This window comes from Condylostylus longicornis, unplaced genomic scaffold (genome assembly GCF_029603195.1).
Source record: "Condylostylus longicornis isolate FDR11 unplaced genomic scaffold, ASM2960319v2 ptg000085l, whole genome shotgun sequence".
Classification (NCBI taxonomy): domain Eukaryota; kingdom Metazoa; phylum Arthropoda; class Insecta; order Diptera; family Dolichopodidae; genus Condylostylus; species Condylostylus longicornis.
The window spans coordinates 866,657-1,010,835 of NW_026578053.1; the positions used below are offsets into that span (position 1 = coordinate 866,657).

Here is a 144,179-nt window from a genome sequence, read left to right on the forward strand (position 1 = left end):
TGAGTATTAACTGTGCTTAATGGAGAAGAAAGAAAACATTTTAGATGCATACTTATAAAGCAATCCTTCCTGTAAATCAATTCTTGGTACCGAAAAATTTTTACTTGAAGTTAAATTACGATATAGGAGATTTCAAAAAAACTATAGCTTGGTGTTTGCCTAAACTGCAATTTACGAATTGTATGTATGTATACATATGCACATGTAGAGATGAGTTAAAAAAAAATTTGATATTAAACGATTTTATTTTGTTACCTTAACCGAGGTAAAAATTAGGCTGAATAAAAATAGTAAGAACAATAAAATCTACATAAATCGAAATTATGTAGTAAGACTTTATGTTATAGGAGGAGTTGCTGTAAGTATTCATAATTTTGAATTATTTCCAAGAACAAAAGTGTTATAAATATAGTCACAGCTTCCTTTTTATGTGCACATATTGTTTAAATAGAAAATTAATATCAAATTTAAACCAAAATATTATTTGAATACTTCATGCGATTTATGTGAATTCCTTTAATCACGCAATAATTGTATAGGAAAATCATTTCATTTTTAGAATTTTCGATTTTAGTAATCAATTTTATTATTCCGCAACACTGAGACAGGTTTTCCCAAACTATCTAAATCTCGGCCAGATTAGATTAGTCACACAGAATATGTATGACCGTCTCCTCATTCACCCCGCAGGAACTACGCAAAAGGGAGTTTGATTTGCCCAGTTTTTGCAAGTGATATTTCACCGGAAAGCCCATTTAAGAAACCAGTAACAGGATGAACCCGTTTTCGAATTCCAAGCAGCTCTGAGGAGAACTTCCTTGCGCAGGATGTTAAGAATAGTTTCGCATGATGGCACAAACTCGTCCAGCGCTCCCGTTGCCTCTGTGTCCAAATTTTGTTTTATTTTGGAAGATATCAAAAGTATTGTTTGAGTTATACTTAAGCGTGCATATTAATTTTGATTGACTACATTTTATTTTTGAGTTTCCTTGAATTCAATAATTCTGTGGTGATTTGGTAGATTAAACATTTCTCTTTTATGAAAGATTTTTCGCATATATTTTAAAATTACGAAATTTAAAATTTTATTATAGTTTATTTTTAAAAACAATGAAATAATTTTCCTTTTTAATAATTTTTTCATCTTTAGTCCTTAAAGTCATTGTATTTCAAATAGAAATGAGAAATGTATATTTAGGTAAAAGTGATCTAGAAAAATATTATTGTATATAGGAAGTGCCTTTTTCGCGTACTAATTGCAAAGGAAATTTCCTATTTTTAATGAGGTTTTTGTATTTTCACTTTTTTCCTTTTTTGATTTCGTAAAATGCCAACCGATTAGAGCAAGGATATGAAAACTGAAAGAAAAAAAAAACTGATTAAAATCAAAAGAAAAACAAAAATCAAGAGAAAATTTAGAATAAAAAGGAAAAAACGAATACAAACTAAATGAAAAGTTTTTCCAAGTTTTCTTGAATTTTCTTTAACATTTTTTTTTTCTACTCTATTTTTTTGTTTTGTTCTGATTTCATTTCCTTGGGTAAATTGATGAAAGGAAAATTGTTTTTTTTTTTTTTTTGCAAACAGAAGAAGGCAAAGAGGGAAAAACTTTGATTGATTGGTTGCTATTTGATTGGTCGGAAAAGTGGTGGTGGTTGATGGTGGTAGTGGTGGTAATGGTGGTAATATGTAATAGAAATTCAGTTAGTTGTAGTGATTTCTCATTTTCTTCTATAAAATTTTAACAAAGATTATAATCGTTCTATTTAAAAAAAAAAGTTTAATGACTTCAAAGTCTTCTCCTTCTTTTTTCCAGTTTGTTTTCAAGTTTTCTCTTATTCTATGAAATTCTTAATTTAGTTGTAATAATTTACACATTTACAAAGTTAAAATTAAAATGAAAGGGTTAAACGATAAATGTTTAGTTTTAATGATTAATTTTTTTTTTGTTTTTTGCTTTTACATTTTATATTTAATTAAAAAAATTTTTTTTTTCAATTCTCTAATGATGAGTATTGAAAGTTTTCTGTTTTTCTATTGAATTCACCTTTAACACAACAATAAAATAATTATGAAGAGTTTTTTCCTCAATTCTTTGATTTCTTTGAAATTTTCCAAACATCTTAAACTTTATTTAAGCATAAATTTTTATATTTAATAAAAGTTTTTTTTATTCTATATAAAAATAGAGAAAGAAAACTTTAGGGAATACGTTTAAAATATTTTAATTAATTCCAATTTTAAAAACTGGAACGGGATCTAATTATCATAATAAAATAGTGTGTACACGTTTGTACTTAATTTTAATTTTAAATCAGCCGAGAATCAAATAAAAATTATTTATTATTCATATCAAAAAAATTTGTTAGAAAATTTTAAATACTTATTTATTCACAAGTCAAAAGATGTTTGAAAAATAAATAAATTTTATAGTCTTTTATTATTTTTAGTATTGTGTTTTAAATAGAAGCGGGTCTGTCTTGTTTATTTTCTGGATTTGTGATTCTTGTGAACTTTATCATTTGAAATTTTATTTTTGATATTTTTTTTTTCATTTCTCGTCAATTGTTTCTTGAATTAACAGAGAATTTCTAGTTTCGTATTTTGATGAGCAAGCATTTTTTTCGTGTGGATCACTAATGGATACTTCTTGCGTTTCTAAAAATAATGACAGCTCAAAGTACTAAAAACGCATTTTTTTAAAAATTTATTGTGTCAAACTTAAATTGTCAATTTTTAAATTTCGCAAAGACAGAAAAATAGCGTTTTCACCAGCCCCCAAACATTGTAATAACAAAGTAATTCTTAAAATTTACTGTTATGTTAAAGTCATTTTTGTTTTGAAATTTATTTCCCTTAGAAATGTAGTGCTTAAGCAATCATCATTATGATAAAGATTAAGCAAAATTAATAAGCTTGTATTGGTTTGAAGATAATGGAATTATTTTTATAATATTAATAACAAAAATATTCTATTGATACTGTGTATCAAATAACAGTGTTACCAATATATGTGTGCATATATTGGATTTCGTTGAATTTTCATATAGTAGAAACATGTAGGTAAATAATATAATATTAATTAATTACATCTATGAGGTTGAATTATAGGTTAGAAAACTTGAGTTTCATTTTTAAAACTATTTTACATTTCTTATATGTACATGTGCATGTATTCATAAACATATATATAAATATGTAATTAACATATATTTTAATCAAAATATCGATTTTCATTGTTTTCATATCAATTTACAAAAATGTGATGAATAAATTAATTTCGTCTTATATTCGTACATATAAACTTTTACACTATAACTATTGTCCCATATTGTAAATTATATGACAATTTATTACATAAGATATTTGAAACACATATGACTAAAATTGAGAAAAATATATATGTAATTAAATTCTTATGAAATCAGATCTTAATATACTTAAATATGCAAAATATATTTGTATATGAATATACAAACATGTGTACATGCGTAAATTGATTGTAAGTAAAAAAAAAAAGAATTTGTTACCGACCGTATTGTGTAAACAATAGGTAGGTTATGTGATGACAACAAATTTTGCATATCGAGTTTTCGGTGGGAACGTACTTCTCCATAGTAAGGAAGTGTAAATAAACTATTTTTAGCAACCTGTCGGTCCGTCGGTCTGTCGGTCTGTCGGTCTGTCGGTCTGTCGGTCTGTGTGTGCACGCGTGTATCTCAAGTTCGGCTGAACCGATTTTGATGAAATTTTATATCTAAGTTTATTTCCACCATGGCACGGATCGATCAACTTTTGGTATATATCAGGCCTCGGGAACTGCACTTTTTAGCGGGCCTGTTTTACATTTTTGAGCATATTGAAGAACATATTCAACCGATTTACTTGAAATTTCATATATAAGTTTTGCTCTACCGGCGATGAAACCTCCTAACTTTTGGAAGAAGTCAGGCGTCAGCAACTGGACGTTTACTACGGGCCAAATATACATTTTTGTGTATATAAAGAGAAATAATAGGCCGATTTCATTGAAATTTAATATTTGAGTTCCTCGTATTAAAACAATGAACATGTAAATTTTTTGGAAAGATCAGGGCTCGAAAACTGATCTGCGGGCCGATTTTACATTTTTCACCATATCCACAGAACAAATTGATGGAGTTTCTTGAAATTTGATATTTGAGTTCTGGTTGTTACCGAAACTAACTGGCGAGCATTTCAGGGAATTCGGGTAGCACAAAGCGAAACTCTACTAAGAGCCAAATTTACATTTTTCTAGGTATACTAACTATAAGCTTACTAATGTCTTAAAAATTGGAAAGAAGTATTTAACAGACATTTTTATAATATTCTGTAACACTTTCACTTAACTAGACAATACACATTGCGGTCGGTTATGTGCTGACCACATCAGATTTTTTTTTTATTGAAAACCATAATAAAATATTAAAATTGATTATCATTGCAAATAAATAGTTGAATACCATAATAATAATTGTCTACTTCTAGTTTATATATACATACACACATGTATATATTATAGAAATTGTCAATGGCCCCAAACACTTAATTAAAAAATCATTTCTAAACACAATTTTTAATTAAAAATCATTCGAGTATATAAAATGTACAATTTATTTTTGTAAATTATTTGATGACTTATTTAAGCTTTTACTGTTCTGTAATACTGTTATTGCATTGCACTATTCGTTCCTGTTATTGTTTTGTGTTATCGTTGCTCATTATTGTTGTTCCTGTTCTTGCTCTCTTCTCTTCTTCTCAATTACAAACAAAAAATATTGCTTATGATGATAATTATTATTTCGTTATGATTATCATCATCATAATCATTATTGTGACTATTGTTGTGATAAACTATTAAATTTTTTTTTTTATTTTTTGTGTGTTTTTCTTCTTTTTGTTTTTTTAAATTTTCAATTGTTTTAAATCGAAAATTTTTCAATATTTTCGATTATTGTTTTTATTCTCTCTTTTTCTTTTTTGTCTAGTTTTGTTTTTATTGCCAATCGATTTTTATTATTATGGCACTTAATACTTATGTTTTAAAAATGCAATGTGTTGGAAAATCAAGGTAATTTTATTACCTTTTTTTTTTATTAGATTTAATTGAATAATTGGATTATGAAATGTGGTTTTTATTTGAATTTTTTTTTTGGTTTTTTGCAATTTTTGTTTTTCCAGTGTTTTATTTGATTCTAATGCATTTTTATAATGCAATTTGTAGTAATTTTTGAATGCTATTCCATTGAATGACTTGTTGGGAGGGAAAAAATAAGAAAGTAAAAGATAAAATAAAAAACATTAAAAAGAAAATTTGAAATTGAGGAGGACATGTTCTTGAGTTTTAATTAATTATAGAAAAAAGAGAAAGAAAAAAAATGGAAAATTTTGAAATGAAATAAATCAATAAAAAAGGGGAGGAACGGGGGAGGGGAGGGAGAGACGTGTAATTTTTTTTTTAGAAATTCGATTAAAATTTAAAATCAAAATTTTTGTATGATAGAATCGTTACGCAAAAGTACAATTGTATACTATAAAGGATGTTACGCATAAGATGGCAAATAATTTCATTGGATGATTGTCTGATCAATTTTCAGCAAAAAATTGTATAGTATGCGTTTTCGAGCTACATAAATAAATGCCTATAACTTCGAAACCATACAACATAGAATTATAATGAGAAACTTGTCTTACAGGCGATTGATTGTTCTTTTTTTTTTGGTATTACAATTAATTTGATGCAAGCCATATTTTTCGAGATACAGCTCGTCAAAATCAGAATTTTTTTTTGAAATTTTTTTTTACAAAATTTGAAACTTATCGAAAATTTTTGTTGTTATTTTTTTTTTTGTTTTTTTTTTCAAGTGCTACGATGAGTTCTAAATGTTAACCCATATAACATTTTCCTCTATCTCTCACAGTTTTGCCAGTAAAACGTGTCAAATAAGTTCAAAAAAACATGCGAATTTTTTTTTGTTGAATTTGTAATGTTTTTTAAATTTAATAAAATCTGATTTGTTGAATTGATTATATCATATTTTATAGGTTGTTAATTTGAAATTTCATAATTCATAAAAATTTTTCTGTTAAGTAATATTCAAAAATTCGTGTGCAAGTATATTTAAGAATCATTTACAAAACATTTCTTTCTTTAACTTGGGATTCTTGTGCAATGAATTTGTATTCTCTTCTGATTTTGGAATTAATGTGAATTTTATGGCTGTAATAAGTTTAGACTTAACTTTTTTTCTAATATTTAAATTTCTTCTTACAAGTAATTTTCAGATTTTGAAGCACGATAATATTATTAATAGTGTATATCATTAGTAATCAGAAATTAAAAGTCCTATATATTTTATAAGATATAAGAGAGTCCTATATATATAAGATTTTCATAAATGTAAAAATACTGATAAAAATATATCCTGATGAATATGCAATCATATGTTCAGTGTATTTTATAAAAGTAAAATAAGTTCGTATATGATTTAACTGTGCTAAACATAAATATTTTACTATACTTTATTGCTGATACTTTTGCAATGTTTATGAACACAAATATATTGCAGTTTTCACTATACATAGCCGTACAGTGCATGCTTATGAATAGTTCTATACCTTTAAAAATTTTGATTTTTTTTTATTTTGGAGCCATTGACATTTTAAAATTTAATGTAATGTTCATGATCAAAAGTATGGTGTAGATCTGATATACAAATAATTTTTCATAAAAATTTTATATAAGACCAGAGAAAATTTTTTAATAAAAAAAAAAAAGATTCTCTGCATTGTATTCTCTCTGTGAATAATCAAATTTATGGTTTAATGTTTAACCAATACCGTTATAACATAACCAATAAGATAATCTTATAAAAGAAATTTTTTATATTAAAATATAACAAAATATTTAACAACCGAAACGGTCAGTAAAAATATTAAATCATAATTATCCTGTATATTATAGCAAAAAATTTAAATGGTGGTTTATGCTTTTATATAATCTCCCATTGCATGTAAATAAAAAAGCATAAATAATTCGCCTTTACATGCATTTTGGTCCATGGGACAAACTGATGATATTTTCTCAATAATTCAATTAAACCGAATAACATAAAAACAAAGGACAAAAAATTACGAAATAACAATATAGTGTTGTGTATTATTCGTATATATTACTTGTTATTAATTAAAGATAAATATATAATATAAAAAATTTGCACACTCAAAAAAGTACTGACATAATTTCGAATTTTATAAATTTCACATAATTTAATTAATATACACAAGTAAATATTTTTCATACTCACATACATAGACCATAAAAAAAATCAATATAAAATTCATTATGTGCTAAATATGAAAAATCATATTCATTAAATTAATTACAAAAAAAAAAAATGAATTCATTAATTTGCTTAATTTTTTTATAATTGTAGTCAAGAGACTTAAAAAAATAAAAAACTTTAATAAATTTTCTCTTGTGATTACAAAAGCAGCTCTTTTATGTACTTTCGAAAATGTTTTTAATCCTCTTTTAAAAAAAAAACATCAATCGTCCAATAATTAAATTTTTATTTTCTCTGTAAAAAATTATTTTTGTAAATAAACATCAAGTGGCACCCCAAATTCTAGGCTTCTCTAACTAACATAATTCTAATTTTATAAGAAGCTTTTCCGTAGGTAACAGCAGCCTATAAAAAAAAATCGGTTCTATCAATTGTAAACAAAACTTTTCTCGAATGGAATATTTTTCAATTTCTTAAAGAATTTTAATAAATTATCGACTAAATGTCAAATTTTGTACAACTACTTAGCACTACAATTGTAATATATAATATTACAACTATAGTGCTAAGTTTAATTTTCTCTAAAATTAAGTTAAAAACGCTTGAGTTAATGAAGTTTGAATTTAGGAAAATTTGCCCAAGTTCAAAGCAAAAGCACAGTACTATTGGTAAAAACAAATTTTTAAGAAATACACGAAAAAGTGGAAATATGCAAGATTTTATTATTAAGGCGCACTATATATAAATGATTTTATTGTTCTGCATTTCGATTAAAAACGTCCCTCTGAGTGCACTAAATTGTTATTTTTTTCCATATTTTCTTTACCTTTTTATGTATACAGAAAGAGAGCAAGTAACCAAAAAACTACATTTTCCCTTCCATAGTACGATTCTGTTTCAACAAAATAACAGTGTGAGTTACTTAGTTTTAATTTTGACAGCCGAATTCGTTCTATAACGGATTTATTGAAAAAATTGTTATGCGTTTTAAGTATCCAATATAATTAGAAATTTCAAAATTTAAATATTTATTAAAAAACTATATTCTTTACGATTTCTTTGAAGATTATTTGCTTGCATACAATTTCTTATTTTCCCTAATCTTTACTAATATTGCTAACCTGTTGAATTATTTTTGATTTCTGAATTTTGTTCTCATTTTATCACATTTTTATAATTTCAAAAATGAACCATAACAATTGGTTCTTTTTTTAACGTTATTAACTCTTAATTAACCAAATTCCCATGTGAATCATCAGTTGGCGGTTTTGTTATTTTCACGGATGATCAGGTTTTCCGTTCATATACATAAACATATTTATATAAAATTAAATATTATAAAAAAACAAAATCATTATGCCAGTATGACCATCTCTCATATAAAATTTTATTCTTAATTGTTGTTCATTTTTTTTCTACTGACCATTTTATTTTTACTGAATTTAATCTCATTGTGTACCTAGATTGTACTAATATGGCATTCATAATTTTTAATGATTGTTCCTGTTGTTGTCGGTTTATATGGTTTCTGTTTTTTTTGGGTAGAAAAAATATTTTTAGAACCACATTGTGGTATTATTATTGTTATTATTGTGAAATTTATCATATCGTATACAAGTAGTCGCTTTTTAATTGTCAGACTTGTAATGTGAATAATTAAAAAGTCACCAGGTAAATAATAATAAAAAAAAATAATTATAAAAATTTTAATTTTTTGTCTTTTATAAAATTATAAAATTTATTTTATTGATTTGCGTACTTGAATCAGGTTCGTGTTGGTTCACCAAAATCTTTAAATTATAAGCAATCAGATCTAACATCACCAACTCTTTAATTGTTTTATTTAAATTTTTGGAGTATTTTGTTTGTGGCATGAAAAAAATAAAAATTTTGTGCATTTTTGAAAAAATTATATTCTCATATCTGACAGTAATGACGTTTTAATTTACCTTTTACCTCAAAATGAGAGCAAAAGCTTATTATTACTCATATTGTACTCTTACAAATACTCTTTTTCTCTCCATCTCTGTCACCTTTTGAATTTATAGTGAACAAAGTAGGAATGTCAAACTGTCAAAGTGTAAAATATTTCAAATTTTGAAATTTAAAATTTCCCTGAAGTAAAATAATTTTTGTTCCCTAAAGCCGACCGGTATAGTTTTATAGCCCCCTTCAATTGAAAAAATTTAATTTTAATTAAGATTCTCATGCTCTCATGCCTACTTTTCTCTCATATTCTCATCAACTTTTATACAAGAGTCACATATGTACCTATACGTCTGCAAAGATATGATTTTGATAGAACTAGATTTAGTAATGGAACTCGTTTCATTGTCAACTGCTCATTATTGCAAATTATGTAGTGCAACTGCTTAATTTTATTATGCCTAATGAATTAAAGTGATAGCTAAATAAATGTAGCTATATATTTAGTACATTCCTGTCAACTAATCCAGAAAAACTTCTTTTTTATAATTTAAAATTTTTTTGCAATTTCGCATATTTCAACAATATTTTTTATTTTAAATTTACATTCTTTTTGGAAAATTATTCAAATCTACTATGAACTGCATTAATCTTATTACTAAAATTTCAAATATTTCTAATAAACAGAGGATTACAACCATTTCCAATTAACTAATGTAGGGACTTATATAAGTATTTTATTTATTTTCCAATATACACTTTAATATTTAAGACTTCAATTAAATTTGTTTTGTTTTCAGAATTCTTTATAAATTTTTAAAATATCTAATTTAAAGGAATATTTAAGTACTTACATACCTTACCTACCTTACCTAAAGTAAAACATTTTTAGTAACTTATTTGTTGATTCTTGATATTTTGTTTTTTTACTTTTCCCATTTAAAGTGAAAATCAATACATCAATATTTTTCTTTTCAAATTCCTACACACAATTCAATTTATTTGTTATATTGTATAATAAAAACTTTGTATTGTTTATTTGTTAAAGAATTTTCCGAAATAAATATACATATGTGTATGTGTGTAGGAAAATTTTCACTGGAAATCAAAAAAAAATAAAATAAAATGAAATTGTTATTTTATACTTTAATGATCTTTATAGATTGAAAGTGAAAAGAAAGTTAATAAGAAAATATTTGTGAAAAATCATTATAACAGAACTTGAATGGCAAGCTTATAGAAAATTAAGTAACTAAGAATTGAAAATTGGCTTAATTTTTTTTTTATAATAAGCAAATTAAAAATAAAAAATATAAGAAAATGAATTTATTTAAGAAATAGAATTTTTTCGTTTCTAATTTTTGTATAAGAACCAATAATATTAAGGAATCAGGAACAAAATTAATGAAATTTCAAAATTGAATTTAAAAGTAGGCAGTGCAGCTACAATATGAAATAAACTAATGCGTATGGAAATAAATCTAGAGTTTATTGCAATTGTTGAAGGAGTCACTTTAGTACAGTAATAGTTTACAAAATTCTTAATTAAGAATTTCCAATATACGCTATATATTTTTGCATTGGGATATATTTTATTTCTTATAGGATTTTGGTATATCAATATCAAGCTATTTAAAAATGATTAGACTTTCAGCCACCAGGATCACAGAAACTTACTAGATTATTGCAGCCTAAAGACTTATTGTAACATCTTACAGATTACAAAACATTTAATATTGCTATTAGCACCATCGATATATTTATATATAAATTCATTACAAAGGTATATTCCAGGATTCCGAAGCACAGTCTAACAAACTCACAAGCCCTTTTTGAATTAATAGCGGACAGTGGTTATTAATAGGGAATATACTCAATTGTCTTTTCTTCCTGATACTTTATATGATGAAAACTATAAAATTCCTCAAATGTTCAAATATTTTTACCATTTATTAAATTCTTAAATTGCCTTCAGTATGAAAAGCAATTCATTATTGTTACAAAGTCTTTAGTAAACAACAAGTAAAATACATTTTTTTTTCTCTATCTATTGAGTACTAAAATAAAAAGTAGCTGTCATGCTATTTTGCATCATTAAATGAAATTGCTACAGAAAAACACGTACATAGTATAAGCGAAATTTTTAATGGGAGAACAAAACATGAAAATATTCTTAAAATTTAATGGGTTGCATATTTCGTAAGCATTTTTTTTTTTTGCGTTGAAAAAAACAAACTATTTGTTTATGATATAGTGCATATTGGAATCTGAATCTATAGAGAATGCAATCGAAATCCTGGTTTTCAAATTGAAAAAAAAACAAAGTAAGAAAAATGAACACAACAAAATTTTATTCTTATATGTACGTGTATGTGAATTAAAATGCTTTAAATAAATTTAAAAAACTTTATGACATTTCTGTTGATGATATAACGGCATTAAATTACAGATCCTTAACTTTTCATCACCATATGAGTCATTTTTAATGCATATAAAACAAAACGAAATATAACAATATGTTGGAAGTAAAATTGTGTTATAAATTAGAGCGCTATTATAATTGTCAGAAATAATTTTTAAGGTTTATTAAATTTCGGCAAGCTAATGAATGGTTGCGCTTCTTTTAAATATGGGTATATATAACACATTTGTACGTTGCTTCAAAATGCACCAGCCAAAACTATTCTACTTCAAAGTGTATTGTTCCCTTTTAATAATTATACTGAAAAGTCTCTGTGATTTTAACGCAATCATAATGTTGAACTTTTCTTTAAATGATAATTTTGCTTACCCATAGAGCAAAAAAGTAATTGAGGAACAGTTTTTAAATCGAAAGCTATTTAAGAAAAGTATTTGTATAGAACAGTTTACTTTGTAATTTTATACGTTTGAGGTGTTATACATTTGGAGTGAAATTATGTTTTCTTAAAGGGCAGCACATACGTTCAATGTTCGCACATCAAGTTTTTTAAGTTTATTCGGCAAACAAATCTAATTTTAAAATATTCTAAAAAATATAAATTACATAAATTACTTAAAAAATTGTGTAATAATATAATGTTATACGTATAACAAAAAATATAATAATTAATAATCATAAAAACTTTTTAGACAAAATATTTTTCTTTAATTTTTATCTGTGCTTTACAAATATTATATTACAATAAAAAATAATTTCATAGTATTAGTTTATTGCTTTATTTCTGTAGTATAGGGTTATTTTAAATCTCCGATATTGTATATGTACGACAAAATCGTCTGCCTTCTACTGTAATGAATTGCAACAACAAGTAATTTTTGTAATACATACGATGTACTTAGATATCCAAAAAAAAAATCAATTTGAAAATTTTTTATTAGCAAATAAAAATAAAGTTCAGAATAAAAATAAAACAAGAAAAATATTAATGGACGAGCCTATTTAAATCTTAAACACATACACACATTAGTATGCATACGTTATGATTGTAATTTAATACGATAATATTATGAAATAAAAAATATTTTCCGTTGTTTACTTGTTTACATTTTCACTTGTTTAAAACAGTGCTTTCTAGTTTAAAATGAAGGTCTTTATAATTTCATCAGCTTTTATTGGGAACTGTAGTTTAGTGTATTCTTTTACTATATTGTTCATAAAAATTGCCAATTGAATTAAAATCTATACTGTTTGCGGTCTACGGATATCCCCGTTTTTATTAAGTTTTTTCAATGGAATCATTAAGTCCGAAATAGTGTCTGATAGTCAAAATATAGATTATAAAATTTCGCCTTTTTGATATTGGAGAACCGAACAACAATATTTTTAATTTAATTATATGCGGGACAAATTGTCAATTTTAATATTTTATGCCCCATATTCGGAAAAACGAATCACAAAGTGGTAGTAATATTTTATCGTAAAAAGTTAGATATTATTGTTGTAAACACAAACCAGCTCAAACAAACGATTTGCGAACATAATAAAGTTTTAAAAAATTTTACGATAAATACCATAGCATATAGTAATCCGCATCTTAGAATAAGCCCCCCCATTATTTAAAAAATGTACGTCATCACAAACGTCAATTAATGAAAACCTAATATGAAAATCTTTTGAACGTATATACATATATTTTAAGATTGAAGATTTCAGCAATATTTTTCAATAAATTTTGGTACAATTTTAAAAAAGATTCGCATATATGAAACAATAAATTATTGTTTGACTAACTATATAAACAATAGGATATCGTTGTATATGATGTTGCATTTTGTATAATTAAATTATACTTATTGATTTTCTTTCAGTGAAGTATACTTACTAAAACAAAGTTTCTTGCATCTTCAGAACAAAATTTCGACAAATCAAAAATTTATTTAATAGAGATTTTTAAGTACAAAAATTTACTAATTTACGATATTAAAAAACCTCAATTTTATGTGTCATGGCTGTTCTTATATAGATTAATTTACTAAATCAATTGACAAAGAATTCAGAAGTAATTCAAAATAAGGTTGTATTCTTTTAAAAAATTACGATTTTCGTCTATTTGTTACAATGTTAACAAATTCCGTAAATCAATTTTCGAAGAAATTGTTAAAAAAAATTCAAAAATACGATATCAAAGTAAAATTACACCGGCTAGTTCAAAATATGGTAGGTGAAAGCATGCACTTTAGGTCACCATTATTTCATATATTTACCATATATTTTGTGTTGTGGCAGTATTCTGTACATAGATCCATTAAATTAAAAAGTACAAAATGAATATCAGATGAACTGAAAATAATTTGTTGAAATTTTTCAATTTTATTTTAAATAAAATGTTTTTTTCTGGTTTATGTTTTTTGTTTGTGTTTTTGGTTTCATATGAATCACCACTTGTGATGTGATGGTGAATTTAATGCAAATATGCATTTCAACATAAATACATTATTGTTTCTCTTTTGAATTTACTACGGCAATTTAAAATCGTTAATTTATTAAGAGAAAGAAAAAGAGATGAAATTTAATGAAATAAAAACTTTATTTTATTGGATGGCTACTGACATTCTTACTTATTTAACACATTCAATCTCATTTTGGGGTAAGTCTGAACTCTGAATACTTAGTGTAAATGGATGAGCAGATATTATTTACCATGCAAATGTAATATGATATTCTGAGTGTGTTTTTATTATGTTTGGAATAATACCGATGAAATATTTAATTAAGACATTAAGCTATTTGAGAACATAATTGAAAATTTCTCGTTTATATTTTTAACAATTTAATTCATTTTTTTTGTATTTTTAATAATTATTTCTTGTATAAATATGATGAAATTCTTTAAGAAAATTAATCTTAATTGTAAAACAAGAACATTCAATTAGTCTTTCAGTGTACACTTTGCTTAAAAGTGTTAAATGCAAAGTTGAAAAATTTGAAGGGAATCGAATTGGAAAATTACCTAACCATTGGTGCAGTGGTTATGGCACCGGCCCTTTAACCGAAGGGTCTCGAGTTCAAACCCCGGTCAGGTCACTATAAAAATTATATTCAATATTATATAACTTAATGTGCAATTCTTATTAGTATTATACAAGTAATTTTCAAATATTCATATAATATTCGATACTAAAGACTAAGAAAAATAAACAGTAAATAACTGAAATATTTAATATAAATAAAAACTACTGTAGGCTAGTCACCTACCTAGCTAACTCTCTATGACTATAGAAACTAGGGCATCATAGATATCAAGCACTAGCCCTATACTCCTCTAGGAGTGAAGATGGAAAAAAAAAAATTGGAAAATTTGTTCGAAAATAATCGTAAGCAATATTAGAATTTTAATCTGATGTAGTGAGTGATTTTTTCATTCAATAAGTATTAAATTTTATTCTTTTGAAAAAATCTTTGAAAATATAAAAATGTATGGCTTTCTACTACGTTTTATGCTTTAATTTCGAATACTGAAAAAATTGGAGTTAATCGCAAAATGTTTTATATGGCTTAAATATGAAATTTTTAAGTTTACATTGTTGCTAATTGTTTAATTTGAATTTTGTTCTTAAAAAATAAATTTTTTTTTTCATTTTAGTGAGTTGTGTTGTAAAAAATTAATATTAATAAAGAATAGTTGAACTACTTCAACTCGAAAATGTTGTATTTATTGTAGTATTTATAGTTCCCCTATAGCGTTTATAGCTCCTAAGCAATTTCAATAAAGAAATTTTATTCGCCAGGCATTTTAGGTAATTATGAATTTATTCGAGATATTTCTTTTGAGTCTTTTGGGATATATTCTTTTTATTTATGTAGGTATTAGCAAAAGTTTCAGGTTAATTCCTTAAAATGCTTTAAAATAAAATAAATAACATTATTTGTAATCAGTCTATCTAGTTGATTTGAAGATTAGCAATAAAGAGCATTTTAATAATTCCGATTCTCAAATTAATTTTAGTATATTTTCCATATTTTAGTACCTTTTGTTCGTACTATAAGTAGGTGACAAATGAAAAACTAGCCTGAGTTACCAAGATGATCTGCTAGTATAAACTATAAATTGAAGTAAAATGAACAATAGGAGAAGAAAAATTTTTTAATTTTTCTGCTTTGATTTGTTCCTTTGATTACGTCATCCATCTGTTTGGCAGTTGTATCATGGGATTTTCATTATATATTCTTATAAGAAATTAATAGAAATAAAAGACAAAACAAATACACGTTGTTATTGTTGATTTGTATATTAGTATAGTAGGAAAAATCCTATTTATATGTTCTTGTAATTGTGTATTTCAAATAGTGGATTGCATGTAGCATTTCAATGTAAACAATACTTAGTAATCATGTGGATTAAAGTATAAAGCAATGTGAAGAACATTTTGTCGGCAATTTCTTGACACCTCTGTAGCTCAGTTGGTAGAGCGTTCTCTTAAAAAGTGGTATGTCACTGGTTCAAGTTCAGCTTGACGAGAAATTTTTTTTTTAATTTTTCTGCCTTGACTCGTTTCGTTTATTATAAACTTTTATTTTTTATTATTAAATTATAATTAGTAATTAAAATAATTTTAATTAATTAATCTGAGAAATTGTTTATCTTAATTTTCCTACAATTTTATTTTGTATTTTTTAACCTAACCCATTTAACAATATCACCTCTTGAAGTAATATCCTTTGACTCATACTTTTCAATTTTCACATTTAAAATAAATTTCTTTTGCCTTAAAACTTCCACTTTTCAATTTTAATTTTGTGTAATTATGAAAGTCAAATGATAAAAATTTTTTAAATTAAAAATAAATTTTATTGTCTTAAAGCATCTTTTAAGCTTTCTTAAATGTTTGTTTATTAAGAATTTTTCTTCTAAATAATTTTGTGCTATTAAAGTGCCTTGTCGAACAAAAAATAAAAATATTTTTTCCTTTTTGGAAAAAAAAATGTGTTTTGTAAATATTTCATATACTCAATTCAATTTGAAATTTGAGAAGCACAAGTTTTACTCATTACCAGTTCACTCCCATTATTACTTTCTCGAATATTAGATGCAGCAAGCGCATTCTTTTGTGTTTATCAGTTTGTACTTTGAATTATTAATACATATATGTGTGTATATATAAAAAGTTATTTTTAACGTATAGATTTTGAACAGTATAGCGGTACAGTAATGAGAATCTACTGCCACTAAACGCCTAAATTACACGTTTTTTTTAAGTCAAAACATCATTAACATATACTAAAATGCCATTACCGTAAACATACATTTCCATTCGTAAGACCATGAAGAAGTTGTCGAACTAAAATTTTGTTACAAAACAAATTTCCAATTAAAAGAACCAAAAACCCAAGCATAAATTCTTGTTTAGAAGCAGAAGTTTTCACATTTTCACATCAAAATATTTACATGTTCGATATTACACAAATACTTTCACAAATTACATACTTGTATATTAGTTACCTAAATCCTAAGTTTGTATTTTCAAATTTCATGGGTTGAAAAACTATTACGAGAATTATTCTTGTTTATTTTTATCAATCCTTTGCAAAATGCAGAAAAAAAAACAGGAAGATTATTTTTTCTATTCGCTCTCTTAGCTCAAATATAAAACATAAAATCTGGTCATAAAGTTTTGCTTGCAACGATGGAAACTTTTGACATATTTTTATTGAAAAATAAAACCAAAAAAAAAAGATGAAAATAAAAAAATCCTAGTTTTTTTATAAGAATCACTTTGTTTTTAAGCAAAAAGGAAGAGAGAAAAGAAAAACTAAAAACCACACACATAAAATATTCGAATATTTTAAGAATTTTCCATTTACTCGTACCGCACCTCCCCATCCATATCCCCCCCCATATAACCCTACATATTTTCGTAATAAAAACATAAGGAAAGAAAATATTAATAAATAATTTTTTATATCTACATTTATTTTGGAAGCACATAAAGAATATGTTTTTGGGTGCACAAGAAATAAGAAAGAATATCAGATAGAGCAAAAAAAAAAGGATCAAGTTCAAAAAATGAAAGAGAATTGATTTTTGCTTCTAAAGCAAATACAATATAAGGACATGCAATATTTGTTTTCGTAGCAAGGATATGCTTAAATGTAAATTGTGTATTCTAACTAAAAACTTGTATTATCATGGGAACATGGACAATAAATAGGTTTTAGGGTTTTTTCGCAAAAAAACACAAAAACTTTAAATTTAAGTTTAAAATCAAAACAAAATTTTTGCAGAATTTATAACTTAAATGAATGTATGTAGATTTATACAAAATATCGACAAGTGCAAAGTTCGGAAATATTGTATGAGATGATTTTTAAATTCAATTCAGTTTAGGTATTATAATTGCTAGGTTCGATTGAGAAATTGCTAAATGGATTTCAAATTCAGATAAAATAAAATTTTAAACATTTGCATGTATAAAGGGCCTCAGAAACTTATATATATGTTCTCTGAATAAGTAAGTAATTCCAAAGTTTAAGGCAAGACTATAATGTACTATACCTATTTATATTCATATCAATTTGGTAAACAAGTCAATGTCAATAACTCTGAAGTATTTAGAACTCCCACATGGCAAAGATTTGGCTTTGTGCAAAATGCGATTTGTAATTTTTGAGATGCAAGTTCACAAGATGACCCTAATTAAGATTATTTTTAAAATAATCGATAAAAATATTCAAGAGTTCAAGATTAAGTAATCGAGTGCATGTTAAATTTATGGTCATTTACATCATTTTTAATATTACATTCATATATAGAGTTATACTTAGCTTGAAGATTCTATTCAAACTCACTCTTAGGATCAATGAATTGCAGTTAACTCGTTCGCTCTGGAAATTAATACTTTAAATAAGAAACTTACATGAATCGTAAAACTGTTACTCTATCTATAGGAACAATTTTTTTTAATTTTAAATTTAGAACAAGTAAAAACGTTTCAGTCGGTATGAACCGATTGAATTATACCCTGCACCTTTCATTGTTGTATAGCAATTACTCAAACCTGTGAAACCATTCTATAGAAACTTCACGGATATGTCTGACCTATAACTGAACACACAACTACTAAGTTTCATGAATCTGACTTTATTATTTTTCCAAATATTTAAAATTAGCTTTTGGAGTTGTATGGCAGGTACCCGAACCTGCCAAGCAATTCCACTAAAACTTCGCTAATATATCTGATCTATAATTGGACACACAACTGCCAAGTTTCATGAATTTGACTTTATTATTTTTTTAAATATTTAAAATTAGTTTTTGGAGTTGTATGGCAGGTACCCGAACCTGTCAAGCAATTCCACTAAAACTTCGCAGGTATATCTGATCTATAATTGGACACACAACTGCCAAGTTTCATGAATCTAATTTTTTTATTTTTTCAAATATTTAGAGTAAGCTTTAGGACTTGTATGGGAGCTACTCGAACCTGTCAAGCAATTCCACCAAAACATCAGAAATATCTTTGACCTATAATTGGACACACGACTGCCACGTTTCATGAATCTGACTTTATTATTTTGGCGAATATAAAAAATTTGCTTTTGGAGTTGTATGGCAGCCACCCGAACCGGTGCAGCTATCTCATTAAAATTTTTAGAGCATGTGTAGAATATAATTGGACACATGTATACAAAATTTTATATTTGTACCTTTATTAGTTTTTGAAATAATTAAAATAAACTCTTTGAGTTGTATGGCAGCTACCCGAACCCGTTGTCCGAATTGGTCCAATAACAATAGGGTTCGTTCCTGGCACAAAAGAAGCAACTTGTGAAAGTTTGGTGTCGATTGCATTATTCGTTTTTGAGTTATCGTGCGATCGGACGGACGGACGGACGGACGGACATGTCTAAATCAACACAGAATTTTACGCTGAGCAAGAATATATATATATGTCCATACCGCAGATGACTCCTTCAAGTAGTTACAAACTCCATACCAAAGTTAATATACCCTTCACGAAGTGCAGGGTATAAAAATAATGTGTGTAATTCCTTAACATTTAACGTATGTTAAATATTTACTTTTTTTCGAACACACATACAATCATAATTATTAATAAACATTCCATAAATACACAAGTGTTTCTGAAAGAAAAAATCATTTTAATTTTGTAATATGAGAAGCTAACAATGTTGTATATTCTTTGCAATCTATAATTTTTTCATATTTATTTTTCGTTTTTAATAATTAGGACTCATTCTGTAAAATGTACTTATGTAAAATTCATGCATTTATTATGTAAATAAGAAGAATAGATTGCCAGCCATGTTGCCAAAAATGAATGCTATTTATTTTCCTTAAAATTTTCTGAATGCATTGGCACTTACATACACACAACATTCATATATATGTATATGTACATTTGTGTATTCTAAAAATAATTTTGGAATATTTAAATTTTGTATTCGGAATTTAAATGTTTAAAACAAAAAATTCTGTTTCAATTGCACCGGAAGAAAATTCTTGAATATATAACACTTAAAGTTTCCTTCAAAAATTTTTTTAATAAATAAAAAGGAATATTTTATTATAATCATTGCTTACTTGTACATACTTACTTGCCTTTCTTACACAGTGTATTCCAGGAATAAATATATGAATTTGTTGAAAAGGCGATGATTAAAGATATAAAAGAAAGAGACGTTTTTTTGTTAATTTAGTGGGCATTTGAAGATCCCGCCCCCCGTTCGTTTTAAGAAACAAAATAAAATTAATTTAGAAAATAAATTGATGATTTCATTTGTAGTCACGTGTTGAATGCGGGAGAAGGTATTAAGTGAATGTAGGATAAGTGTATGTAGAAGATATTAAGTGTTTGTAATTTCGTTGTTATAAAACTGGAATTAATTTTGAAAACAAAATGATTAAAAATTAATTGTTAAATTAGGAATTAAATATTGAAACTAACATAATTCTTAATAATTCATAACGGAGCCATACTATTATTAGGCCTTCTATTGTTTAATATGAGAATTTTATCGGGAAAAAAACTTAGCATAAAATCCATTTGACTTATCATTGTACATATTTGTACTAATTATGCGCCTTTACTCTCTTTTTTTCATCATAAATGCCTTCAAATTTTACTCTTTCTCGAACTCAATAGCTTTTACAGTTAAACCTCTATAACACAAACTCTTTTAATACGAATGTCTCCTTAATGCACCACTGTTTTGTTGTATTTCGTATCATTTTTATTCATATTGCGAATTGTCTCTTACATGCGAGCCCGAACTAACGCAAACAAATTTTATTATTTAACAAATTGATTATTCGTATTATAAAGGTTTGATTGTATTCCATATTTAATATTTCTATTCAATTTCCTTCTTGAAATTCTTTAGATTAATTATAACGTTGAGTCTGTTGTGTCTGTCTTTTCTATTTAAAAAAAAATTAATTTTCTTTACTGCGAATCCGCCAATCCCTGTATGACAAAATAAGAGACCAAAAGAATTAAAATTTTTGTCAATATTTTACTAAGTCATAGCTACTTTAAATATATATGTACATATAAGTATGTAACTAAACAAAGTTGCCATCTGTAAATTTTAGTATATGCAAAAATTCAAAAAAAAAAAAACAATTTTTAATTATCTTGAATAATATGAATATTATCATAGGAATGCAAAGTGCAAAAGGAAACATAATTAACAATCAAACACACACACGCATATGTGTTTAGCACATATATGTGCATTCACGTATTACATGCACACACGTTCATTATACGCAAGTCATATTTGATTGCAATCGTATTATAAAGGAAGAAGGAAATAATTGACGTTAACGACTGAAATGTTTTGTGTATGGATGGATTGTCGTGTATTGCGGTGCCAAATGATGATGCCATTGTATAATAGCTTCACATTTCACATATTTTACATATTGAGTTGTTTAATAAAAATCAAAAATTAAAATATAAAAAAAAATAAAGGGTGAATAAAGTTAATTTTGTGTTACAAATTTGTAAAAAAAAAAAGATAAGAATTTTACAGAAAATTCAGTGGGTACAAAATTATAAAGCAAGAAGTTAATACAGAGTTCCTACTATAGCGAATGTTCCTACGAAAAGGAAAATAAATAAAAAGAAAGATTTTTAATCGTAAATTGAATTCATAATAAAAATTAAATTTTTTTTCTCTCCTTTTAATATTCGTTCCATTTATAATCAAATTATTGCATTTAATATAATTAAATACATACATACATGTATTCGTATATGTGCTTTATTATCAAATTTATGTAAGTATGAACATATGTACATTGAAATTCTGCGTATCGCGGTTGTAAATGTGTATACACATAAGATATATGTATGTATCTATGTCAAAATCCGAATGCCCCCTAGCATGAATAATAATTAACAGAGAATTCTTACCATAATTAATAATATTATTTTATACTACATCCGTTAATGATAGCGATAATATTGTGCATAAGTGTGTATGCACATATACAGAATTATGATTTTTTTTTTGTTAAAATAATTCCAAGTAAAGTTGTTTGTATACTTGCATGCATTTCATATTCATACGTACGTATATTAAAAAATATTTAACTTGAACTTGACTTTAAAGAAGTTAATGGAGTATGCTTTTTAAGTGATTGCATCATAAACACAAATATTTGAAAAACTATTAACTCTATTTTAAATATATTGAGTCATATAATTATGTAGCAAAACACGCATGTAGTATACATAATGCTCCCAATTGTGTCTTCGTTGTAGAATAATTGTTCTCAAAGATTCCTATGCAAGTATATCAACATTTAAATATGTATACTTATGTATATTAGATTAACTGTATTAATGGAATGATATTTGATTAACAATTTTGTAACACACCATTCCTCGAAATTTCTTTGGACCCTGAGGTTTTACAAAAAGTCTTTGCGAATCTTTTTCAACGGTACCCCGGCTGACGATAATGGATTATTTCCGGTTTCGACGAACAAACATTTAAAAGTGTTATTTTAGGATGAAAAAGTATCAGTAACAAATAAGTATAATAGTTTTGTGTGCATCCCCTCACTGAGAAATTAAATGCCGTTTATTCAAAGGCTCTAGTTAATGTAGTAGTATCTACAATTTTTAGGAAAAAAATTATAAGTAGTAAGGTTAATAAAAAAAATACAAGGTTTTGTTAGTAATCGTAACTGTTTGTGTCTATATTTAAATCAAATTTGTATGATTTTAATTAAAAAATTTAATATAAATTATTGAGTAAGAAACCATTCAAATATATTTCCCAAAGCGAAAAAATGTATGTGCATCATATGATTAAAAGCTTATAAGGGCTGACATAAAATTTTTAGTTTTGCAAATGTTTGATTGATTATTTGTGGTTCATACGTTTATATTCAAGCGCGAACATATGCAACCGTATGATCGCATCCAATTAAGCAATCAAACACTTTGTAATTTTTTTACAAACTGGTTGCAATTATTAATTAACGCAATCGATTTGAATTGATAGTTGCTTAGTTCGCAATAAGTCAGTGGCTTCGATGTGTGCGCAACGATGTGTGCATGTCTGCGCCTGAGCCCTTACTGTTAGTAATAGTAAATGATAACAGTTGAACATTATGGCATTATCTAAACATAAATGCATCTGCATACACATTTCATATTGTATAAACGTATTAGATAATACACATGTGTGAATGTGATTTGGCAGGAAGTTCATTTTAAAATTATGTGCGTTTAATTGTATGTACAACATTTGTGTATATACAACAAAATTGTTGCGTAGATTATTATCGTAAATGTTTTTCTAGTTAGATAAGAGAAAAAATAAATTGTGATAAAATTTTATTTTAAGTACCTATCCATAATTTTTTTAATTATACATACATATGTACATATATCTAAGGTAATTACTTTCATACTAATATCATTAACAATAACAAACTAGATTATTAAATCCATGTATTGTCATAAAAAATTTTATTATTGTTTTTTAATCTATAAAAAAAAATTGTTTATGTACATGCACGTACATAAGTTTTTAAAATATTTTCTTATCAAACGAAATACATAGCTGCATGCTCACATGTGTGTCTATATATTATACAGTAGACACTTATTTTTATGAACCAAAAAAAAAAACCAAAGCCGGTTGACATTTTTTGAATTGGTGATATGAGCGAATGAGAAATTTTATATATACACATTTTTGTTCACACTGTTCGTAAATAATTGATAATCTTATTTCAGAGCCACTGACAGTCATTCAATTTCTAGTTTTGCAAGTGTTTATTTGCATTCCAAAGGTTTAAGTTCAAACGCGCGCCCAATGCAACTGTATGATCGCATGCAATTAAGCGATATTTAGCAATTTTTTATTTATCCATACTCCAAAATTCATCTTCGTTAACTGATATTTCTGTTTAAAATAATTAAAATTGAAAATAAATAAAAGTGTAAGAATAAAAATTTTTGTATTATCAAGTTATTACCCCATTCTGTTGCATTAAATTTATATTTGGTATACCCAGGCTCGATTCTGAGCTGTTCGGCGCCCTACGCGGCTCTCAAAAACATTGAATATTGCATATAACAATTACGCCCCTATTTTCTGGCGCTCATTGCATATACTTACTTTGCATATATGACAGATCCGGCGCTGGGTATACCATGTTTTTTTATAAATTGGAGTACGAAATATGGTGTTCATATAAGCAAAAGTATATTAACGTTACTGAGATTTTGAGGCAATAATTTTGCATTCATTTAACTGAGTGCTCATTTCAGTGTATCGTAATATAAATTAGAGTCTACTGTACCAACATAATTATGTACAGACGTACATGTTATGTGTTTATAACATTTTAATTTATAATCTACTCAGTTTTTTGTTTAAATTATTTTACTTGCATTCATTTATCGCCCCATTATTCATTTCGTTTCGTTTTTCTTTATAACCTATTCATTTATTCTATTAAGTCTTAAAAAAAAAGAATGTCTTTATTCAACAATATTTTAGCAGAAAAAAAATCTTATCTGTTTACTTTATTATTATCGTTTATGTTTTTTATTTTAAAATAAATTCACGATAGTATTAAAAATCGACTTTCATCTAATAAAATAATAGACACAACACAAAACAGCAGCAAGCAACAGTAACACGTAAAATAGATGAAAACGTAAATAAAACCTCGTTCGAAATTTTTATCGAAATATTTTAATGCTCGAATTATATGTGCAAATAAATGTATGTATGTGTGTGTATATGTACATGCTCTTTTAAAATACCATAATATACTGTTCTTCTGTACAAAATTCGACGGTTTATTGCGACATACATATGTAAAATGTTTCTACTGATACCATAATATTACAATTTAATGCTTTAAAATGAGAAATAAAAAAAAATAATAAAAAATTTACAAGTGCCTATACATAAATATGTGTATAAACATTCAAACAGCAAAGTATAAAAACTAAAAAGAAAAAAATAAATAAGAAAAAAACAAAAAGAGTGAAAACACCCCCGACTGAGTCATCATCGTCACACACATTTTTGTCAACTCACTTACCATTCAGAAAAACAGAAAAAATTTTTTTTTTCACTTATACTTTTCTTTATGCTTTATTTCAGTTCTTTTTTTGTTGCTTTTCCTTTTCTGTTATTGCTTGTTGGTATTGTATAGAGAGCTTCAAAAATCATATTCCAATATGAAGCTATACAATGAACCCATACAATATTCCATATACGTACGCATTCATACTTCACAATTTTATATCGACAAAATTTTCAATTCACAAATCACAACTTCCATTCATAGTAAAATGAAAACTCTTCATTGTCATACAATACATGTATGATTTAAATAAAGAGATTCAAACAAGTATGAGTATGTGTATGTTTTTTTTATTTATCAATCATTCACAATGGTTTATATACCAACAATTTATATGGGAAGGAGAGTATATGAATGGATTTGTATATAAATGTATACATACATGATTTAAACACAATTTTATATACAAATTTTTTATTTGTATTTTTATTTACATTTAAAATGAACGGAGGAGTCATCATTTGAGAATCATCAAGTTATTTAAATTAAATGATTTAACAGAATCTCCAACATATACCATAAAATAACGATATGAGAATGAATTTTTGAAAATTTTGTACAAATATTGACATTTGTGAATAATATTAAAAAAAACATGTTTAATTTATAGAATTAAATTAATGATTAAATACAGAGAGAGCGACAGAGAGCGAATGCATAATCATATTACTTTTATACTCACACAACTACAATTAATCTTATATGATTTATTTGAGAATATTATTTTAATATTCTAATAATTGCATTTTCGTGTGTGTCTCTAAAACAATGTATTTATTTTGAATATATTGTGAATTAATTGAAATTTGCACAAATGGATATTCTCTCTTTATATTTCTATTTTTCTTCACTCTCTTCGTATGAGAAAGAGAAATATGTTGTATACATACTCTAATTAAAGATTTCCGATATTAAATTTTCAATTGCGCAAGGTATGTTTGTATTTATTGCTATTATATAATATGTACGTAAACATATTCACAATAAAATGTTTACTTTTTTTTTGGGAATCTTGAATTTGAAGTTTGAAAGTTTGTTGTTATTTTAAGTATGTACGCAAATTGAAATATATATTTTTGTTTTTATTTGATAAACAGAGAGAAGTGATAATAAATAATAATAATAAAAAATAAATTGTATGTATGATTGTATGCTAGTTAGAAATATGCTTAAGTGTATATGAATTTTTTGTTCAAGAATTTAAATCCAATAGATAAAATTTTGAGCAAAATTTATCATTATAATCTGTTAAAAAACAAGTTTGTTGTGCTCTCATGCAAAATAAACTGTATGAAAACATATATACATATGTGTACAAATTTGTATATATTGATGCATTATAATTATATTGTTATACCATTATAACATATTAGGAATATTTAAGATCACCTTGTTGAATAGTTTTGCTATTCCAGAACGAAACTTTAATTGAAATTCAATAATGTGTATATTTTCTTTGTAGAATGTATGATTTCATACAATACAAGTTTGTTTAATGTTAATACTCTCCATTTCATTATACTTTCTAATAATATCATACATTTCATGTAGTTACATGTATTTGAAACATTTTATAACATCAAAATATTTTGTATTGTATTTAATTTATGTAAATATTGCAATTTGATTAATCAAATTTTTGATATTTTGGCAACGTTGCTTTAAAAAATGCATGATAAATTAATAATTCATATGAATGTATGTACATAGTAGAAATTTTTATACAAACACATTTTAAGTGTAAATTAATGTATTTGTATATCGGCATCACAATTTCACTATGGTGTCACAATAATAATATTAGAAATGACATTCAGAGAGTACGGAGAATATTGGCTCATAGTTATTAAAAATTAAACAGATAATTATTAGGTTTGGAAGTTGCTAATACTATATAAAAAATAATAATTGCATAAAAGTAAGTTTTTAGAATGTTGGAAAAACATTCAATGTTTTCACAACATTCACTGTTTCGAATGAAAAGCATTGAGGTTGAGAACATTATGAGATATTATGAGAGGGTTAGGAATTTTTCTGATGTCAGGAAAACAAAAAATTATTAAATAAAATTTTATGGTAACATTGCATTGTTTCATTGTTTACCTAAGCCGGAAAGAGATATTATTAATATTGTTATTATTGTTAATGATAATTTGATTGAGAGGATTACATAGATATGTGTATACATTTATAAGTATATAATCATTCGCAACACAATTGCAGCTGATGTGATTTTACAAGAAATTTGTTCTAAAATAATAATTAATTAATTCAATAAATAGCTTTAAAAATATGAATTAAGTTTGAAATTAAATTATTGTAATGTCATCACAGACAGCTCTTTATAAATTACTTAGGCTAATATGAAGAGAAAAATAATAAATACAATTTAATCAATTTGAATTTAAATCAGTAGAGGAATTCATTCAAAATACGAAAAAAAAATTTTATTTAAAGAAAGAATTTAAAGAAAGGAATTTAAAGAAAGAATATGTACAAAATGAGAAATTTATGACGAGCAACATGAATCATAAGAGAATTCATACGTAATTTGTGTGTACATATTAATTCAAATTATCAAATTTATTAGCTAATAAGAGTGGAAATAAATTCTTCTCTTAAATTATTATGTAAAATCGTCTACATATTTTAATACATATTCATTTACGTCATAGCATAGTTCTGTACTTACATAAATATTTGATGTGCATACATATTATTTAATTGAGATTTGTACTTATTTAATTAACAAAAATATGTACATATGTACATAATTTTGTATGTTACGTTAAATACATATATACATATATTCTAAAATATATTGTATTAAAATAGTATGTAAATTCAAAAATTGTATATAATGTACATATGTAAATAATCGCGTACATACATATCTACATATTTTTCATATTAATATCATAATTTACAATATTATAGTATTTTAGTGTGACCATATCCTAACACAATAGTACCAGATTTTTATGTAAATAACAGTTATATACAATGTAAATATAAATTATACACCTACATATATACATGCATAATATTTAAATTGGTGCACACAAATCTTAATATGTGTATGTGAACTTGCTTGTATAGAATGTTTTGGTATTGTGTTAACGTAAATAAAATATATAAGGGTTTCCGTTTTTAATATTACATTTCTTAAGTAATTTTTAAAAAAAATAGTGTCATGATATTTGCATAACAGTAATAAATAATATGTTTTTTACTAAATAATGTAATGCTTCGAATATCAATTTGTGCTGTTTTTGTACTGATTAAATTAGTGTTACGGTATTTTCATAACAGTAAAAATACCATATTATTGTTAAGGATATTATTTAATGGTATTTGTAAAAAAATAAGAATATATATCATATTCTTTTATCGGAATGTATAAAAATTTAAATACTATATAACGGTTATTATATTGTGATAACAGTAAGATAATAACAAAAACATTGTTATAACAGTATATTACTATTATTTTTGTTTCTACTATCACAATACTTTCACAATATTTTAATACTATACTATGCATGACAGTATACTAAGGTAATAATTTCATGTAAACAAATAGTGTAAGGTTGTGTATGTGAATTAGATATACATATAAATAAACACATTCAGCTAACATATTCTCTATCTCTTATATAAAATAAGAGTATTTTATTATAATCGTCATGTATAACGCTATTGTTTTGTATGATATACAAATAAAATTCATTCACAATAGAGAACATTTTCATTAAAAATTATTTTGTTTTATTTTATCAAAATTAAAACTCTACATGCATATTTATTTATATACTGATATGCTCTATATTTCTATTATATCTTATATATGATATATAAAATACATGTAGGTACATTATTTCTCTATTGCTTACAAAATTTAAAGGCAAAAAATTTTGTATATATTTTAAAATTTATTTATGTACATATATCTACATATTATATTATACAATTTATATAATCTGTCTACACAGTATATATAACATAACATGTATACATATTAAGAAATAGATAACTAGTGTTGTTGTAATACAACACAACAAAGGTAGTAGAAGAAATGTAATAATTTCCTTTCCAGTTCATTTTTGAACTTTGAGTCGAATAGTCGTGTTTTGAAGCGAGAAAATAAAATTTTTTTTTCTTGAAATTCTGAATTATTTTTGGAATGAAATTTTTTTTGTTGTCTCTGAATCGGGAATAATAAAGAAAAAAAATAAATAAATAAAAAAAAAATAGTGGTGTTTTTTATAATTTGGAATGTAATTTTTATAAAAATTATAGTAATTTTGGAAAATGAATGTTAATTAATTTATTAATTTCATTCAATTTAAATAGTAGTAAAAAAATAAAAGGAAATTAATTGATTAATTTTATGAGATCTTAAGAGGTTAAGAAGAGATTGCAAACAAAACAACAACAACAACAATTAAATTTCTTATCTTTCCCAAAACACAATAATAATAATAATAATATTTTCTGTGTCATTTCTTAGTGTTCTTATAGTGAGTGTATTATGAGTGTATATTATTTTTGTTATTAAACATAAAATTTATACTTATTCGTATATATATAAAATAAATACATAAATCTGTATTTAATAAATCTGTAACAATATAATAATGATAATTTGTGTTGTAGAAAATTAAAAGAAAATAATTATAATAATAATGATAATAATAAATAATAATAAAAAATTAATATAAATATTAGAAAAAAATATAGATTTGATAGTAATTATTATAACTCAACATTTTATTATTATATGAGTGTAAATTTGTAAGTACATACATGTATTATATATATAAATACGTGTATTATAAATAGTGTATAACAATAACAACAAAATAATAATAATAATAATACTAGAAAGTTGGTTAATAAACAGTCACGGTTATTTGTGTTTCAAAATTATTTTTTTTATTTTAGTTCTAAAGGCATGTTAAGTTAGATAATAAAAATCTGGGTAAAAAAACAAAAGTAAAAATCATTAAAATTTATGGGTGGTAGATGACTATAGTGTAACAATAATATAATTATTTCTATATACATACAAACATACTTACTACATCAACTCATACATACTTAATATGTCACGGTTTATTAATGAGACAAAAATTTTATACACAGAATAATTGATAGCGAGATTGTTTTTGCATATATATAGAGTGTAAAATAAATCTTTGCAATTATATTACTAGGCACATACATAAATATCAACATATTTTGCATTACATACATTGCTAATTACCTATATAAATATATTTTATGAATAGTGTTAATAGTTTCACTTAAATATTATATTTTTAAAGCTAAGCTACATACGAGTATAACAAATAAAAAAATCAAATTTGTATTGGTAAATTGAAAATAATATAAAGTCAATGAGACCAGAACAAAAAAAAAAAAAGGGAATATGAAATAAATGGAACAAAATTTTATGCTTGTAATAATAGAACAGTAAAAAAAAAATTTTTTTTTTTATTGTATTTTTGCAAGGATACATAATAATTTTTTTGGTCCTTTTACAATAAAAAATTGTATATTTATGTATATACATACATTTATATATATACTATATGTATGTAAAAATATTTCAGGTTCTTGTTCTCTCATATTCATATTCGTCACAAGAAAAACAAAAAAAAAAAATAATAAACAAAAAAATAAAAATTCCCTTGAGTACACAAAATTTTTAATGTTGACCTATATTCAATTCCCATACAGATATTTTACACTTAAATATACATATATACATATTACATGTATGTATATATAAATATATGTAAGAACGTTTGTATGTGCATAAAATGTAAATATATACATTGTGTATGTAACATTTATTTTGCTTATCCTATCCTTAATATTTTTGTGGAAAAATTGAGAATTTTTTTTTTATTTTGGGGAGAAATAAAATTTCTATTATAAAATATGTGTATGTATGTATAGCAAAATATTGTTTAAGAAATTTAAAATAAATAAAATTAAAATTAATTTTTCCAAAATTATATATATGGTTATGTATATATATGTGTATATTTTCATAGTTATTATCCAAAATAAATACCCAATATAACAAATAATTCAAATTCGAAATATTTGGTTACCACTTATACAAATATTCAATTCTAATTTATACCCACATATATAAGTATATATATAACAGTATAGTATATTCTTTAATATAATTAATTTATATTATTGTTATACATTTTTTATTATTTCTTTAAAATAAAAACGAAAACTTAAATATTGTTTTATAAACAAAAATAAAATAAAAAGAGTTTTAAATATAAAATAATAGTTTGTGTGTATATTTATATAAGAAAAATATATATATATATATAACACTTATGTATAAAATATTTTAAAATATAATATGTATAGCATAAGTACCTACTTACATAATTATTATTTGTATATAATTTTGCCGGAAGAAATTTTTATAACAATAATTAAAATAAAAAAATATTGAATATCTCCGAGAATATTCAAAATTTAAAAGAAAAAAATTAAAAATTAATAAAAAAAATGTTTTTTTTTTATTTATTTTAAAGAAAAATTAAATAGAAATGTGTTAAAAATTTATAAAAACAAGAAAGAGTCATAGAAATTTTGGGGGAAAAAAAACCAATTTGATATTTTAAAATTTTATTTATTTTTTTTTTTTAAAGTGTTATACAATTTTAGAAATATTTAAATAAAATTTGAAATTTTTTTTTCCTCCCGAAATAAATAATAAAATTATTGAAGTGTTAAAATTTTTTTTTTAATGTAATTTTTGTATTTTTGAGTTTTTCTTTTGTGCATTTTAAAGAATTTTAAAAATTATTGGGAATTTATTATAAAATCTTAATAATATTTAAAAAGATTGTACAAAAATTTGTTATATAAAGGGTATTTTGTGGTATACTTTTGTATTTATAATATAAAAGACGGATTTTGTTAAATTATTTTAATTGAAATTAAGTATTATAAAATAGCTTTATTTATTCAGTTTACAATTGGAAAGTTTTAGTTATTTAGGCTAGGACTTCTTTATTTATTTATAGGGAATGTATAGAAAGTGATTAGCAATATCATATGCAATAATTTCTTCATATTATTTGGGGCTGAAATTACTGTTAAGCAAATTTGTTAAGTATTTTATTGAAATAGATTTTTAAAATTGTAAAATTTGAGAATAAGAGTATGAGAAGGGTTCTAATTTGAAAGAAGAATATTTTGTACTAACACAAATTAATAAAGTGAACTCAGTCAATAATGAAAATTCAATTACATATAAAAATTACAACAGTAAAATTTATTTCAGTTATATTATTAGGCACTTGTAGTTAAGAACTTTTCTACATGACATCATCTATTTATTTTTCTATTCTAGTGTTTTCGATGCAATATCATAGATCGCTTAATATTTCTTTTTTAAAATAATTTTATTTTATAGAATAACAGTGATAATTTAAGGTGAATTCCCTATTGATAAAGAATTACTTTTATTTCAATGGAAATTTTAGAATAATTAGCCGAATATTTAAAATAATTCAATTTAATTACGATTTTTTTCCCTTTTGCTTTCCTAAAAAAATATGATACTATTTTTCGATGTCATTAAAATAATTTTAAACTTAAATAAATATTAAAAAAACAATCACTTTTTAACTTAATCGAGAATATTGTTTATCGTAATTTAATGCTTAATTACTTATGTGAAAAACAAAAAAGAAATTATTTTACAATTATATATGTATGTATATATATACTCCTAGCTGGCATTTTCTACTAACTGGTACTTTTGTGGCAATAATCGAAAACACGAAATTTTGAAAATTTTAAATTAAAAATTATGTAAAGAACAATAAAATTGCACGAAATACTTATTCCGATTTTAATTTTATATACTTATAAATTTCTACTTAAAAATTAATTTATTCATTAATGCCACTTATAATTAAATTCATAGAATTACTCTGAACCTTTATAATGATAAGTAATAACACTAAATAAGTATTATTTATACAATATATCAATAATTTATTTTATGTACCCGCAGTACATTATACTCTTCTAATAATTACATGGTTATTCATTTTATGTAATTTTATCAAAATTAAATTCTCTGTATACTTATAATCTAAAGGCAATAATAATATTAATGAATTAAGCAATGTACATAATAATATGAGTGTTATAAGAGATAATGAATATCGAAATAAAATTGATATAGGGACAAAATGATATGTTCATCCACTTTAGATATATTATATAAAAATAATGATATCGTATCGTAATTATCATTATTATATTGATCATATCACAATTACTCATAATATTATGTTTGATTACTTATAGAAGCTTATAGAAATTTTTTAAAAAAAAATTTATTATAAAAATAAATTTTGATAAAAATGCAGAATATTTATTTTTTATTTTTATATAAGCAATTTAGAATATTGTTAAGGTAAAAATAGAAATTTCATATGAAATTCTATTTTAGTTAAAATATAATAGTATTGTATAGGAAGGAGCTTTTAATGCCTTATCTTTTTACCTTTATACATAAGCTTAGTATATAAATTTAATTTAATAATGCCATTTTAAGGTCGAATATATCCATGTATGTAAATGCACGTACATTTATAAATTTAATAAAATTGCGACTAAATTCGATTTTAATTATAAAATTAATAAAGATTTCTAAGAATTTTTTTTCAATATTCTATGATGCTATAAGTATTTTGTGGTAAATTGGAAAACCTCATTTATTTTTCCTTGTTGAACATGATGCAAAAGCACTAAATGTTTTAATAAGATTTTTATTGTTTCTACAATTTTCAAAAATTATTTTATCAAATTGTACAAATTTTAAGAAACAAAAATTTTGAAAAAAAAAAGAAAAAAATTGAAGTACGGGTTTTTTATTACAATTTCTTTAAATTTTTTAAGGCATTAACATTGGATTGTACTCATAATAATGGTCCGTAATAATTTCTAACTCTAAGCCTTAAATTGAAATTCTAAAGTAAATTTTAGTTAAATTTTAATGGCATTAACACTTACTTAACAGCTTTTGGTTTAAGAATTCAATTCCATTTACTTATTTAAGAATTTCTGATATTATTTAAAGTGCTGACATAACTTGTGATGTTTTTACTCACCGGGTGTGCAAAAAGCGAGTAACGTAATTTTCGAGTGAGAAGAATATAATATGTTCATTGTATTATTTATTTCGATTTTCTCATAAAAATGTGTGTGTAGCTAGGCGAATTGATGCAAAATTTAGTCTCTTTCTTTCGGAGTTTCTTAAAATTTTCTGGTTCCTTAAAGAGTCTACAATACTTTAATCTATTTTCGACCATATATTCGAAAGAAAAATTACAAATTTAATTGAGAAATTGAAAACTCTATTGGAATTTGGAATATGTCATACTTACTTATAACAAGAGCTCGTAATAATTTCTGTTTTCTGAATAATTTGTTTTTAGCATTTGATTGTAATTTATAGTAATTACGTAATTGAAAATAGCAAATTTTAATTTCAAAGTTCACATTCAATATTAATAGAGAATAACTTTTTTTTGTTGTATCCTAAAGGATATTTTATACATTAAAATTTATTAATTACAATTTTAAATCTTACAACTCATTTTTAACACAGTTTTTGTTTTAATAATTTGCCAGTTGTATACATGAAAAGTATACAAATTACATGGAAAATGAAAATTCTTTTTAATTAAACACAATTTAATTGAAATCTAAAATGAATTTTTCAACAATATTGACGGAGTCCTTTTTTCCTTCTTCTTTAATTTTATCAACAGGATAAAATACATTTTTATTTCTCATATTCCTGTAAATTTACATGTAAAATTTGTTTGTATTTCTATATAAACACACACATACATATATAAATGAACGGTTGTTAAACAATTTTCTTTTTTTTTGTAATAAAATTGCCATAATTGCTCCTTAAAAAGGTAACAAAATCTCAATTTTATTTTTAAAAGGGAAGGACAATTTAATTTTTTTTTGAGTTAGGTTCAACAAGATTAAATGATATATATGTAAATGATATTGCCAGATATAACGAAATTTATGTGGAACTATTAAGATTTTATTTTAATTAAAGAAAATTAAAATCTGAGATTTTAGTATTAATTAAAGGAGCCTTTTAAGTTGAATCGAAAATAAGATTTTTATTTAATTAAATTTGCTAAGAAATTATTTTTATAGTTTTTTTTCCCCGGATCATGAATCTTAATATTCATATTTCGAGTTTGTGTGTATTCTTCGTGTTATATTAATTAAATTGTTTTCTTATTGAACATTTTTACATTGAATTTTTAAATGGTTATCGATCATTACTTGAGTATTTCACTACATTAACAAAAAATTGTTGATTAAAGCTTTATCTATAAAACAATGTCCCTGGTTGGTTTCATGACCATAAATAGAATGCTATCAAACACTTATAATACATAATTTATTAACATTGTTTCAACCCACTGAAACCCTGACAATAAATAATGATTTTTCTTCTTGATTCAATTAAAACTTGTGAAAAGTTTGATGTGCAAGCAGTTGTATGAATAATGTTTGATTTAAATTTTGTTTGATAGAACGATTTGGCGTAAAATTTTGTTTGACAGAACATTTGATATGTGTTTTTTTTTTTAAAGGCCTTTGAATAGTTTGTATTTCTGTATGTAAGCATAAGTATACTGTTTTACATTAAAAATTTAACAACAAGTTCTATACTTACAAGTATTCGACCTAGATGTTTCTATACTTACAAGTATTATCTGAACCAGATGTTTGATACAAAAATGTTGCCATAATACGAGATTTTAGTGAAATTTTGAAGATAATCGACTTCATTTGAATGGTTCAAATTTTAAAATTAACTTGAAAAATTTTAATTTATTTCATACACCGGAGTAGCGTTAGTGTTATTGACAACACTCTCTTATACATAATATGGAATTGTTTATACCAATTCAACACAAAATTTAGGAAAAACGGGAATTGTGTTTCACTTGTTTTAATTTTTTTTTTCATTTTTCTTCCCCGTTATTTAGAAAATGCCTTAAGGCAATTTGAACTGAGAAAAGAAAAATAAGTAAGAATAAGGACTAAACAAAATTTTTAAATTTTCTTTTACAAAGCTTTAATTGTTATAGTAGTGTCTTAGAAGTGTGTAAGAGAGAGCTATTCTTTAATAAGGAAAACAAAAAGAAAAAGTGAAAGAAAAAAAAAAAAACAAAAGAAAAACGCTCATTTTTCTTTTCATTTTTAAGACGAAAAAGCAAACAATATTAATTATAACAAATCAACATCGTTACAACAGCAAAAGAAAAACAAAAAGAAAAAAACCAAACAAAAATTTTCAAAAACAAGTGAAAATTGTTTTGGTACGCGCTTTTCTTATTTTAAGGATTCATTTTACTCATGCCGTTCAAACACAAAAACAAGAAAAAGATAAACTAAGAAAGGAACAAAACGGTTTTTTTGGTGCTTTTTGTATTTTCTCCTTTATTTTCAAATAAAATTTTACATTACCCAAATAAAAATGAAAAAAAAAGCAAAGATAAAAAAAAATGGAAAATTTGTTAAAAACAAAACTCAAAAAAAAAAAGAAAGAGAAAAGGAAAGTTTTAAAGCATCCGTTCTTTGAAAACAACAACAACAACTTTGCAGCTCGTCGTTCTCTTCATCGTGGTAGGCGGTGTGGCGATGGTATATAAGGCAATTTCATTACGTAACCTTTGATAAGAGAGAAAATATTTGGAGAGATAATAAAGAAAAAAGTAAGGTTTCCGTTTCTTGTTTTTTTGCTTTTTTGTTTTTTTTTTCCCCGTTAATCAAATTCTTTGTAATTTTCAATCCCTTATACTTTATTCCGCTCCTAACCTATAACAATGTATAACGAATAAACGCTATAAAATACCAAATAAACGCTAATATTGTATACATGGCGATATTTTAAGCGAAACTATAAAAGTAGAGTAAATTTCATAAATTTGAACGACACATACACACGCACATATTCCCACATATATCTATATATATAGCGAGGTTTGTGTACACACTGATGAAGAAACCTTATCGTGAAGAAACAAAACCAGCACAAGCAGAAAAGTTTTTTTGAAAAAAAAGTTTAAAAAATAATATTTAAAAAAAAAATTTTTTTTTTCTGTAATAAAGATAAAATTTCGAAAAAAGGAAAGAGAACAAAATTTGTTTTTTGCTGTCACAAAAATTTTTTAACTCAATATGAAATTTTTTTCTTAAATTTCTCAAGAAAATTTATTATAAAATCAATTGGAGCATGTAATATAATTTTTTAAATGGAAATTTTTGTAAGAATTTAGAACTATTTATGTAGAGCCATATTTGATATATTTGTTAAAATATTTTTCAATATGACAATACATGGGAAATTTTTTTGAGATTCCTGTAGCTCTACAGTCTTCCTACGTCAAGAAAAAATTATTTCCTTGTTTTGTTGAATATTCGTATAAAATGCAAATAAACGTACAATATATATAAACGTGGGCACAGTGAAACTTTGATAATTCGAACAACTCTATACATCTCAAAAATACATTTAGTTCGAAATAAAAGGAATTGCATACGTTTAAGATATACATAATCAAAATATTTGAGAATAATAAGTAAATGGTAAGGAACCACATAAATGCTCTATGAAATTATATGGAGAATGTCGACAATTTGTTAACCCTTGAACACATTTTACTGTTTACTTCCATAAAATGAAATTTGAAGTTGCAAATTTTTACCGATTTTCGATAAGAACACTGATACTTTTAAGTAACATGTAACAGAATATTATTCTGAAAAATTTACGCTATACAAGAACTTATGGATATAAGCAAAATATTACTAACTGCTTTATATAGCTTTGCTTATGCCAGGTAATGCCCGGCTTCAATGTAAAGTATGTGTATTATCTTCTGCTTCAATTGGTTCAAAAAATTCTTTTTTTAATTCAATAAGGAATTTCTTGTTTTGCCTATAAATCAATTTAGTTACCAGTTTCGGTATTGAATGAAGTTTTTCAAAGATTTTGTAAATTTAGCAGCTATATTGTTATTAAGACTCTTTTTGTAAATTTTTTCAGATTCAATTGTACTTAATTAAACCGAAAAAATTTAATTTTTAATTTTCAATTCGATTAAGTGACCTTATACCCATTCTACTAAAAATTTAATAAATATTTTATTACTTATTCCTTTTTTTTTTTTTGTTTTACAATTTTTTTTCGGGGATTTGATAAATTTATGCTGGTCCTGGATATAGTATATGCGGATTTGAAATTCTTTTAGTTTGAGTTTTGATGAAAATAAACATGAAATAATTTTTTTTTTTCCTTCAATTAATTATTCATAAAAATTCAATATTTAAAATTATCCTTTTTCCTTCAAACTCATTACAAGAGTTTACAATTTTTCTTAGTTTATTTTGATTTTTTGGTTTTCTTTCTTTTATTGCTGTTAATTAAATTTTAAATAATTATGTACGAAATAATTGACATGTTAATTTTTTTAAAAGCTATACAAAATGATAAATTAAGGTATAAAATGTCAAGATTGTTTTAAATATAAAATTTTCGGAATTTATTCATTTTGAAATATCGAGATTTTAATGAGAGATTTATTCATTATTATTTAATAAAATGAGTGTGAGTAAAAATTATTTTGTTTAATGATTGGTATAGGTAGGTAGTTTGTAAGAGGAGATCAAATGGCGAGTATGGAATTCTTCTTCAGGCAAAATAAATTGAAAATCATAATAATAAACTGAAAAACAATCTGAACTAGAAGTTTATTATAAAGTCAGAATTTTTAATAACAATAATGTGTAAGTACAGTTGTTATACACTAGACTTACTCTTAGAATTCCGAAAGTGTAAAAATCTTATTACCTTAAAAGAGCAATTTAAGTTTTTGAAACAAAGATTGTAATTGTAGTTTAAATCACTTAAAATTTATATTTTATTTTTGCATTAAAACGGATATTTGTATTGTGAATCCTTGTATTTCTATATATTTGACTATATTTTAGGAATTAAAATGCAATTTTTTTTTTTGTTTACATTGCATCATTATAATAAAATTTTCGCTCATTAAATAGGAACACAAGCCATTAAGAATGAAAAATGAATTAAAATTTAGTTCCACTAAATAAATTTTCAATGTACAAGGATATAATTTTTATATTTATGATTTTTGTATAGTTTATTCAATATATTAAATGGTAGTATAATAGTTTGTTTAACTGTTATAAATTTTTGTAAAATAAAGTTTTAATGTATATTATAGTGTATATAGAAGAGACATTAGTATTATAGTTAGAACTATTATTTTAACATTTTTTTCGTTTTATTTTAAGAATTTTATTGTTTTATAAAATTGAACAATATAACAATAAAGAGACAGTGCTTCAAACATTGAAAGCTGTATTGAAATTTTATTTGAAGAAAGGACTTTTTTAAAGTTAAGGAAAATTTATGAATTGAAGGACAAATAGAACTGACAACTGCTAGTGAAATTTGTAATGAATAAAATTTTTAAATGTACATAGGTCAAATCTTGAAATTTCATAAAAAATTAGGTAAAGCTCAAGTAAATATAATATAAGCCATTAATTTAATATAAGCCATAATAATATTAATCTCAAACCAATAGGACAGTTCGAATTGCCATTTTTAAAATTTATAACAAAATTATTCAATTTTATTTTAGCAACACATCATAAATATTCGGCATTTATTTGGCTCCAATTTTGCATATTAATTTATTGAATGAAAATTTAAGTGATTTTCGAACAACTGCAGTGGATAAGAGATTCGAACAGATTGAAGTGGTTTCACATTCGGATTGTTTGAAATTTTAAATTTAAATTAAAATTAGGCGATATCAGAACCAAAAAATCAAACAGTTTCTATAAAACCGTTCAAATTAATATTTAATACTTAAAGTACAGACAGAATATTTCGGAGTATAAGTATAACAATTTTAGATTATAAAATTTTATTTTATGTGTATATAGAATTTTCGGTATGTTCAAACTATTTCTGTACACACAGATGTCTCCAACAAGTATAAAATATGAAAATTAAATTATAATTACAATTTGTGTGTATGGTTGACATTTTTGATAATTAACTTAATTATATTATTATTAAGCATTAACATACTTTCAAAATTTATTCAATATTTCACATATGCGGGACAACGTGCATATGTATGTGTGTTTGCATATAAAAATTTAGGAATACACGATTAAAAAAAATTAAATAATTTTTAATTTTTAAAAAAATTTATAAAACAAAAAAAAAAAAAACAAGAAACTCAAATGTTTTTGTTTTTACGGAAAATCGATTTTTAATTATGTATAAATTTAGTAGACAATCGTTGTTATACTACCACAGTTATGAGTCATTCAGTATGAAATTGGGACAAGGTAATTTTATTAAAATTGTGGGTTTTTATGTTGAAATGAACAAATAAACAAAAAAAAAATTTATTGCAATTTATCTGAAAAAATGTGATCGAATAATTATTTTTAATGCAACGAAAATTATTTTTATAAAATTCCAAATTTTTTTTATAAATTATTCGAAATTAACCCTATTTTATTTGTGTGAGTGAGAAATATTTCTGTATAAATTAAAGTTGAACGTTTTTAGAGAATTTACGTTTACTGGGAATAATTATTACAGTAAACTATATTTTTGAATTTTTAAGATTTCTTTACTTTTAATTAAAATTGTAAATCAAAGTTTATAAATAAAATATTGTACATATCGTAAATGTAATATCGTATATGAAATTTACGATATGTACATATCGTAAATTTCATATCGTATCGGTTTATTTGGTTTAACCGAAATTTGTATTAAAATTTGATTTTAAAATGTTTGTGTATTTTATATGATGTAGAAAAAATGAAACGTCATGCAATTGTCATCAAACAAAATCCAAGAATAGCATTTTATTGTCCAAAACGTTTCTTGAATTAAAAATTCAAAACATTAAATTTTTTTTGTAGAAATTGATTTTGAAATTTAAATTTTGTGTTTCGTAAGTTTTCCTTATTATGACAATTTGATATAAGTCTTGTCTTTTACACTTTACTTTTTTTTTAATCAACAACAAATCATGTATCAATCTATACTAGACGCCATCTTTATTTAAAAATTTTAAATCTCATTAGAAGAGAAAATTATACTCTATAAGTACATACTTGAAAATTTCAAAAATACAAAAAATGTAGTTATACTCATTTCGCTTTTATCAGTTTGAAAATTTTTTACATTCAAACTTATTTTTAGTATAAAAACTTATAAATATTAAAATTATAATAATCAAATATTTTTGTATTCTATTTTTAACAACTTTCTAACAACTAATTTAATTTATCCAATTTTAATTCATGTAAATTAATCTATTAAAATTAAATTATAAAACTGAACAAGCAAAAAAAAAATTAAAATATTCAAAAAAAAATTTTTTATTCTTTTGTAGCTAAAAAGCAGAAAATTGTTGAATTAAAAACTTAATAAGTCAAAATAAATACCTTTTATTAGAATATTTTAGAATAAATGCACATACATACATACACACTCGTATGTATTTAAATAATCCATATTGATATCAAAATATTTAAAAAAAATTTAGTGAAAATAATCATATATTTTATAAATAAAAAAAAAAATTTTTAAAATTAAAATTAATTAGAAAAAAAATAATAGAATGTCAATAGTGAATTTAAAAATTTTAAAATAATTAAAAAAAATTAAAATAAATATTAAAAATATTCAAAAGAAAAAAAAAATTAAATAAATAAATTCAAAGTTTTTTGGAAATTGGAAATTGCAAATAGAATTTTCTATATAGAAGAGAAAATCATTAAATATTTACAAAAAAAAAAAGGAAAAGGAAATTCAGTCTCCTGCTGGCAGTTTTCTATTTGCGAGAATAGGAAAATTAAAAAGAATCTAAGAATTCAATTACTTATTCATTTTTTTTTTTGAATTTATAAATGAAAGTTTTACAAATAAAATTAAAAAATCAAATTATTAATGAGAAATTTTGCAGTTTTCAAATAAAATAGCAAATAAAAAGCTAAAAATAAAAAAACAAAAAAAAAAGGCAATTAATTATTTTCCAACTTGAATTTTTATTAAAATATTCACAATTTCCGGCCACAAAGTGAAATCTAATACGGGTTCTAGGAGCCTGTACCACAGCAAAAGCAAGGATTCAGAGTTAGGTTTGTATAATGGTTTCTAAATGGTTTTTGTTTTATTTATAAGAATTTAAATAAGAGTTAGAAGAATTCTTGGTAATTCAATTGATAGTCTTCCTGGGACCCCGTCCGTCCAACTAAAAAAAATATTTAAAAAGATTATTTCTTTATTTCTTTTTTGAAAAGAATTTTTTCCAATTTGCTACTTATCTGTTTTCAAACTAAATCTGGAACTGCTCATATGTGATGGAATATAATTTTTGCATGTCTTGTTATTTATTTTCATATTGAAAAAGTTCCGTGTAGAAAGTGGGTAATAGAACGAACCCAATTTCAATTTACCCCCTGAAGCTGCAAATATAGAACATTTTTGTAATATTATAGAAGAAATACCTTTTCATAATGGCGTACGTTTGTAGCTTCCCGGCAAAGAATGGATAGCGCTAAGATTGAAACGCATTATTGAAACGGATAAACTCGAACATATTAGCAATTTTGGTGATTTTATATGACATATCCACAATTGCTGACTACCAAATTTAGTATCATTATATGTTTATTGATCTTAGTCTTACAAGTGTAAAAAGGTCTCTTGCTTTAAAAATATCATGAAAGCATCAAAACTTTGCTCTATTTTTCAAGAGCACGTGTATGATGAAATTTATTTTGTTCTCTTTATAAATTGTTTCTCAACCATTTTATCTCAATTTCCAGTATTCCGGTATTTTTGGGCGAATTTTTCTCAAATTCTCGAATATTCAATAACATTTTGTTAGCGATTTGTACTGCTCTCTTAAGTTCAATTTCAGTTTAACTTATTAATTTTCACATAACATTCAAGAATGCAACAAAAAAAAATATAAAATTGAATACAATTGATTACATATAGTTTTAGTATAAGTACATGACTGTCATAACAATTATTATTGGATTGATATTGAAATTTGTTTCTACCATTTGTTGTGTTGTAAATGTTTGAAACAAATATGCAATAACTACAAAATGCAAATGATGCATTTACAAAATTTTTATTTTAATAATTTATTTCCTCTTTTACAATTTTCATGTTAAAATTTAAAATTAAATCTCTTAAATAAATCGTGACTCAAAAGAAGAAAATTTTCATCATATTTAATGCTTTTAACTGCAGCAATATTGCGTCAATATTAGTTTTTCTTTTCTATTTTTTCTATAACTATTAAGTAGCAAAAACATGAATGTCCTTTTTGGTTCATTGATAATATTAAATTCGATTATAAAAATTTCTTATTAAGATTTTACCTTTTCTTGTAAGATTTTCTTTTCATTTTTCCCATTTAAGTACTATATTGCATATTTTTTTCTTGAAAAATAAAGTGCACATCTGGTGAAGAAAATATTATGTTGGAATAGCTTAATTTATGTACATATGTATTTAGATGTATGTGTATATGCAGCATGTACTTGGAAATGTTTTTTAAGGTCTTAGTATATTGAAAATTGCAAATGGTATTGAGAAATATTGTTATGTGGTTTGCAAGTTTAAAAATTCAACAATTCCTTCTACTTTATAGTAAACTTTATATTCCTCATTGTTACTATGGGGTGAGATGAAGATATTGTTAAATTTTCAACATTGTAAATTTAATGCTGGAATAATTAGTGATGTAAAGAAAATATTAGTTAAAATAAAATGTTTTTTCATATTATTTAATATTATGTTATATAATATATGGATATGCCAGCTAAATTACAGCTGAATATTTAGTTAAAATCTAAACAGCTTCGAAAATCTTAGAAAACTTTTGAATGCTATCTTCACTTTGCTACTTTGCGCTTTATTAAAATTTCAATTAAAGAATAACAAAGTTTATTTCTTCAAAAGCATTAAGGACTTCCATAAAAATACTCACAAAAACCACAAAATATGAAAGCTATATATGTAAAGACACAAAATATGAAAGCCACATAAAAACAATCCTCATAGTGCGGGAAATGCAGATCAATTTGATACAGGAAAAATTCATTCAAATAAATGGAAGCCGAATAGAAACGAATAAATAAACAAAAAATTTAATGAAATGTTGTTGGGTTCAGATTTAAAAAATTTCAAAAATCTGGATTTAATTGGATAAAACTCGAATTATTGTAAGGGAATCTCATAGAATATTAATAAATTGTAATAAAAATAAATAAATTCTTCTTTTAATTTGTGTTTGTAACCAAGTGGGTGTATAAATTAAGTTTTAATCAATGAAAAATTGCACATTTTGTATGGGAAATTGGATAATGAATTTGTAGGAATAGAATGTAGAAGAAATAAGTATTTAATTCCTAGAAACGTCTTTAACTTCCTGGAAAATTCATTTACCTTACATTGCAACCAAGCAGATGATATATGAAAAATTTCATAGGAGTGTAAATTTTATGCCCTATATTTGTTGAATCAATTATTTTTAATTAATTATTGTTCTGCTTTAATAATATTAAATTTAACAGCATCCCTTTTTTAAATAATTATAATGAAAACCCTAAAGAGGCTCAAAAAAATTCTTATAATTTTGTTTTTCTTGTTTTAAGAAATTCAACAGAATTTTTTGATTAAAATAAATTCTTATATCAATACTTTCACGCCTATACAGTTATTAATTAATTATAATTAAACCGCGAGTATAGAAGGAATTTCACTTTACTCTTTCAAATTTCTAATATGATTGGACACCGGGCTTTATTAGACCGTAAAATATTTGAACACATTTTTATATTAAAAAACTTAACGTCGATGAATATCGCAGGGATAAGAATTTTTTTTATAAATAAAATTTTTTTAAACAAAAAGGATCAATATTTAAAAAATTCAATAATTTCAAAATTAATAATTAAATTGCTTAAAAAAAAAATAATGGGGGAAAATGGAAGTGTAGTGTATATAGAAAAATAAAATGGGTTACAGAATTTGTGTGCAAAACGGTTGTTAAAATTCGATAAAAATGTCATTTTTCATTAATGTCGGAATAAAAAGCAAAAAAAAAAAAATGGAAGCATTTAGTGAAAGTAGCGATGAAAAATTAATTTAAAATCTTTTTTTTTTGAAAAATATCAAAATTGATGTGAATGGTACGAAAAGGGTTAGACAAACGTTGTAATGAGACTGATTGAAAGCTTATACAAAAATTGTTAAATAAAAAAATTATTTTGTGCAATAATGTCAATTAATAATTCTAATTCAATTCATAAAATAAAAGAAAAATTTTTGTACAATAAAAATTACAAAATTAAATAATTAATCGATTGAAAGTGATTTTCTGTGATTTCTAGTACATTGAAATATTTAAGAAATGTGTAAATAATAAAAAAAACGTCTACCCTTAATCAAAATTTATGACACATTGAAATTGTTGGCATATTTTCATTTTGATATTTTAAATCGTTCTTCTGTTGATTTCCAGATTTTTCAAAATAATTTCTAGGGTTTTATACAGGAATTTGCTCCTTATAGTGCTGTATTACTATAAACCATCAGAAGCGCATCGGTTTGTAAGAGGTATAAAGGCTCCAGAAAGCAAACATTTTTTTTAGATTGATTTTACTGAGATTAGATTACAATTTGGGCTGTGTCAGATACAATGGTACTTTTAGGTATCCGCTAAAACAGTGATACCATAAGAGTACAACCAACTTCATAGATGTTTTAATTTAGATACCACAAACATTGAGGTTGAATTCGCTCTGAATTTGAAGTTTTAACAACAGCAGATCTGTAATGGCAGTAATGAAGTTTTTGTAAGTTGCTGCAAAAAGCATTCCGTTTTTCTTCTTAGAACTCCTTAAGATCAAATTAACAGCAACTTCTATTAAATTAACAGCATACAATTTTCTTTCTGCTTTTATATTCATAACCTATTAGTATAGAGAACTCAATTAGTAGGGAATATAATTCAAACTTTTTGACAACAGAGTTTTTATTAGCAGTTCTATTGTAGTATCATACACAAATATCACGTCGAATTTCTCTATACTAAAATTTTTCTAAAAATTAAGTTAACAAAAATTACAATAAAGTTATCAAAATTAGGATTTAAGAAGCAAAAAGGTTGTGTATTGCACTTTATTATAAAATAAAATAAATTATTTAATTTTATTATACTAAATGCAAAACAGTAAATAAAAAATTGCATATAAATTTAAATTTTCACTTAATTTAATAATAAAAAATAAAAATATTTTATTTGTAAATCCAGAGGAATAATGAAATTTTATTTTATCACTTTTTTTTAACTCGAAATTTATTCAAAAAATATTCAAATTTCACACGTACGAGCATCTGTTCATTACACTGTGTTTTATGCAAGGTGACGGTGACGGAACGTGATGTTGTTTTATGATCATATGATTTTTCTAATTCACAAAATATCAATCATATTTTTTTTTTTTTAAATCAGATTCAAATTATGAATTCATTCATTAAAAGTTGTTGTTTTCTTGTTTGCTATGATGGACAACATATTTAGAAATTGATTTTTTAATTGGATTTCAAAAGCTATAAATAAAAATAGTGAAAATTAATTTTGAATTCAGAAAGTTAAAAAAATAAAAGAGTTAGAAATTTTATAGATTGATAATTTCACTATAATGAAATAAAATTTGCAGTGACTTTTTTTTTTTGGTTTTTCAAAATTAAATGTGCATAAAAAAATTTCCAAATGTTCCCATTATAAATCAATTTTTATTATAGGAAGTAAATATAGAAATTTTAATGATTTTTGTTTTTTTGTTTGTATGAATCTAATATTTATTGTGCCATCTAAAATTTGTGTAAAAACTTTAAATCTAATATTGTGGAGATGGAAAAAAATTTTCTTCAAACGAAATAAAGCATTTATTAGTGTCCAAAAGCCCCTAAAATTTCAGGATTCTACAGGCTGGGGTCTAGAAGAAAAACGACATCAAACATTTGGAAAAAACGGACTTAAGATAACGGTAAATTTGAACGGCCATTTTGTTTTTCTAAAGTTTAACTATAGTATACCGCACTAAGGGAAGCAAGTTACTGTCTTTCTGCGTTTGGAAAATTAAAAAAATGCTTATGGTTTCACTGCACTAAATAGTTAAAAAATGACATTTTTAGGGCTTTGGGGGGTATAACTTTTAGAGGGGGGGAGATAGGTAAATATTATTTACCTATCTCCCCCCCTCTAAAGGGAGATATTTTGTTCTGCGGAAATAAGTTTCTAGTAAAGATTTATGTACGTATTAAATTTCAGCTTTCTGTCTTCAAGGGTGTAGAAGTTTTGTAAACAGACACACGGACAGACGGAGGGACGGACAGATGGACGGACAGACGGACGGACGGACAAAAGTGCTACAAATGAAAATGAAAAAAATTTTTGGAAAAGTGCTAAAAATGAAGACGTGGAAAAGAGAATGAAGAAGATTCATCAAACAAATTACAAACACTTATAAATTCAGGAAATTACATATACATACACATATGATCAAGATGTCATGTGCGTACAGAAGAGGGGCCATTAGATGGTCTTTTAAGCCTTCACACGTTTTATATTAGAAATTAATCTAATTTATTGTTTTTTTTATAAATCACGGCGAATTTTTTACGAACAATTTCGACGTTAATTGCTTAAATCGTAAAAATTTTATTTTTAAATTTTTTTTTGAAAGTAATTTCACTTTTTATCTAAAAATTCAAATCACTTCGAAAAATTTTTTTTTTCTTTTGTGATTTTTAATAAACAATGAATTTGTTTAACCTTCAAAATTCGTACTTTCATTTTTAGATCATTTAACTGACACTTTAAATTAATTATCTACTTAATTTAAAAACAAATGTTTTTTTGTTTTTTATTTCTATTTTAATTAAATTACAAAAATAGTACTTATTGTTTATGTAAAGCACGTCTAGTTTATTATTTGTATACAAGCTTGCATGAATCTAATCTAGGTATCATCTGTAGTCAGGTCGTTTTTTCCCCCCTATAATAATTTGCAATTTTTTTTTCATTTGTTTTTGAATTTTTTTTACTCGTTCATTTTTATTTCACTTTGTTATTTTTCTATCTAATTAAGAGTCAGCCCAAATAGATAAAAAAAAAAACAGGTAAAAAACAGATTATTGAATAATTTGTGTGTGCGTTTTTTTTATGTTAAATTAAATTTGCCATATGTCATGGATAAGAAAAAGCGAGACTTATCAATTTTTTCGTTCGAATCTTGCCATGTACATAATGTGGTTGAGTAATATTTTATTGACGTTAAGCTGTGATTTTTTGCCTACAGCTGTTGGTCTGAAAGATCACGAGATTTTGATAAACGCAACTTAAGTTTGCCAAGAATTTGATTGCTTGTTTGTTAGCAAGAATCCACTATCAGCAACAATCAATAGTACACACTTTCATCAGTTTAAATTCTTGTCTCAAGTGCACAGAATTTTAGAGTAATATTTAAAAAAATAGAATAGTTGGGACTACATACGTCTTTCTTAAAAATATAGAAAACATCTTACTTAAACATTAGAATATTGTCAATGAAAAATCGACAACACTATGGTCACTTTATTTTTAATCATAAGATACAAATTAAGAGAATCGAAAATAAAAGTGAATTATAATTTAAATATTAAAAAAACGAGAAAGAAAAAGAGTTTGTGATGTCATCTCCGTGACACCCATACAAAAATTTTTCAAGAGTTAGAATAACATCTTACAAAATGGCTCCGTAGAGTTGGTAGGGACACACTCTGAAATAGTGGGTTATCAAATTTATCAATTAATTTATTGTCCTGTCAAATTTTACTCAATTCGGTTTTGCAAAAATTGATTGCAGTTTGATTTAAAATTTCCAAGATTTGAACAAATTGTTTTTGAGATTTCGACAACTAAACTCGAACCATTACTTATGTAGCAACTAACTTGGACTCAGATTAAATAGAATTAGTGCAATAAAAATTCTTTAAGTATTTTGTGAAAATTTGCTTAGACCAGCTCAGTGTGCCTTTAGGTTATCGCTGCGAAAGACATAGATAAGTCGATACAGAATTTGATGTTGATTAAGAATATACTTGTATATCTTTATATGTCACATTCTTTTTAGCGGTAAAAATGAAGTGGTAAATGTATAATACCCCACGAACATTTGGTCGTACGTGTTCAAAAATATAAAAGCTCAGCCAAATTTATCATGTCTTATTTAATTATACATTATAAGAAATAATTTAAAAATTAGCAGATTTACTACACACGTCTTTACTACAAGTCGATTTGACATTAAATTGGTAGGTTTTTTTTTAAAAACCCAAACTTGCAGTTAAAAATCGCAAATCTTAACACAAATAATTTTGCAGAGCGTTGACTTTACATTTCTCTTTAATTTAGAGTGTCTTATAAATAAATATTAAATTTTTTTAACAATATTTATTTTAATTTGAAAAAAATTTAAATTGAAAAATATTTTTTTCTCTTTACAGGTATGTTGTACCACATTTTCCATATTCAAACCAATTGGTTTCTGGTAAAATAAAAAATAATATTAACCATGGAAGATGAAAAATAATGTGATATTTTGGTAAGCTGGACTGGAACGTTAGTATATCTACAAGCATTGATTGTAATTCCAAAAAAAGTTCAAGATCTTGGAGTAATCAAAAGAACGATGAATAGTTTTAATTTGTAGTGACTATATATAAGAATAGTTGTACTAATAATTGTGGTCTGCGAAAAACTATCGGGGATTTACAAGTAAAAATTATTTTGTTTATACCTTGTGAAAATTTTTATTTACTGTATTGTATTGGCGATTCCAGACTTCTGGAACTTTGTTTATAAGTATTACGAATTTTTGAGAAATGCCCAAGTTTTGATTATTTAAAATTAGTGTTCAATAGCTTTAAGAACTAAAACACATATATAATGACCCTTTTAAATACATACAAGATTAGTTGCTGTTGTTTTTTACATTTCGACTGTATTACGTCTAATTGATATTTTAAGTTTAAAATCAATTAGACTTTACTAAGCATAAATTCACTTTCTGAGTTGACATTAAACGTAAAACAAATGAACTGTATTAAGAATGTCATCATATTGCTCATATTTTGAATGACATTTCTGTCATTATTATCATTATATAACGGTACGGGAAATACACACACTTACTCATATTAAAAGAGCCAAACTCACTTCAGCTATTATTCAATAAATTTTTAAACTTTAATTCTGGTTCCGATTACGACATTCTTAAATTCGGTCTCAATTGCATCTGATTAATAGTTAATACACCTGTACGAAAGCACGTTTTTATGTCAAAAAAAAAGAAAAAACAAAATTTTAACAAATTTTACTTCTTATCTTTTATACTTTTTCTTATTTCCCTTGTGGTTGTCTCTTTTCTCATTAATATTTGAAAAGTACACATTGAGTTTCTTAATAATAAAGAGAGAAACAAGAGAAAGAGGAAAGAAACATTCATAAGAATTTTTTAACATCTAAAAATCACTTGTATGCAGGTACCAAAGCATATGATACTTAAAGTACTTTTGTAATATTGATGTGAGAAAAAATTTTTTCCATTATTTCACGAAAAAAAAAATATAACAATAATAAAAAAAATCATATAAAAAAAGAAATTAAAAAAAATGAATTGATAAAAAAATAAGATTATATTTGCGAAATGATAACGGTGTAATAAGAAAAAAAAAAAACTTTTGAAAAAGAAATTTGTAAATTTACAAACCTGGTATGCTTAGCATTTTCAATGTTGTGCTTAGTACGGGAAAAAAAATTTTCCTCTTTAATTTTCTTATTATTTTTGTTTTATCGTCGACATTTCGTTTGCTTATCGCCAGTGTTGTTTGTTCTTTATGGATTTTTATATGTAAATAATGAGATTACTTGTACGTACTTAAGGGAACGCGCGCTCGAAACTTTTGGAATGCGAAAATAATACAAAAAAAGTAAATTTCAATTTAATTTAAATTAAAATTTTTTTTTTTCCTTTATAATATTTTGAAATTACATTTTTTCATTTTAAATAAGTAAATAAATATGTACATATGTATATTTACTAAGTTCTTGTATATTGTCGTGCAGCTTATGTGTTTATCTTAGATTTTTGTAATTTCTATTTAAAATTGTTAGCAAACAAAAATATTAGTTCTGTTTGTTTTTTGCACTTCTGTATGTTATGTGTTCTTTTCTTTTGTTAATTTGCCACGTGTATATTGTTCTATTTGTTTATTACCGTGTATGTTATGAATTTTTACATTCGTATCTTATTGTTGCATAAAATAATCTTATCTTTTTGGTCGTGCGGTTTTGGTTATCAAATTTAATGTTAATTGTATATTGGAGTTCTTATAAATGTTTGTATTGAAATTAGAGCTGATTTTTTTTTTGTGAATGGAAACAAATTTTTAAATTTAGGGTTTGAAATGAAAATTTTCTTTGATATTATATAAGCGAATAAGATTTGAAAAATTTAAAAAATTGCATAATTATAGGCGCGTTTTTTTTTTTTTTAGTTATAACTGTAATTATAATGAAATAATTATCGGTATATATATATATATATATATATATATAGCTATCTAGGTAAATTTGTGTTATACAATTAATTTTTAGAAGAGAATTTAAGTGAACAAATTATTTCCTATTATAGACTCGTCAATCTGTTCCTTGCGATTTAAAATTGTTTATCTGCTTTTTGTGATGTTACCTAAAGTCTTTAAGCTTAAGTATATACCAAAAGACGACTTGAAAGAAGTCATTAAGAATCGACTTGCCACGGTAGTGGTCTCAGTTTTTATAACTACGATCGAAATTATATAATATAGGGGTCTCAATCACTGTAAAAACTGACTAGAAATATAATTTTCTGGTTAGGTCAGCTGAGGTACCCCATCATATGGCAAAAATCACATTAACAAATTTCTTTTGAGTTTAACAAATTTATACCAAATAACACTTTTTATCTGTATTGTATTTTAAAATTTTAATGAATTTAAATAAATTCAAACTATACAATATATGCAATCGAATGTCCATATAACAGGAGATCTGAATATTTTACACCACTACAATATTAGTTCGTATTAAACAGAAGTGCAATGAAACAATTCGTATGTTACATGAAAATTTGATATTACTTTTATATTTTTATTTCAAATTTTAATATTTTACTTAGTTTTTAGCTGTAATAAATTGTCTTTCGTTCTGTAGAATGGTCGCTTTACCAATTGGCCAACATGATATCCCACAATTTATTGGAAATGCTCGACATTGCACCATAGTACGCAATAATAATGTTTAATAATTTGTAGTTGTATGCCGTAAGAAATTAATTTTCTTTATGTCTAAATTTTCCTAATGTTATAAAAGTTTTTTTTTTAATATCACAACATCTTTCCATTTCTCATCTAAATGTCTTAATCATATACTTATAGTTTTTCCGTCATTTTAATAAAATGCACGAAATTCATATATACGAAACGTGCTCAAATTTTATGATATAAAATTATTATAAATAAATCATATTTACAATGATTGATAATGTTCGCCATCAAACAGTAAAATGACACTTAAGTGCTAATAAAAAAAAAAAGAAGAAAATACTAATTTTCCTTTCCTTTTTTTTTTCTCTCTGTCATGTTTTAAAGACAATCCGTCTGGTCGAATAAAAGAATAAATTATAAAATATAAAATATGTCAAAAGTTTTATCGTTTTATTAATTTTATAGTGTGTTATTATCAATTTTAACATAACATCAACGATCATAACATAAGTGTATGTACTCACGTTTATAATTTATGCATGCCTGTGTATGTATGTGTGTGTTTATTCATACCAATAGAACAGCTAAACAATAAAAATAATGAATTTTTTTTTTAATAATAAAACAGACAAAACAAAAAGTTTTTCCTCATTATTAGAGAAAATTTAAATGAAAAACTTTTTTGGTTTTGTTCTTCTGTTTATGCTGTTTTTGTTTTTTTCTGTTTCTCGGTTAGTGTTACTTTTCTTATGGAAAAACATAAAATATTTCAATTGACATAATTTGTGTGGGTGTTTTTGTTTTAATACAATACATGCCAAAATGCTGACACTAACAGTTAACGAATTGTGCTGTTAACATAGTCAGGAGTAAACACAATAAAAAGAAAAAAGAATAACAAAGAAAACGCGAATTTTTTTTTTCATTAGTTTTAGTTGTTTTAGTTGTTTTTGTTGATTTTTATGAGTGTTTTTGTAATGTCAGAAAATTTTAAAGTTTTTATTTCATTTTTGTGTTTTTTTGTTGATTTTATTCATTTTTTTAGTGGTTCATGTAGAGTTACTGTTTCGAGATATTTTTCACAAAAACATACATTAGAATTTGGATTTTGTAATGGATGTAATGGAATTGGGTGTTTCTTCAAGTAGTACTCTATTTGTGAAAAATATAAAATTAAAATTCCAATCGAAATTTTTGATTTAATTCTGTCCCGAGTTAAGTATACTGAATTCAACCCCAAAATTCGAATTTCTTAATTTTATTTTCCGAATTTGAAACAACTGTTATACGTATATATTTTTCACATAGTCCATCTCTACAACAATATAAAATTTTTAATAAGAAAAACCTATTTTTATTGAGTTTTTAAATTTAAATTCAAAATTTTAGAGCTTTCAAGAAAATAAAACAATTGCCGTTTTCGAAAATCCAAATTTTTATATTCCTCATATGCATTCCAATGAGTCTATAGAATCCCATTCTTAAAAGGTATTTTGGCAATAATAGAAATCCATGTGATGAAAATATATCACTTATTTGCTTATAATTCAAAAAATCTTCTCGAACAAATATTCGATTCTGGAATTAATTTGTACGAGTATGCAATTATTTGAAATAAATTCTAAAAAAGAATAATTAGAAAAGAGTTTTTTTTATATGTTGACCGTAAATGCGGGAGAATTTTTTATTAATTATTGCTAAAAATTTTTTAAACAAAACACAACTTAAACTCCTTCGAAAAATTACTCAAATTTAATTTTTATATTAAGGAAATTTACAACAAAAATTCTCTGAAAATTTCTCCATGTGCTTAATTCTGTTATTTTTGAGTCCCCAATCGCAGATATGGAATTGGCGAGAAACAAAAAATTCAGTTTTTTAAATTTATTTAGATTTTTTTACTACCAAAACAGAAAAAATAAAAATATATGAAAACTCTATCGCAAAATAGAAAAAAAAAATTATAAAAGTCATGTAAGTTTCGTACATACACAATGCACAAGCAAAACTGATGTAAAAGCAAAAAAAATCCTGATTTGCTTTTTGGTTTTTTTCTATATTGGTGTTTGGTTTTTGTTATCTGAAATTGAATAGATAAAATTTTTTAAACATAAGCAAGAGAATAAAAACAAAAGTCTCATAACTATTTACAAATAATTCGCTGTCGACAGGGTTTGTTATTTTGTTGCAATTATTTACCAAACAATAAAAAAAACTAAATAAATAATTTTCTATTGGAAAGAGGGAGTTAAGCATTTTTGTTGCTTTTTTTTATAGCTTTTATAATAGAATCAATTTGAAATTTTAAATTGCATTTTTAAGGGTAATAATTTTATGTTGGAATTTTGAGTATTAAATTTATTTAAACTCATACATGTATGCATATATTTCATAATTAATATTGAATTTATGACAAATTTTTGCATATTTATGGGAGCAATGCAATTTGAATTGAGTTTTGTTTTTGATTAATAAAAATATTTGCATTTGAACTTACTAAACTCAAAAAATTTTGCTTAAGAAAGCTCATCTTCTGCAGTATCGTCTGATTCTATGTTAAGCAGAAACTAACAAGAATATTATTACAAAAATTTGCACCGTTATAACACACACATAATTAACTGTTATTTTAAAAAGAAAATTTTCGATTTCTCATTTAATTTTTTTCTCGTTATTGTTATTCTCCAAATTTATTTTTATTAGAAACAATATAAATTTTTCTTTTCGGAAATAGAAAAACAAAAATTTTAATTTTGTGTATATGCAAAATAATTTTTTTTTTCTTTTATTAATTGCTTCATTATAGAAATTGAATAACAGCAGCGGTCATAGCTGGTGCATAAAAATATATTTTTTCTCTCTTAATAATAATTTGTATTGTAACAGTAAATTTATAGAGTTTCCGTTGTATGTTGTTTTTTATTCATTCAATAATTTTTACGTGTCACACATCAATTATAAAAAAAAACGAAAAAAAAATCCCCAAAAATTGTGTGGGAAGAAAAATAATAATTTTTTTTTTCTCTGTGCTTTGTTTTGATTATTGTGATAAAAATGGTGAAATATGATATAAGCATAATTAATAAAAACAATAACAAAAAACAAAAACGCATACACGTAAACACTCATACAAAAAGAGACAAAAAAACCATTACCTTTGATTAACGTTTGATCTCTTTTCCTCTCTTTTTAGATAAAATTTTTTTCTATTTTCATATTTTTTCGTATTTCACGAGTAAATTTTTTTATACCCGTACGAACATACGGTACACTAAATTTGCCTTACCGTTTGTAACTCTAAGAAATAACGGCCTTAGATATAGACTCAAGTGTATGTTTTTGATCAGCGTCGAATTCTGAGTTGATATAGCTTTGTCTGTCTGTCCATCCTTCCGTCCGTCCGTCCTTTCCAGCGATAACTCAAAAACTAAGTGAGCTAAGTTCATTAAATTTTCACAAATGATTTATTATAGTAAGTGCCAGAATCCTATTTAAATTGGACATGATCAGGGTACTGGTTCGGATAGTACCATACAATTCCAAGGTTCATTTGACTATATCTTAGAAACGCACATAGGATAACAAATTCGTATGGGTATCACAGAGTTGACAAGGTCAACTCTATTTTTTCTCGTTTTTGTCAAAATTTGCACATATGGTTTGTAAAAAAAAAAAATTGTTGCCAAAAAACAAAAAAATATTTGAAATTTGTATTTTTGGTAAAAAATTTCGAATTTTTTTTTGTGTTTTTTTAAAGTTGAAAATCGTGGTTTTAAAACGTAATGTGTCATTGACATATGGATGATTGTTAAATGAAATAAAGAAATTGAATTAATGATCGGTTAACTGTTATTTTACTTTTATGCTTGTTAGTTAAAATATGAGAAAAAAAAAACAAAAGTTGGTAAAAATGGTAGAAAAAGATGAAAAATTTAAAAAAAGTGTGTTATTATTTTTTGAAAGTTTTTCAAATTTATTTGTGATTATCTTTATTTTGTCGCAGTGTTTGAGCTACACAATTAAAAATTTAAAGCCTCTAATTATGTAACGACTATTTTTCGGACCATTAAAATTTAAAATTCACCAGATTTAATGCCAATGTATAAATTTTAATTCTTATAAGTTGATTTTAGCTGGGTTTTATTTTAATTTTTTTTTCTGGATAATTGAAAAATAATATGGACAACAATCATTCACTCCGAAGGTAACAACCATTTACTCCGAAGGCACCAACCATTTACTGATATGACAAAAACTGATGATTTTTTATCTAGTGTTTTTATTAATAAGCAATTTTCGCTCATTTTAGTTTTTATAACAAAAAAATCAATTATATTTCAAAATATTTCTCATAAGATGCCCTACACTAGTGCTGTGCTGTCATACAGCTCAAAAAAATTATTTTAAATATTTCAAAAATTAATAATTTTGGCCGCATAAAATTTGGCAGTCATATGTGCCCAATTACAGAAAATGTGAATCTGTCTCGAATCTAGAAGAACATAAACATATCCTAGAAGTTTTTGTGGAATTTCTTGACAAATTTCGGTGGCTGCCAGTCAAAGCTAATCAATTATTAAGAAATATAATTGAAGAAGATTTTCGTTTCACTATTCTGGGAATTCCCTTTAATTTTGAATTTGATTCTTTGAATAACTTATAATGTTTAACTTTTGAAACTTTTCAATTTAACTTTTAAAAATTGAATTTAAGAGTTTTGCTTTTTAATTTGTAATTGAATTTTCTTTTAATTTTTTGTTTTTTACTTGCCATAATATTCTTTAAGAAGTTCGTGTGAAAAATTATTATGTTTTTTAAAGAAATTTATTAAGTCTTTTTTAATGTTATATTGACAACAAACCTACATATACACTGTGTATTAAAGAACCGGAAACAATTTGATATTAAGTTAAAATGGTTTCCCATACGTGTACGTTACGTACGTATTTTTGCAGTAAATTATTTTTCCCTTTTTTTTTCAGTCACTTGTTTTTCTTTTCATCTTGCTTTTCTTTCGTTTTTTTTTATAGTAAGCATGAATGGTATATTGTCTTCGTTTCCTATTTATACCAATATACTTGCAGCCCTTACTCTCGATTAGTCCATCATTCCTTCTTGTTCTTTTTTTTTTTTCATATTTAAGCTTTTTGTCATATTTGATGATGTTGACATTATTATCACATTATTATTACTGCGTATAGAGATAAAGAGAACAAAGAATAAGTATATAGAAGGAAAAGAACAAAAAAGAGAAAAAAAATGAGGTTATTTGCTTTTCGAACTGCCTTAGTGCCTTTCTGAATGAAAAATAAATGGGTACATAAAAAAAAAGGAAGAAGAATAAAAGAGCAAAAATAATTTTTTTCCTTTATCCTTTTTATGTACTTTCGGTTATTAGAAATTCGCCAGTTACAAAACAATCCAAGTGTGTCGTATATGCGTAAACACAGGAACACGTTACACATGTGTCTGTTTGTGCGTGTTTACAAAAAAAAAAAGTGTTTACGTGTTTATTTTGTAATTTGATATAAAAAAAATTTTTTTTTTCTTTCAATTAATGGAATTAAAGTGCATTATCTCGTTCTCATTCAAGATTTCCAAAAAAAAAACAAAAACATATTTTCCAAAGAAAGAAAGAGAAGAAGAAAAAAAAAGTTTTTAAAGTTTTCTTATTTAAATTAAAAAAAAATTTTTCATTTTTTTGTTTTTATTTTTTACTTTTACTTTCACTGTTGTGTTACTGTTGCTGTTGCTGCTTTGCAATTTAACTTTCTTCTTATACTTATATAATTGAGTTGGGAAATTTTGCAATGATAAGCATCGTATTTTGAAAACTTGTTTATAATAATTGCAAAAAAAACAAAAAATTCAAAAAAATAAATAACAAATCGTAATTTAATTTTGTTTTACAATTTCAAATTGAACAAAAATAATCAAAAATTTTTAATATAATTTTGAGTAGCTCTGTAATAATAACTGAGATTTAAAATCATAATAAGTTGTAGATTGTATAGATTGCAAAGAAGGGGTATCAGTGCACTGCGACCAGCAGAAAATGATCAATTGTGCCCTCAACTAAGTGTGCAACAAGCACCTGCAACACCGCCCCTTAAGACGAACCCTTCTAATGAATTCGAGCATCTTGGAAGATCTGACAGACCACAGCTCTATAAAATTCGGATGTCAATTTCATTGCAATGATAGTAATTGCTTAATAATTGTATAGTACATGTACATTTAGAATTTATACATAGCGCCTTTAAATTTAAGATTTTACAATAATAACCCATTGCGTGTTAATTCTGATATATTTGGACAGAGAGAAATTTTACAAATATATGCCTAAATGAATTTCAGTTGTTTTTTTTTTGATGGTCGTATGCGTTAAATTAACAATAAGTATGAAATTTTCATCCTAAATACAATAAGAATGGCAAGGTTTAATAAGATTAGAATTATTAAAAAAGTAACTGCAACTTGTATCACAGATTTACAAGTACTTGAAATTGATTAAAATATTAAATATTATTTTTAATTTCGAAAATATTGGTAGCCCACTTTTCTATTTAAAATATACATACACTTATTTGAACTTTTCTGGTTAGATTAGGTTAGGTTACACGCCTCCCAGTTGTGGTGTCGCCGGATTTCTCCTATTCCTTCATTAAAACCAGCCCGAGTTTCTCAGAAACCGGCCAAGATCCCTAGCATTTACAAGTATAGCCGATGGGTCATCATTTCCCCTTCCTCCTCATCACAGCAGCTCCTACAGAGATCATTTCCGGAAAAATTTTTGTCGTATGTGACCGGAATAAGATCTAATAAGAAATTTTTGTAAAAATGTTAAAATTTTCTTACATTATTAATTTTCGAAAATTTTTTCTTACTAAAAATTAAAATCCTCAATACCTCGGATTTCAATTTACTAAATTTTCTTTATTTTTCTGTCATAGTCTTCATAAATTAAACTATATCACAATTTTTTATACTTTAAGTAAATAACTTTTGAAATATTATCTATTTTCTAATTCTATATTTTATTTTGTATAAATATTTAATAACAAATAAAATTTTATTATTTGTATTTTTGTACAACATTTAGTTTCTCATCAAGCCCTTCCATCATTTTAATGATTAAGTACGTAATATAAGTATGTACGTATGTTAGGATTAATGTGTATGTATGAATGTTATGTGGGAGGTGTGTTTGCCTTTGTAAATCTTTTATATTGTTTGCAAATGTTGTTCATCTGTCAAAAATTTGACAATTTTTATTATCAAAAGTCAAATATAACATTTGTAGAAAAGTGAGAATTGAGAAAGATGAAAAACAGTAAGACATTTTTTATTTTTATTATTTTTGATAGTTTACTGTACTGTAAGATACCATAAATTTTTAGTTTTGTGCAAGTACTTCAAATTTCTTCCAAGAAAAGATTAATTTCTCGAATGTAATTTTCAATTTTACTATACTGACTGTCTTAAATTAAAGAGATTAATATAGTGTAATAAATTAAGGAGGCAAAATTAATTCCTCCTGCTAATTCGAATCGTATTCTTCCAGTGAAATCCATAGGAACCATCGTCATAAGGCGATTATTTGTCATTCTGAAAGATTTGTTGCTGATTCTTTATGCTGCTTTTCCTGTCTATAATGTTAAATGTTATAAATATATGCAAAATTTTGTCGTTAATTTTATTGTTGCATGCAATGCTAGATTTGTAGTTTTACTTCTAGCTCTAAATCACTTAATGTTAAAATTCAGAGAATATGGAGCGGGAACGGTTTAAGCAGTAACTATTTTATATTAAGAAAATTATTTTTTAAAACTTGTTAAAGAAAACTAAGATATTTGAATACTTATTACATCCACATGGCGACAGAAATAAAGCCAACCCCCAACAAAGAATTTTAAGTTCACTCGGATCACAGTTTCATAATTGCCCACAATAAGGCAATAGCTCATTCTCAATTAAATCGAAGTCAGAATCTCAGGTTTAAGTTTGGTTTTGCAATTAATGGCTGACGAAGTCTGAATTAGATTTTAATTTAAAAATAACCGGGATTCATTTCGAATGGCAATGATTCTCTTAAATAAAATATTTTCGATACTGTTCACATAGTTTGCAAAACTTTCCTTTATTTTTTTCTCTTTCTTACGTGTTTTCTGTTTCTTTTTATTTTGTTATTATTATTTTTATTTACTATTATTTTTTTTTCTTTATTAAATTTTGATGAAATTTTTCACTTATTTTTCTTTATTTGTTTTTTTCTTCTCTTTTTTGTTCAAAAGACCCTTTTTAAGCGTTCGGTTTTTATATAGAAAATCATTTCATTTTTTCTGGTTTAATTTTAAGAACGGATACAGAGTTTTTGGCCTTTCTCAAATTGCCTTTTTATTTTGACTTAAGCTGATGAGAAACCAAAATTATAAAAAAAAATGAAGAAAGAGAGGAAAAAAAAATAGACTTTTATTTTTTGTTTCTTGTTTTCGTTCTCTTTTGTTCTTGTGAATGTCCCCATCATTTGTTCTCTGTTGTCCTTCTCTATAATACACACATAACTCTATAAAGTTGACGAACAACTTGCTAAGCTACAAATAGAAAAGAAAAGAAGAAAAAAAGAAAAAACATTAAAATTATGGGGAAAAGTTCTTCTTGACCAGGATGAAAAATTGTTTTGTATTAAAGGACGAAAATAAAATGTTTTATCATTTTTTATTTATTTATTTTTTTATTTTTTTTTTTTTAGGATATTTTCATTGTTTTTATGTTTCTCTGGGTCCGATATAAACGTTTCTGTTGTATATGTATGAAGGTATAATGGTCGATCTATTTTGAACAATAGAGGATAAAAATGCTCCATAAAAAAGAATTGTATATATATATATATACATATACATAAAAAGGACAAAAAAAAAAGTTCTAATAGAATTTTGAAATAAAAAGAAAATAAATAAGGGCTCAAGGAAACACATAAAAATTGGTAAAGAGGCAAAACAAAAAAAAAATATACAAATAAAAGAAAAATAACAAAAAAAAAGTAAAAGTAAAGGAATAAAATGGTAGTTATCTTTATAAAATATTCCTTCGGGACAGTTGAAATTCATAATAGGAATACAATTCATATGTTTTTTCCAAATATATATATATATATATATATAACGGTACATTTAGAAAAAAAAAGAAAAATGATAGTCTTTTTGTTGTTTCGGTTCTAGGACCAAAATAATAATAAAAACACAAAAAAAAATGGAGTATAATAATTTATAAATATTGTCTTTTATTTAAGGAATCAGTTGTGAAAACGGATACGAGAATCATAGTTTTGATTTAGGAATCACTGAAATGACAAAAAAAAAAATTGAAAAAAAACAGAATGTTCAAACAAGTTAATGTTAATTGCGAGGGAATTAAAGAAGCACTTTTAAATATGAATTGAAGGCTGTATATTTTGTAGGTTTTGAAATGACAATATTTCTTATCCTTCGTTCTGGCATACTTTCATGCAGGGTCACAAACTGTGAAATGAGCTATGAAATTGCGTAATGTAATTTCCATATTTTTCGACTTTCAATTTTTTTTTTTTAATATTGAGCTTGTTTTCGACTTTGATTCCAATTCTGATCTTGAGTTTTATTTGTAAACTACAAAACTCGATTAACTTTTAAGTTTTCGACATAGACTTTAGTATAATGAAGATTTCGTAGAATATCAGCTCCACATTTAATTTGGTTCCGCCTGAATTTTGTTGCTTGATTGTTGTGATTTTAGTTTTTTTAGTCGAATATATTTTAATCGTACTTCAGTTGAATTACGGAGTACAATTCAGATTCGAGCCACATTTAATATTCAAACTTAATTGATATATAGAAGCTGTTTTTAAAGAAATACTTAAAATATTCTCTATTAAGAATTACCATCGAAATTTTTCTAAAAGACTATTTAAGTATCTGGCTAGAGTTGTATTTAAAGGTATATAGCAATTCCAATTATGGATATATACATTAATTTATACAAGGAACAACTCAAAGAAGTAGATTTTATTAGTTTTATTCCAGTAGATGTGTTAACATTATTGGAAAGGTTTTGATCCTGAACACTACAAGCGATTTTCATGTAACAGAACATTTCATTTACTTACAGATCACTTCATAACTATGGGAATATTTTTGAGTTTGACCTACGTTTACGTCAATAAAAGGAACGAAAAAAATGTGCTTCTTGTCGAAATAAAAATTGTATTTTTACATACTTACATACAATATAATTTTCGTAATAATACTTAAAAAGTTCCATGTAGCATAAGTAAAGGATTGTTTGTTGACGTAGTACACTTAATTAATTACTTTAATTATTAATATTTTTAAGTTTAGAAATTAGGGTAGAAAACGTGTTAAAAATATATAATTAAAAACAGGCAAAAAATTAGATCTTTCTCAGATCTGACTTGAAAATTAAAAGATTTAATTAGAGATTAATTTTTTTTTTGTTGACTTGTGTAAAACCAAATTTATCTTAGTAAATTATTTTTTAATTTTATTCGTTCTTGTTTGGGCAATTAATTATTCTGTATTTTGCAAAATTTATATCTTTTAATTATTTTTACAAAATTCAATTATCATTAATTTCATTAATTAATTTGCAAAAAAAATGTGAAAAATTGCATACTTTCAGGAGCAACAATTTAATTACATGTGATTTTTTTGATTTCCTGATGTAGTTGTATAATGTACTTGTGCTAAATTCATCCCGTTTAACAAAAAGTAATCAAATATAATCAAGCAATTGTACTGAAATCTCTAATCAATTACTCACTTTCTAGATAAGATTAGTATTTTGCTATTTAAAAATTAAATAATTAAAATTATTTTTATAATTTCCCATTTTAAATTTATTTTTTTTTTTTACTTTATAGGTGAAACCTCACTAATCAATCAATTTCATGGCCTAACTCTTTATCATTGACAATCTCCTTGAATTTGGGCAATTTTTTTTCGCTATACTATACCCTATTGCTTGTTTATGACTGACAGTTTGTCAGACAGAACCGGTTCTATAAAATTATTAGAATTGTTTACTTAAATATAATCTAAGAATTTTAAAATTAGAAAAAGGAATTGAAAAAATATTGAAATCTAAACGTTTGAAAAAAAAGAAGAAACAATAAATTGAATTTTGAAGAAGCTTTTAAAGATTTTTTCTTCTGAAAAAGAAAAGAGGAAAAACACGAATCTTGAAATTATTCTTCAATTTTTTTTTTCTACTTTTATATCCTTTTTTTTTCTCTGTACTTATTCCTTTTGTAGCCTTTTGTGAATGATCGGATATTTGAACTATTTTCATTTTCATTTTTTGTCCGGCATTTTATTTTTTTTACACTTTTCTTTTATTTTTTTTTCATTTATAAGTCAATTCAGTCTTCTTTCAATATATTAAATGGGTAGTAAATGGTATATAGAAAATACAAAAAGAAACAAAAAACACAATACACAATAATAATTCAAGTTTTTAACAGTAGGTGGTATTCTTCGGGTTCCTATATAAAAACTTGTGTAGATGAAAAGTATTTAAAAGAGGATATAAAATTTATTGTTTGGACAGGGCAGTTTTAAGGTTATTACGGTTTGTAATTTTCTAAAGTTTCGTTTTTCATACTATATTCTTTACATTTAACTTCTATATTAAAATTTTTTTTTGCCTATTGTTGTTCGGCTTTGAATTTTTAGTTTTAAATTTTTATTTCATTGTTGCTAATGCGTTTTTTTCATCAATTCTTTTGTTCATATAGGTGTGTGTACTCTCTCAATGATTTGTATAAAGAATAAAGAAATATTTTTTTAGAATTGGTTTGGAATTTGTTAAATTGTTTGTAAATTTTTTATATTTTATACTTGTGTAGGTTTCTAAATGTCAAATATATATATATATATGTGTGTTTATGGTCAAATCGAAATCAAATTGCATTACAATATAAATTCCTTTGAATATAATAGTGAATGTTAACGAGCATTCAAGTTGAAAAAATTTTAAAAATTAAGATTTCAAATGGGGGTAGAATAGAAATATGTAGAAAAATTTCTTAAAGGATGGCTTAAAATTTTTAATAATTTATTGAAATTTTAGCCATCCTTTGAATTTTAAATTTATTATTGTGGAATTTTCATGTGTTTCACTTAGAAATATTGAAGTTAATATTGAAAACACTACAATGTTTGTAGTAAATTCTAAAGATTTATGTAACAAACATTATGAGAGCGATCAAAGTAATTCATAAACAGTTTATTCAATTATGCGACAAAAGATCTCAAAATTATTGAATAATGTAGTAAAATTTTGCAATTTTTTTTTATTTCTACATGGTAAAATATACACAAACTCTTAAAACAATTGAATGAAAATGGTGACTAATAATTATTGTTGTTCAATTATATGACATCAGTTTTCAAAAAACAGCAAATCAAAAAAAGAAAGAAATTATTTTAATTAACTTCCATTTACAGTACTTGCATATAAAACTACGCTTTGCTATATATAAGACTCAAGATACATTTAAAATATTTCGAAGAAAGAAAATCAGATTATAAATAGAAAAAAAAAAACAAAGAAACCTGTAAATTAATCATGTATTTATTTTTAAGCGTAGGAGGACCTTTTCTCTTAATAATGGAATAGTCACTTACAAATATTATTACAAAATTTATACACACGTTTAAAAATATTTTTCTTTTATTAGTATTCGTTGAATTAAGTACAGTTTATCAGTTTAAAAAACTGATATTTTGTTATTATAAAAATTTTGAATATTCGTTTGTAATGTGAACGAAGATAATATTTTTTATATAAAACAACTTAAATTAAACACACCGAAACTAAATAAGCCGAATCCTATGGTGACGATCAATATTATGCAAATATGGAATTTAAAATATTCTTGTTAAATTGAAAACCAGCGCCAAAACTATAGAAGAAAAAAGTGTACTTTTACTATAGTAAAGACTACAAAAAATTAGAAAGAATTCTTATGAAATCAAATTTTTCAAAATTCGGCAATTAAATTTTTATCTAATTTCATTTAATAATAAAAATTGAGTGAAAACCATCACGTTTCCACTCTTTTCTTATTGATAAAATAAAGGTGAAAAAAGGACCGCGGCTATGTAATTCGATTTTCGTGAAACGATTTTCATATTTGCAGAAATGGAAAGGTAAGTATAGTTACCATAGAAATTGATTGGTACAACCTTACCATTTTTTCGAATACGAAAATCGTTTCACGAAAATTGAATTACATAGTAAGGTTCCTGCATAACCTCCTTTTCGAGATTTTCAAATCTCAGTTATACAGGAAAATTTTTAATTTGCAGATTTCCGGTTTTGGAGAATTTGTATGAAGATAAAAATAAAAATAAAAAAAAATCTTTAAAGTTTACAACCTACCTATTTTTACGGCCAAATTTTTAGACTCAAGCTATTTAAGAAAAATATAAAAATTTATGGTTCAGGACACGGAATTTCTTTTAAATTAGAAATGTTAACGTACTTATACTAGTTAACCGTAGCCTTAACGAAAATAACTGTACCCGATTGGGTTTGACTTCAACTCAGACCGGGAGCATATACAGCATAAATTCTTTACAATTGCATTTTTACTATTAAATACTCTATAATTAGTTGGAACAACCATATGTACCGATATTTTTCTTTAGTTTCTCTTTAATATTAAAATTATGTTTAAAACGTTTCTTTTTTTTTGTTCATTTAACTCTAACTGTGGTTAAAACTAGCGGCATTATCAAGATTATAAGAAAAAAAAAAACAAGCAGAAAATAAACAAAGAAATTTTTTTTCTTCTTGCTTTTGAGTGCAAGGTAAATAAGAAAAAAAAAACAGAATGAGAGAATAAAAAAAGCAAAAGACCGTTTATTGCAAGCAAGGAAAAACTTTTTTAAAACCATTGTTGGTCGCTTAAAAAAAAAAAGACTAAAATAAAAAAAAACAGAGAGAGAAAAAAAACGCTCCATTTTACTTATACTTACGGTTCGGTTCATGTTGGTTCTGTTTTGAAAAATTGACTTTGTTTTCATTTTAATTTTTTTTTTCTTCTTATACTTAATAATTTATTGTTAATCTCTTTAAATGTAACCTTTCAAGGTAAACTGGTACAGCTTTGAAGAAAAAAAACAACAAAAAACACAGAGAGGAAAAAAAATTTTTTCTTATATGCAGAATAGACTCATACACACATTTTGTTGTGATGACTTATCCATTCTAAAATGGTGGATAAAAATAGCGAAAATTAGTTAATTTTTTTTTTTCATTTTTCACTGTTTACCCATGTTTTTCGTTTATGTTTATAGTTTTTTAAATTAATTTTGTTTTTTGTTGTTGTTTTTTTATTGAATTGAGTGACGTTATATCACGTTTCCAATTATTTATTTCGACATATTGAATTAGATTTGTGAAAGTCTATATTATATATACTTATATATATAAGTGAGTGTATAGATGTTAATATAAGAATTAAATTGATATATAAAATTATTTATATAAGATTATGTCACAAGATTGTTTTGCCAGAACAGCTGTATTGTCGATTTAATGAAGTCTTGAATATATTATGAGTTTGCATTCGTTTATTTATATACACATAGGAACATAGGAAATAGATTTAAAAAATGATAAAAAAAATATTTGAGAGGAGAAAAAGTAGAAAAAAAAAGAAAAACATTTCAATTAATTTAAAAAAATTTTGCATACTTAAAACTAAAATATTCGATCTTTTCTTTAATATTAAGTTTAAATCTTTTGAACTTAATTGGAAGAGGTGATCTAAAGATAAGCTAGAAAATTAAAACGAATGACGCAAATTAAAGTTGATCCAAAAATGATTTGGATTTGATAATTTAAGGAAAAAATTATAAAAATAATTTCAGAACTGTGCTGTGCTTACAATCATAAATTGGTAGTTTATTGCATAATTTTAGGCGCATAAATTAAAAACAACATAAACATAATGATTTCAATTATCGGACAACTTTTATGACAAGGGGGAAATTCATTGTCAAAAATTGCCAGTTTATTGTTTTGTATAACAGTTTCAAAGCAATAGGATGATTTAAAGAACAATTTCTTCAAGAGATAACGATTTTGCAATAATAATACGAATAATTGCAGCTTCTTATTTTAAAAAGAGTAGACAATTTGCACATCTTACGCAGGAACGTACACATAGAATGAATAATAAGTATATTGTTTTTTTAATTTTGTTCGAAATTTATTAAAAATAATTATAAGTTCTATCAGGTTCGTCTTAACTGTTTAAGCACAAATTGAATAGGGTAATACATAAATAAAGGGCGCCTGAAAATCCAATTGTTTTGTTTTCCCTATTCAAGTTCTTATTAAATTGAATTACATATATAAGTAATTTTATAGTAATAATTAATCTCACTCATTTAATTGTAAATTACGAGTTTTTAATATAATACTTATATATATGAGTGCTGAGTTATCGTATAATAATAATGCATAATTATATTATTTTTTAATTTCAAAATTAATTAAGTCAGATTTTCACACATTTCGATGTGTTTAAGAGTTTTATTTTTCAATTTCTTTCTCAAATTATTATTGAGTTCAATTGAAAAAAAAAATGGTATATTATCTATATCAAGGGGAGATTTTTAAATTGCAACATTCTAGTACCATTACCTTATTTATTACATTTGTTTACGTATGCGTGTACCTTGAATATTTTTGTTTACTTCATAACGTTATAATAACACATAAAATATTGCAAAAAAATTACAGCATCACAATAAGCTATGAACATGCACACATACCATATCCCTTTTTTTTTTTTAGTATGCTCATAATATTGTGCATATTCAGTGATCTCACAGTTTAAAAAAAAAAAAAATATAATATTCTGCGTTTATTTTAGTAATAAGAGCAGATGTAAAATATTCAATACAGGTAATTACAATTTAAAATATAAAAATTAAGGTCAATTAGTCAAGGTTTAATGGATAACGATAACTTATATATATACATGTATATAACATATTTATGCTCACTTAAGAATCCTTTTGACATGATTAATTGAAAATATTATACTTACAATGTAGATCTAGCTGTATGTATATCTTTTATACCTTTTATAGTAACAGGTTCATTTAATGAATGTATAATAGAAGAGATCCTTTAAAATATTTATGATGATAATACGCCTGTTATAGAAACTAAATGAAAAAATTGAAAGGAGAAAAAAAAAGAGTGAGTTAATAACATTTAAATTGCTCTTGAAAATTAAAAAAGAGATTGAGAAAAACAGAAAAGGGTTTTTAAAATCCTTAAATTTACTTGTTTTTTTTTTTTTGTAAAATATTTATGTTTACGTCAATTTTTAGAGAGCAGTTAGGTGCGAGAAATATTTAAAGCTTCTTTTATTTTTATGTTATGCATACATACCGGTACACATACATACGTACTTGAATGCACTTTTGTATGGTATAGAAAAACAAGATTTTTATGTTCAGGAACAAAAAAAAATACAAAAATTAAAATAAAATGAATTCCTTGAGCTATTTTAGAGAAATGAAAAACAATAATAAAAAATATTTTTTTTTTTACAATTTATATTTTAATTGGGTTAATTGCCATTACGAGAACTGAATCTGAATTTATTTATTTGTATAAAATAAAATGAAGGTTTATTTATTATATTGTATAAGAGCTTATAACATGCTTATATGTTAAGATATTGGAATTAAATTGATTTAAGGTACTTGCATATTTTGTATTTATTTATGTAATGAAGAGTAAACAAAAAATATTCTGTTAAAAAAATATTGTCGACTCTTTGCCAAATTAACTAACATTATGTCATGAAATCAAGAACATCTTCGTATGTCTTATGTTGGGTTTCGTGAATAACTAAACCGCCCGTACTTGTTTTAATGAATTTATCAACATTCCTGGTAATAAATTTAATTGTGTCTGTCATAGTCAACAAACGTTTGAACATAGAGAACACTCTTGGCAATTTGATGTATCGTTATTCCAAGCCTAATAACATGTTGTCATACATTATTAAGGTAAAATGTTACAGATATATTGTTATTACAGTAATTACAGTAAATCTTATTTGAATATAAGCTGTAAACGAAATTTAATTATTATTGAATTCTCTCCATTTTCCTGATAATAAGCAATCTCGCGGTAGATTGGCTATCGGAATAGAAGACATTCTCCAACTTTTAAACAGTAATTTTTACAAGTTCAAGTGTGTTGAATACATTCTTTAGTATTGTATTAGTATTAGTAGTATTGAAATAAAATTTTAAGCATCTTCTCTCTTACAGTCAGCAAACTCAAATTTAAAATGGTTTCGGTATAACAGTAAATTATGAATACAAGTTATTATACATGTGTTTGTCACCTATATTCAAAATTATGTAATTAAAAAACTTTTCTAATATTTTTTTTTTCTAAGAAAATAAGAAATGTAAAATATATGCTTGCATAAAAGTTTATGTAATCAAATTGATTATACAATTAATAATCAATTATAGTTAATACTTAACAATAATAATAAATCGAGTAGAAATAATAATTAGCTGACTGTGAATTTTCATACTGCTCTTAGCATACTACCATTTGTACATAAATGCATTTGTATAAAGAATAATTACCTACGTGTGTAATTAAATTGTATTTATTTAAATTGGTTTCTATAACCGGAAGACTTTCATCGAAATTCTATCAGTTTGGAAAGAATTGTGTGTTGGAACTTGCAGTGGTGTATTCCATTTAAATTTTCCAGAAGACTCAATTCACTATTTTCTGAAGACTGAGAAACCGGTTCTAAAGCAAATATGTGAGTGAGAGAATTAAAATGTAATTTAAAGTGATATGCTCTCAGAAATTTGTTCTTATAAATATAGTTTTAAAAATTTTTCAAAACACCCTGTTTTATAATAATTTTACTTTGTGTACGTGTTTCTTTTTTTATTGAATTAATTCAATTAAAATAAATAACACTTATAGTGAGATGTTTTAATAGAGTGAAAAAATTTTTTTAATAAAAAATTCTAGAGGGAGTAATTTTTTTTTTTTTGTTTTTTTATTAAAATTTATTGAATAAATTATTAAGTAATTTTCAATTTGCAAAAATATTGAGAGGCATAACATTTTTTTACTACTCGTATATAATACGATATACACATAAATGTACTCGTACTTGTATATTTATTAATATAGAAATGTTTTAGTGTTCTACATAATTTCCATTATGGAATTGTGATGTTCATTAATAAATTATTGTTTTACGTCATTCAAAATAATTGAATAATTTTAAATGAAATGCATAATTTTTTTGTTTTTTAAATACTTAAAGCTTAGGGCAAATTGTGTTTTGTATATGGAAAATGGCAAATTATGTATAATCTTTCTGTTATAAAAGGAAAATTTTTGTAAAGGTGTTAATATTTCAATTAAAATAATTTTTTTGATAATTATTTTATTTATACAATTTTACTTTATGTTCAAAAAGATTTAAGCAATATTGAATGCTATAGAAAATTGCATACCTGTGGGCGTTAATCTACAAAATTTATATAACATTATAAGTACATACTTTTAAAATAAATGAAATGTCATTATCTACTCTTAATTTATTGCAAATACTTACAGAATTTAATATTATTTGTGAATATTGTATTGAAATTTGAAAATCAGTTTAATTAAAATTATGGTTTTAAGGTGTTTGCATAATTGGGTTTGAATTATGCTACTTATTTGAAAATTCTTTGTGTATGCATAAATAATATTGCTTAAAACTAAAATAATAATTATTTGTAAATTGTTTAACATTTTCAAATTTATATGGAATATTTAGTTCACACTATTCTTATTTATAATAAATTCTGTGGTATCAAGGAAAAACTATCTAAATTTCGAGTTTTAAGGTACAGTAACTAGACAATATTTTTAGATTAACAGAATTTCAGAGAATTTTAAAGTTGCAATCAAAATTTAAACCGCTAAATTTGATTTAGGCTGTTTTTTCAGATATTCACATAGTTTTTGTACAAATTTCTCGGGCTAAACATACCCAAACTTATTTCTAACTCATATACTTAAAATAACAAAAATTGCTCTTGAGTTTTCAAAAATAAATCATTATGAAAAATTATGATAATGAAATTTATTAATCTTTATAGAAATTCTACTTAAAATCTTAATTTCGATTAAAAAATCCCAAAATTAATTCATAGTGATTATCTAACTCTTGTTTTAAATCTATTTTAATTATAAATCTGTATCACAATACTCTTATTATCAAATTGATAAAAATAATTCCGCTATTATATGCAAATTCCATTCATAATATTAAAGCAAAATATTTAAAATTTTCTTATTAAAATTTAAATTTAAGACACTATCAGTTTATTATATTATGTATAATAGCTGAGCTTAAAATTTTGATTTTAAAGTTGAATGTACAAGAGAAATTTCACTTCAAAATTCCCCAAATAAATAAAATTTATTTTCATAAAAAAATAACAACGTCAAAATTTAATATTTCAACAAAATCATGTTAAAGCTTTTTTTTTGTTATAATACCGATAATGAAGTGCACATTGACTATAAAAATGTAGAAATATAATTTAGTACCCATGTATAAGTATACGTATGTATTGTAGATATTTATTAGTATTATACACAGTAGGTGTACGCGAATGTTATTCATTTAGTTAATAAATCGAAGTAAAAACTTTTTTATTTAATAATGAAGCGGTGATATGGGGGTAATCTTATTTTTGTGAAAATAGCTATTGTGAACTTTTTCGAGAATTTGAAATTAAACTCATATGATTTTTATTAGTCTACATAGTAGAAACATTCTGGTGAGAAATGGTGCTGAAAGGCTTGAAATTTTATTCAACAATTATTGAGGACAAAAGTCATAAAACATATTAATTTTATGAATTCAATTAAAATATTTTTCGGTAAAAATTTTATTATAATTTTTTGTTTGCTTTTGAAGAAAGTAAAATTAAAGAACCTGATAGCGTATCTCGCTCTTTTACCCGCCAACTGAGAAGAAAGTGAGTAACTATCATATGCATGTGGAATGAAAATTTTTGAGCGAGAAGAATTATTCCGTATTGCGTATTTTGCTTATTTTTTAAAATGTATTTTCTTTGTTTCTGAAGGTGAGACATTTAGTCGATAATTTGAGGAAAAATGCAAGAATCCAATTGAAAAAATTAGTAATCTTATTGGAAAAATGAAATATCCATTGGAAAAGTAAATGGAGAATTCTGATTTAAAAGTGAATAAGTAAAATGTGAGCAAAAAAGCCATGTAAACGATTAGGCTGTTAATTTGACAAAGATATTTTACTCTACTGTTTCACTGTATAATCAAATTTTAAATTTTTTAATTTCTTAAATTTTCTCAAGGAACAAACTATAAACATTCTAGCATTTTATGATATCAACATAAGTTTACATTTTTCGAATAAAGAAACCAAAATTTCAAAAAGTTATAAAATAACCCCAAAAACTTAAATATACTTGAATTTTGACTTTCAATGTTTGGCACGTTTTTTAACTTTCCATTTCAATATTAAAACGATTTCGTTTTGTCTATAGCTATTTTTTTTCTTCAAACTATCATTAAAAATTGTTGTTATTTTTGTTATAGTGTTGTTGTTTTTTTTTCTATACTGTTTACCTTGTCTTGTATTAGTTATGAATCGCACTAATTTTCCAATTTATTTCATATTCAAACTTTCTTCTTTTGGAATTTTATTTGTTTTGTTTAATTTTTTTTTCTCCAAAAATTTCAATTTTATCGATTAATAGTAATAAGTATAATATAGATAGGTTAGAGATACCAAAATGTCTTAAGATTTGCTTACATAACATTTTTATTGTTTATTGATTTCTATTTTATGTTTCAGTACTTCAATTTGTCTACTGTGATAATTGCTATATGAGTATGTAAAGAAAATATTCGAATTTTAAAATTGAATACTAACAAATTAAATGTCGTTGAAATAGAAATGACCACTTAAAAAATCTTTTTTTCACATCGTTTCTAACAATTCAACTACAAAAAAAAATATAAGAGACACTATCAATATTTTTTTTTTATTGAATAATTGAAATCATATAAAAAAAATTCAAATTAAATAAAAAATTAATTTTTATTTTTTGTACTGTGTTTTATTAATAATTTTTTATAAGTTTGCGTTTACATTTTGTTTGATAAAAGTTCGTTCACTTACCTCTAAAAAGACTATTCGAATTTGAAGTTTTTCCTTATCAAATTCTGCTTGCAATATAAAATAAGTAATACTTAATCTATAAATATAAAAATAAATATATGTACTTACATATATGTGTCTGTCCGCGTGTCCACTACACTATTAATTTGATTATGTTTGGCGGTGGTTTTTAAAAAAAAACAGCATGAACAGGGCACATGACCAATTTCTATAAGTAATCGACATGCCCAACACGTAGGACCCAACATGTGGGACCAACATACAAATTTGCATGACAAATTTTCATGAGCAATTTATATGACCAACTTCCATGACCAACATGTATGACATGCATGGCCAATATGAATGACCAATATGCACGACTAACTCGTATCAGCGATTCCCATGACTTCCGTGCCCGATTACATTAGCAATCTGTATGATCAACACGAGTGGCAAACATTCATACATTTGTGCAAATTTGCATAATCAACATGCATCATCAATTTGCATGAACCATGGACATCACCAACGGCAATGATACATGACCAACTTGCATGACCAGCTTGCATGACCAACATGCATTAATGCACGAAAAACTTGCATGACCAACATGCATAAAAACTTGCATGACCAACATGCATGACCACATGAGCAAACGACAGAAATTTCGTTGTTTTTCCTGTTCGTCTTTCATCGAAAATTGTAGGTATATCATCATTAACATGTTAAACGCCGCAATAATGCCAGCGGTGAAAATGTTTTATAAAATTTTGTATAGCTTAGTTGAATATTAATTCATAATATATTAATGTTGGAGATGAAACACACTAGTAAACTTCCTTGCTAACATATCTATTGTGAAATCTTAAAGCAAAATTTTTTCTATACGTCATATAACCTAGTCCAAAGACTATACTGATAGATTAAAAAAATGTGTATAAATTACCATTTTAATAAATGTTGTGCTTCAAAATTGAAATTAGAATAGGGTTAATATCTTAAATGAATTTATATTATGAACATACATACATATGTGTGTATTTTAAGCAAAATAAATATAAAAGAAAAAAATAATATAATTGTGACACAAAATTTCTTATAAGATAAGCAAATAATATAAAAAAGAAATCAATTCAAATTATAATGAAAATAAATATTCATTTCAATTTATACTTATATAATATAAACAATGAGCCATAGAAAATGGAATTTCTATGAAATAAAAATAAAAGTATTTTGATATTAGTAAGTCTTAAAATATTATTAAGATGATTGATAAATAAAAATATTGTGTGTTGTGCTTATTTTGTTTACTTTCTTTGAAATTCTATATTAAAATGAAAATATTATTTATACGATTATTTAAATGCCCTAAGTGATAATTAATTATATTAATAGAACTTGGAATAAATTTGTATGCATGCGAAGAAAGTATAACACATATGATAAATATATATACATATGTACATATGTGTATACGTAATGTAATAAAATAATATATAAGCATTTTTATTTGCGGTTTCTTGAAGCTTTAGATAATTTTAAGAGGCAATACAAAAAAAATATCATTTTGATTTAACTGATAACATTTAGTTTTGCCAGGTTTAATCCGGTTTTGAACATTGATTTGGGGATTTTTTTATTTAAGAATTCTATTTTATTAAAGTTTATTCTTCTTACACGATTCATTGTACATATATAATTGCTTATAAATTAAATGACAATTTTAGAAAATGTCAATTAAATTTTACAAATGCTTATTGCTTGGTCACAAATTTATATGAAAATTTTTTGGCATTTACCATTATAAACTAGTTCTGTTCGTCGAATACCCACTCTTATGTATACCCACTCTATTATCTATACGTATTTGAAAAAAAGTGCTCATCAATTAAGATTAAAATTGGGACATTTGAGAGTATATTATGTCGGGGTCATTATATGTATGATTAAAAAATATCCCTTCATTATGAAACTGTAATTAATTTATTATGCAAGAATTTTCATTTAAAGAGGCAAACAATTAACCTATTAATAACAATTTATAAAGCTTTAAAAATAATAGGTCAATAAAGAGGCAGTCGGTGAAAGATGAAGTTGTTCCTCTCATAATTTATGTGCATAATTAAAAAACATACAAATTCTTTTTGTCTTATTTTCTATGTCTCACTATGTCTAGTCAAAAAATATTTAAATTTAAAATTTTAATTTTTATTTTATATCAATTTTAATTTTCTTAGATCCTTTAATGTTGTGGGTTCACGTTTTTTTATGTTTTACATGTTATGACTGCATTTCTATTCTGTTCTTCTTGTTTACGTACATAAATTTGGTAAATTTTTATTTTACTATTTTTAATATTAATTCTACATTATGTTCTTCTCATTTTCTATTTTGTGTTTCTAAATTTTGTCAAACAGGAATTTAATCTCTTATTAAATTGGTTTACCAGAAAATTAAAGTGACTCTTCTATTCTCTATAATCTCATTACATGTTTAAAAGCCGTAAAAAATATTAATAATAATGTCATTTTTTTTATTTGTACAGTGGCTCCACATTGTGATACATGCGACAGCTTAGAATATGAATATTTTAAATTTTTTAAAATATTGGACTCTTAAATTATGAAGGGGCTGATATTCTATTCTTTCAAATTATAATTTTACAAATGTAAAAAAATTCAAGTAAGATCTGAGAATTAAAAATTATTTTTTTTACCTGAGCCATTATTAATTTATTTGTTAGAAGTTTGCGTAATGTCTTGCTTCAAAATCGCATCAAACCAAAAAATATGTATGTATGTATGAAAAAAGGAAAGCTGTTTATTAAATTTCGAGGTTTAATAAATACATAAATCTTGAAATTTACTTATTTTTGGATTTTGAGCATATTTTTGAGTTTTGTAAACAGTTTAATTATTTTGGCTCTCTTTGAGCATTTCCTCTTGCAAAAGTGAACATACTTTAAATGGGCAATTTAAAAAAGTAGAGCTCAACCTTTTGATTTTTGACGCTAGGGTGATTCAAGTGTAATTCACTTTTATTCGTCTGGTGTCATCTAGCATAAATCATTTGCAATATAAATATTGTTTTTTAAAACAAGCAGATTCTTGTATTTTTTCCAAAAATTTTTGTATATAATAATAATAAGGGGCCCACCCACTCTTTTATGTTTTCCACAAATTTTTTTTTGCTATTTTGTCTTGAATAATATTAAAATACATTATTTATCTTTTATAATGATCGTAAATGATTCTACAAATGTGTTTGTATATATAAGCGTGCAACATCACCTACAATAATTTAATTTTAAATTATAGAATTAAATGACAAAAGAAACCAAATTTAAATTACAAATTTTCTTAGAAATATTTTATTTATTTAATAGCATAATAAATGTATGTATGTATAATGTCTTAAAAGATAAGGAATATTCTATGTATGTATATATATAATATGTATACATAAAAATTATAAAAAATTCAATTTTTATAAAATGAAATTATTTTCGAAAATAATAATAAAAAATAAAAGAAAAAAATATTTCTAATTTTAAAATTATTCATAAAAATAAATTTTGAACCACAGCAGTCTTCCAGTAAATTCACCTAATTTACATATAAGAATCGGCTTCTTTTTATTGTTACATTATTTCATTTTCCTACAAATTTAATTATAAAAATCAAAGCCGGTACTTATAAATTACAAAATGTTTCCCCAGTGGGTCAGGGAGTATAAATACCTAGAGCAGGCACGTTCATTGTATGAGTCCACTAAAATCCGCACAAAATCTAGGCGGGTCTAATCCAGAAGTGAACGCCTTCCTAGTCTGCGTCTGATCTCAGAGGGACGGCAGTAGAAAAATTCATTATCAGTTTGTTTTCATCTGGATAATTATTTATTGCAGTTGGTTTCATATACGTGTGAGTGAAATTTGTAAAATTGCTCGCAATTCATCTTGTTCAGTATTTTATTTTACAATGCTGAAAAAGGTATAAGTTCAATTCTCTTCGATTTAGTACAAATTTTATGGATTATTTTTAATTTATTATGCAGTTTGATAATGTTCTCGGAGTATTTGACAATATTACGAAATTCGAATTAAATTACGGTAATCATAAAATTTAATTACTTAAAATATAGAGAAATAAGTAATCTTTACTTATTTCTCTATGCTTAAAACCGGTATTGAAATTTAATTACATATACTGGTGTTTTACTGTATAATACAATTTTTTTTTGAATTTAATGGAAAATTCAAACACTTTACAATATTAACACTATATAGATTTCTGTTAAATTACAAGTATAATTTATATGTAAGTATACATGTTTGTACAAATATACACAATATTATAACATTTTAACATATTAAGTGTTTACAGAAACATTAAATTAACAACTTCATCTATTCTAAAAATAAAATATCTAGCTATGTATGTACATAAATTTATGTATTTTAATTTTTTTTATTTTTTGGTTTCGTTTTGCATACCTATAAATTTCATTTAGAAAATATATTATGTGCGTACATAAACAACTATACTTATATAATTCAAAAATTTTTAATTGAAAGAGAAAGAAAAATATTTAATTCTAAAAATAAAATTAAAATATAAATGTTAATAACAATGTATAAGTATGTATATATGTGAGTATTTTTATATTCAACTAATTAGAATATTATTAAATAAAAAATGTTAGAATAGAAATTTTAAAGAGCAAAAATAAAAAAAAATATAGAATATTTTATTATGAAATTAAAATTCACTTGTCTGACGATTGATGGCGCTTCATTATTATTATAGAAAATATTTTGACAACTTTATGATTGAAAAATAAAAAACAAAAAAAATCTGTTAACCTAGTTTTGACTTGTAATGGCAAACAATTGGAATGTCATTTAAAAAGTTCTTTATGTGTTCAAAATTGATTGGAAATGGGGGGGTATTCTTGTTTTTTTTTTAATATTTATAGAATTTTTAAAGAACTTTTAAATACATTATTAAAAAGTGCTTAAGTATTTTATGGATAAATTATTGGCAACACAATTTGTGAATTAGTTAATGGATGCCGGCACAGACAAGGTGACATTTTTTATTGGTTAATGTCTGTAATTAATTTATGAATTGATGGTATATTATCGAGTTTAAAAGATTGGTCACTGACACTATACTTACTACTACGTATAAGTAAATTATAATATAGATTAAAATTTATAATAAATGTGAATGTAGGTCATTTAAATTAAAACAAAAACAAAATAACATTCGAATTTGATGATAACAGACCAATTTAAGACAACTTTGTTGGAAAATAAAAGTTGTTGGCGATTATTCAATAATAGAACTATGGAAAAACTACATATATGTTTTCATAAGAACAACGGCCTCTAAAAAAAACGCTGTAATATAAGGTTACAAAGAAAAAAACTATTAAAGCTTCATGGTTTACAAGTTCATTACAAAAACATAACCAAAACGGTAAACGGTATCGGCGTACGAATGTCATTGTTAACCCAAAACAACAACGGATGGGTAAAATAAGCTGAACTTGCAAAAAATGTACGGTGGTAATCGCTTCCGGAAGTTAAACTCCTTTTAAAATTTTAAAAGTAGTTTTAAAATTTTAAAAGTAGTTACGAAAAATTACAAACTTATTTTTCAATTGTATGTTTGTCATCTTGGAGGTTCACGGATCATGAATTTCGAAGATAACGAAATTAGCCTCTACTCTGCTTCAATTTTTTCGGAAGATTCTAACTCTCAGTCACTCTCCGAAATAATGTCTTTTTTTTGGAACTATCCTGCTATTTATACACATCATTTTTAACTGAAGTATAACATTTTTTTGCAATCAATGCTCTTTGTAGGTAATTTCATTATTACATCTATGTTATATAAGATTTACTGCTATGAAATGATCCCACAATTTCAAAAAGATTAAGTTAAAAGCTGCTGAAAATGAAACTAATGATGTGATTTTTGACATTGAATATTTAAAAATTGAAATTTCTAAAGAATTTCGATTAAATGGCAATCTGATGGTCTATGATAGTTCGATTAACTTCCAAAGCGATATTTTCAAATCTATTTGATATTAAATATTTTACATGTAAATAAACACACACTATAATAATTTAAGGAAGCAATTTATTGAAACTGTTTACAATGCCCCAATATAAAACAGAATGAGAGAAAAAACATTTAAAATATTTTACCTGTTTTTTTTATGTTTGTTTTTCTTTTTAAATGGGTTAATGAGCTCTGGGCTGTATAAATTTTATTTTGTAATTAAAAGCAAAAACAAAAAAATAACAAAAGCATAAAATTATAACAAATTATTTGATGTGTAAATTTTTGAGTTTATACAAACGAGAAGTCATCAAAGTTTAATTGATTATGAACAAAAGTCTCAATTATTTTGCTATTTATCTAATTTGTATACATACAAACATACATTTGTATGTGCATTTATGCCTAAATACACTTGCATATATGTAGGTGAATGTGTTTTTGACATGAAAAATTTAAAATTTTAAAATATTCTTCCTCCTATACAAAATTGATTTTATTAGAAAATTTACTTTTAAAATATAAAAATGTTCAAGATGTTTTCTTTAATATGCTCAAAATTTTGTTTTCAAAAATGTCTACAACAGAAGGCGCATTTGTTTGGCACTCAAAAATTTTTTTCTTAATTCTATGGCATACTACATTTATGTAAGTAGATATAGAGTTTTGTTTTTGCATGTGTTTGTATTTTTGGCTTTTGTATAAGTTCCGCATTTATGTCATTTTTATGCCGTCATAGCATCATACATCTACCCTCAAGTTAAATGGTGCTAATTTTTTATTTCTAAGGTATGTTTTGTTTTACTTTTTTATTTATTTAGTTTTTTTTTTTTTATTTTTCAGAATTTTTATAGATCTTTTATAATAAAAACCATTTTGTATAAGTCATTAGAAAAATTCTTCATGAAGAAAATTAAATAAGAAGAAAAATATTAATTCATTCAGAAATTGTTCGCTTTGTAAAATTTGAATTCTTGGACATATTTTGTAGGTGATGAGTCAAAATAGAATTTAATGCACTCATTTTTCAAAAAAAGAAACTAAGAAATAAAAAAAAAATTTTAGTTTTTCCCATGAAACGATTTAAGGAACCAATGTTTCATTGTTCCAACGCAACAAAATGTAGAAATATTTTTCTGGAAACACATGGAATAGTTTCAAGCAAATAATATTAAAGATTCGTATTAGATTTCATTGACAATTTTACACAGGAAATTTGAATATATTTTATTATTAATTTTATTATTTAATTTCCTGGAATCTGATATTAAGATTTAATAGAAATTAATTTAATTTTCAAAAATAGATGGCGTCATGATGATTAAACGAAATTTTGTATTAATGAGAAATCGTTTATTTCTTGTATTTCAATGTTTGAAAAGAGTTTTGAAAAGAAAATCAAGAATATCAAAAATTGAATATTGAATTGGAAGTATTTTTTATAAATTAATATAATCATCATTAATCATTTGTCGTTGCAAAAATATTTGATAGAATGAAATTTAATTTGTTTGATTTGTTTAATGTGTTAAACTTAATATTTGTTTAGTAAATGCTAATTAATAGAAGTGTGAGTAAAAAAACATGTAAAAATTAACGCATAGCTCTAACAAAGATCTGCAATGGTAGCACATTTTTGTAGTTTGCTGCAAAACTAACGTAAGACGGCAAAAGATCTTCTGTCAAGTTGATGGAATAATTTTTTTTTTCATTTTAAATTCATAAACCATAACTTCAATTAGTGGAGAACTCATATTATTGAGAGAGTAGAGAGACATTATTGAGATAACACCAGATTTTTTGATGGTTTTTTGATGAGATGAATTCTATTGCAGTACAGTTTTAATTTTTTAATAAGATTTCTGGGAGTCAGAACTGCAAATGCGAATTAAACCGCATTCGACGTTGGTTTCGTAGCTACTCCATTAAACTGATGTAATTGAGAATGTTATAAGTTTTATATGTTGTGTGTACTTAAACAAAGTGCAAAAACTTATTCATATAACCCGAAAACAAACACAGAACTTTAGTTTTTTGAGTTTCAATATAAAAAAAACCAATTTATTTAATTAAACCTAACCGTACATTTTGTTAACATGCAAGCAAAAAAATTAACATATAACACTCAGCAATAAAAATTTGTACAAAGAAAGTAAATTCTACATCTTCTTCACCTAGTAATTCAAGAAAAATCTCTATTTTATTTTTATATAAAAAATTAATTAAAATAAAATACTTTTTTAAGAAAAATAAACAAAAATAAAAGAAAAATTATTCAAAATGTTTAATGGGTTGATGACATAACTGAAAAATATTATGAGTTTTTCATTTTTATTTTTTTTTAAATAAAAAATAAGAACAAAAAATTATCTCACGCTTATTTCTCCGTAAATTTTCTTAGGTGTCAACGAAAATTTTATTCTCGAAAAGAAGTGATTAAAATAAACAAAAAAAAATTTATTTAAAAATAAAAATATTTTTTATATCAGATAAGTTTAGAATTAAAATTATTTGTTTATAAAAAGTGAAAAGGAAAAAGACAACAAAATACACGAAAAAAGAGAGATAGAGAATAATTGATGAAAAAAATTTGAAGAAAAAAAAATAATTTTTAATTGCTCTTCTCTCCCACATTACTCTTTTTAAATTTTGATTGACAGCTAGGCAAAAAATAAAGTGACGTTATAAGTATTTTTCATTTTCTTTCTTACTTTTAAACACATTACTTTACTATTAAATGTACACACACACACACTCGCGCGCACAAATGATCAGTGAAAAATAATTCATGTGAATTAAGTATGTGACACTATACAAATTATTTTTTAATTTTACCTTGATAGATCAATGTCAGATCAGAAACAGTACAGCAAATCAGCTGAAAACGATAAAAATAAAAAATAAAAAATGAATACATAAGATAAGCTAAAATAAATATTTGAGAAAACAAAAAATGAGTGTATAACGTTTATAAAAACAAATTAGTTTTTGACATAAGTAATTGAAAGTTTCTATATACATACATATAACATACATATATGACATATTTTTAAAAAGTTGATTTGGAGTGAGTATAACGCATTTAATTACTCATATTTAGGCGTGTAAACAAATAAATTCTAATATTTATGTACATACATGTGTAATGTAAACTTAATAATGTCAAAATATAATTATTCAAATAAATCTTATTTATTTTGGAAAAGTGTTTAATGAAATCACATTTGAATTAAAAATAGGAAAACTGAAAAAAACAAAATGAAATAATGAAAAGAGAAAAAGAAAACCATCAATAAATGTTTTATCAAGTATGACAATAAATGTCAAAAAAAGTAAAATTATATTTATTAATGTCAGTGTAATTATAAAATTAAAAAAAAAAATTTGTTTCCTTTTGTCATTGTTTACTTTAATATTTTAATTGGTAACAATAATTTTATAATTTTTTTTGGATTTGGGATTTGAATATTAATTTAAAAATTTTAAAGTATTCGCCGGACAATAATAAATACTTATTTAATAAATGTCAAAATATATCAAGTTTGAAAATGGTATAACTCAAATTTCTGATTTTTGATTAACAATTTATAAACAATTTAGATAATATAAAATGCCGACAGTAATTTTAACGAAAAATCTTAAAAAAACAAATTGCCGAAAATTATTATTTCATTTTATTAATTAATAAATATTTATATAATATTATAAAATAATAACACAATAATGTACCTGTTAAATAAATTATATTTACATACAATTATATGTATGTATATGTATATTATTTATAACAGTAAGTTATTAATGATTCACATCGATTTATTTCATTACTAACATTTATAGCCTGTGTGCCTTGATTATATCACTATTATATAAATAAATATATTTTTTCTAAAATATTAAAAAATAATATTAGTCACATCATAATAATATAAGAATATAAGTACTTACATAAATACTGACTTATAATAATTATTAATAAGTATGCACTTGAAATTTTTAAAGCTAATACTAAATATATTAAATTGTTGTTAAAATTACTCAGCTTACTAAGTATACTAAGTAATTTATAATGTCAATAAAAGTGTTTGTGCGATCAATTATTTTGTCTAACACGATTATTCATTTTAAAATTTTCACATATTATAAAAAAAAATTTAAATTGTATTAGGAAGTGCTTAATTGAATGACAAAGAAATTAATATTATAACAATTATTTGTAAGCCAATGTAAAGTCGATAATTAATATTAATAGGGTAGAGGTTAGTTAAGGTAATAAATTTATTGCATTATTAGTATTCAGTCGGGTCTAAATAGGATTAAAAACCTTCCTGATCTATAATAAATACTAAGTTAAATAAATATTAAATAAATTTTATTAATATTTTTAACACAATTCAATTACTAAATAGTTAATACTCCAAAATTGTAACTTACTATTGCTTGTTACTAGTTCTAGTTTCTCATAACTATTTTGTGTTATAAATAGTTGCTGTAACAACTAAGTTGTTAAACAAAGAGTGAATAACAAAATTCTGTATTAGTTAAAACTGTAAAGTATGTACTTGTTTAAATTTATTACAAATTTTCACTCTTTTGAAAATCGAATACTCAAATCCGATTAAAAAAACATTCTTTTTTTTAAATCAACAATGAGATTTGATTGACATAAGAAAAATGTCTGCTGTCAATAAACAATCATATGCATCAAAATGAACTTCTTAAAATAAATAACAAAAACTGAAAAAATATTTTTTAAAAATTAAAAAAGCTACAAGCAAGTACAAAAATACCGTTGGTATCTTATTAATTTCAAAAACAATAATATGTAAATAACAAAATAAATTGTTTAAGCAATTAAATATTGCTGTCATATCAAAAATTGTTGGTCCAAAATAAAGCAACTTACGAATTAAACTTACATATTGTGTATTATAATATAACATATTTAAGAAAACTAATAAACAATGAATAATTAAAAATTTTCTCCCGTTGAATCATTTTCGATTTAATTTGGGATATGCATAGTATGTTATTTGTATATATATATACATATAAATAATATTCAAATTTTACGAATAAGCAAAATATACAATTAAATGAGTGTATTGTGCCTGAATATTCTAGTGTTAATATCCGAATATGCAACAATTACAGAATCCGGTCAAAAATCTGTCAATTATTTAAAAATGTCAAAAACGTTGAAAAATTCACGTTCAGTTTCAGAAATAATGGTCTGCTTAAGATGGTGTAGTTGATTTTGGTGCGAAAATAATAATTTAATAATCAAATGCCAAAAATTTAGAGAACAATTATTTTTAAAAGGAACCCCCTAAAGAACCAAAATGTACAATCTTATCATTTGCAGCTTTAAAAGAATTGATCATATGATGATAATTTTATATTCAACTGTTTAACACCTGAAAATTTTAAAAAAAATATGCAATGTGTGGCGTCAATTCATGACGCTTTAGATTTATTTGCAAGCTTTACATTTTAATTTAACCATAATAATAAGTTTTACATTATAATTTGTTATGGATATACATACATATGCATAATGTTACTAACTTTGTAGATTTTTTGAAATTATGTAATTGATCGTACAAGTGCTCATACAATTATTATAAAATTTAATGGAAATTCATTTGAAATTTTACAAAGTGCCGATAAGAGAAAAAAAATTTTTTTTTTACTTTTTAATTATTCGTTTTCATATTGGAAATTCTCATTCATTAATTTCAATCACTTAAAGATATTGTAATTTTAATTGGCAGTAAGTTAACTAATTAATAGTTAAAAAATTGAAATATATACATACTTATATTCTGGTTTTGGTTCACATTTATCAATAAAAATTATACACGCGATCAATAAATTTCAGAGTACGACCGAACCACCCATTTCCAATTAAATTTAGCAATTTAATTTTTAAATGCGCTGCTAACGCAATAAAATATAGATACAAAAACTCAATACACTCATGACGTTTTGCTTTTGAAGTTTCATTGTTGATTTTTTAAAATTTTACATCTGTCATACTGTAATACAATAATATTTTTTGTTCTGTGATTTGTTTGTATCGATTTCCTTTGCAGACTTATTTGAAAAATTTCAAAATCAATTTTTTTGGATACTTTTATTTTCAGTTCAAGTTAAATTGAATCATTAAAATAGTGAAAATTTAAAATAGAGTTATTCTGATTAACTCTATGACAAAATTTTGTGTTAACTATGGAGTAAATTTTTTTGAAGGAAAATACCTACATATAATTTTAAAGTATTTTAATTAATCAAACAAAATTATTCAAATTATTTTAATTTTTAACTTAATTGTATTTATAATTAGTAATAAATTTTTAATTTTAAAAATTTTTTTTTCATTTACAGGTGTAACAATGCGTGAGAAAAAAGGAGGTGCATTACAGAAGCTAAAGAAGAGGCTGAGTCATAGTTTTGGTAGATTAAGTAAGTATTTTTGATTTCTTCTAATATATTATTGGGGTTCAAACTTAGAGATCATTGTTTACCGTAGTAAAATGTATAAATTTAGTTAATTAGGTCGGTTTTGTTTTGGTGTATATGTTTTGTCAATTGATTTGCAATAGAAACGAAAATAATAATTAAAGAATTTTTCTCTTTTCGTGTATTTATAGAAATATATTTAATAATAATGTATGATTTTGATTCTAAATTCTATTTCAATTAAATAATTGTTTAGGACTTGCAATTCAATTACTAAAAATCAGTTTTAATAAATTGGAAGTGAAAAAAATTCCAACTAAGATTTGAGTGTAAAGTTTTTATTCTGGACATCATACGTTATACTTGTAATGTACATCTATGTCATAATTTTTCGTACCTATATATGTACATAGTTGATTATGTTGTTATGTTGAGAGCATCCGGAGTGGACAACATTATAATTTAATGTATTTTAATAAAAAATTTAAATTGAATAACAACATAATTGTGCTTTATATACCTAGGTACTTACATATCAGTTTTAATATTATGTTTGTGTGTTTACACATTTAAAGAGACTGACAGAAAAATTCTTGATGTTTATGATTTTAAATGAAAATTATGATAATAATCATGTTAATATAATAATGATGACAATAAATGAGAATATGATCTTTGTATATTAGTATATCAACTTAATATATACAAATGTACATTTATATTTTTTTAAATATATTGTGAAAAACAAATTACGGATGAGTTCTAAATTTTATTTCTTGTATAACAAGTACAATAATATCAAAATTGGACTCATATTCTTAAATAAGTGTACCCTGTATGTATATATGTACATATGAATGCACATGTTAATGCACATAATTCTTTATTTTCACAGTAAATTTGAGGAAATATCAAATCATGATTCTTCGTTTTTTAAGATGAAATTTTTATGATACAAAGGCAGAAACAATGCGAATATAAGTTTATAGCAATTAATCATCAAAAAACATTCATTATACTCAATAAGTGAACAGTTTGTTGTAGCAATTAATCAAGCAATTTTCTAAACGAAAATTAATTATCCTAAATATGTCTAAAATTTATTCAATAAGATTAACAATTAAACTTATGCATTTAGGAGATATTTTAGGAAAAACTTTCAAATATACGCAATTACAGGTTTATCTTTAAATTCCGTTTGTGTAATACCTGCTGTATAATTCCATGTGATTCTATGTATGTATGTACGTATCCGGATATGTAAAATATGACACTAAAAATAAAATTGTACAATTATTAGGTATTTTACATTGCGTGTTCTATTTTATATAATATTTAATATTCATATGCATGTACAAATGTATGTAGAACATATTGTTAAACTGAATACACTTGCATACCTACCTAATATTATTAAGGCATAGGCTACTAATAATTTGTTATGTACTAAATTACATACCTATATTATAGCTATTCCGTGAATTTTGATACTAATTTGCGTGTGACACTCATCGTTTATTTTTAAGATACCCATGTGCACTCAAACAAACACAAATAACATTCTATACTCGCCTTAACAATTTTTATTTATACATGAACATTTTTTTAAAGGTTTTTCTGGTTCTTTATTTTTATTTCAAAAAATATAAAAAAATATAAACCGAATTTCCGCGAATTCTATCGCTGTTTCACATTACTAACAATGTTGGAATTTCGGTTATTGTTCTTTAAAAAATGGTTTTTTGTTTTGCTTTCTAAATGATTCTTTGTCTGACATAAAAAAAAAAAATAAAGTGTTGATGAATATGGTCACATAAATAATGAGTGTATAGATATGCATAAGTATATATCACATAGGCTACATATTTATTTACAATATATGCAGTGTTAGGACAATGGCATGACTTTTTGCTGTCAAACTTGGCGTAACGTATCATAGGTTTGCGTTCAACTGAATTTTTGACATAACACGAATGGTGTTGTGAGGTTATTGAGTTTGTTGTCAAAACTTCAGATTAGTCAGATTCAGCTTTGAAATTGGAAATCAAAATAATTTTGTTTGTTACTTTGAAGTTGGTATCCCGCATATTCACTTATACGTAAGTGTCTTTTTTTTTTGGGGGGCTACAATGTGTGTAATGTAATATAAATATATGTATCTTAGTAGGTCTACTTTATTCAACTATTGATTTTGAAGCCACTGATTCAAATTTTGTTTATTTATTATTTTTAATATTGAGAAATTTAGTTTGGTTTTTGCTTCAACTACGTTTAAAATATCAAGTCATTAAAGCATTTGGCACGAAATGGTATTTAAGTTTGCCTAATCTAGCAAAATTTGTTCAAACAAATATTCCAACACTACGATAACGAGAATCGAAATAAAAAAAACTGAATTTGCTAAATATTTGTGTTTTCTGTTTTTTGTCTGTATTTTATTGCTTGGAATTTTATATTGAACTCAGAAACTCACCTACGTTTTATTGTTATATTATTACACTTAATGGATTTTGATAAATTATTGTGTTAGGTTGGGAGTTTCTTGTATTGCGGTGGAGTATATGTCGTATTTTTTTTTTTTTAATTTTTTCTTTATTTGTTTACTGTTTTTGGATATCGTCATATTATTATAATTGTTACGAATATGGGAATGATTTTGAAATGTTGATGAATCATAATATAAAGTCATGGTAATAAGTAATGTAAGTTTGTATGCCTGTTGTTCAAATATTGAAAAAAAGGTGGAAAACTATGGTATAAACATAGCAATCACAAACAAAGAACCAAAAATAAAATTAAGTCAAACAAGTGTTCAAATGATGGTACCAATATGGGAATACGTTGTACTTCATTCTAGTTTTATTTGTATATTATCAAAAATATTATATTAAATAAAATTATATAGACTAAATAAATAGTTACTAAATTCCGGAAATGAAAGGATTGGCATTTCTTTTTTATAAATTTATACTTTTTAAAGAGGTTAATGAATTTTTATGAAAGCAAAAAAAGAAATATAAAAAAAAAGCAAAATAACTACAATACAATATTCTAATTAGGCTAGCTATAATTGCTAGAATTAGACTAAAGTTTATTCTATGAACAAGGTATGTCTAAGTATATGTATGTGTAGAAGAGAAATATAAAATTTTATTTAAACGCTCAATAATTAATGTTTCATTAAAAATATTTACAAAAATTACTCTAATAAAAAATATTTTGGTAAATATTTGAATTAGATTGCAAAAAAAAAAATTTGCTTTACGGGTTACGGGTTTTGCTTTACGTTACGGCTTTAATTGTGTTGTATAATTGTACAGATAAAAGCAGAAACCAATTTGTTTATTTACAAGATAAGCAAGTAAAGGAATCTTATAGTAAAATTTAGAAAATTAAAAATGTTAAATATAGCGAACAATTCTTAGAAACAAAAAAAAAATTTCCTGTGTATTTGACATTGACATCTATATTTATTGAACAATATTGATTATATGACAGTGTTGACACATTTATATAAATTCTGAAAGGTATATCGGGGAATTTGAAGAGCATTCAAATATCGGATCTAGCTAGACCTTTTAGCTAAATTATCCATTTCGTCGAAATTACAAAGTGTATATAACAGTTTTTCATAAGATTGCCTTCGTATTTGAATTTCAGTATTCTGTCAAACAAATATGTCAAACGTGACACTTTCTATTGACCATTAGAACTAAATCAGTATTTTTCATTTTGATCAGGAAAAACAGAATTTTTACTAATTTATGCAATTTCCGAAATAATAAAGTTATCTATCCTATATTTAGGCAACAGCTTATCACAAATTTTTTTCTCAACATTTAAAATTAATACAAAGTATTATTCTTTAATTTTCATGACATTTTTTTCTTCATATTTTTTTTTATTTTTTGTTGAAAATATTTTAACATTTTTCCAAAATTGTTATACAAAATGCCATTGTAATTTTACTATAAGAATTTTGAAATTGTCTAAATATTTGAAAATATGTGGAATTTTATTCATATACATACTTACATGTGTACATATATACGAAGAATAAGAATGCATTTAAATAAAAATAACAAGACATGTAGTCTATACTGAGGAGAACTGACATTTTTGTAAGGACCACCAACTGCGATTAAGATTGACTTGATAATATTTGAATAAAATTAACTTATTACAGAAGTATAAAACGTAGAGTTTTTGGAAATATTTTGTAAATATTAAAAAAAATTATATTTTAATATATGTATGTGCGTGTAGAATGTGTAAACCAAGGCAAATGAATAATTTCACGAGGAAGAAAAATTTAATAGACATAATAAAATTTTTTAATTTGAGAATCATGACATTTAAACTTAAAATTTTTTCCCCTTTATTGTCATAATATAAGTAATTGCCACTCATTGTATTCGAATATTAAAAACATGTATCTGTAATGAGGTTAAAATAAATTAAAAAAAAAAAATGTATTAAATTGCATTTAACACCATATTGAATAAGATATTTTTTAATTATTTTTTTTTTTTCATAAAATATTTAATTTCATTACAATGTCATATCATATTTCTTAAGTAATCTTGAAAATCACAATTCAATTCAGTATAAGTGCATTTATATAGTGTCATGTATTTCTGATTAAAAAAAATTAATGATTTAATTTTAGTATAAATTTGAAAAACCGCACAAAGATTTTGTTTTGAGTTTAAAAATGAAAAAAAAAACTGCAAAATAACCACTTTATTTTTAGCATAATGACATACTGTAATAATTTCTAGTTAAAGTATGGTAACAGTTTACAACATTTTAGAATAGATGCTCAATTAGGGGTTACTTACATTGCACGCAATATAAAATTTAATCCTTTTACATATCGTAAACAATTTTGAGAATACAAACTGCATTTCAAGAGTCGTCTCACTTACTGAGTGATAGTAGAATGGCCGACATCTTATTCTAATAGTCACAAGTATTGTCACTCCTTCTTTTGTTAATATATACATACATGAGATTTTTTTCAATTTAAACTCATTCTCAATATCATTGAAAATAGCATATTTTTTACTATGTACATACATATGTATATAAAAAATATAGCATACTAAGTCTCATCACAACGTAGTCTAGTCATCCTACTTTAGAATTGAAGTGACAGAAGCGTTATGACATTTAAGTATTATATGACATCAAAATAGGACGAAAAAATCTTGTATTTTAATCGGCTGTCAGAATAACCTCTAATAAACAAACTATTTTCATATTCAAAATTCGGGTCGTGTAATGAGTAGCCTCTCATTTGAAGCAACATTTTCTCTTAATGATGTAGTACTGTAGTTTGTTGAATAACGTATCCATGTTGCTTTAACTATAAAATTATTGATATTTCTATTTATTCTCGACTACTTAAAGCGCTTTTCTCGAAATTCTTTTACATATCGTACATTATTGAAAAACAAAAAAAAAATTTCTCGCCACTATACGAATGTTATAAAATTTGAAAAATTTATGTCTGGTCAATTTTAATTTTCTGCTCAATTTCATTTTAATTTACTACAATTATTTGAAATAAAAACAATTAAAATTAATGTATGATTTGAAAAAAAATGCAGTTTTATTTGAAATAAAAATTACGGAACGCAACCATTTCAAAAATATTTTGTATTGCATTGTAAGATAAACTTTAAAGAGATGCCATTAATGTGGAAAAAAATTTTTTGTTATTAAAAAGAAATTCTTTCAATAAGTATGCAATTTCTTGTAATTATTTTTGATATTAACTTGGAATTTATGAAATATTTTGTAAAAAAAAATTATTTATTTTAATATTTCATTGCATTTTTGTGTTATATAAGATAAAATAAGTAAAAACAAAACCACACAAACTGAAAAAATATCAAAAAATTAAAATTATTCGTTCATCATTGCTTAATGTGGTATAGTTAAGAAATTTGATACCCAGAAATAAATAGAAGTGACATAATTGACCTTGTGTTGACCACATTAAGTAGTAATATTCTGATCGGCGTTTATAAAATTAGCATTCTTTATATATTGTAGCTTTAAAATTCTACATGTCATTTAAAATTTTTATCGAAAAATTTTTTATGCTTTATCGTAAAATTTTAAAAACTTGATCATAAATTTTTTGTTTTATATATAAAAAAAAAAATTTATGATAAATTTTAAATTTTTATCGTAAGATTTTAAAAGCTTTATCGTAATTTTTTTTTATACTTTATCGTAAAATTTTAAAAACTTTATCGTATATTTACCATAAATCGTTTGTATATCAATTGGATCGTGTTACCAAGAATAATATATAAATTTTTATTGTAAATATTACGATCTTTCAGAGAAAAATAATATTTGACATAGTTTATTATTTTAACAATATTTACAAATAATACTTGTTAACAATATTTACAAATAATACTTTGGGTTAAATATAAATCCAAGCAAGAGCACTTTGGTCGCCTTCACCAGACGCAGAAGCAGGGACAGATTAACGAGCCCAATTCTGTTTGGTGAACGTATTAGTTACTCGAGGGAGGTGAAGTATCTGGGGGTAACCCTGGATGATCGTCTCTCTTGGAATACCCATATCGATAGAGTTATCGGGAGAGCTACGGCGGCCTTGTGGACGTGTAGGAGTTTCATCGGGGGGACCTGGGGAATTAGTCCCAGAATAGCACTGTGGCTATATACGGCCCTTGCTAGGCCCATCGTCACCTATGCGTCGATTGTATGGTGCCGTAAGGCTCAGCAGGCGGGTGTGCGGGCCAAGCTGGAAAAGCTACAGAGGCTGGCCTGCCTGGGAGTGACCGGGGCGATGCGGACGGCTCCCACCGCTGCATTGGAGGTGATGATCGGATTGCCGCCACTGCACCTCCATATATTGAAGGAAGCTCGGCTGGTGACTTACCGACTTCTCTCTGGCGAGGACGGGGCAGGGCTAAAGTTGGCCCACAGAACTCACAGAGACTTCATTGAGGGCGATCCGATTCTTAGGATAACCATGTCAGATACCTGTCTGCCGCGGTACAACTTCGACCACAAGTACAGGGTTCTGTTTCCTGATCGATGGACGTGGGATCGGGGTGGTCCGGTACTTAGGTCGGGTTCGAGCGTGTGGTATGCGGACGGGTCCAAAACGGAGTCGGGGGTGGGCTCGGGCGTATACGGTGTCCGCCCGGACACGCGTGTATATGCAACCCTTGACCCGTATTGCACAGTGTTCCAGGCCGAAATACATGCAATAGAAATCTGTCTGAGAATCAATTTGGAAAGGGGGTATAGAAACCGCACCATCTATGTGTTCTCAGACAGCAGGGCTGCACTGCTGGCGCTCCGTTCAGCTCAGGTTACATCCAAGCTGGTCTGGAGCTGCCTTGCTGCACTTATGGAATTGGCATCGGAAAACAGAGTGATGCTCATTTGGGTGCCGGGCCATAGTGGCCATGCGGGCAACGAAGTTGCCGATGAGTTGGCGCGGAGGAGATCTGGGGCTGCCTTTGTGCAGCCGCTGCCTTTCTGTGGTCTGCCTTCTTCCGCCGTGGGGGCCAGGCTTGCCTGCCTACTCGCGGCGGAATGCAGTCGTCACTGGCGGGACACGAAAGGGTGCCGTCATGCGAAGGTGTTTGTTCCGGCGTGCTCCGGCGGATTCGCTGCGGAGTTGCTGGGGATGAGCAGGAGCCGAGTTCGCACTATTGCGAATTTCTTCACGGGACTCTGCCCGGTGAAATACCACCTGCACAGGCTGGGGAAGTCGGGCTCCCCCCTGTGCAGATTTTGTGGGGGTGGCGATGAGACCGCCGTGCACATTCTATGCGACTGTCCGGCACTGGCTGTTCGGCGCCGCAATTGTCTTGGACATGGGTCCCTAAGTGTTCGGGAACTATTGTCCAACTCCCTTAGGGATATCGCCGGCTTTGTGATTGGGACGGGGATATTATAGACGGGGGAGTGGGGTGGCTACAATAAGTCAAAAATGGCTGCGGTGGCTTGGGGGGATGCTCCTGTCCCACTCGGTTCCCTTGGAATCTACGAATCTAAAAATCTACAAATAATACTTTAAACGTAATAAAATTTGTATTGGACAAATTGTTTCGTAGCAAGTATTATCGTAAAACTATTCAGAAAAAATCCGGTAATAACGTATTTCCTTTCATTATTATTTAATTTTTACGATATTTTGTGTTGTGACAGTGTTGTTCTGTAGGTGTGATAATATCTCATATTATTTTCCACCATGTTTTTCTATAAATAATTGTAAAAATTTTGATAAATTAATTAAAATTTAAATTAGACTAAGTAGATTTCTTATTAATTTTACGTTATCTGCTATATTTTAATAATGTTTTACGTAACTACTTAATATAATATTAAAATTCATATGAGATTTTATATAAAATTGTTTTGATCATGAAAACTTTGCGGTTTATCATTAAATAAATTATCAATGTCATTTTAAATATTAATATCTTTTCGTATTTTTGCATCAATATTTTTAATACAGTAGATAATTAATAAATACCTGTTTATATACATATGTGCATACGTACATACATATGTATGTTAAATATGTAGTTCACTAAGGTAATTGAGATCGACTAATATTACACACTTAAATATTGTGCTACTTCTATAACGTAACTATAAAGAAGTTAGTTATCTTTTTAAATTATTTTCCAAAAATAGATTTTTATTTAAAATTTTGAACGAAAATGAGTAGGAATTTAATAACTAAAATGAAAATTAATATCTAAGTATACAATATGTATGTCTAATATAGCTATGTATGTATGAATATAAACGAATAACCACAAAAATCTGATAGGTGCTCAAAACTATATTGTGCTGTCGTGTAGCTTTTTATTATTAAACTATAAGACCGCAGCAACTTCAAAATAATATCAAATGTATTTGTAGGTACTTGGGTACATGGGTACTTGTACGTATAACAAAAACGACATGACGTAAAAATTTTTTTACGTTCTTCATATCGTGTTTTGTTTTTTTGTTTTTTCCTTCTTATTATTCTTGTTATTTTTTTTGTATTGTATTAATTACCTAGTGTAGTGGTGGTGTGCAAAATAAAAAAAAAAGAATTTCTGTACATTTACGGTTAATTTTTCATTATACTTTACATATTAAGTTTATTTAGATTTTTTTGTTTTCGTTTTTTTTCTCAATCTACAAACATAATATTATTCTCTTTTTCTCTCATTATCGTTACCAGGTATTTCTGTTGTTTTTGTTGTTGTTTTAAATATTTAATTATAGAATACCTAACTAATGTGAAAGTTAATTAATTAAAAGAAAATATTTAAACAGCATGAGCAAAAAAAGGAAAAGAAGAAGAAAAAAACGGAAAAACAAATATTTTCTTTACTCTTTAATTTTTCTGTTTTTTTTTTGCCATTTCAACCAAAAACTATAAGAACAGAGAACACTTTTACAATTTGCATGTATGTACATAAGTAAGTTTTCTGCATAGATAAATGTCTGTATGTATGTATGTACGCACATTTAAAGATTTGATTTTTCGACAAGAATTCCTATTAAGGGCTTTAATTGCAAAAAAAAAATTAGTTTTTTAAAAAATTTAATTTTTTATGTGTTAAATTTATAAATGAATTTTTTTTCAATTATTATTAGTTTTTCAAAAGAACTCTTAATACAACTAAAAGAGGTAATATTATACATGTATCACGATTAGATAAGAGGTCTCAGATTTTGCGTAGGCTAGAATTAACCAAAATGTAAACATCAAGGGCATTTGGGTTTGGGTCGGGATTTAGTTTTTTCTTAAGTAATATATGTAATTAATATTTCATTAAGAAAATAATTTGATTCAAATAATTAGACAATTGCAAGAGCAACACTAACATTTAAGTATAAAGCTATAATTAGTTTAAATAATTTAATGTCGTCAATTATGTTATCGAATTATTGTAATTATAGATTTGTAGATCTAATCAACCTCAGACCAGGTCATTGCAGGCATAAGCGCTTATTATAACATTAAAACGGACCAGCTAACCCTTTTTTAGTTATGGATTCGTCCAGGCGTCGCCATCTACAGGTTTAAGGGTACCACCACATATCCCCCCCAAGTAAACCAATCACTCCCTGGGTAATGCCTCATAAAAGCAGAGAACATGATGAGCCGTCTTATTTTTCTCATTGCAAAATCTACAGAAACGGTTCACAGATTGTCCCAATTTGTGTTGGTGATAACCTAGCCTGCAAATGCCCAGAGTATGAGGTCGATCATCAATTATCGTCATATTAGTAGATTTTTATAATAAATTTGATTTTTAAAGTTAATAATAAGTACGTATGAAAAAAGTGTTGTGCAAAAAAGGTACAAAAATTAAAAATATGACAGACAAATTATATTAGAAGTTACCGTGACTAATTGTCGTTATAATTCTCTTCCTTATATAACATTATAATAACACACAGGATGACTCTCCGGTTACAAGTTTTTAGTTTTAGGTAGTCCCATTTTAGATATGGAACAAGACTTGGACAGTGGTATATTATTACTTATTTAGCCGAGGATCAAATTACTGCCACAGTTCTAAAATCAAAACAAAAATTCTTTATGACATTTGAATTATTTGTATGTCCATTGAATTTTTCTAATATTTTTAATCGGAATTTACTGTACATTGACGTATTGAGCTAATTTTTAGCATATATTTTTGATATTTTATAAGATATTTTTGGAAAAAAATTTCATTTTTTGTAATAAAATGACTAAATTCATTTTTAAATTTCCTGATTGCTAACTCGAAAAAAATATTTATCTTAGCAAATGTTTGTTAATTATAACTTAGATTTTAATTTTTTTTTTGTTATTTTTAAATTTTTTTGTCACGTATTTTCAATAAAACAATTATAAAATTTTGTTGGTAAATGTAGAATTTTTACGATAAAGTGTCTATATTATATAAACTTACATATATTTATAAATAAATATTTTTAGTATTTTGTTTTGAGAGTATATTAAACTTGAACTTGAAATTTACTATGACGATAAATTTGGAGTTGCTAAATAATTTTTTTTAATGTAAATTTTTTATTAAGAAAATGTGTAAATTTTTGACATATTATCGTATTTAATGGTGAAAATTAAATATAAATATGAAGAATTTATATTTTCTAGAATAAACTAAATATTTGCAAAATAAAAAATGAAAATAAAATGGCGTGTATCCGTGTATATTTGCATATTTATTGTTGTTTACAAATCATTAATGGTATAGTAATGAAAATAAATAAATCTTAAAAATTATTAATATTAAAGGCATTCAGATTGCTGACTTAAGAAATTTATTAAATTTGTTTACAAATTTAAAAAGTAAATACTTTCGAAACGGTTTCGATTACTATTCTGATACGATGTCACTATTAGTAAGCTCTCAAGTTAAAAGAACCGATTAACCAATTCTTTCAGTGATTGGATTTAAATAACTTGCAATTTAATGCTCAAGTAGCTTGTGGGATAAGCAAAACTTATGCGATTTGGAGTTTTAGATTTCATCCTGAATTAAAATAGGTTCTATTTAATTAAATTTTGTAGGAATATTGTTGATTTTGCTTTAAAATAAATTACCACAGAACTCTTGATTAGCATTCAAAGTTTAAAATTTATAAGTATAAGTATTTTCAAAAACAATTTCTTATATTTCATGATTTTAATTTTTTAACACTGTTATTCCTTTGAAAGACTCCATTAAATTTCACAAAATCTAAATTATTAAACCGACATAAATTAAAATTAAGAATTTTAAAAAATTTTATTAAATGAAATGATGATGAAAACCAACTTTTATGAATTCTTATTAAAATTGTGGATTAAAGGACCATCAAACAAAATTTTTTTCATCAAACACGTGTAGTCAACAAAAAAAAAAAAGAAAAAATAAATAAATAAATTCATACTCAGGTGATTTATTATCTTTAAATATTTGAAATCACTTTAATTTTGACAAAATCTCAGGCCAACGCACCATTTTCATTAAAATCTGAAATCTGAAAAATAAAGCTGACTTTTCCTTTGCTGTGGTTATTTTGTTTTTTTTTTTTTGTAATTCCTTTAAAAGAATTTATCAAGGATAATGAGAAAATTATAAAAAAAGAAAAACACATTTTTTGAAAAACTGAAAAAACTTTCCAAAACCTCAAGGTCATATTTAGATATTAAAAAAAAAAGAAATAAAATAAATAAAAAAAAGAATCCTTTTAGATATTTTTAACCCCTCGTGAAGGAAAACTTTTTAAGTTTTTTAAATTTTAAAATTCAAAGCAAAATAAGTGTTACCTATACATTTGTATAAATAAGTAGTGATCCGTACCTGGACATCTGTACGATTTATATTGTACATAGATGTGTGTAGATAGTTAGGACTGGGAGCTTACTTTTATTTATTTGGAGTTAATATCGAAGTTAAAGCATGAATTTTTCATAAATACCCAAATATATTATTAAAATCTTAAATAATAAATATTTTAAAACTGGTTAGCTAAAAATACAAACTTAACCATTGAAAATGGTTCTATTTATTTTGTTTATTAAAGTTTCGGAATGTAGAAATGATAGAATTACACCTCAAATACTTTACAATTACGAAATTTTCAAATATTTTAGAAATTTTCATTAAAAATTCAAAGGTCAAAGAAAACCTATAATTCTGTGGTTTCTAATAAAATCTTTCTAAGTCAAATAGAAGTGTTTCGAGCAAGTTAACTTTAAAGTTTTTCTCTAATCTTATAAAATTTTGTAAATATTGGCAAGATATGAAGATTGACCCATTGAATTCTAATTTTGAATAAAATTTGAAACAAGCAAAATTTGACTAATACATGTGTGTGATAAACAGCAATAGAAATAAATGATGCACAATTAAGGGAGAAACAGGCGGGTCAACTTCCGCCTAGTGTGGGTGCACTAGAACTCCTAAAGCCATACTAAATTAATATTAAATAGGTGTTCCTGGCGTTGTAATAAAGTAAAAATTTTTCTTAGATTTTAGAAAGAGTCTTCCTTCTTCATGCGCTTTTCTCTTTATCTTTATAGAGAAATGAAAGAAATAATAATAACTTTTCAAGCATTTTGCTGTGGTTTTGATCGACTTTTTATAATCTGCACTATATCTACTCTGAATGAATTTTTATTACTATATTTTAAATAGTTCACACACGAATTTCCTATAAAAAATCAATATTTATAAATTTTGCCAATATTCAGTAGGTTTTTGTAAATCAGGACTCATTTAATATTTTACCATATACATTATAATTGTATGTACTGTAATTAATATTATAGATATAATAATAAATAATTGTACGTTTGTGTACTGTATAACAATATACACAATTATAATTAAAATATAAGTGTATGAAGGTATGTATATATAAATAAATCGATTGTGACAAAATGCTATAGTTAAGTAATTGCAAAGATGGCGCAATAATTACGTACATACTGGGTATATGACATAAAAATAATAACTGTATAAATTCTCTGATTAAATCTATTTTAACCTTAAACAAAATCTAAATCGAGCTCACATACTTATTAATTTGCTAAATCGTTTGATATTTTTTAATTTGTGCACACGTACCTACTTACTAGACTTAATTTTTTGATCTTATCAAATTTATATACTTGAATTTTTATTTAATATGTGTGTACGAATGTATGCAATAGTTATTTTGTAACAAGGTCTATTATATAGTAATTAATTATTATTGATTTGTTCATAGAAATTTTATTTTTAAGTTTTTTTTTTTTGTTTTGTTTTATTTTCTAACCTAAGTAAGTATTAAATAATAATTATTAATACAAATCACTTAGTTACTTTAAGGTGATTTATGACATATGTGATTTTTATTTTTTTAGAGAATTTTAATTGAAGGTCATTGTTATTTGAAAATATTTTTATTACATTTTTGCAAATTTGTAAAGCGGAAATTCAAACTATATTTAATATTTTTGATGGTGAACAATAATACTACAGCTTATGACGGAATGTTATTTTTTTTTTGTATTTTACAGATAGAAAATAATTATTTAGTCTTAAAATAATTAATTTTGAATTTAATATAAAATAGGTGAACGCCTAAATAATTCTATAGAAATATTTTATGTCAAATTCCTGATGGTGTATATAGGGACTAAATTGCTATACTATAATTATTTGACCTCGAAAATTATGGTTTTAAATTATGGCAAAATGTAAAATTAATATTAGCAAAAAATTTTTTAATTTTATTGATTGGCTGGGCCATTTAATATTTAAGAAAATCATTTATAATTTTTTACAGGAAATTAGTACAAAATTAATAGATTCATGTAATTTCATTATATTTCATACAATTATTTAGAGAATGCAATTCCGTTCGAGAATCTCTCTATTATCTCGAGAATCTGTTAAAATGACAGAAAAATCATTTTCGAATAATTTTCAATTGAAAACTGTTCAAAATTAATAGAAAATTTTGTTTATATAACAAACATTTTTAAACCCATATTCATTATCGTATATCTCCAATAAAACTAGTTTTCGAAATTAATTAATATTTGTATGCATTTGTTTAAAAAGAAAAAATCTGATGTGAACAGCACATAATCGAGCGCGTTATTAAAGTGTTGCATTTGACTATGAAAATTTCCTTTGAACATTTATTTGAATTCCTATGAAACTTCTATCTTTCAGACTCTTGTTAATGTACCTAGAAAAATGTAAATTTTATCTTTAGTAGAAGTTTATTTTTCATAGTTTGCCAGTTTCGGTAACAACCAGAACTCAAATATTAAATTTAAAGAAGTTCCGTCAATTAGTTTCTGAAATATGTTCAAATATACAAAAGCGGCCCTTAATGAAAGTTCAGTTTCCGAGCCTTGATATTCCCAAAAAATTTTCTGGTTCATTGTTTTAATAATCAGGTTTTATATATAAAATTTCAAGTAAATTAATGGATTACTTTTCTCTTGAGCATGAACAAAAATGCAAATTCGGTTAGTAATAAAATTTCACTGACACTTGATTTTCTTAAAAGGTTAGGTGAGTGTCACAATAATTTTTCTTCAAGCGTAAAATCGGTCAAGTAGTAAAGATCCAGTTCCGAGGACCTGATATATCCCAAAAGTTTGTTTCATCCTCGAAGTAATTTCAGATATAAATTTTCATGAAAATCGATCCAGGCGAACTTAAGATATTGTTATGTACAGACAGATAGATAGGCAGGCGGACAGACAGAAAGATCGACAGAACGACATCTCTCTAAAAATAGTTTATTTACGCTTCCCTAGCATGTAGAAGCATATTTCCTCTTAAAACTCAACATGTGAAATTTGGTGTCATCACATCATCTCCCTTATTTGTATGCAATGCGGTTGCTAAAAATATTGCAAATTTATTTAAAAAAAAAAATCGATCACATTATTTAAGTTGTTTCATAAATTATTTTTAAAACTTGAACGATTAATTATCAAAAGTTTCAATGAAATTTTTTTAATAAAATTTGTGTCACAATAATTTTAATCGTTTTTATAGCATTTTTACAGTCTACTTAGCTAGAATAACAGTTAAATATTATTTAACTGTTATTATTTTATGTAACATGTTCAGTTACGTAATATTCTTATTCATAATTAGAATTAATTTACATGCTTATAGTAAAAGTTAATTTAATCTACAATTTGTTATATTTTTTTTTCATTCTGCAATTTATCTGAATATAGGGACGAACATTTGTACGTGTTCTTTTCCTGAGCATCCAATTTAAAGGTAGAATGTTTATCACCGTATAATATTTTTTTTTTTAATTTATTTCACCTGAAAGGTGCCTATAGATCTGTGAACTACTTTTAGTGTTATACATTTGTATAAGTACCTATGAATTAATGTATATTGTGCATATTGAAAAGTTAAACAAAAAATATTTACAGAAATTGAAAAAAAAAATATTGAGCAAATTAAAAAAAAAATTTTTTTTAAAATTATTTTTGTATTAAAAAAATAAATATGGAAAAAAAAAATAATTGGAATTGAGAAAATGTAAACAGGCAGGTAATCATCTTATGAATGTGAGAATGAGAAAATTAAAATGCTAAAAAATTTAAAATTCAAATCGTACACGAAATTGTCAAATTTAACTTTTGTCGTGGGATTTTTTTTTGACGCAACAAGCTCACTTTAGTTTTACTTTTTCATGAGTTTTGATTCGGACAAACTTCTTATCTTAAGCTGTTGCAACAGTTTTTAGTCGTTTATTGATAACTTTCTTATCTCAGAAAGAAAAGAAACATTGGGTTTTCCTAGTAAAGTTGAAGTCGACGTACTTATATAGATGTAGTTGACGTCGACGTATAAACCAATAGTTTACAAGTAATTATGGTGACTATAAACAAATTACTCATAGTGGTTTTATGTTTGACAAGTAATGTTGGCATATTGCATAAAACATGTAAATAATATAATTATTAATATTACATTTTAAATATTAAGCTAAAATTTTAATATATTGTCATTGCTGATTTTTATACATACATATACATATAATAGAAGTGTTACCGTTATATACATTTTTCAAAATGCAGTTTAATTTGAATTTGATTATACATTGAGCTATATTATGTTAAACCTAACCTTAAAATTTATTTTGAATTGTAAGTAATACAAAAACATTTACATATTTTGCATAAAATTTTTATTTATATTATAATTTTTTTGACATTTTTGTTATACACTATTAAAAACAAATAATGTCAATGTACTACGCATTATAATTAAATAAAATATTGATTGTGAAGTGACAGACTGCTACTAATATTAATTTCAAATAATATTTATTACATATTATATTAAGAGCATTATTATAAAAATATTAAAATATGTACTTACATATATACATACATACATATGACATATAGACACAATATAATATAATATGAAAAATTAAAATAAATATTTTAATTTCATTTTGGTTGATATTTTCTTAATTTATTTGACAATTGACGGCTCTTGAATATTTTGTTAAAATAAATAATAAAATTTACGATGTATAAAATTCAATTTACTGCATAATAAAACAACACTTTTAATAATATTATACAAATATTGTATATGTATATGTTTATATGTAGGCATAAAGTACATAGTTATATAATTTATACCAGTTATTGAATACATGTAGATTATATTATTATATTTATGAATGCATGCATATAAATTATAATTTATTACGGGTAAGAGACTATGTGAATAAATATGTGTGTAATATGTATTCTAGTTTTTGATATTATAAATATATATTTGTATATATGGATGTATATAGGTGCTAGTGATTGCTATGCAAATTATACAGTGACAAGATAAAGTATACAGAAAAAAAAAAATAGGGTATGTTGCGACAATCGTTATTATTATTTTAATATCAATTGGCAATAATTTGTCACTGAGCCATATTCGAAATTAATTTAATACCTGTTTTTTTTTCGTTATTTTGATTGTTATACGTATACCTATAAGTTTAACTGGTACTTGGGCTATTGTTGTTTTTGGCTTTATTATGAGATATTTTAAATTGTTTTATTTATAGTCAAATTGAAAATTTCATTATTTATGCAGATGCTGGGAATTGCAGCTTGAATATTGAATATTAAATGATGTATTTTGGTGTTTATTCATGTTTTATGCATTTTTTTTTTTTGCATAAAATTTGAATTCAGATATTTTAAGAATTTTGAAGAATAATGTGAGATTGTAAATTTTTGAACAATGAACTTTTTAATGAATTTTTTTTTGTCTAGGTACTTTTTTGCTCTGAATATTTTTTAATAGTACACTTTTGTAATTTTTGTAATTTGCAGATTGATCGCACCTAATTTCATATGTTGCGTTTTGATATATGAATTTCGTTTCTCCGTGATAGAGAAACTTTTTTCGCAATTCAATTCCGTTTGAATAATTTTTGATGAAAATTTATATCTAAGTAATGTGATGGATTGACAAACTTTCTCGGGACTCGGACTTTTTGATCATTTTTATAATTTTTTTTTCAAATTTTACATACAAGTCCAATAATATTACCAGCCAGCTAAATTTTTGAGAAAAGAAAGGTCTGAAAACGAAGGGCAATGAAATGGAATCACAGAAATTGAAATAGATCTACATTTTTTTAGTTTTATTAACTAGGAAGTCACCGGCTTTCTAAGAATCTAAAACACATATTTTAAGTTTAAACGACATTTTCATTATTTTGCTATGTAACACAATAAAACATATAAAGTATGTATACGATAGCACCTCACTATTGTTATTTCGATACATGTATACAACCTCCCTAATCTTAAAAAATTTAGCAAATATGCGATATACCTATCTCGGAAAATGTCACGAAAACTTCTAAAAATTTTGCGAAATGATCTTTTATTTTAAAGAAATTATTCCGATGAAAAAATTTAATGTAAAATAGGTGGGTATTTAAAATTTGGCAAAGACCAACATTTTCCTTATTAGTTATAATTCTTCCCAAATAACCTGACTCTTCTTTAAAATACTGAACTAATAAAATTATATTACTAATGCATGTAACCTTATAGAAAAGTTGCACATACCTACATACATACATAAATAGAATATTATAAAAATTATATTACTATTTTTAATAAAGTTTTTCTTGAAGCAAAATTGTCTTAACAGGTCTGTGATTTTATTAAAAGTAAATTTAAATCGAATTATAAAAGTTCTTATTCTTGGAGCGTAAAACAATTTAAAAAAAAAATCCGGTTGTAATTTATTTATAAATGTGTGTGTTTAGTTGTTCACATCATAAGTACTTATACAATTATTTTGTATACCCGAATTACAATACGCCGCCGACGTTTATATCACTCTAGCAGTATTCATATTAACATTTGTATTTTGAGATAGGAATAGAGAGCTCAGGTAGAATTTTTATTTTCACATTCATTTTGTTTTTTAATGCGATTACGAGTTGTGCATTTTCTGTTGTTTTTTTTTATTTTCCGGCTTTTCTTTTTTTTTTTGTAATTTTTAGAGGTTTTTAATTTCTTTCCACGGTGAGTCTTTTGTTTTGAATGTGTGATATTTTCCTCCTATTGTCATTGTTTTTTTTTATTATTATTTTTGTCATTTCATTTATTTGATAGGAATACCAATGAAAATAACATTTATGGTTGCAACATTGTATATTAAAGACGACCTGGCAAGGTCATCACTATTAATTGTCGGGAAAATTTTTATACGCATACCATCAGATATTTTTTTTTCTATAAAGAATTAAAAAAAAGAAATACCTTAAATTACATACATTTTTACATATATTCTTTGGTTATATAGCAATTTCCAGATGTAAAATGAAATTAAAGAATTTATATGTATGTATGTATAACGTGGTTAATGAAAAATCTCTAGAAAGGTTTGAAATACAAAAGATTAATTAAAAAAGAAATGAAGTTCTACGGGTTTTTAATTCTAGGTGTTTTGTCTTCTCTATATTCTCTTGCAAAATTAGGAAATACAAAATGGAATTTTTCTACATCATTAAAGAATATTTTTGATACTAAACATCAAGTTTAAATAATATGATGACTTGATATTATGTTAGACTTGTTGTGAATGTACATTTTACATCTACACTGAGAGAAATTTTATTGCGTTATTAAAAATTTGCCTGAAAATTTTGGTTTTAGTACTAAATCTGGTTGAAAATTAGAGTTACATTAAAAAAAATTATACTAAATCGAGATGGAAGTGTGTGTATTCATGTATTGGAAAAGCTCGCTGAAAAGCGAATCCGTTAAATACAATCGGAATTAAAAAATTTCGGTCATAAGGATATTGGCGGTTATTAATAGAAAAGTATGCTAAGTATGCGTATGTACCGCTGACAATATTAGTACGACAGTGATTTTTATGCTATAAAAACATTAAAAAATTTATTTTATACACGAATCATTTATATAAATTGGCTTTTTCAAATTAATGAATATATGACGTTTAGAATCACTTAGTAATTGAGCGATAGATGATCTTTTCAGAAAATTCCCGCTGTACTATTTTGTTAAAGAGTTTCAGGAAATGAAATAGTTCGCCGACTGTCATTAGAAGCACACACTAGATTTAAAACGATTAATAGTGAATTAAATTCATAATATTTTTCATTTTTGAATTTAGTTGTTAAAAATTTACATTTTTCTCTGTGTATACTTTAAGATTTTTTAAAAACAATCGTACGTACACCGGAAATCTCTATTAAAATTTATATTAAATGTAAATTGTTATCTTAAATGTGTATTTTTTACGCGATTTTTTTTTTAAATAGAAATACACATTATAACACGTACATACATTATTATTTATTATAAATATGTATTCTGGTATTTTAGAAGAAAAAATGTTTATTCTTTACAAAGTAGCTGGAGCGAAGAAAATGCGAAAAAAGAAGAAGAAGAAGAAAGGAAATCTTTAAGATTTATTTGCGTTTGTTCAATAACTTGCAGAAAACAACAATTTTCATTTGTTTCTGCCGCATTTAATCTTAAGTATATATTATATAAAATATACAGTGCTTAATTGAGATATTTTGACTTTTAAAGTAAATGCCGTGCTATTAGTATTTATGGTTTAAATAAAGTTTAATAGGTATGTACATTTTTTTTGTTTTTGTATTTTAATGTTGCGTACCTTATATTAAAGCTTATTTGTTTCTTTTCGTGGTTTCTATTTTTTTATTGTATATTAAGAAAAAAATTAAAATTGGTGCTATTTTGATTTGCTCCACCATTATGTACATTAAAATTATTTTAAGAAACGTATTATTTTATTAACTGTGTATGAGGTATAATGGAGGGCTAAATGAGATATAGTGTCATAAAATATGATGTTGTATTTTTGGATGAGAATGAAAACTTTGTTTTACAATTATTTGGAAATTGAAAGGAATTATAAAATTATGGGAATGAAAAATTTTTTGAAGAGGTACTTAATTTATGGAAATGTACGGAAGATTGTCTAAAAGGGATGTTGATTTTTAAACAGGGTAAACAGGTAGTTGGTAATTATATAAATTTTTTTATCCTACTTCGCTTCTGCGGAAGGAACATAGGGCTGGTGCATGATATCGTACATAACCATGAACCATAAATTCTTGCGTCATTGAGTTTTACTAGGTAGGTAACTACCCTACCGCATTCTTGTATAATTAGAGTCTATAATTAATAGTTGTAAATAATTAACATTGGCTTTATAATGGACTGGCACAGTTCTTTGAGTGTGGAAAAATTTATGATTCTATATAGAAATTCTATACAATTAGTCAACGAATTTATTAGATCACCATTCAATCAAATTCTGGTTTCATATTCGGTTTTGACAATTGCAAAGTTATTTATTACCATAAATGTTCCTATTCAGTGCCATTAGTTGAGAATATTCGATAGGTAAAGAAATTTGTTTCATTAATTTCTTTATTTTACTTTTTATTTTAGACTTTGGGAAATTCCAAATTTTTTTTTTAACTGCCTTTTATACCATCTATTGTACTATATTGCATGTTTAATTCTACTTTAAACAAATTATTGACTCATCGAAATATAATTTTTGTTTAAGAAGACATTTTCGCTTCTTATGTTATCAAAGGGCAAAAAAAAAAATTTAAATATATAAACGACAAGTTGAATGAGCCCATAATGTTTTTGTATAACTTTAATAGTATGTTTTAATTATTTGAATTCAATGTTTATGGAACAGTTTCCGTTCTTATAAGGTAAAAATGTTTATTTTGGTTCATGCAATACTAACTTTGCATTGTTTTCAACGCGTCTTAATTATTTGATTTACTTCCCCTTGTGTTGGGTCATTCAAAATTTAAGCCTTTTGCATTTATGTTAATTTATCAGTGTTGGTGGCTTTACTTCCTATATTGCCGCACTAACTTTTTTTTTATTTAACAATTGCTCTGAAAGAACTTGAAGCATATGATAGTTAAAGGATTTGCTAGCACAACAGTTCTTAATTCATTCTTTTCTCAAAGAGTTCTGTAACAAACTTCGGTAGAAAACATTTCGGGAACTGCATTTACTACGCTTTAGAATCCAAAAAACTTTTTAAAGAGATATTAATGTTATAAAGAGTTCTATACGCGTATTGTATGGGTTTCTTATAAAAGTAAATTTATTTAAGAATTACTTTTCAATACGGCGCTGCTCATTTTTGCTATAAAACAGGGGTTCGATGAAGCGCAGTGTTTCAAAAACAAGTTTTTGAAATTTTGAACTTTACCAACTTTTTTTAATTTTTCAACATTTTCCTGAAAATTTCAAACGAAAAACAATATTAAGTATAAAACTAAAGGTTTTTATATCTTTGTCCTTGGCAATGGCAGTAAAAGTTTTTCTAGACATATTACTTACATATCTATGCATCTATATGTAAATATATTGTAAATGTAAATGAAAACGTTTTGTAAACATATTTAAAGAGTCTTAGGAAAAAATTTCTTTGAGAACATTTTTATTTTGTAATTTCTTTTGAACCATGGAATTTTTTATTATTCGTGATTTTGGTTTTTTTTATTGGATTTTTATGTTACCTTAACTAAATATATATGTATAGTTGTTTTTATATCAAAAAACAAAATAATGTTGCGAAACGAGTATAGTAATTAGAGTATAGTAAAAATAAAGTTGTTAAATGAAAATTGCGAGTATTATGAATGCGATTTTCCGGTATGATTTTTTTTTTTGCAAAATTTAGAAGGTTGTATTGAGTATGACATCATAAGTCTGAACTAGAACTTCTGGGCTTGTATTTCCTATGAATTTTTGTTTTTGATTATGTACTTCCAGAAAGAGGTTTCTAAAATACAAGAACTTCTTTGAATATATGGCCCCATCATTCGAACTTACCAGTTATCATTACATGTTTTTACATTTTTGTAATTAATTAAAAAATGTACAAAGTTTCTATTGCTTCGAAAGTCAAAACTTTTAGGATTTATAATAGTAAAAAAAGTAATGGTAAAAGTGAAAGTGGTTGATGCAAAAGGATCCATAATAACTAAGAATGCTTACAAATTCCAAAATGAAAAAAATTTTTTGCAATTATGCAACACTTTTAATGATTGCTTAACTTTTCAAATTCTTCTATTCCTCACCAAAAATATTTAAATTTTATTTCATTTTTTATTGGTTGGTTCATAATACATATTTAAAAAAAATTTCTTAAAATAAACTGGAATAATTTTATAGTTTTTTTTTTTATTTTTGTTCTAATAATAACTTTTTAAATAAAGTTCTACATAACCTGCTCACATTTTTTAACTAGTAATCTTTAAAGCTCTATTTGAAAGATAAAATAAAAACAAAAACTGATACCTGTTAAGTTGTTAAAAAAAAAGTCTTATAAAAGAAACTCTTAAAAAAATGAAAAGAACAAAAATATAAAAGAAAAAAAAAATTTGTGCGAAAAAATGAATTCATGGGTGTCAGCTTTCAAGAATTTTTTTTCTCTGTTGCTCATTTTTATAAAGATACATGTGATTGTATTATGAGAAAAATTGCATACAGAAATAACAAATTAGGAACAAATTAAGTGATCTGTAAGGAAGCTCATTTCCTACCAGCTACATTTTCGAAATATGTAGTATTAAATTCTTTAATTGAGCAAGTTCAGAAGAATCCTGTATAATTTTTAAAGTCGAATATTGAATAAATTATCAATTTCTCATGAACTTTAAAATATAATATTGGTTACGGGGAGTAAGAAATGAGATGGAATTTCATCTCTTCCATGATAGATGGCGTTATAGTGGCATAATTTTTGCAAATAATTGTACATAATTAAATTACGAAATTGCGGTAACAATGTAATCATCATTATCAAGTTCTTCAACACATCGTAGACAAGTCAAATTTGCGATATAAAGCATTTTTAGTTTACAGTATTAATAAAATTAAGTGAATTCGCCGGAAAACGGACTGACAAACAGTATATAATAATATTGCAATAAAAATTTGAAATGTGCAATCAGAAATTTTTATAAAATTTTCTTCAATATTTTCTTTGAAGTTTAAAATCACCTGATAATAAAAATTCTCGATGTCATATTTTCCTTGTAATACAGGTAAAGTAAGTAAAATTATTATTTTGATTATGTCTTTTCTGTTTCTTGTTCCCCTATTTTATATATGTTTCATAATGTTATATAAATTGAAGACATTAACCTCTCAAGAGTGTCGATTAAATATCTTACAGTATATTTAGATATTACGTTTCTCAGATCTTTTACTCAGTTTTGTATTATAAGGATATACATATATACATATTACATGATATATGTATATGTATATGTGCACTTACTTATAGTATTTATGATTTACTACTTAAAAAAAACAATCGAGATTTAAGTATAATATGTAAGAACATTCCATTGAAATGAAAATTGATTGATTCGAATCGATTATATCAGATATTTGTATGCATGTGTGTATGTGAAGAATTTATGTCAGATTTAACATTATAATTTTATGTATATGCACATATTTTTATGTTTTATACATTTAATATTAAGAAAAAATTACAGTAGTTTAGAATCTAAATGAAATATTAAGCGTTTAAATGAAAATAAACTTATTTTAAATTGGATTGAATTGGTAATAATTTTAAAATATTTGTAGATAGAATTAATTTTAATGATGATACCGACATGAATCAAAGAAAAATCAAAAATGTCACAAGATTATAACAAAGGAATAACAATGTTTTCTTATTAAGTCAATTGAAAGTGCTAAATTTCTTAATATTTAGTCAGTTATCACAAAATTTTGACGTAATAGATTTTACAAATTATTAAAGTTGTTAATAAGTAGGGATATATAGAAGCCTCCGAGATAAGTGTATACAAAATTAGTTAAATAAAACTTTTAATTTTCAAAATGTTAATTAAATTTTGACAAATATTTACTTAAATTATTCTAAATAAAATGTGTAAATTATCAAAAATTCAAATAAATAAATTAATTAGAAAAAAAATATTTAATTTTAAATCTAAAAAATTAATTAAATCTTTTTTTTTTCTTTTCAGGTAAGTGTGATAATTTTCTTAGACATGATTTTCAAATAAATTGGCGTAAGCTGGTACGTAAATTTTATGTAAAAAATTAAATTATTAGAAAATTACATAATTGGCATCCAATTGTTGTGCTAATTAATGTTTTATAACAACATGAGTTCTAATATCAAAACGGAAATTGATTGCAAACAAGAAAAATTAGAGTTGACTCTGTGTTAACTCTGTGATAGCCATTTCTGATGTTATGAACTACAATAAACAAATGGACAATATTTTCCTATTTGACCCGGAAGAGATGTGATTTCAACTGTGTAATGGAAAGGAAAGAGAACGATTTCAAGAAGTTTGAATGTTTTCGACTTTTTGTGATCTGGCATCCCCATTTTGTCTGTATACGGTTATTGATGTGGTTAAATCTCAAAACAGTTCCCGTTGCAATTTTAACAGTTTAATTTAGTTTCAAAGTGATCATTTTTGATTAAAAACATTTTGAAAATAACGCAGATATACAAAGAAGTCAAACTTTGCAAGCGAAAACAAAGTAATCAAAAAAACCATTCATATACAAAGTAATTGGATGATGTTATTTATACAAATTCTTGGAACTATAATTCCTAATTAATACAAGATGTAACAAATTTTTATTTTAATATATACAGAGTAATTCAGCAAAAAAAAAACAAAATTATATCTGATTATTTAGGCCAGGGCGTAGAAAAAAGGTAAAATTTTTTGTTTGGAAGTAGTTGTTAAATACAGGGATTTTACGAAATACAGGAATTTTATCGAATTTCCACGAAATTTCTATGCAAGCTTGTATTAGTCCTTTCAAGAACGGTTTGTATGAACGTTCTACCTTTTTCGAAAAGGAAGTTATATGCAAGAAAGCCTGGGCAAGTGGAAATTTCATGAAAATTCGTTAAAATTCCTAGATCTCGAAAAGCGTTGAGATTTGACAACTAGTTTTTGATGCACTAAGCAATGAGACATAATACTGTACTCTTTACAGAATCACTCTGCATACAAGATGTCTATTGCTATGTAAAATTATAATTATTGGGTAACATATTTTGGTTGTAATTTTGCCATATCACGTTCATTCCCATAGCCTTAGCTTTGTTATATTAACTTTATTTGTATTTCCTAATGATTGAGAAAAAATAATTATTTGTCATCAAAATTTCTTAAAAATTTTCAGTTTTCCGCGCTTTAAACTCGAACCATAATATTTTTACTATCTCAAACCTATATTATTTATACATTCACACATTCATGCAAATGTGCTTAAATTTTCAATTCAATTTATAAAATTAATTTTTTTTTCCATAATAATATTTTCATTCTTTCGAAATATTGTTAAACGAATTATTCAGAAAAAAAAAGATATTTTTAATATTCAGAGAGAAAAACGTGCAACATTAATGTAAACATAATTGTATAAAAATCTATTCATACAATTATATAAATATATAACAAAGAGACGTGTTACATAAATGGTGTCTACCAGACATACACAAGATGACTGATTTAATTTAAATTTTTTATTTGAATTTTTTTTTTAATACTTTCGTAACACATGTCAATATTGATTTATTTATAACCATAGATCAGATTTTGTAGAAAAACTTTATGAGCCTAAAAATATCCTTTTTTTTTGTGCCTTTGCTCTATTGTCATAAGAAAAATAGAAAAAAAATTTAAAGGGAAAACAAATTAAATAAAAGTTCAGGGAATTTGTGATTTTTTTTTGTATATGAATACGACGATGCCGACGGTGACGACAACGGTCTATGAATTTGAATAAAAATTTTTGTTAAAAACTTTTTTTTTTGTGAAAATTGTCAGAGAATATTGTGTTTTATGTGCGGGAGTGAATATTTTTTTTTTTAATAATTTTTCAAAAATTTGCATTGAATGTTAACACATAATAATATTTTAAATAAAGGTCTTCTTTTTTTAATATATAGGAAATATTGGCATAATTTAGCAACTCTTGATTTAAATTAATTTAATAACAAACAAGTAAAAGCGTTTCAGTCGGTACAAATCCACTGAATTATACCTTGCACCTTGACAATCTAAGTTCAAAAATTCGTTTTTAAAATATTTACAATTAGCTGTCATTTCACTAGAACTTCACGAAAATTTCTGACTTGAAATTAGACACACGACTGCCAGGTTTCCTGTTCTTCAATATATTTTTTTTAAATATTTAAAATTAGCTTTTGGAGTTACGTATAGCAGCTACCTGAACCTGTATAATCATTTCTAAAAAATTTCAGAGATATACTCATATCTCACCTATAATTAGACACACAAGTTTCATGAATTTTTGGAGTTGTATGGGTGCTACCCGAACCAGTGCAATAACTTTATTAAAATTTTCAGAATATGTGTAGAATTTAATTGAGAGGTTACTCTTTGTGTTGTATTTCAGTCACCTACACCCATTGTCCGAATTGGACTAACTACAATAGCAGCCGTCCTCGACAGAAAATAAATAACTTGTGAAAGTTTAGTGTCGATTGCAATATGCGTTTTTGAGTTATAGTGCGATCGGACGGTCGGATTGACGGACACAGAATTTTACGCTGAGCAAGTGTAGAACAAGTCAATACCGTAGACTATTCCTTTAATTGGTTACAAACTCCATACCAGATTTAATATACCCTTCGCGAAGGTGTACGGTATAAAAAGAATATGGTGCAAGAAAAAAGAGATTTTAAAATTTAATTTGAATAATTTAGGGAATTATTTTATTTTTAAGCTTTTAATTAAGAATTTATGTTAAATGGTCTTTTTAAAACATATATTTTAAGGATTTACCGTAAAACGATTGAATTCAATATCGTACAAAGTTATTTAGATTTTTATTTTTAATATTTTGAGTAACTTAATTTTTTTTTTTTTAAATTAATTCAATCGGCATCTAAAAATGTTTAACGGTACAGAAATTCGATTTTCGGAAAGTATGTCACTTACATTCCTAAATTCTAAATGTGTAAACAAAGATGATATCGGCTTTCAATATTAATCTTTAATTTTTTATTGAAAAATGCGGAATATAAGATGAAAAATAAAATTGCACGAAAATTTACACGAAAATTTACACGAAAATTTGCTAGACAGTATAAAATTGAATTATTCTACATTCTTGTGAAGTAGAAGTGGTAATATGAGAAAAACGCGTCTCTCTTTTATTATTTTGCAAATTTTTTTGAAAAATTAATAAATGTAAAATTACTCAAGTAATATTCCAAAGAATTTGAATTCACCGAATTTTTTAAAATTAAATCCGATTACTGCGAATCTAAAGATTAAAAAAAAAGTTAATTATGTTCAAATTAATTTTATTTCTAAATATTAAAATTTATTTGTGTTACGTTCCTATATACTTATACACTTTATTTATTATTTACCGCAATGTAACAGAATCATTTAATATTTCAGAATTAAAATCTGAATAAATTTTAAAATAAATCTCAAAATATTTTTGTTTTTTCACATTTATTGTTGCTAATCCGCATAATTTTATGTTTTCTAAATAAAAAGAGAGAAATATTTTAAAATTGTTTTGGGTGGATTAATGTTGCTGAATGGTATATATACGAAAATTATATTTAAACACGATATTTACATGTGTTTGTATAGAAGTATGAGCATAAAGTGTTTTTACTCTTGTATAATTCCTGGAAATTAATTTCTTAAGCGAATTTTCAAATACCTAAATATTTTTATAGGTGAATTTATTTCCTTGTATGCTGTTTATTATCTTTCATGGAAAATGTATAAACAAAAGTAAATTTTTATTTTTTTATTATTATTTTTTAATTTTTCTAATAGACATCAACCAAAAATATATATGGAGGTATCTATATGTAAGTATATCAAATTTAAACTCGAGAATTTAGAAATTGGAAGTGTGATTCATTTGAATTTATTTAATTATTATTTTTGTGAATGAAATTTGAATGAGTCTGTAATTTGAGAAATTTGTAGAGATCTTAATTTTTCAAGAAGTTTGAGGAAGTTGAAAAAAACTAATTAATTTCATTAATGGATTTTATCTGTATGGGGTGATGCGATTTCTCGGATTCTAGTGTCAACACAAGCATGAAATTATAAATTTTAGTAATACTTCCTCTTAAATATTATTAAAGAGGATATCACATGCATTTGAATTTGCCAAACTTAGAAAGAATTTGTTATATATTTAACAACTGTTCAGCAATTACTTCTTCGAATCAAGTTCCTGACACCATGGATTATGCTAGTTAGCATCGTTTTGTATTTCTATTTAATACCATAAATTTAATGTTCATGATCAGTTTTTTACAGTCTCTATATAGTTCACTATATCATTGATTTTTTTTACAATTTTTTATGACACCAAAATATGTATTCCTAAACCAAATCAGGTAGCGCGATGACTCATATGTATACCAAATTGAAGTTCAGTTGATAAGCTTGTCAGTTGTGCTAAAATTGTAGAAAGCTCCAATGTTAGTTAGAAAATTAACGTTTTTTAAAAATGAAAAGTTAAAATTTCAAATTTTTGGAACTTTAAACTAATCTGAGGTCTTCAAATCATATTTATTAATACGCCTGTCTTACACAGTCGCGAAATTATACTTAAAATATCTAAAAGTAAAAAAATCAGTCGAAATTTATTTTAAGCCCGTGTAACTCGAAACCTGTTGAGCTGTGAACGTCGTCTCCATTCAAAAGTTTTGTCTACTGATGAGAGCCTATAGCAGTGAAATTTGTTACGAGACACCCCTTATCAATTCTTTTGGAAAATCATTTGGGCGGATTGGTTTTCTAACAAATCTCGTAGATCTTAATCATATACATATATCGAAATTTCTAACTTGAAAGTCATACATTTTTAATGTTATCAAGGAGGCAGTATAACTGTTTTCTCATAGACAAATCTTTACAATATAAGCAAGTTATACAAGTAAACTGTTTCTAAGTCCTATAGCAGTTTCAATTATTTCGAAAAATTTTCCTTGCCTTTCATATTTTACACTTTCTTTAAATTTTTTAACATTATTCCAAATGATTGTGGTATTGAAGAATTTTGAATAAATTTAATGCCATCATTTGCATTATAGTTGGTCTTTATAAAACATAAACAATAAACCGTTTCTGTTAATGGTTTGCTATTTAATCTAAATACGAGTACAAGAAACAAAAACAAAAAAAAAATAATAATAATGAAATAAAAGAAAGTTTTTGTTACCAGTCCGACATTTTTACTTTTTTCGTTTGACTTTCTTCAAAGGAAAAACTAATTGTATAATATAGTGGAGTAATCATAAAGATTTAATTTTAATGCTTTTATCAAGAACAACATGTAAGGGGAAAAAAAACCCAGCAAAGAATTCAAAAGAAAAGTTAGATGAATTCATTTGCGGAATATAGATAGGAATAGCTGCTGCAATTTAATGCAAGAATAAAAAAAGATCTAACAATATTTTAAATTATATACAAAAAATTTCAACAATATTTGTTTAGATTTTCAATTTCTTTAGTAATGAATTAGAGCGGTAATCTTCAAATATATATTTTTTACTTTTTAGTTCTTAAAACTTCAAATATGATCAGACGAATGTGTAAAATATTTTGCTGTGCATTAAATTTAATAATATAAGAAATTAAACACAAAAGTTACCCTACATACACTACAAGTTCACATATTTTAGCTTAGGTTTCAATGTTGCAACATTCAATCATGACTATGTGGCATGTAATTTTTTTCGATTTTGTGGTTAACACTATAATATAAAGAAATCGTCTGTTTAGAATTATATAAATTTTAGTCATACATATAAGTATGTAGATTAATTAAATGAACATGCTTTGTATGATGAGCAAGAATTACACGGAAAATTCTGAATTATTAACAGATGATTATGCAATATTGAGTCTGTTTAATAATTAGTTCATTTAAGACATGGATGTCAAAAGTGCGGCCCGTGGACCGCATGCGGCCATTTTACTATTTTGGTTCGGCCCTCTAGAACGAATTGTTAAAATATTACAACTACAAATATGCAACCCAATTGGCTACTACAAATATGCAACCCAATATTTTAAGACTTGTTCAACAGAAGCAGTGTCACTCAGCTCCCAGTACTTCTAATAAAAAATAAATAAACGTTTATACACCTTAAAAATTGAATTAATTGTTTTATTTTGTGGCCCTTTTGTCATACAGAATATTGGAAATTGGCCCATAGTTTCAAAAGTCTTGACATCCATGATTTAAGAGATTTCTTGAATTTCTTGTAAAATTTGCAAGAAGAAGATGCTTGTATATACTTCTACAATATTTATGTAACATAAACGTTTTTTTAAAATTCTGAACAATACCGAATGGGCAATAAATACAATCGTGAATCAAACCTGGGCTTACAAAATTTTAAAATCCCATAGTATTTTTATGGTCTTTTACCCTTATATTTTTAGATATTTAGCAGGATCACGCGAGATAGGCAGTGAAATTACAATTTTTGCAAATATTAAATTATTATAGCATAAGCCAATAAATTAGACCTTCAATTTGACAGATGAAGAAAGTAATTTCAAAGTTAGTTTTTTTTTTCTCGCAACCTCTTTTTATTCGTTCTTATGTTATTCGTGTTTTTTTTTGATATTTTATGTGCCAATAAATTTATGTTATTTGCAAATTACAAGTGATTTGATAATTTTAATACTTACAAATAGTAACATTATTAGTAGACGACCACTATAATGTCACTTGCGTCACAATAAAAGTAATTACATAGTTTATATTATAGTGGCATTTAGAAAGAGCGCTCTCTTCATATTTCAACATAGTTAATGTATACACGATATTCGCTTACATGTTTCAAATCGGGCAAGGAAGAAACAAGTTTCATAATGAAGTGAGATGGTTAAACTTGGTGAACTCATATTTGTTATTAATTAGTTATCGTCCCAGAATCTTGGGGAAGTTCTTGTATTATATGAGTGTCAAAGAAATAAGTTGCATGATGCTATTTCATGAATTACACAAATAGTATAGCAAATGATGCAAGAACTTTGATAATTTAAAAAAATTTTTATTTTTTATTTTTTTTACAAAAGTGCTTGAATAAATGAAGAATTACAATTTAATTCAAGTATATTTATGGTCATTGGACGTGATCATCCAACATCTAATAAAAATTTTCCATACAATTTTTTTTCTCATAATAAATAACTGAGTAATAAAAAAAAAGAAAATAAAAAAAAATTTTTTTTTGAAATATTTTCAAATGTGAACAGAAAATAAATTTAATGGTAAAAGTTGAGTGAAAATAAAAAAAAAAAAAAACAAAAAATTGTATTATCCTGACAAAAAAAAATCAGACATCAAATAAAAAAATTTAAAAAAGGATTCCTTTGGGTGTCACAATTTTTTACTAAACATGTAGCTGGAAAAAAAAAAAATTTCACGAATAATAAGTGCATAGTGTAGCTTATCTCCTCCATTATTACAATATATTTGAAGTGAATTATTGACTTGAAAAAGAAGATGGAAAACGTTTCCCCCTCGTATCCTTCTCTAATCTAAATTCTAAAAATTGAATTTTATTCTTGTTATTTGTTGCATTCTTTGTAAAATTTCAGTTGCATTTTCAGTTTAGTTTTTTTTTTTATAATATATTCTTGTGGTCTGGTCTGTTTGTGGCTCCAAAGTTGTCATAAAATCTAATTAAATTTTTAGAGTTAAAAGACAATTCAACATAAAAAAATGGGGGAAAAAAAGATTGTAGAAAATGCAATTTGGGATTTACAAAAAAAAAAAAATCACATTGCACTTTGAATTTGGTAATAATGAATAATTTATTTTGAAGTCTAACTTATACGTTATAGAATTGTTAATGATGATGATTCTATTCTGTAGATGATTTTTTGAAAAAAAAAAAATTTGGTACTCGTATAGAATTAGTTTGGGATAAAGTTCTTATTACGTGGTCTACTTTTAATTTAAGATAAAAAGGATTTTTCATTTTGAGTGAATTCTAGCAATTGTTAAAAGATAATAGATCCAATTTTTGGATAACGTGAAATTTAATTAAATTTGAAGTTTAAAGACAAATTTTACTTTACTCTTGTATTGTAAGTACAGGAGTTCTGTCCAAACTATTAAGTATAAAACTAATTTTTGAAAACCGTGTTATTGAAAATATCTTATTGATCAAACCTTATTCGATAACCAAGAGCATTCTGTGAAAAATTAAGGCCACCTACATCATTCGTGTTACCTTGGAAATACAAGTATGTTGGAATCTAAGAATTATTTTGTATGAAAATGGTAATTTTTTTTTTGTGATGGTGACAAAAGTGTGTGAAATTCTAGAGGTTGATTGTTTAAGATTTTTTTTTCCCAAAAATTTCCGATGCAAATTTTTTCGTAAGTCTAGGATTGTTTGATCTGCGATAAAATTTTACTTATTACAACTGGAAAAATTGGACTTATTACAACTGCCACTAACGGAGCAACAAACGATATTACCCAAAAAGTTACGTATTCTTGTTATACTTAATAACTGTGGTAATTATTTTGGTTTCTGAAAAATCCTTATTTTTTTTTTTATAGTGTATTGGAATCCCAAAAGGATAATAAAATAAATTAAATTTTTTTATTTTTTAATGAACAAATTTTATGCAACGAGAGATTTTATTTGTTCAGAACAAATTTAAATTTTTTCATTAAAATTTTTCAAATGAGAATAACATTGAATTTCGTTATTTTGGATTTATTAGAAAAACTAAATTAATTAATTGCATTATTAATTTTTAAAAAATTTTAATTAATTTATGGGTTTTTTTTAAATTCTGATTTTGGCTTTAGCTTATTACTGTTAACCAATTTGAATAGACCATTTATTGTGTAGATTTTGTAATTGGTATTAGGAATTCGATTATGAGTAATGGATACTTTTTGGCTTCTATTATCAAATTCAAAGCAAAAGAATATTTATAACCCCCAAAATCCCAGTTGAAAATTTTTTGTTTCGACAAAAAGATGGATTGACTTAGATGGGTAAAACAGCCATAGTTATTAACCGATTAAAAAAAAAATATACAATGGAAAGCTAAAAAGTAGTTATTTATTTAAAAAAAAAAGTGTAACATGGTTATACCTGCTGTATTAAGTGCCGTGTTGAACTGCTGCAAGAGCGTATAAAAGTGAAAAAAAATGTTGAAGTAATTAGCAGTTATTATTTATATTTGAAAGCGTGATTACCATTTTTTAATTTATGAATACTGTGAGTAGATATCAGGAGCTATCAGATCTGGACTTCATTTAGTGATCCTGGAATGGTAATGTAAGTTTATCTATGTAGGAAAATATTCAAAAGATATTAAAATAGGTGCAAGACTATTTTACGATTCATATCTAGGTCGACTAGGTGAAAGTGGATGCTTTTATTCTAATAGTCAATAATCAACTGGGAATGTAAGGTATAATCAATTTATTGATGATGAAATTGTACATTTAGCTCGACAAAATCGTAATATTAGTACAGGACATTACAGGTACACCCTTGATTTTATCTTTAATATTACACACCTCTTCAAAATTTTCAGAGGAATTATAAAATAAATAATTATTAAAGCTCTATAAAGTAAGAAAAAAGAAAATATTTGTGAGGAAGCAATTGTTAAATAATTTTTTAAATATCAGTGTTTGAACTAGTCATGAAGTTTGAAGTATTTTGATTAAAATCATTTGAAAAATTTCATATTTTTGTATAAATTAATTATTTTGTTAATCTAATCCTAGAAGATTATTGTTTAAGTTTGTATTATTCTTAGTACTCACTTAAAATTACTAAATATAAACCTTTTCCTATGGACGATATGCATGGCTGTGTGTTCACTACATCTTAAACTTAAATTTTTTCAAAATAAATTTTTTTTTTCGATATTAGCACGAATAATAAAATTTGAAAAAGATTTCTCTAGAGAATTGAAAAAAAAAAAATAAAAACAAAAGTTCATTATTTTATATTATTGCTATCCTATATACGTATACAGTCAGACCACCATAACACGAATCAAAATTTATTCGAATGCACTTGTAAAATTTGTAAATTAAAAATTTAATATTAAAGAAATGATTAACATGTAAGAGAATTCAAATTTTTACGAATTTTGTGTTATTGAGAAAAAAATTGTCATCGAAATGACATGAAAATTCCTATTGCAAAACTTGGGCTAATTACTCAAAAGTAGGGAATTTTTGATGATATAGAGCGTTTTTTGTTTTGGTAAAGGCCTCAGGTATTCAAACAAATTCTTAAGTTTCAAATTTTAAAAATTTAAAATTTCATTTCAGCAAAGTATTTGTTGTAAATTTTGTTGAAACGTTGAAAACTTGTTCACATTTAATCGGGCAATTAAGATTTGTTTTCAAGTAATTTTCGGACATTTTCTCTATTTAGTAACCTTACTACTTCTTAAAGGAAATTTTCGATTAATGAAAAATTTCAGTTATAAACTTGTCAGAGAATACAAGAAATTTCTGTTTGTGGTGAGAGCAGAATGGTTTAGGGGTTCGAGTTATCGTCGTTGTATTGTATTTATATTTATTTTATAAGTTTACAGGTTCAAAATTTCAACTATATTGTTAAAAATAATAATATGTATATAATATGAAAGAAGTATTTTTTCTTATACATACTGAGTAAATTCACAAGATTAATATAGACAAGATAAAAAAAAAAGTTGAAAACAACATAATTTTTATTTATGATTCTTATGTTTTGGATTAAGTTTATATGCTCTTTTACACGGTGTGTGTTTTTTTTTCCTATGAATGGGAAAAATATGAATGTAACTTTTATACATTAAACACGTAAAAATTCTATATGAGTTTTCCAAAATAGAAAAAGTTTAAGTTCAAAATATCTTTAAATATTTTTGATATAGATAGATAAAATTTAACATGATATCAAAAATAATATTGGTATACAAAGTAAGTAGTCATAGTACACATTAGATTTTTTTTCCATTTTTTGAGAAATATGGCAAGAAGATGAAGAATGGAAAAAAATATTCATTTTATTAAATTCATCATTCCGAGAAAATATTGTTGTTGTTGTTGTTGTAAGTTTGAAATGAACAGAACAAATGTATAACAATAATAATAATAAGAATATTACAACAAAGAATCATAAAGTAATTGAACATATGCTTTTCATATAATTGCAGTATAAAATGAGAAAAGCAACAAAACAAAAAGAATAAGAAAAATGAAAAACAAAATATAAATAAAACAGTTGGGGTTGGTATTTTCAATATAAAAAATTGAAAATTTTCTTATACTTTTCCATTTCTACTATATAAGCATAACTCTACTAATGTTATACATATGGTGTTTTGTATGTGTTATACATATATGTATATAGTTTAAAAATGTGTGAAAATCTATAAATCATTTTCATTGTAAACAATATTCTTGTTGCTTTACAATTTTTTTTTTTTTTGTTTTGCTCATAAATATGATGATTATACTATGACGTTGTATAACAAACTTGTATGAACATATACACGTACAATGTGTTCATACTATATGTAATGTATGTTGTTTTCCTTGTGTATAGATGTTTGTAAAGTAAAGCAAAACTGTTATACATATTAACCTTTTTTGTATAGTTGAAATAATTTCGTATGAGAATTTAATCGGAATAATTTTTCGTCTTAAATTTTCTTTTTTCATAATTTGTGTGTGTGTATAAGCATTTCATTTGAATATTACTATGTAAAAATTTATAAAGAAATGCGAAGAGAATTGCCGTTCCATCAAAAATAATAAAGATGTGAAAGTTGTATGGTGAAACAAATCCTCTACACAGTCTACACTTTATATAGAATTTATAGAATTAACATCATGTTAAATTTATTATTAGGAGTAACATGGAATTCTCAGCTTAGTATTTTTTTAGGGTTTTTTTGGTTTTGTAATAGACGAAGACGAATTATTTGAATTACCGAAATTTCTGAAAATTTGTCAAAAAATATTTTTGATCTGGCGTGGATTGGCCTCAAAGAAGGTCTCATCAACTGACATAAAATAACTTATCAAAAATATTGTCATACAGCATATAAATATGATTATTGTCTGAAGCTTTTATTTGGAAAAATATTTTGATATTCGTTCTCTGTGATCTTTGGTTCTAAGGTTGTTTCAATGTGATTCGTCTATGTTAAAAGGAATGGATTTCAAATTAAACAGCGAACATAAAAATGTGTTCATTAATTTATTTAAAATTGTTACAAACTAATTTTTTTTTCAAATTTCAAATTGTTATTAATTTGGTGCCTTTCAATTACAAAATATTTCGCGTTCATTCTGCTTACCAAAATTACTGCGCTATCTAACCATCAAATGGTCTTATTTTATCATTTCCTCGGGAAAATGCGGGACAGTACTTTGTTTTCTATTATGCAGATATTTTTTAATTAAAATGTTTTTTTAATATCATAAAATTTAAAATTTTAAATCTATATGTACAAACATTTTGCAAAACTGGTAACACTTCTCATTTATATAATATTCGTCTATTCATTCAACTTTTAAGCATAAAATATATATAATTGCATGTAGGTACATTGAAAAACTTGTATACATACATGAATATATATAAAATGTTAAGGTATTTTTACCCCTATAGTATTTGAGGTTAAAGATATAAATAATTCTTATGGAGATGAAGGATTTACAGATTTTTCTATGTGAATTTTTCAAAAACAAAAAAATTATGTAAAAGGAAAACTAAAAAGGCAAAAAAAAAAGAAATCATTTAACGCATATATGCATTACATACACGTGCACAATTATACATACACATTGTATATTAGGAACAGAGTAACATAGCAAGCAATAATTTAGTTAATACGTGCATTTGTATGTATACCTTATATTACATTTATAAATTGTAAACAGACTGTAAACAATAAAATGGATCAGGATAATATATTTAATGTTTGAAGAATTTTTCTTTTCTATTTTAGTTTTGTTTTTTCTATTTTTTTTCTTAGAATGAGAATATACTATAATACAAACATATAAAATATATATATGCATAAAAATAATCTAGTAGAGGGAATTTATATGCTTCCTATATTTTTGTTATTAAATACATGATTTTGATGAGGGTTCAAAGCCTTAAATGAAAATTTTCACAAAAAAAAAAAAAAAAAAACAAAAATAAGTAGTGGGAAAATCAAGTAGAAAAATGAAACAACAACTAGAAGAATATAGAAGAAAAACTGTGGAATACGATAAAATATTACAAATGGTTTTTGATAATGAAAACTGATATGATGTGCCCTACCGTTTATTTTATTTCTCTGTTTTTTTTTTTGACTGAATTGAATTAGATGTATATTTTATTTTCTGTGTATTTTCTTCTAATATCCTTATATATATCTAGGTATATTTTATTACATACATATTTAATTTTAATTTTTTATTCGTGTTTTTTTATTTTTAATGTTAAAGAAAATATTCTTGATGATAATATTTTAGTGTGCATTATAAATGAAATACAGTAAAATATGAATATTAGAGATTGAAACTTGAGATGAATTGCTTCTTTTTTAGAAGTTTTTTTTTTCATTCTCCTTATGATTTCCTAATTACTGCTTTTGGGGAGTTTTGAATCTTTAATTAGATGAGCTTCTTTTAAAGTAAACCGTTATTATTAATATAGATTTCTGAGTTATGGAGGAAGTAAAAATTTCAGCAAAAAGTTGAAAATTTTCTGACTAAACAAAAATAAAGGGTTTTGCCGAAAATAAATGGGAGCTAACATATGTATATATATACCATTTACATAATTTATCAAATTTGTATTAAAATTATGTTGAAGCTAAATTATCTTAATAAACCCTGTTGATTTTGTCCGTATATGTATATGCTTACTTGAAAAACTTCAAAAAATAAACAAAATCTAAAACGTGTCAACTTTCAAAAAATTTAAGAATTTGCAATATTTTGAGATTGAAATTATTTTTTTGTTCAAATTTAGTTCAATTACCTCTGTTCTTTCCGCCTCCAAAACCTAACTGTTGTCTTTTTGTTAACACTTCATAAAATTATCAATGAAATTAATCAGCTAAATGTTTAAAAAAATTATCAGGAATAAGGAATTATATTTTTACATCTATAGTTTTGATAAAATTAAGAAAAATTGTGCCTATCTAGAATTAATCAAAATTTCTAGATTTTTGAAAATTAATAAAGAATATGTGATGTATTCTAATTTATTTTAATGAATTCTGCTCTAAAACCGAGAACTTTAAAATAAAACTTTAGCTATCTTTAATATTTTTGTCTTAAGGCAATTGCATGCAACATAAAATTCCATGAATTCTACGAAAAAAAAGGCCTTTTGTTTGTATGTTTTCACACAAATTTCATAGATTTTTCTTCAATACGCGAATGTGAGGCGAGGCAAAAGCGTGTAACAATATTCTCATTTAACTGTACATATCACATTTCGAAAAAGTCCCGATAAACACTTGTATACCTAAATTAAGTATCTTAAATATTGCTTCTTTATATTTTCCTAGCTGAAATGCTTTACAAGTCTGTGTTTCCCTACATGATTTCAGTCAAATAAGAGGCCCTGTTGTTCTAGTTCTTCATAATTTTATTTTAGATTTTACTGTTAAATAATTTTTTTTTCTATTTTCTATGAGAATTCTGATGAAAACCTGTTTTATTTTTATTTTATTTTTTTTTTTTTGTGAATATTTCAATTTAGATCAAAAATGATGAGAAATTGGGTCGAAGTTAGTTAACCCAAAATAAATTAATCTTCAAAAAATATAAACATGAGGAAGAAAAAAGAGATGTTGGGAAAAAAATAAAATGAATATTTTTTTTGTGCACGCACACAAGCACATAAAATGTAAGCACATAGTATACAAACAAATTTAAAAAAGCCGTATAAATAATGAAGAATAAAAAAAAATAAAAATAAAAAAAGGATAAGTTTTTCAAAAAAAAAAAAGAAAAACAGAAATCATTTAATCATTGTCTTCCCATACAAAAAAAAAAAAGATTAAATTTTGAAAATGGGGGGGATGAAATTGAATTTTTTTGATTTTAATTTCCTTATCGAGAAAATTTTTACAAAGAATTCTTAAATTGAGATGTAATTTTCCTAAATAATTACACAAGTTTGTGTTTTTTCATCATTTTCGTATCTTCTTTTTTATTTCATAATTTAGATTAGACTCTCTATCAATTCTCATTATAATCGATGTTTATATTGTATCAAATCTTATAATCTCTAGTGATTAATAATGTTGTTATGATGCGATAATACTGAGAAAATAGTACAATTTAGTGTACACATGCGAATCGAAAGACATGTGATATTCAAAAGAAAAATTAAATGAAATGTAACCATTAAAAATGAGATATCAATAATATCACAAATGATTTATGTACCAAATATAATTTGATATAATCGGATGATGTGGAACTCAAAATGTGTGAGATGTAAAAAAAATTCTAATTTGGAAACATAAATGGATGTTTATTTGAGAATTTTGAATAAATATTGAAATTATTGGAATGTAGTGATCTTTTGGAAGGAATTAAAAAAAAAAACTGAATTGTTTTCTTTATTAGGGGAGTTAGTCAGTCCGAACAAAGAAAAACGCCATTCTGAAGTTGGAATTTTATGCGTATATGTGATGGAATTTTTATTAGAGCTTATAAAATTCTAAATAAGAAAATGGAATAGAATACAATAGCAATCGAAAATTATTGTTTTTAAATTTGAAATTGAAATTTATATTGGAACACAATGTGACCAATATTTTATCTATTTCGTTTTAGCCATTTATGTGAAATATGAGCTTAATTTTCTGTTTTTTTCTCAGTGATATTCAATAGGAATATTTGAAGGGGATGAAATTGCAATACTAAGAATTTTAAAATTTTCATTAGTCCAATGGGAAATTTAATTGTACTAAATTAATGGTACTAAATGGTACTGTAAATTACTAAAATTTTTGTTTTACTATATTTTTGAAAATTTTTTTCGCGGTCCCAGGTCCGGAGGAGAAATCTTGTAGAAAAAAAAAATTACTTCATCTATAGGGTTATATTATATCGTTTAAAAATTATTACAAAATTCTTCATATTTGGTTCAGAGGTATATTCAAAAATTTGTCCAGAGTCTTTCTGTAAGTGTTTTGAGAAAATCATAAGATATTGTTGTGTAGTATTATTGTAGTACATTTTTTTTTTTTTTGAAAACATCGCTAGGATACCAGTTCAAACCAGTTATGAAAAATGCCGATTAAAAATTTTTAATATTAAAATACGCCACTTAAATTGTTCATCTTAAAGGCTTGTTTACAAAAATACATTTGCAAAGCGGAGGAGGATCAGATTTTTGTTCCAAAAACAAGACATTTTTGTAAGTTTATAATGCAACAATAATGTGCATTACAAATAAATTCCGATCTTCTTGATAAGAAATTCTATTCATGTGTGCATCTTATAACTCCAACCGCAATTATAATTCAATTATAATGATTTCCAAGAATTTTAATTTAAAATTCACTTTCGATGCATTATACGAAAATATTTCTTGTAAATTTTCGATAAATTTGGAATCGATTTTTTTTTTTTTAAATATTCTGGTCACTAAAATTTCATTTTATAGCTTAATTTTTTAGGAAAGGTCATCAATCGCTATAAGTTGTTTTGTTATTTTCTTTTGTTGTTTTCAGACAAAGAGAATTATAATGTCAGATCAGTCATTACTATTATATTATGAACACTAAGTGATTGGAATTCATAAAAATCTATTTTTTGTTTAAATACTTAAACTCTTGTTCGGTATTCAAATGACTCTCATCAAATTGCTTATTTTTTGTATTTTAAAAAAATTTTAAAGGTATTAGTAGTTATGTTGCGTCACCTATTCCCGAGAATTTTAAATTATAAAATTTTGTCATAATATGCATAATGCATAATATGTTCGTATATACATACATACTTTGTTTGATTTATATATGGGAAGCAAACCCATTTTTGTTTTTTTTTTTGTATTTTATGAAGAATCAATAAGAAATCGTAAATTATGTGCATTTATTACGTGACCCATAATAATATGATTAACAAGAAAGAAATTTTGTATACAATATTATGTGCATTGTGTTTGTTATTTATGTTTTAAATTCCCAAAAATTTTTCGACTTAAATTTCAATATTATAGGTCATTACAGTAAGTTCAAATTAATATTAGAGATTAAGTTTTTCTTGGATAATCATATAATATAAAACAAATGGGTAGCTAAACAATTGGATTACGTGGAATGTGGGATTATTAATTAATAATTGATTTATCCTTCGATAGGATGATTTAATTAAATTTGTAAGGAAATGTTTTTCAATTAATTGAAAAAGTTCGAATTATTAGGTGCAATAACGAAAATCGTAAATGTTTTTTACAAGCCCTAACATTTAAGAGGCTGATAGTATTTTGGGATTATCATTTTCGAAACGATTTTCTCAAATATGATGTTAATAACTATAATCCATGGCAATTATGGAAAAATGTTTGAAATCAGAATAACTTGTTTCGAATTTTAATTTCGAAAATTTTCGAATTAAGTTTAAATTATATTTTAATTTCCTATAAATTTTATTGGCAATGACTACAGAATTAATTTTTAATTACTTTAGTAACACTGTGCTGAATCAAATTTATGTATGTTTATTGCTTTAGATAATTCTCAAACATAATATTTTTATGTACAAAGATTTCGAATATTATGTTGCATAAATGAGCTATACATAATACAAAATAATGCACTTAGATTGTACATTAATTTTTGAAAATTATGAAGTATGTGTGTATAAATTAAAATAAATTAAAAATCTCACAATTTTTAATATATACAAATTTTAATATGCTTCCATGAATTATTTCTAAAGGTGTAAAGATTTAAGATTTTAATAATAATTGTTATTCAGTCAAGTATGATAAGATTATAATCGTATATACACATACTGACATAAATATATATGTATGTTTGTATACCTATACTTGAAGAATATTAAAGAGAAAATTATTTCTAAGAATAAAATTAATCAGGCGATTAAATAATCAAAAGAAGAAAGAGAGACAGACATAACGAATACGAATTACGTTACGACTTTACGATACGAGTATAAACGTTAAAATAATATATGAATGAATGAATGAATAAGTATGAATGAAAAATAATGAATTGTTTTTTCTCTCTTAGTTTTCTTTAGTTTTTGACGTTCAACAATGAATACAATACTTATGATTTTATTGTTATTTGAAAGTTATTAGGATGTTAAGGATTTGTTTTGTTTTTCTATTCTTTGAATTTTACTTTAAAGAGAATATAATATAAAAATTATTTGAATAGTGCAGACACATCGGATAATATTGATAATAATAGGAATAATATACTTAAATAACTAAAAGGATATTTCCATTGTGTTTTTGAAGTCATTTTTTTTATTATTTGAAATAATTTAAATTTTATTGAAAACCTTATTTATTGAGACAGAATAATTGGATTAAATTTATAATCTTTAAAGAAAAAATTACTTCATAATGAAAGTTTCAATAAAATATTATCGTAATAATATTGCTGTAGTTATAAAATATGACTGTATAACCATAAGTGAAACGGAAATCAATTTTAACATAATTAATTAATAATATTGATTAATCATTTAATATTGATTAATTATAAAAATTAATATATTGCGTGCGCTACATACGCATTTTATCATAAAGCTGATTTTCTTCTCTTCAAAACTAATGGAAGAAAATCAGCTTTGATAAAGTAAAAAAAGAATTTTATTCCGAATAAAAGGGAGTCTTCTTTTCATACACCTAAAAACAAATTTATATTTCGGAAAAAATAATCAAACATTGAAGAATTTTTTGAGCATAAAAATTAAATTGAATGCGTGATTCTCTCAAATTTGTTCTTATATAAAATTGGTGGTAGGACTTATTAGCTTTTTTTTGCGGATTTTTGGCATTCATTGAGGATTCATTTTTTTTCAAATCATGTGAAATTCTTAATTTTAAACATATTTGCTTTTTACATTTTTATTTAATCTGAGATGAGCTTTTTTGAGCTAAATTCTCCTTGTTGAGCAAAACTTCAAAACTTAATTTTTCAACGATAATTTTTCAATATAAGAATTTTTCAGATTAGAAAGGCGTTGCGAGCAGTTACAGTTTTCCTTTCACTATGTGCTTTTAAGAGAATCTCAATGCAATATACCATTTTCAAATTAGCAGGGTATTGTAAGCAGTTACAGCAGTGTTTCTAATTTTGTGTTTCTAATAGAATCTCAATTTAAATTAGTCTCACCGTTTTTTGATACAATAAAAATTTAATAACATAATTCAATTTCCACGATTAATTCAAATTGGTGAAAAAAAAATAAGGATTGCCAAGTTAGGGAAAATTTTTAAATAATTAAGATTTTGAATACCAAAGATTAAAACTTTAAAATTTAATTGAATATTATGCTTTTACTTTGTTTTTCCTTTTCGAATATGGCATTATGAATCACTTTCATTTTATTATGAATTGCTTTTTGTCTTATTAATGTGCTTCACTATTTTATAATAATTCAAAATTAAAATACTTAAAAAACAATGGAAAGGAATTTTAATTGACTTTTTATTAATGCCTAATATCGGAAAACAGTAGGTCGTCGCATGCTATAAATGGCATAAATAAGAATTAATATTGAAAGTCAATTCTGATTTTAATTAAATTCAATAAGCCGTAATTATAATGTTAATTTATAAAATTTCAATAAAAACTGGCTACAATTATTATAATTATTCAAATGCTGTTAAAATATTTTATTAAACAACGCGCCGGTTATATCAAATATTACTTTAATTGAATTATTAAAATGCGCGACTGATAACTTCATAATAATAATAAAATTAATTCATTTTTTTTTTTTTGGAATTGCGTACACTGACCTTCCACATAATATACATGGGTTTGTATATAATATCTATGTATTTTAATTATTATGATTTATGAGTAATAGAAATATCAGATTTATTGTTTATTATTCAAATTGTTATTTATTTTTTGTAGATAATTTCAAGTTTTTCTGCTTTAAAAGCATGAGACATACTCTAACTTATGTAAATTTTCTTAAAAGTCGGATCAATTAAAGCATGATATAGAGTTTTCTTAGAAAATCTTAATTATTTCTACGAATGTACCTACATCTTTAAAAATTGATTGAATAATGTGCATATAATGAATATTATCCGCCATCTATGACGCCGAAAAGTACTTTAAGAATTTTCGTTCGGTTTTGACGCTTTCAAATCAATTCAACGGTTTTTAATTGAACACTATTTGGTAGACTTATGATAGATTCATGATTTCTTAGTGTACATTGCGTATTTAATCTAATTTTGGTTTTAATGCAATTGCAAGCTTTTAGGTAATTTATGAAAATTTGGCAAGTGTTTTTGTAATGTTGTTGTTGAAGCAATAATTATTTAAATAATGAAATGTGAATTTTTTATAAACATGAATAGATATAACCTATGATTGTATGTTTGCATATTTGGCATTGTTAAATTGACCAATCACTGTTAGCGTTAATCAGTCTAGGTATAAATAAATAATAGTGGTAGTATAGTTAACTTTTGTTAATATATTTTTACTAGTAAAGCACGAGTGGAAAAGAATCACTTGAAAAAATCACTTGAAAAAATTCCTTGAAAAAACTCCAGCTAAAAGACCAAATCCTTGCTTCCAGTCAAAAAGTCCCTCAAAAATGTCACCCAAAAAAATCACTCAAAAATTCCGTTAAGCCGTTTTCATGTTAGAGCCATTCAAAAATGCCATCAAGAGTGTGACCAATCGACAAACAAACTAACATATAACATTGGGCTATTATCATAAGAGATTTATTAAATATTAGCTGAGGAAATTTGCTCCTCCAAAAATTATCATATAATGATAGTAAGATAATAAGATACAGGGGTATAAATACGAGTAAAGTTGAAATATGTTACATATAAATTTATATTTTGCAATAAAACTAAAATGTCTAGATCAGAATCAGTGATCTTGAGTAATTTTAAAAAATTATAAGAACTCGAGAGTCTTTATTTCTAAAATCGAGTTTTTATTTTCAAGAACATAATCTTTTTACGAGGCTGTTTTCAAAATCACAGTTTGTGTCACCATAAAATACTTTTGTCAAATTTCTTGAGGAGCTCCCACTTAAATTTGACTATCCCATAACTGACAGAATTCGGATAGAAATTTTGCTAAATTGTCGATTTAGATACAGAGGTTTCAAAAAAAAAATCTAGTATCTCAATTTTGCCGTATTTTCACATGCATATAATCATGTTTACATTTTCCCGTGACTTATCACATCAAAAACTATTTGGTTTATTTTTTTGTTTATTTATTTCAAATTTTGTTTATTCAATTTCCTATATGTGACGGCTATACATTTATAAAATGACAATTATTGTTAAATTTCAATTTCATTCAATTCATTGCTTTCAAAACAATTAAGCGGAAGTTTACTTTTTATAATAATAAATCTCATATAATAAAAATAAAAAAAAAAATTTTTTTTTTTTGTTTTTTTTTCTTTTTAATTTAAACAACAAAAATGATTCAATATTATGAGGGCTTATTTGTATTCTGTATATGTGTATGTAGGCATAAAGAATCATAATAATAAACGAACTATTCCATATTAATACAATTAATTTTGATATATTTGAATATTATATTGTATATACATATGTAATGTGCATAATATGCTGATTTGAACATATTGTTCTTAGCACGTACATACAAACATCACGTATAAATAATATACGATATAATATCATCATAATATTATTGTTTATGTTATGATATCATATATAAACAAATGACAAATCATACTAGATGACATTTGCATATCATAAAAATTTACTATTGTGAATGATTGTATGATTTTTGAATCTCCATATTGTATTCATTTTATGGTACGAGACAAAGATGCATTTTAAATGATGATAAACCAAAAAATTCTTTTGAAATTTTTGAATTTATCATACATACGTATATGTATGTATGTATGTATTTAACATATTTTGCGTGCATTGTTATTGAATACCGTAAAACATTTTTTTAAGAAGATTTGAAATTTTATTTTTCAAAAGAATATATTTTTTTTTATTCTTTGTGTTTAATTATTTATTTTGAAAATAATATTTTTTTATTGTTTTATGAATCATTTTATAAAAGCTGAAATCTTATGTAAATACATACATACACACGTATATGTACATATGTATATTCAAAATTATAAGTGCATAATAAATTATTGTTAACTGCGTCATCTATTGTGAATGATTTTTTCTTCATTTTATTATAAATTTAAATTGTGGAAAGTTGCAATTTTTCTATTAACATACTATCATAAATTTGTTTCCCGTATAATATAATTCTGTGACATTTGTGGAAATCTGTCTAAAACAAAAATTTTTCCATTAATAGCTTGAAATTCTAGTGTCAAACTCCAAACAAATTAAACATTAGTTTATAAACAGACTCGAAAAGAAATTTGAATAAAGTCGAGTTTTCAATTTTAAGTTAAAATCATTTTAAAAAAATCAGAATTTCAGTTTTCAGTCAGAATTCAATTAACAAAATTATTTCAAACGTACTATAGTATATATGTATATATATGCTTATACGAAAAATATAATTAAGTCAAATATTTTGAAAATATTTTTCCCCACACAACTTCTGTTTATTAGAGAGGAATCTGAATTGAAACAAATTTTAATTTTCGAACAATTGCTCTAAATTAGAAATATTGTCTTTTTTATTAAAACCGCTTAGTTTTGTCTTGTTACCACAGAATTAACACTTACATACACATCCACATATATTTAAATTCCTTTGCCTGTTCAAATACTTAGTATGTGTACTACTTAACTATACATTAATGCGTATTTGAAATAAACAAGATCGTCGGCCGGAAATGCAATTATTATCGTGTTGAGTATTTTAAATATTTTTTAGTCATCGTCAGATTTTTAATAGATATATTAATTTTGCAGATATTTAAAAAAAACTATATAAAAAAATAAATATTTTTTTTATTATTTTGTTTATGAAAAAGGGAATGTCTATGAGAGATACGTACGTATGTTGTCGACTGAAATGAATGAAATTGAAAAATATTAATAAAAGGGTTCATTAAAAAAATTTTATTTGCATGCATTTAAACAGGAAAATGCTGAATTTTTGTATATTTGTGGTCGAAATATTTTTTGTGTATTTAAAAGTCGAAGTAAAGTAATTAAAAATTTAATAAATTATTATCAGCTTATAGGAAATAGCCAAGATTTCATGGACGCACTAATAAGTACAATATCTTAGTATTTTTTATATGCTATGAAAATTTGTTGATTCAACTTACTGTCTTGCAAGTTAAAATTGCTCAAATTCTAAATTAAAATCTTTTGCAGAAGTCCGCAAAAAAATTTCGATAATTCTAGATAAAAGAGTGGCTTATTTCAAGTATAATTCAGCAAATTTTTTAAACAAATATTTAAAACTCTTTGCGTTTATTAAGTGATTCAATAGGATTTTCTTTGATTGTAATTAATGTTGACTATAAAATTCATAATGATCAATAATAAAAATTCTAAAATTATTGAAAATTTAATCAAAAACCCAGCAGGATGTTTACCAATATAATGAATGAAAAGTTCAATAATCTTTCGCTATAAATGATATAACAAAGCTTATACTGTTTGTAGAAATTTTTAGTGCCATTGGTGTACTCAAACCTATCTAACAACTATCTTTAAACTCGACACAACAAAAATGCATAGTGATTTTTTTTTTATAATTTATTTTTAGTAATTTTATTCTTAAAGTCATTAAAAATTTATACATTTTTTAATTCATTATTTTCTGTTGCTTTTGTAGTATGAGAAAAAACGAGTACGTACCTACTGTACGGGCGTAATATAAATTAAAAAAATTAACCCTACAAAATTATTATATTTTTAATAATATTAGCGTTATTTTGTATTCACCTGGTGACACAAACTAAAATCATAAAAGAGTTATACATTATAGAAAGTTCACCAGGTGTGAAATGATGAAAATAATAAGTTTAAGGTCGTTTGGCTTCAAGACACAAAAAAAAAAAAAAAAAATTAAAACAAGGAGCAAGAAAATAAAAAAAAAATTTTTTTTTGTCTCTTTTTCATGCCTTTGTTTTTTTCTATTTCCTTTTCACCGTGTCTTCTTTTTAATTTTACCTCGCTTTGTGCCCGAATAGGCACCTTTTAGTTGGTCAGCGAAGAATTTGTTTTAGCTGTTAAAAATTACACGTTTTTGTAATTTTTTATCAGGTATTATATTCTGATAGGATTTATTTATAAACACGTTTAAAAAAAAAAAGTAAATAAATAAAAATTATTATTAGTTTAAGTAGCTTGTATATAAGAAATTTTTTTGACTACGGGAAAAATAATACTCGCGTATTAAATTACGGTCTCCAATTAAAAGAAAAGAAGCGCATTTCCCTTTAATTTATTTTTACTACAAATTTCTTTTTCGTTTTTTGTTGTTTAATTTAACAAAGGTGGACAAGGAATGCACAAACACACCAACACTCTATAAGTATAACATAACTTATGCATAAGCTGTTATATTTAATTAATTTGATAGTGTATACAAGGTAAAAATAAAATGATGTTGTTCTGTGACTAAATAAGTTCTATGTAATTTATATATAAAAGAAAAGTTGGTATTATAAAAATAGAATATTACATAGTATCTACCTATACATAGAATATTATGAAGTATAGTATAAGAATGAATATTAAATGGTTTTCTTGTGTAAAACTTTGTAATTAGATGAAAAAAATGTTTTTAATATTTTTTTTGTCAAAATGTGCATTAAGTATATTTTTTGTTAACACGATATTTTAGCAAAAATTCTTTATTATAAGCTGGTGGTATTAAGTGACATGAAATAATGTTAAAATACACTAAACGGTCTTGTATATAAAAAAAATTTTAAGTGATAAAGAAGCGAATGAGAAGTTCGAATAATTTGTAAATATTCGGAGTTTCCATTTGCTCATCCATATTAATATTCGTCTATACTTGAGTCAGAACAGTCTCGTTTTACGTACGCGGATTACCGTTCATGAAATATATGAAAAATAAGGATGTGTGGAGTTGCCATTGGTACAGATCTTAGTGGTAGCAGTAAATAATCGGATGAAACTTTGGACTCATTGGATTTTTTTAGTGAAGTTGAGAGGGATTTCGTGTGAACAGAGGTTGATAACGAATTAGTCAGTCTTAAACTTAAGGCGAAAGCCGAAGAAAATTTTTTTCATGAATTTTATCAATATATACAAGCACACTAATTATTATTTCAACTTTGTAATAAATTAGATTATTAGATCATAAATGTAAATCATTCATGTTATAGATAAGTGTAACCAGAAACTATAAAAATTAGTTTTTTGCAGCTAATGTTCGAAAATCTCTTTGAAATATGAAAATTCCCTTGAAAAAAGAGAAATTTGAGGAAAAACACGTTGAATAATACTTGTTTTATTGTCGCACTCGCGATCATGACACAATAGTATTTGATTCCTGATAATTTGAATAGTATTTGGTTCCTGATAATTTACCATTCTGCAATAATTCTGTTAATAACGTTTAGAAACTTATCAATTTGGAATACAATACCCGAATATCGTATTCATTATGGGAAACAAAGTATATAATGTCATTAATCAAAATTATAATAATAATTAATTTATGATTTCCTTAAATCTTCCTTTCATCTCCAGCAAAATTAAGTTAGATAATATCCAACAAAAATAACCACAACTAAATTAAAAGTACTTTTCCATATTTTCAATTAAATCAAAAATATTTAAGGTTTTCCATATTATTTTAAATATTTGCAATTTAAATAATTTTCATTTACCATCGGCATTATTACTTTTTCTAAATTTTTATTTTTTTTGTACAATTTTCTATTGTAATTGTGTAATATTCGGTTAAAATAATTTTAAATTTTATTATTTTGCGGTTTTGTTTATAAACAAAATTTTCTGAATTAATCTTTCTAAACAAAGTCATTTAAGTGGGAAATTTCAAATTACCCATAGTTGAATTTGTGAAAATTTTGAATATGTATGTGTAAATTTTTTATATACTTATACATTCAATTGATTGCAGTTCTATATATGTGTATACTAAGCTATTATTATAAAGTGTAACTATATAGTGTCCCAATTTTATATTTTTTTGTAGGGATATCAATGCCATATCTCTTAAAATTAATGATGTGTTAGTGATATTTGTTTAAATGATAAGGATTTTATGGATTGACGCACTTTGGTTTATTTTTTTTTAAATTTTTATTTTATTTATTACTTAAAAAAATAGATGTATATGTGCTTGTATGCAGGCACGGTGCTGAATTGTTTGGTGCCCTAAACTGTTTCCGAAAAGGGCACCTCGCCTCCCTCAGCTCCCGTTATAATAAAATTACATTTAAATCACTTTATCATACTGAATGTTATAGATAAGTCATGAGTTAAAAGCGTGTTTTCTTCCAGTTTCTTGCTTGTATATCTTATTTTTCAAAATTTTTAATGGCACCTCTATTTTCTGGCGTTCATTGCAAATGCTTACCTTGCATATATGGTAGACCCGGCTCTGCATGTATGTGTATTTATATAATAGTATATAGTAGATAATACAGGATTCCAAAATATTCAAATATCAAGTGAAAATAAAAAAATAAACTTGTTGTTTTCAAATAATTGCTGTTTCTATTTATTTCATTTGGAAAAATACCGCAATTTAGTAAAATAAAACCACAATTAGACCAGAAATCATTACATTGTGTAAAACTATGGATTTGAAAATTTTAATTAAAATTGCACCATGAAAACATTTTACAACTTTAAAAATTAACAAAAAAAAAAATTGTTTTTCAAGATAATCTTTGTAATTTGATTTTTTAATAAATTTTTCGCCAAATTTTAGATGTAATAACCTAAGATAACTAAGAATTTCAATTTCATCCGATTCTTTTTAATTTGTCGATTTTAACCCTGACTTTGGCAATAGTAAACATTTTGAACGACACCTACCCTCACACCAGTAAAGATCAAAACAAAGGTTTGTTATTTGGTCATAAGAAATGTGATCGCATATTCCTGGCATTGCATACAAGAAGGTTCATCATTTTAATATAGGACATTTTTGGAATCAGTCTGCTACTCTTTTGTCAAAGATTTATGTGACCAAAATTTTAATTTTAATTTTACTTCACTCGGGCCAAGTAATTGTATTGAAGTCTTGTTCAAAATGTAGCCAAAAATATGTCAGAATACCTTCTTCAGTGTCAGGCCATAATATTAACAATTATCAATTTTTGTGCTATTTAACTTTATTATAATTGACCAGCATATTGTGCTGTGTATTGTTAGTACTCATGCTATTCTATTTTTCAATTTAGTATAAACGAAACTTTATCATATATACTCGAAGTAAAGGACTTCATATGAATTCTTATAGACAAATCTCATTTAAATGCATTTGCAATCCTCATCCTTTTAAATGTAAATCCTCTCCAATTTAACCGGCAAGCATAATATTATTATGTATAATAATAAGGTTCTGCTCTTCTTTTTTTTATTTATATTAAATGTTATACTGTATTTTGCTGTTGATCCTTTTCTTCTTTACAACTTTTTGATTACTTTGACTTGATTTTGGTTTACGAAATTATTTTTTTTTCGTTTTTGGTAATAAAACAAAAATAAAAATTCTTTTCCGAGATAAACAGAATTCATCAATAACCATAAAAATCGATTGCGATATCGATTCCAATTATTTTGTGGTTGTAATTCTGTATTGCGTTTTTGAGGTCAGTATATAAAGTGTACTATACAAGTAAAGCATGTTCATTCTTATGTGTATGAGTTTATGAACCAAGGATTGTAAAGCTTATACTTTTATTTAGTCATACATCAATAATGCTTTTATTGTTTGTTATAAAAATTCTCTTATATAAATTTATTTTAAAAATATTTTTAATAAAAAAAAAGAAAACAGAAAAATTACTTACATGGATACATATTTGGAGAGATTTTGTTATACAACAATCAGAATAATTTGGTTGTGTGTATACATGTATGCGCTTTACACACATAATGTTCGTATAAGTATATAGATGAATTTTATAAAATTGGGTTAAATTGTTTTTTATAAAGTTGGAATTTTCTATATCTGTACAAGTCCGCATGAGAAAAATTCAATATATAAATGCATATATGCATGAATATTGGTTATAAAATGAATTTGGCCTAATGAACAAGGGAATGACCGTATTTATAAAATATGTAAAAGAAAAAATTAAGGGAGTAGGTTTAAAATAAAATGTGTAGAGTGGGATAAATTTCGTATATGATTCCCGAAAAATTAAATTTTAATAAAACGCAAATATTTTTTTGGATTATTCGGAAAGTAGGTATTGCAAGAGAAGATTTAAATCTGTATTGATTATATTTTGAAAAAAAAAAATTTATATTTTAAAGAATTTCAAAAAATTTGCTTAATAATAAAAAAAATTAAAGTAATGCGTAAAATCTAGACAGGGTCCTATCTGATTAGATGTTACTCATTATTTTACTTTCAAAAATTCAGTATGAATTAGAAACTATTTATGAGAGTAACATGAATTTTTTAATTCTACCATTCAAACGATATTACCATTTCTTATCTTCATTGTTAGATACTTGTACTAAAGAATATCATACAAGGTTTGACAAAACTGTTGCCACAAATTAATTATCGGAGACATACTTTACTGTTAATATTGTTACTGAATTTAAAGGTAAAGCAAATATAATATTTCATATATCTGTTGTAAACCACATAAAAATATTTTTAAATTAAGTTAGTGTATATAGTAAGTTATAAATAACTGAGTAAAAATGACAACAAATAAGCTCAATATATGGAGTTATACGGAGCAATAACTTCTGAATTACATGTATGTACTATAGATCCTTGACTGGGCAGTGTATGCAGGCCAAGTGTCTATAGTATATATACATAAATTGAAGTAATTTGGATTACAATATTGTGTATAGTCCAAATATATTACTGTATAACCCAATAAATTTAAGGATGAATGTGATAATTTTGGAAAGAAAAACACAACATAAAAAAAAGCATAACAATAATAAATTTTATCCAGACTAACGATAATATATGTGTTAGTTTCTCTTTCCTCTTTATTTTTTTTTTGTTAAATGGGATTTTTCATTATTTTTTCTGGAAAATATAATAAATTTTCATTAATTTTCCTGTCGATAAACGAATTTATTCTATAAAATATTGTGGAAAAAAATGAAATAATTTGAATTTTTTTTTATATTTAAAATATTTTCAAAATAATTTAATAATTTATTTTTCTTTATTGTCTCTCTTAATTTACAATTCTTTTTTCTTTTATTATTGTACCTTAGATAATTTGATGTAAAGGTCTACAGAGAATAATAATTTTAAAGATCAATTTTCTAAAAATATTACTATTATTTTAGGAAATTTTATGGTTGAAAAAGTTTTAATACTTTAATAGCAAAGTGTGTATAATAAATGCAAACACATGTTCATACTAAAAATATTTACATACTATACGTACTCGTATATATATATATATATGTATTTAAAATATCTAAATATGCTGAATGGTAAAATATTTTGAAATTGTGTTAAATAGCCTGTGAAAAATTAGGTCAAAGTTAAAATTTCTCTATAAATTTAAAAATTTAAACAAAAAATTTATAAAAATTTTTAGCGTGAATTTTAAATATCAAGAGTATTCGAACTAAATTTTGGGAAAATTGTGTAATAGAAATTCTTCCCGAATTTAGTTATGCATATGCTATAAGTTATTCATATTTCTAAGGTATTTAAAGCCATTGACGTTAATTAAGAGAAATACCGTAATTAAAAATTCTCTCAAATTGCAAATTTTGGAAATTCCCGCCAAATCATCACATTGGGAAAAATAATGACACAACTCAAAAGAATAACTTCGATTTCCGGAATATGAAGTTTAAATTGTATACCTTCCACTCGCCGGAATTTTTAAAGGTGAGTGTAGATTACTATTGCACTACAACAAATTTTCTACAATTAACGAACTATTCTACAAATATATGAACAAATTTTCTGTATTATTTTGTTACAGAAAAGCTTTATAGATTAAAATATAATAGTAATAAAAGCGAGTTTTCGATTCTGAATATTGACGTATGTCATAGCCAATATGAAGGATACAATAGTACATAATTGAGTCTCCCAGATTTCTACAAGGTGCTATTTAAAGATAAGATCTTTGGACCTAAATATTATTTGTACTGAATAGATTTGAGTGTGCTCGAAATTTAGACTGCAAAAAGTATACAGAACCCTTAAAAATTAAAATTCAGGATATTTGAAGATGTTTGAGATTAAATTTCAGAAGATATTTGTTTTGAAAATTTTTTAAATTTTCCAGTCTAACAATATTGATTTTTCCTATTCATCATATAAGCTTTCCCTACATTTTCTCTACCTAATCTCGTTTTTTGTTGAAATTCAATACAATTGTTTTATATTTTATTCCTAGAGATCGCACGTATTTTAATTAAATGCATAATGAAGAGCTCATTAAAATATCTGATATCAAACGTTGAGTCTCTTAATTTGCTTGAAATTTTTTAATTAAAAATATTTTCTAATTTCAACAAAGAATTCATATCTCTTAAACATATTTTTTAACTTCTAGCTGCGTATACTAAAAATAATCCTGAATATCAATATTTCCAATGTTACACCTTATAGGTATATAATCATACCTTGATTATCAAAAAGCAACAAAAAAAAAATGTTTTATATTTCCTGAAATCCTGAATTTATTTTAGACCATTGGGTTAATAATAACAATAAATTTGTAGACCAATCCAAATTAAACAACTAAAAAAGAAATAAAAATAAATAAAATCCAATTTCAATATTTAGTTTCTTTTATTTTTAATATTTTGTCCAGGACAGTAGCAGCAGTGGCCTATAAAATTGTAAAAAAAAAGTAATATTAGAAAATATGATTTTCGGCGGTAGAAATTACGACATTTTTTATATTGTTTTTTATAAGCACAGGTATACAGTGTATGTACATACATAATATACTTGCATTTATGTATGTAACCTTTCGGAAAATATTATCCTAGTGAGCGATGTGAATTTATTTTTATTATATAATTCATAATATATGAAAACAGTATGGTAGACGGAATATTTTTGGTATTTTTTCTTTATTTGGTGAAACTGGAGAAAAAAGGATAAAAATGTCTTTATTAAATTTTATTGCATAATACATAAAGCTAAATAAGCTTAGAATAATGTGTAGGTAAGAAATGAAGTAGATGAAATAAAAAATTCTGAAATAATTTTTGTTATATTTAATAAAAAATATGAGTGTGTATGTTCGTGTGTGCCTCATAGTTTATTACTTTGGTTGAGTAAATAATAAAATATTTGTGTAACAAAATTTACCTTATTCTTTGCGAACAGTTATTGTAAAACTGTTGGCAATTTAGAATTGATTTATATATAAAAATTAGTTCCAATGCTATTTTAATAATGCCGAACTCGTATTTTGATTCAGAAAGTTTAATAATCATTTCTTAAAAATCACCATCAACATCAAAAATTTCTAAAAAATTTTCAAATTTCAGACGTTATGTAAAAACGTTGGGGGAGGGGCTGGAATTGCCCTTCAATACAACCTTTCGTAGCCGCCGGGAAATTGACAAGAAAGAGACCACTTCTCACTATCTTTATATGTGTCTGACTCTGAACAAGGCCAGACTGGTTACGTGGTGTATAGCATTTATGACAGGAATGTAAGAAATATCAAAGATTTGAATCGGTAATTTAGATAGATCCAAGAGAAGCGAGTGGCTTAGATGGGTCACATGTAATCGTATACTTAATAACGGGCTGATGATCATAGGGTAGTGGTGGCAAAACGGTACATTACGGGTTATATAAACATGAGGTGCGGTTTATAATCAACCCAGTGTAAAAATTTTTAAATTTCTAATTGACTAGTGCTGGTTTAGAGCTTTACATTTTTTTAAAATGTTGAAATGTAAAAACTGAATTTGTAAAAAACTAATTCTAATGTCCTTTCTGTTTTATTATTGTTTACTTCTGCCTAATAGTTTAAATAAT

At 24.8% G+C, this 144,179-nt stretch overlaps 1 long non-coding RNA gene across 1 annotated transcript; it reads left to right on the forward strand.

The window, feature by feature from the left end:
• Positions 1 to 42,387: 42,387 nt before the first annotated feature.
• Positions 42,388 to 111,928, forward strand: LOC129613667 (uncharacterized). The gene is made up of 3 exons (XR_008697326.1): positions 42,388 to 42,610; positions 86,592 to 86,669; positions 111,795 to 111,928. It is a non-coding gene; the product is annotated as an uncharacterized LOC129613667 (long non-coding RNA).
• The last annotated feature ends 32,251 nt before the right edge of the window (positions 111,929 to 144,179 follow it).